Source organism: Tachyglossus aculeatus, chromosome 5 (genome assembly GCF_015852505.1).
Source record: "Tachyglossus aculeatus isolate mTacAcu1 chromosome 5, mTacAcu1.pri, whole genome shotgun sequence".
NCBI lineage: Eukaryota > Metazoa > Chordata > Mammalia > Monotremata > Tachyglossidae > Tachyglossus > Tachyglossus aculeatus.
Genome location: NC_052070.1, coordinates 36,662,498 through 36,806,676, shown reverse-complemented (window position 1 = coordinate 36,806,676; position 144,179 = coordinate 36,662,498). Strand labels below are relative to the sequence as shown.

At 45.5% G+C, this 144,179-nt stretch overlaps 1 protein-coding gene and 1 non-coding gene across 3 annotated transcripts; one reads left to right on the top strand and one right to left on the bottom strand.

The window, feature by feature from the left end:
• Positions 1-18,154: 18,154 nt before the first annotated feature.
• LOC119929274 lies at positions 18,155-18,292 on the bottom strand. Its single transcript, XR_005451406.1, has one exon. It is a non-coding gene; the product is annotated as a small nucleolar RNA SNORA7 (small nucleolar RNA).
• A 14,848-nt stretch (positions 18,293-33,140) lies between these two features.
• Positions 33,141-95,579, top strand: CDC42 (cell division cycle 42). 2 transcript variants are annotated; one of them, XM_038746263.1, is made up of 6 exons: positions 33,141-33,221; positions 79,175-79,329; positions 81,072-81,144; positions 85,682-85,791; positions 86,021-86,218; positions 94,086-95,579. In XM_038746263.1, exons 2-6 carry the CDS (start codon positions 79,225-79,227, stop codon positions 94,173-94,175), a joined length of 576 nt encoding a protein of 191 aa, XP_038602191.1. In that variant the 5' UTR covers positions 33,141-33,221; positions 79,175-79,224; the 3' UTR covers positions 94,176-95,579. The 2 variants fall into 2 exon arrangements, with proteins under 2 accessions (XP_038602191.1, XP_038602192.1); XM_038746264.1 differs by lacking the exon at positions 94,086-95,579 and adding an exon at positions 92,412-93,292.
• Positions 95,580-144,179: the final 48,600 nt, after the last annotated feature.

Here is a 144,179-nt window from a genome sequence, read left to right as displayed (position 1 = left end):
CTTCTGCATTTAGTAAGTGCTCAATAAATATGGTTAGTTGACTGGCAGTGGGCCTGAAAGTGGCAGTGGAAATCTCCCCGTGTCTGGACGTTTGACAAGCACCTCGACTCCCTTCCTTCCCCCGAGCCCCAATCCCTTTTTGTCTGGGCGGAGAGGCCTTTCCAAATCACCACTCACTGGGAATGAGGGGAAAGTGCTCAGCCTGATGGGGAATCAGTGGGATGAACCTGGGAATGCTTCCTGGAGGAAATGGGGCGCGGGGAGGACCGTGCCGGAAAGGAGGGGCAGGGTTGGGCAAAGCCTGGCAGGAAGGGCATTCCAGGTGGGCAGATCGGCGTGTCCAGCGGTCGTAGGAGGGGGAGTCGGGCGTGATGATGGAGAGTCGGCTCAGCAGCAGAAGGCCGTAGAGAGGAAGGAGGGGAAGAGAAAGCCACTGAAGGGAGGGTTGGAAACCTAAGGGGAGAAGCTTGGCTTTAGGGGCAGTCATTCATTCCTTCAGTCGTATTTATTGAGCGCTTACTGTGTGCAGAGCACTGGACTAAGCGCTTGGGAAGTCCAAGTCGGCCACATATAGAGCCCGTCCCTACCCAACAGTGGGCTCACAGTCTAGAAGGGGGAGACAATCTGTTTCCTGCCTGGGGCACAGGGCATTGCCGGGATGAAATGGTCAGAGGAGGTAACTGGGGCCCGGAGAAGTGGAGTGACTTGCCCAAGGGCACAAAGCAGGTAAGTGTCAGGGCCAGGGTTAGAACCTAGGTTCTTCTGACATCCAATCAATCAATCGTATTTATTGAGCGCTTACTGTGCGCAGAGCACTGGACTAAGCGCTTGGGAAGTCCAAGTCGGCAACGTATAGAGACGGTCCCTACCCAACAGTGGGCTCATGGTCTAGAAGGGGGAGACAGAGAACAAAACAAAACATATCAACAAAATAAAATAAATATAATAAACATGTACAAATAAATGGAGTTATAAATACGCACAAACATATATACATATATACAGGTGCTGTGGGGAGGGGAAGGAGGTAAGGTGGGGGGGATGGGGAGGGGGAGGAGGGGGAGAGGAAGGAGGGGGCTCAGTGTGGGAAGGCCTCCTGGAGGAGAAGTGTGGCTCAGTGGAAAGAGCCCGGGCTTGGGAGTACGGGGATGTGCATTCTAATCCTGGCTCTGCCACTTTTTCATTCATTCATTCATTCATTCAATCGTATTTATTAATAATGATGATGATGGTATTTGTTAAGCACTTACTATGTGCAAAGCACTGTTCTAAGCGCTGGGGAGGTTGCAAGGTGATCAGGTTGTCCCACGGGGGCTCACATTTTAATCCCCATTTTACAGATGAGGTAACTGAGGCCCAGAGAAGTGAAGTGACTTGCCCAAAGTCACACAGCTGACAGTTGGCGGAGCCAGGATTTCAACCCATGACCTCTGACTCCAAAGCCCGGGCTCTTTCCACTAAGCCACACTGCTTCTCTAATAATAATGACATGTATTAAGTGCTTACTATGTGCAAAGCACTGTTCTAAGCGCTGGGGAGGTTACAGGGTGATCAGGTTGTCCCACAGGGGGCTCACAGTATTAATCCCCATTTTACAGATGAGGTAACTGAGGCTCAGAGAAGTTAAGTGACTTGCCCAAGGTCACACAGCAGACATGTGGCGGCGCCGGAATTCGAGCCTATGATCTCTGACTCCAAAGCCCGGGCTCTTTCCACTGAGCCACGCTCATTTATTGAGCGCTTACTGTGTGCAGAGCACTGAACTAAACGCTTGTCTGCTGTGTGACCTTGAGCAAGTCACTTCTCTGTGCTCCAGTGACCTCATCTGTAAAATGAGGATTGAGACTGGGAGTGCCACGTGGGACAACTTGATGACCTCGTTTCTACCCCAGCGCTTAGAACAGTGCTTGGCACATACTAAGCGTTTAACAAATACCATACTACTACTACTACTAATAAATTCAATCGTCTTTATTAAGCACTTACTGTGTGCAGAGCAGTGTACTGAGAGTTTGACAGCCAGTGTAGGCTTCTGAATAGGGATATGATCCGATCCCATTAAAGCTTGACTTCTAATCTTTAAGACTTCTCTGTGGTTGGCACAGAGCCTTCCCCAGCTAAGCCCTCATTTCCTCTTCTTCCACTCCCTTCTGCATCACCCATACACTTGGATCCCAGCTCCGCCGCTTGTCAGCTGGGTGACTTGGGGCAAGTCACTTCACTTCTCTGGGCCTCAGCTACCTCATCTGGAAAATGGGGATGAAGACCGTGAGCCCCCCGTGGGACAACCTCATCACCTTGTATCCTCCCCAGCGCTTAGAGCAGTGCTTTGCACATAGTAAGCGCTTACAACCTGATCACCTTGTATCCTCCCCAGTGCTTAGAACAGTGCTTTGCAAATAGTAAGCGCTTAACAAATGCCATCATTATTATTATTATTGGTATTATAGTAAGCGCTTAACAAATGCCATCATTATTATTATTATTTGCACCTCAGCCCTACAGCACTTATATATATATATCTATAATTTATTTGTATTAATGTCTGTCTCCCCCTCTAGAACGTAAGCTCGTTGTGGACAGGAAATGTGACTACTGGCTCTGATTCACTGTACTCTCTTCTAAGTGCTTAGTATAATACTCTGCACACAGTAAGTAGCCCCCACTTTTTCTTTGCTCCCCCTCCCCTCCCCACTGTTCTGACTCACTCCCTTTACTCTACCCCCCTCCCACCCCACAGCACTTGTGTATATATGTACATATTTATAATTACACTATTTATTTTTATTAATGATGTATATATTTATTTTTATTAATGATGTATATAGACCTATAATTCTTTCCATTTATAATGATGCTACTGATGCCTGTTTACTTTTCATTCATTCAATCGTATTTATTGAGCGCTTACTGCACCCAGAGCACAGTGGTATTAAGCGCTTGGGAAATACAAGTTGGCAACATATAGAGACGGTCCCTACCCAACAGTGGGCTCACAGTCTAGAAGGGGGAGACAGACAACAAAACAAAATATTCATTCATTCATTCATTCAATCATATTTATTGAGCACTTACTGTGTGCAGAGCACTGTACTAAGCGCTTGGGAAGTACAACTTGGCAACATATAGAGATGGTCTGTACCCAACAATGGGTTCACAGTTTATGTAGACAGGTGTCAAAGTCATCAGAACAAATAGAATTAAAGCTATGTGCTTTGTTTTGATTTAGCGTGTCTCAGTGGAAAGACCACAGGCTTTGGAGTCAGAGGTCATGGGTTCAAATTCCGGCTCCGCCAATTGTCAGCTGGGTGACTTTGGGCAAGTCACTTTATTTCTCTGTGCCTCAGTTACCTCATCTGTAAAATGGGGATTAAGACTGTGAGCCCCATGTGGAACAACCTGATCACCTTGTATCCTCCCCAATGCTTAGAACAGTGCTTTGCACGGAGGAAGCACTTAACAAATACCATCATTATTATTATTATGTCTGTCTCCCCCCTTCTAGACTGTGATCCCATTGTGGGCAGGGATTGTCTCTATTTGTTTCTGAATTGTACTTCCCAACAACTCCTTTCCAAACTCCTTGAATGGGTTGTCTACATGCACTGCCTTGAATTCCTCAACACCAACTCTCTCCTCGACCCCCTAGTCTGGCTTCCGTCCCCTACATTCCACGGAAACTGCCCTCTTAAAGGTCACCAATGACCTCCTGCTTGCCAAATCCAACGGCTCATACTCTGTCCCAATCCTCCTCAACCTCTCAGCTGCCTTCGACACTGTGGACCACCCCCTTCTTCTCAACAAGCTATCTGACCTTGGCTTCACAGACTCCGTCCTCTCCTGGTTCTCCTCTTACCTCTCCGGTCATTCTTTCTCAGTCTCTTTTGCAGGCTCCTCCTCCCCCTCCCATCCTCTTACTGTGGGGGTTCCTCAAGGTTCAGTTCTTTGTCCCCTTCTGTTCTCGATCTACACTCACTCCCTTGGGGACCTCATTCGCTCCCACGGCTTCAACTATCATCTCTACGCTGATGACACCCAGATCTCCATCTCTGCCCCTGCTCTCTCCCCCTCTCTCCAGGCTCGCATCCCCTCCTGCCTTCAGGACATCATCTGGATGTCTGCCCGCCACTTAAAACTCAACATGTCCAAGACTGAACTCCTTGTCTTCCCTCCCAAACCCTGCCCTCTCCCTGACTTTCCCATCTCTGTTGACAGCACTACAATCCTTCCAGTCTCACAAGCCCGCAACGTTGGTGTCATCCTCGACTCCGCTCTCTCATTCACCCCTCATGTCCAAGCCGTCACCAAAACCTGCCGGTCTCAGCTCCGCAACATTGCCAAGATCCGCTCTTTCCTCTCCATCCAAACAGTTACCCTGCTTGTTCAAGCTCTCATCCTATCCCATCTGGACTACTGTATCAGCCTTCTCTCTGATCTCCCATCCTCGTGTCTCTCCCCACTTCAATCCATACTTCATGCCGCTGCCCGGATTGTCTTTGTCCAGAAACGCTCTAGGCATGTTACTCCCCTCCTCAAAAGTCTCCAGTGGCTACCAATCAATCTGCGCATCAGGCAGAAACTCCTCGCCCTGGGCTTCAAGGCTCTCCATCCATCCCCTCGCCCCCTCCTACCTCACCTCCCTTCTGTCCTTCTCCAGCCCAGGCCGCACCCTCCGCTCCTCTGCCGCTAATCTCCTCACCGGGCCTCGCTCTCGCCTGTCCCGCCATCGACCCCCAGCCCACATTCTCCCCTGGGCCTGAAATGCCCTCCCTCTGCCCATCCGCCAAGCTAGCTCTCTTCCTCCCTTCAAGGCCCTACTGAGAGCTCACCTCCTCCAGGAGGCCTTCCCAGACTGAGCCCCCTCCTTCCTCTCCCCCTCGTCCCCCTCTCCATCCCCCTGTCTTACCTCCTTCCCTTCCCCACAGCACCTGTATATATGTATATATGTTTGTACATATTTATTACTCTATTCATTTATTTATTTATTTTACTTGTGCATATCTATTCTATTTATTTTATTTTATTAGTATGTTTGGTTTTGTTCTCTGTCTCCCCCTTTTAGACTGTGAGCCCACTGTTGGGTAGGGACTGTCTCTATATGTTGCCAACTTGTATTTCCCAAGCGCTTAGTACAGTGCTCTGCACACAGTAAGCGCTCAATAAATATGATTGATTGATTGATTGATAGTACAGTGCTCTGCACACAGTAAGCGCTCAGTAAATATGATTCAATGAATGAATACAATTGATTGATTGCTTAACAAATACCATAGTTATTATTTCCTCCAAGGAGCCTTCCCTGACTAACGTCTCATTTCTCCTCCGAGTTCTCCTACCCTTCTGTGTTGTCTTTGCACTTGCATCTATAACCCCACAAGACTTTCATTCATTCATTCAATCATATTTATTGAGCGCTTACTGTGTGCAGAGCACTGTACTAAGCGCTTGAAGAGTACAATTCGACAACTATGGGCTCACAGTGACCTATGCTCATAGCTTTATATGTATACTCATTCATTCATTTATTCAATCATTTTTATTGAGCGCTTACCATGTGCAGAGCACTGTAGTAAGCGCTCGGGAAGTACAAGTCGGTAACAGATAGGGACGGTCCCTACCCAACAACGGGCTCACAGTCTAGAAGGGGGAGACAGACAACAAAACAAAACATGGAGACAGGTGTCAAAATCCTGGGCTTTGGAGTCAGAGGTCATGGGTTCAAATCCCTGCTCTGCCAATTGTCAGCTGTGTGACTTTGGGCAAGTCACTTCGCTTCTCTGGGCCTCAGTTCCCTCATCTGTAGAATGGGGATTAAGACTGTGAGCCCCCCGTGGGTCAACCTGATCACCTTGTAACCACTCCAAGGCTTAGAACAGTGTTTTGCACATAGTAAGCGCTTAATAAATGCCAGTTAAAAAAATCGTCAGAACAAATACTCTAAAATTTGTTTTAATGTCTGTCTCCCCACCTAGACTGTAAGCTTCTTGAGGGCAGGGATCATGTCTATCAACTGTCCTGTTTTATACTCTCCCAAGCTTAGTTCGATACTTGGTACACAGTTTCTACTAAGTCAATCAATCGTATTTTTTGAGGACTGACTGTGTGCAGAGCACTTTACTAAGTGCTCGGGAAAGTACACTATAACAGCTGGTAGACACATTCCCTGTGCACAATGAATACCACTGATGGATGGATTGTTTGGGCAAAGAGAGAAAAAAGTCATTAAACAATAGGGTGGCAACTAGTGTTTTTTTAAATAACATTTATTAAGTGCTTACTACGTGCAAAGCACTGTTCTAAGTGCTGGGGAGGTTACAAGGTGATCAGGTTGTCCCACGGTGGGGCTCACAGTCTTCATCCCCATTTTACAGATGAGGTCACTGAGGCCCAGAGAAGTGAAGTGACTTCCCCAAAGTCACCCAGCTGACAATTGGCGGAGCCGGGATTTGAACCCCTGACCTCTGACTCCAAAGCCCGGGCTCTTTCCACTGAGCCACGCTGCTTCTCACCTGTTAAGGTCAGGTGGAGGAAGGCCTCCTTTGAAATAAGGATAATCTGCTGAAAGGGGAATCAATCAATCGTATTTATCGAGCGCTTACTGTGTGCAGAGCACTGTACTAAGCGCTTGGGAAGTACAAGTTGGCAACATATAGAGACAGTCCCTACCCAACAGTGGGCTCAAGGTTTTGTGTTTTAGAATAAATATAGAGGAAAACAGGGGAAGCAGTGTGGCTCAGTGGAAAGAGCACGGGTTGGGAGTCAGAGGTCATGGGTTCTAATCCCGGCTCAGCCACATGTCTGCTGTGTGACCTTGGGCAAGTCACTTAGCTTCTCAATGCCTCAGTTACGTCGTCTGTAAAATGGGGACGAAGACTGTGAGCCCCACATGGGGCAACCTGATTACCTTGTATCCTCCCCTGCGTTTAGAACAGTGCTTTGCACGTGGTAAGCATTTAACAAATGCCATCATTACTATTATTCAATGAGGCAGTCCCATTTATCAAAAGAAGAACACTTGGGGACATTTTACTGGGCAGGGGGATATTTAAAGCAGCATGGTATGGTGGCTTGAGCCAGGGCCTGGCCATCAGAAGGTCACGAGTTCTAATTCCGTCTCTGCCACTTGTTTGCTGTGTGACCTCGGCCAAGTCACTTCCCTTCTCTTGGCCTCATCTGTAAAATAGGGATTGAGACTGTGAGCCCCACGTGGGACAGGAACTCTGTCCAACCCGATTTGCTTGGATCCACCCCGGACCTTAGTACAGTGTCTGGCACAGAATAAGCGCTTAGCAAATCCCATAATAGCCTCACACAGGCAGAAAACAGAAACTTTTTCTAAAAATAAAACGGATTTAAAATGATTATTGAAGAAGAGTCACTGCGACTGGAGGATAACCTTAGTTAAAGCTTCTGTAGCTAATCGCTTTCCTTCTGAAGTTCTGTTCTTTTACTCCGAATGTTCAGGACTCGGAAATTAGATTTTCAGAGGTGTCCTTTTAATGTCCCTGGGGCAATGACTTCACAGAAGATGAAGGGTAGGGCTCCGGAGGAGCCAGGAAAGAAGCCAAGTTTGACACAGGAAAAGCCAAATCGGGGTAGGGAAAGAGGAACACTCCTTGAACAATTGATCCCCGAAAATGTGTCAGTAAGCCCAAGATTCTCTTAATCAGGCAAATACAGAACTGAAAATGCCATGGATACATCCCTCCCAGAACGCCCCGCTTTCTATCTGCGATTGTGCTGGTAGTGTATCCAGAGAGTTTTCTTGGTAAAAATCCAGAAGTGGTTTACTATGGCCTCCTTCCGCGCAGGAAACTTGAGTCTCTGCCCTTGATTCTCTCCCATGTCGCATCTGCCCAGCACAGGTGAGTTTGACTTGAGTGGATGGCCTTCACTCGCTAGCCACTGGCCAGGCTAGGAATAGAATGGATATCATCATCATCATCATCATCAATTGTATTTATTGAGCGCTTACTATGTGCAGAGCACTGTACTAAGCGCTTGGGAAGTACAAATTGGCAACATATAGAGACAGTCCCTACCCAACAGTGGGCTCACGGTCTAAAAGGGGGAGACAGAGAACAAAACCAAACATACTAACAAAATAAAATAAATAGAATAGATATGTACAAATAAAATAAATAAATAAATAGAGTAATAAATATGTACAAACATATATACATATATACAGGTGCTGTGGGGAAGGGAAGGAGGTAAGATGGGGGGGATGGAGAGGGGGACGAGGGGGAGAGGAAGGAAGGGGCTCAGTCTGGGAAGGCCTCCTGGAGGAGGTGAGCTCTCAGCAGGGCCTTGAAGGGAGGAAGAGAGCTAGCTTGGCGGATGGGCAGAGGGATATGCCTCTGCCTGACTCTCCCTCCTGTAGTCAAGACTGGTAGAGTACTGGGAATTCTCCAGGTGCGACCCTGAAGGGGGTCATGAGCTAAAGTGGTCAGGTGATGATGGTATTTGTTAAGCGCTTACTATGTTCAAAGCACCGGGGGGATACAAGGTGATCAGGTTGTCCCACGTGGGGCTCACAGTCTTAATCCTCATTTTACAGATGAGGGAACTAAGGCACAGAGAAACTAAGTGACTTGCCCAAAGTCACACAGCTGACAGTTGGCGGAGCCGGAATTTGAACCCATAACCTCTGACTCCAAAGCCCGGGATCTTTCCACCGAGCCACGCTGCTTCTTGACAGAACAGAAGGGAGAGGGAGTATCATCATCATCAATCGTATTTATTGAGCGCTTACTGTGTGCAGACCACTGTACTAAGCGCTTGGGAAATACAAGTTGGCAACATCTAGAGACAGTCCCTACCCAACAGTGGGCTCACAGTCTAAAAGGGGGAGACAGAGAACAAAACCAAACATACTAACAAAATAAAATAAATAGAATAGATATGTACAAGTTAAATAGGGAAGAGATGAGGGCTTAGTCAGGGACGGCCTCTTGGAGGAGTTGTGATTTGGACTCAATAACGCTGTCTCCCTTATCCCAGAGATCTTTCCAGTTCTAAGGGAATCTTGGGCTTACTGCCACATTTTCGGGGACCAATTGTTCAAGGGGTGTTCCCCTTTCCCTACCCTGATTTGGCTTTTCCTATGTCAAACTTAGCTTCTTTCCTGGCTTCTCCGGAGCCCTACCCTTCATCTTCTGTGAAGTCATTGCCCCAGGGACATTAAAAGGACACCTCTGAAAATCTAATTTCCGAGTCCTGAACATTCGGAGTAAAAGAACAGAACTTCAGAAGAAGAGCAATTAGCTACAGAAGCTTTAACTAAGGTTATCCTCCAGTCGCAGTGACTCTTCTTCAATAATAATTTTAAATCTCTTTTATTTTTAGAAAAAGTTTCTGTTTTCTGCCTGTGTAAGGCTATAATGGCAGTGACCGGAGAGCATCAGAGCACATGATATTCACCCTACCTTCAGCCCCATAATCTTTCCGTACATATCCATAATTTGTTTATTGTAATGTCTGTCCCCCCCCTCAGGGCTGTAAGCTCCTTATGGGCAGAGAACGTGTGTCTATTTTAATGTGCTCTCCCAAGCGCTTATTACAGTGCTTTGCACACAGTAAACACTCAATAAATGCCATTGATTGATTGATATTAATACTTGCTAGAATCATTGAATCCTGGGCCTGGAAGAGAGTAGGGATCATCGGGTCCAGGCCCCTGCCTCCAAGCCATCAAGTGATTACATCATCCAGGAAAGATGGCATTTTTAAAAGAACTCTAGGGATAGTGATGCCACGATCTTCCAGAATTTGATTCTCCTTCATCGACCCCCGGCCCACGTCATCCCCCTGGCCTGGAATGCCCTCCCTCTGCCCATCCGCCAAGCTGGCTCTCTTCCTCCCTTCAAGGCCCTACTGAGAGCTCACCTCCTCCAGGAGGCCTTCCCAGACTGAGCCCCTTACTTCCTCTCCCCCTCGTCCCCCTCTCCATCCCCCCATCTTACCTCCTTCCCTTCCCCACAGCACCTGTATATATGTATATATGTTTGTACATATTTATTACTCTATTTATTTATTTATTTGACTTGTACATATCTATTCTATTTATTTTATTTTGTTAGTATGTTTGGTTTTGTTCTCTGTCTCCCCCTTTTAGACTGTGAGCCCACTGTTGGGTAGGGTCTGTCTCTAGATGTTGCCAATTTGTACTTCCCAAGCGCTTAGTACAGTGCTCTGCACATAGTAAGCGCTCAATAAATACGATTGATGATGGTGATGATGATCACTGTATTCACTCATGCCCTAATGGACCCCTTCGGAAGGTCTGGGCTTTAAAGGCGGGGCACAGATAAGTCCAATTCACAAGCAAAGAAGCAGTGTGGCCGAGTGAGAAGCGATGTGGCCTAGCAGAAAGAGCTCAGGCCTAAAAGTCGCAGCACCTGGGTTTTAGTCCCGACTCTGCCGCCTCTCTACTGTGTGCCCATGGGCTAGTCACTTCACTTCTAAGTGCCTCAGTTACCTCTTCTGTAAAATGGGGATTAAATCCTCGTCCCTCTGATTTAGATTGTGAGCCCCGTGCGTTCAATAATAATAATAAGGACTGCGTTCAATAATAATAATGATAATAATAATAATAATAATAATGGCATTTATTAAGTGCTTACTATGTGCAAAGCACTGTTCTAAGCTCTGGAGAGGTTACAAGGTAATCAGGGTGTTCTATGGGGGGACTCACAGTCTTCAGCCCCACTTTACAGATAGTAGTTGTATAATGACATTTATAAGCGCTTACTATGTGCAAAGCACTGTTCTAAGCGCTGGGGAGGTTACAAGGTGATGAGGTTGTCCCACGGGGGGCTCACAGTCTTCATCCCCATTTTACAGATCAGGTAACTGGGGCCCAGAGAAGTGAAGTGACTTACCCAAAGTCACCCAGCTGACAATTGGCGGAGCCAGGGTTTGAACCCATGACCTCTGACTCCAAAGCTCAGGCTCTTTCCACTGAGCCACGCTGCTTCTCCTTGTAACCATTCCAGTGCTTATCACATAGTGAATGCTTAACAGGTACTGTAAAAAAAATGAAAATACTGAGTAGTCCAGGGAAGAGTCTGGAATTGGACTAATTTCAATTTCTTACTTTTATAATAATAATAATGGCATTTATTAAGTGCTTACTATGTGTAAAGCACTGTTCTAAGCGCTGGAGAGGTTACAAGATGATCAGGTTGTCCCACCGGGGGGGTTCACAGTCTTCATCCCCATTTTACAGATGAGGTAACTGAGGCCCAGAGAACTTAAGTGACTTGCCCAAAGTCACACAGCTAATTGGCGGAGTCGGGATTTGAACCCATGACCTCTGATTCCGTGCTCTTTCCCACTGAGCCACGCTGCTACTTTTAGCCGACTGGGTTGCCCCTTAAACCTTTTTTTATGGTATTTGTTGAGTGCTTATTATGTGCCAAGCACTGTTCTAAATACTGGGGTAGATACAAGTTTATCAAGTTGGACACAGAGCCTGTCCCACATGGGGCTCCCAGTCTGAGTTGGAGAGAGGAGGATTTAATTCCTATTAAATGAGGAAACTGAGGCACAGAGAAGTTAAGTGACTTGCCCAAGGTCACAAAGCAGGAAATTGGCAGAGCCAGGATTAGAACTCATTGCCTGTGACTCCTAGGCACACCATCTTTCCAGTTGTTCCCTGCCGCTTCTCAGCATGTGCTTAGAACAGAGCTTGGCACATAGTAAGCGCTTAACAAATACCATTACTATTATTAAATGGAGACTTAGCCCTCGTGAAGAAAATTAGCATTTCCTTCTCCTTGATTTAGTTATTCTCCTTATTGGGTGCTCTTTTCTGGAATTCAAACTGGGCATGCGGTCAAAGTTCCAGCAACCGTAATTTGGGCAGGAGAAACCGGAAATATACTTGGAATGGGGAGGAAAGTTGGAAGCGTGCCATCTCTGCTTCATTTCCAGAGAAGTGACTGTTAAACTGAAAACTCTCATTGAGCTCCAGGAATTCTAGAACCACGAGGTTAAAGCACATCAAGAACATGAAATGCTCAGTACAGTGCTTTGCACATACTAAGCGCTCAATAAAGATAATAATGATGGTATTTATTAAGCGCTTACTATGTGCAAAGCACTGTTCTAAGCACTGGAATGATCGATTGATTGTTTGATTAACTCCAGGGCAGGTGATTGGTGTAATTCAGGTAATTGGTAAAGCCGGGCACTGCCTCTGAGGGGCAAAGTCACCCCCAGTGAGTCCCAGAGAGAATGGTATGGTATTTCATGGATTGTATGATATCGATTTGGTATTTGACAATGACCATGTAAACTGGAGGCTCGGTGGAAAGAGCCCGGAATTGGGAGTCAGAGGTCATGGGTTCAAATCCCAGCTCCGCCAATTGTCAGCTGTGTGACTTTGGGCAAGTCACTTCACTTCTCTGTGCCTCAGTTCCCTCAACTGTAAAATGGGGATTAAGACTGTGAGCCCCGCGTGGGACAACCTGATCACCTTGTATTCCCCCAGGGCTTAGAACCGTGCTTTGCACATAGTAAGCACTTAACAAATACCATCATTATTATTATTATTGCTCTACACCAGTCCTCATTTACATTCACTGTTTACGGCTTAACATAAATAACTCTCAGCCCATTCAGTTCCCTAAATACAATCATATTTATTGAGCTCCTACTGTTCATTCATTCATTCAATCATATTTATTGAGCATTTACTATAATAATAATAATTTTGGTATTTGTTAAGCGCTTACTATGTGCAAAGCACTGTTCTAAGCGCTGGGGAGGATACAAGGTGATCAGGTTGTCCCGTGTGGGGCTCACAATCTTAATCCCCATTTTGCAGATGAGGGAAGTGAGGCCCAGAGAAGTGAAGTGACTTGCCCAAAGTCACACAGCTGACAAGAGGCGGAGCTGGGATTTGAACCCATGACCTCTGACTCCAAAACCCGGGCTCTTTCTACTGAGCCACGCTGCTTCCCCTCCGTGCAGAGCACTCTACTAAGTGCTTGGAAGAGTACAGTACAATAGAAAACAGACACATTCCCTGCCCACAACGGGCCTACAGTCGAGAGCTGGGGAGACAGAAATTGATATAAATAAATAAATTACTGATATATGCGTAAGTGTTGTGGGGCTGGGAGGGGGGTTGAACAAAAGGAGTAAGTGAGAGCGACAGGGAGGTTGAAAAAAGGGAGGAAGTTCGAGAAGGGAGTCGGGGGGAGAGGAATGGAGGGAAGTCAGGGAAGGCTTCTTGGAGGAGGAGGGCCTTCAATAAGACTAGCTTTCTCACTGTGCCTGTCACTGTTTTGCCACCAACCCCTGGTCCACATCCTTCTTCAGGGCTGGAATGCCTTCCCCTGCTAGACAGTCACTCTCCCCCTCTTCAAAGCCCTAGTGAAGGCGCACCTCCTCAGGAGGCTTTCCCAGACTTAGCCCCACTTTTCCTGAGCTCCCCCTCCCTTCCGTGTCACCCTGACTTGCTTGCTCCCTTTGCTTTTCCCCCTCTCTCCGCCCCCAGTACTTATAATAATAATAATAATAATAATAATAATAATGGCATTTATTAAGCGCTTACTATGTGCAAAACACTGTTCTAAGCGCTGGGGTAGATACAAGGTGATCAGGTTGTCCCACATGGGGATCACAGTCTTCATCCCCATTTTAAAGCCACAGAGATGCTAAGTGACTTGTCGTCATCCCCATTTTAGAGATAAGGTTACTGAGGCACAGAGAAGTTAAGTGACTTGCCCAAAGTCACACAGCTGACAAGCAGCGGAGATGGGATTCGAACCCATGACCTCTGACTCCAAAGCCCGTGCTTTTTCCATTGAGCCACGCTGCTTCCCTAATGTATATATGTAGGCTTCTAGACTGTAAGCCCACTGTTGGGTAGGGACTGTCTCTATATGTTGCCAACTTGTACTTCCCAAGCGCTTAGTACAGTGCTCTGCACACAGTAAGCGCTCAATAAATACGATTGATTGATTGATTGATTGACTCTAGAACCCAGATCTTCTGGATCCAGGCTTCTGCTCTTTCCACCAAACCATCCACTTCTCAGTGTCTCAGAGAAGCAGCATGACCTAGGGGAAAGAACACAAGCTTCAGAGTCAGAGGACCCCAACCCCGCAGCACTTATACCTTTAAATTCTATATTATAAATTACTAATTTATTCATATTAACATCCGTCTCCCCCTCTAGACTGTAAGTCGTCATGGACAGGGAATGTGTCTGCTAAGTCTGTTATGCTCTGCCAAGCGCTTAGTACAGTCCTTTGCACATAAAATGTGCTCAATTAATTCTATTGATTGATTTATAGTTCCAGCTCTGCCATTTAATAATAATAATAATAATGGTATTTGTTAAGCACTTACTATGTGCCAAGCACTGTCCTAAGCGCTGGGGTAGATACAAGGTAATCAGGTTGTCCCACGTGGGGCTCACAGTCTTCATCCCCATTTTACAGATGAGGTCACTGAGGCATAGAGAAGTGAAGTGACTTGCCCAAGGTCACACAGCATGGCGGAGCCCAGATTAAAACCCATGACCCTTGACTCCCAAGCCCAGGCTCTTTCATTCATTCATTCAATCATATTTATTGAGCGCTTACTGTGAGCAGAGCACTGGACTAAGTGCTTGGGAAGTACAAGTGAGCAATATATAGAGATGTAAGCCATCCGGCTTCCCATTTACCATTTGACTGCTGTGTGACCTTGGGCAAGTCTCTTAACTTCGCTGGGCCCCAGTTTCCTCCTCTGTAAAATGGAGATTAAGACCGTGACTCCCATGTGGGACAGGGACTGTGTCCAGCCTGATAAATGTGTATCTACCCCAGTGAACTCATTCCCTCCCACGTCTTCAACTATCATCTCTGCACTGATGACAACCAGATCTACATCTCTGCCCCTGCTCTCGCTCCCTCCCTTCAGGCTCGGGTCTCCTCCTGCCTTCAGGACATCTCCATCTGGATGTCTGCCTGCCATCTAAAACTCAGCATGTCCAAGACTGAACTCCTTGTCTTCCCTCCCAAGCCCTGCCCTCTCCCTAACTTTCCCATCACTGTAGACAACACTACCATCCTTCCCGTCTCACAAGCCTGCAACCTTGGCATCATCCTCGACTCCGCTCTCTCGTTCACCCCTCACATCCAATCCATCACCAAAACCTGCTGGTCTCAGCTCCGCAATGTTGCCAAACTCCGCCCTTTCCTCTCCATCCAAAACGCTACCCTGCTGGTTCAAGCTCTCATCCTATCCCGACTGTATTACTGCATCAGCCTCCTCTCTGATCTCCCATCTTCCTGTCTCTCCCCACTTCAGTCTATCCTTCACGCTGCTGCCCGGATCATCTTTGTGCAGAAATGCTCTGGGCATGTTACTCCCCTCCTCAAAAATCTCCAGTGGCTGCCAGTCAACCTATGCATCAAGCAAAAACTCCTCACCCTGGGCTTCAGGGCTGTCCTTCACCTCGCCCCCTCCTACCTCACCTCCCTTCTCTCCTTCTACAGCCCAGTCCGCACCCTCCGCTCCTCCGCCGCTAATCTCCTCACTGTACCTCGCTCTCGCCTGTCCCTCCATCGACCCCTGGCCCACGTCCTCCCCGTTCTGGAATGCCTTCCCTCCACATATCCGCCAGGCTCGCTCTCTTCCTCCCTTCAAAGCCCTACTGAGAGCTCACCTCCTCCAGGAGGCCTTCCCAGACTGAGCCCCCTTTTTCCTCTCCTCCTCCCCATCCCTCCTGCCCTACCTCCTTCCCCTCCCCACAGCACCTGTATATATGTTTGTACAGATTTATTACTCTATTTATTTTACTTGTACTTGTACTTTACTTTTTAGACTGTGAGTCCACTGTTGGGTAGGGACTGTCTCTATATGTTGCCAACTTGTACTTCCCAAGCGCTTAGTACAGTGCTCTGCACACAGTAAGCGCTCAATAAATACGATTGATTGATTGATTGTACATATTTACTATTCTATTTATTGTGTTAATGATGTGCATCTAGCTTTATTTCTATTTATTCTGATGACTTGACACCTGTCCACCTGTTTTGTCGAGTTGTCTGCCTCCCCGTTCTAGACTGTGAGCCCATTGTTGGGTAGGGACCGTCTCTATATGTTGCCAACTTGTACTTCCCAAGCACTCAGTACTCTGCACACATAAGCGCTCAATAAATACGATTGAATGAACAAATACCACAATTATTATTATTACAATGCTTTGCACACAGTAAGCACTCTATAAATACGATTGAATGAATGTGTGCAGGTTCGTGTTTGTGTTTTGCTCAATCATGGCATTCGTAGAGAGAGCAGCTTCGGGAAGCAGCGTGGCCTAGTGGAAATAGCAAGGGCCTCGGCGTCAGAGGATGTGGGTTCTAATCTCAACTCCACCACGTCTGCTATGTGACCCTGGGCAAGTCACTTCATTTGCCTGTGCTTCGTTTACCTCTTCTGTAAGACCGTGAGCCCCATATGGCGTGCATTCAACCTGATGACCTTGTATCTGCCCCAGTGAACAATAATAATTATAATAATAACTGTGGTATTTGTTAAGCACTTACTATGTGCCAAGTACTGTACTAAGCACAGGGGCGGACACGAGAAAATCAGATTGGACACAGCCCTGTCCCATAAAGGGCTTGCAGTCTTAACAGTTATTGTCATTCATTCATTCAGTCATATTTTTTGAGCACTGTACTAAGCACTTGCGAAAGTGCAATACAATGATTCATTCATTCAACGGTATTTATTGAGTGCTTACTGTGTGCAGAGCACTGTACTAAGCGCTTGGAAAGTACAATTTGGCAACAGATAGATACAGTCCCTACCCAACAATGGGCTCACAGTCTAGAAGGGGGAGACAGACAACAAAACAAAACAAGTAGACAGGTGTCAATACCATCAACATAGATAAATAGAATTATAGATATATACACATCATTAATAAAATAAATAGAATAATAAATATGTACAAATATACACAAGTGCTATGGGGAGGGGACAATAAACAGTGACATTTCCTGCTCACAACAAGTTTACAGTCTAGAGGCTGGTAGGCACATCGATACAAATAAATGAAATTACAAATATGTACATAAGTGCTGTGGGGCTGAAAGGGGGGAAAAGCAAAGGGATAAGAAGCAGTGTGTCTCAGTGGAAAGAGCCCGGGCTTTGGAGTCAGAGGTCATGGGTTCAAATCCCGGCTCCACCAATCGTGAGCTCTGTGACTTTGGGCAAGTCACTTCACTTCTCTGTGCCTCAGTTCCCTCAACTGTAAAATGGGGATTAAGACTGTGAGCCCCCTGTGGGACAACTGGATCACTTTGTAACCTCCCCAGCATTTAGAACAGTGCTTTGCACATAGTAAGTGCTTAATAAATGCCATTATTATTATTATTATTACTTACACTTCCCTTCCCTCACTTTATTTATCCCAAATCACTTTTGGCATGAATAGATTCCATGAGCCCTTTTAGCCAGCGGGAATGTTTGCTGGAAAGGAGCGTAAATGGCTTCAGCAGGTGGAGTCTTTTAGACTGTCTTTTAGACTGTGAGCCCACTGTTGGGTAGGGACTGTCTCTATATGTTGCCAATTCGTACTTCCCAAGCGCTTAGTACAGTGCTCTGCACATAGTAAGCACTCAATAAATACGATTGATGATGATGATGAGCCTGTGGGAAGTCTGGATGACAGCAGGATTCAAGGAAGGTGTAGGGAAGGTGCAGGAAACGCAGCCCAACGCCAAGTGACAGGGCGGCAGAATGGGCGGTTTGTGGGATGAGGAGAAGGGACGAAGCCGATACTCAGAATAGTTTCTACATGGTGAGCTGAAACTGGAAAACCAAAAGCAAGGACAGAGGAAACGTTTTCTTGTGTCTTATGCTGTCGAGGCGTCTCCGACCCATTGCGGCTCCATGGACACATCATCATCATCATCAATCGTATTTATTGAGCGCTTGCTATGTGCAGAGCACTGTACTAAGCGCTTGGGAAGTACAAATTGGCAACAGAATGACCCACCTCCATCTGCAATCGTTTTGGTAGTGTATCCATAGAGTTTTCTTGGTAAAAATATGGAACCATTGCCATTTTCCACACAGTAAACTTTAATCTCCGCCCTTGACTCTCTCCCGTTTCGCTGCTGCCCTGCACAGGTGAGTTTTGATTTGTAGCAGATTGCCTTCCGCTCGCTAGCCACTGCCCAAGCTAGGAATGGAATGGGTAGGCCTCTTTTTGACTCTGCCTCCCGTAGCTGAGGCTGGTAGAGGACCGGAAACTCTCCAGATACAATCCTGAGAGGGGGGCGAAAAGTTTTACTAGTAGAGTAAAACAAGACTTCAGACAGTGCTGCATCCCTGCTGGGAAAAGGGAATCAGAGAAGCAGAGAAGCAGCGGGGCTCAGTGGAAAGAGCCCGGGCTTTGGAGTCAGAGGTCATGGGTTCAAATCCCAGCTCCACCAATTGTCAGCTGTGTGACTTTGGGCAAGTCACTTAACGTCTCTGTGCCTCAGTGACCTCATCTGTAAAAATGGGGATTAAGACTGTGAGCCCCACCCCACCCTGTGGGACAACCTGATGACCTTGTAACCTCCCCAGCACTTAGAACAGTGCTTTGCACATAGTTAGCACTTAATAAATGCCATTATTATTATTATTATTATTATTTTTAATGGTATTTGTTACGCACTTACTATGTTCCAGGCACTGTCCTAAGCGCAGGGGTGGATACAAAGTAATCAGTTTGGATACAGTCCCTGTCCCACATGGGGCTCACAGTCTTAATTCCCACAGAGAAGCAGCATGGCTCAGTGGAAAGAGCCCGGGCTTTGGAGTCAGAGGTCATGGGTTCAAATCCCAGCTCCGCCAATTGTCAGCTGGGTGACTTAGGGCAAGCCACTTCACTTCTCTGTGCCTCAGTTACCTCATCTGAAAAATGGGGATTAAGACTGTGAGCCCCACCCCCCCACCTCCCTATGGGACAACCTGCACTTAGAACAGTGCTTTGCACATAGTAAGCACTTAATAAATGCCATTATTATTATTATTATTATTATTATTTTTAATGGTATTTGTTACACACTTACTATGTTCCAGGCACTGTCCTAAGCGCAGGGGTGGATACAAAGTAATCAGTTTGGACGCAGTCCCTATCCCACATGGGGCTCACAGTCTTAATTCCCACAGAGAAGCAGCATGGCTCAGTGGAAAAGGCCCGGGCTTTGGAGTCAGAGGTCATGGGTTCAAATCCCTGCTCCACCAATTGTCAGCTGTGTGACTTTGGGCAAGTCACTTAACGTCTCTGTGCCTCAGTGACCTCATCTGTAAAATGGGGATTAAGACTGTGAGCCCCATGTGGGACAACCTGATCACCTTGTTACCTCCCCAGTGCTTAGAACAGTGCTTTGCACATAGTAAGCCCTTAATAAATGCCATTATTATTATTATTTTATAGATGAGGAAACTGAGGCACAGAGAAGTGAAGTGACTTGCCCAAGGTTACACAGCAGACATGTGATGGAGCCAAGATTAGAACACATGTCTTCTGATACCCAGGCCTGGGCTCCTTCCTCTTGGCTGTGCTGCTTTCCTGGGATCATTCATTCAATCCATCTATCCATCAATCGTATTTATTGAGTATTTACTGTGTGCAGAGCACTGTACTAAGCGCTTGGGAAGTCCAAGTTGGCAACATATAGAGATGGTCCCTACCCAACAGTGGGCTCACAGTCTAGAAGGATCCTGATCAGGTCATCTGGAAATGCCCAAACCAAGCAATTTCTGGGAAGAGGAAGTGCCTGGCAGTTGAGTTCTGCTGGGTGTCCTTTGGCAGGTCACTTCACTTCTCTGTGCCTCAGTTACCTCAGCTGTAAAATGGGGATTATGATTGTGAGGCCCACGTGGGACAGGGACTGTGTCCAACCTGATTTGCTTGTACCTTCCCCAGTGCTTAGAACAGTGCCTGGCACAGAGTAAGCGTTTAACAAATACCACAATTAAAACAGATCACAGAGTATTTGGATATAGAGAACAATAACAAAAAAAAATATCCAGAACAGAGTAAAGAGAAGTGGGAGAAACCTTGGTGACCAACAGGCGAAGCAATGTGTCCTGCACAAACTTCATTAAGTGGCCTTCATTTTACTTACCCAGTCCTCAATTTCTTCATCGAAAAGACTAGCATAAAATAACTGTGGCGGTATTTGTTAAGCACTTACTATGTACCAAGCACTGTACTTAGCATGGGGGTGGTCAACCAGGTTGGATGCAGTCCCTGTCCCAAGTGAGGTTCACTGTTTAAGTAGGAGGAAGAGCAGGTAATTAATCCCCATTTTACAGATGAGGAAATTGAGACACAGAGAAGTTAAGTGACTGGCCCAAGGTCTCACAGCAGGGACGCAGTAGAGCTTCTATTTATTTATTTATTTATTTTGTAAATGATGTGCATATAGCTTTAATTCCATTTGTTCTGATGATTTTGACACCTGTCTACATGTTTAGTTTTGTTGTCTGTCTCCCCCTTCTAGACTGTGAGCCCGTTGGTGGGTAGGGACTGTCTCTTTATGTTGCCGACTTGGACTTCCCAAGCGCTTAGTACAGTGCTCTGCACACCGTAAGCGCTCAATAAATACGTTTGAATGAATTAGAACAGGCCATCTCCCCCTTACTTCCTGCCTGTAGGTCTGGCACGGAACACGTTCCCAACTTGCTCGGACGAGATCGTCTACCCCAACAAGAGAGATGGCGACTCAGAATTGGAAACCCTGAATGAGGAAATCCGGAACTCGAAATGCAGAACTGCGCACATCTTCTAGACCGTGAGCCCACAGTTGGGTAGGGACCGTCTCTATATGTTGCCAACTTGTACTTCCCAAGCGCTTAGTACAGTGCTCTGCACACAGTGAGCGCTCAATAAATACGATCGAATGAATGAACAGTAAGCGCTCAATAAATCCGATTGAATGAATGAATGAATCCGTGACCCAAGCCCATAAGACAAAGGAATTCTAAATTCATAATTGAGAACAATTTGGCTAATACCACATAGAAGAGCACCGAGTATGGCTTTTTTTTAATGGCATTTATTAAGCGCTAACTATGGGCAAAGCACTGTTCTAAGCGCTGAATGTTGTATGTTGTAAAACTCAAGCCAGCTCTGTGAAGAGCAAATCACGCTGGACCAGTTCGACACCCGAAAGTGTTAGGCTGTGGAGAGATTGGTGAAGCAATCTTTTTTGACATCATGTATTGTCTTGCAGTCTCTCAGTCATAAGTTAGAAAGTCAGGGTTGATGTCAGTGTTTCATAAGAGAGGAGTCTCCCAGACTTCAGCTGTTGCTTGATGATACCAAAACCTCTTCACCATCAATAAATGGCATTTATTGAGCGCTTACATGTGCAGAGTGTATAATAGTAAGAATAACAATAATATGAATTGTGGGTATTTGTTAAGTGCTTACTATCTATTTGTTACTACTTACTATAGAGTAAGCATACCAACCACTGTACTAAGTGCTGGGGTAGATACAAGATAATCATGTCCCGCATGGGGCTCACGGCCTTAGTAATAATAATAATAATGATGATGGCATTTATTAAGCGCTTACTATGTGCAAAGCACTGTTTAGGTTACAAGGTGGTCAGGTCGCCCCACTGGGGACTCACAGTCTTAATCCCCATTTCCAGATGAGGTAACTGAGGCACAGAGGAGTGAAGTGACTTGCCCAAACTCACACAGCTGACAATCGGTGGAGCCGGAATTTGAACCCATGACCTCTGACTCCAAAGCCACTGAGTCACACTGCTTCTCCGATTAAGTAGGCGGGATAGCAGATACTGAATCACCGTTTTGCAGATGATGGAGCTGAGGCGTAGAGAAGTGAAATGACTTGCCCGAGGTCACACAGCAGACAAGTTGCAGACCTAGAATCAATCAATCAATCAATTGTATTTATTGAGTGCTTACTGTGTGCAGAGCACTGTACTAAGTGCTTGGGAAGTATAAGTTGGCAACATATAGAGACAGTCCCTACCAAACAGTGGGCTCACGGTCTAGAAGGGGGAGACAAACAACAAAACCAAACATACTAACAAAATAAAATAAATAGAATAGATATGTACAAGTAAAATAAATAAATAAATAAATAGAGTAATAAATATGTACAAACATATATACATATATACAGGTGCTGTGGGGAAGGGAAGGAGGTAAGATGGGAATTAGATCTGGGAATTAGAACCCAGATCCTCCAACTCCCAGGCCCATGCTCTTTCCTTGGGAGGGTACAACAGAGTTGGTGACATGTTCCGTGCCCAAACTAAACTCCCAGTCTAGAGGGGGAAACAGACATTAATCTAACCATCATTAATGCCCATCCTTTCTCAGTCCCCCAGCCAGTTAATAACAACAAGGACCTGGGTTCTAATCCATACTCTGCCACTTGCCTACTGTGTGTCTTTGGGAAAGTAACTAAACTTCTCTGTGCCTCTGTTATCTAATCTGTAAAATGGGGATTACTCCCGTGAACTCCAGGTGGGAGTGGACTGTGACCAATCTGATTAGACTGTATCTACTCCAGTGCTTAGTTCATAATAAGCACTTAGAAAATACCATAAAAAATAAAGCAAAAACATTTATTGAGCTTATCACCTCCCCCATTCGCAGAAAGAAGGGACTAAACAAAGAGATGGTGGTCTTTTCTCACAGAGTAGAAATCTTGACACACTTTTTTATTGTTGTTTGCTGGGGGAGTGATGTAAAGGATAAGAATGATCTCCTGGAGAACTGGTTAGGGTGGTTATCAATGGCTCATCCGTATTCTGGGAAGTTTATGAAATGATGTTCCACTAGGATTGCTGAATCGTTCAGATTCTTCTTCCATAAAATCCCACAACTATCCCTCCCTTTCTACCCAAACAGCTACACTCCACGCCTCCACAGTTCAAGCTCTGGTCATATCACAGTTAGACTACTACATTAGCCTCCTTTTTTTTCAAAAAAAAAAAAGATATTTGTTAAGTGCTTACTATATAAGCACTTATATAGTATATATATAGCATATATGGCATAGCATATATATGCTACATACATATGTATGCTATATATATGCTAGAGTGAATATACACATGCTATATATATATATGCTATGCTATATATATATCTGCTATGCTATGTAAGTGCATATATTATCTTGTACCTCTTCCCTGAAATTATATAGCATTATCATCATCAATTGTATTTATTGAGCACTTACTGTGTGCAGAGCACTGTACTAAGCGCTTGGGAAGTACAAGTTGGCAACATATAGAGACAGTCCCTATCCAACAGTGGGCTCACAGTCTAAAATACATATGCTATTTAAGTGCTTCTTATATATATATAAGAAGAAGTAGCATGGCTTAGTGGAAAAGAGCACGGGCTTTGGAGTCAGAGGTCATGGATTCAAATCCTAGCTCCACCGATTGTCAGCTTTGTGACTTTGGGCAAGTCATTTAACTTCTCAGTGCCTCAGTTCCCTCATCTGTAAAATGGGGATTAAGACTGTGAGCCCCCCATGGGACAACCTGATCACCTTGTAACCTCCCCAGCACTAAGAACCATGCTTGCACATAGTAAGCGCTTAATAAATGCCATTATTATTATTATTATTATAAACATATAGTAAGTGCTTACTAGAGAAGCAGCGTGGCTCAGTGGAAAGAGCCAGGGCTTGGGAGTCAGAGGTCATGGGTTCTAATTCTGACTCCACCACGTGTCAGCTGTGTGACTTTGGGCAAGTCACTTAACTTCTCTGTGCCTCAGTTCCCTCATCTGCAAAATGGAGTTGAAGACTGTGAGCCCCACGTGCGACAACCTTGATTACCTTGTATCCCCCCCAGTGCTTAGAACAGTGCTTGGCACATAGTAAGCGCTTAACAAATACCAACATTATTATTATTATAATATACCACTGTACTAAGTGCTGGGGTAGGTACCAGATCAGATTGGACGTGGTTCATGTCCCACATGGGGCTCACGGCTTTAATCCCCATTTTACAGATGAGGTAACTGAGGCCCAGAGAAGTGAAATGACTTGCCCAAAGTCACACAGCTGACAAGTGACAGAGCTGGGATTAGAACCCAAGCCCGGGCTCTTTCCACTAAACAGTGCTGCTTCTCCTTGCCCATCTTCCCACCTCCAGCCCCTCCCTATTTTGGTCCACTTCCCCAGATCATCTGATTGCACCATTGCTCCACATACATCTCTCTGTTCCTCAAATAATAATAATTTTGGTATTTGTTAAGCACTTACTATGTGCCAAGCACTGTTCTAAGCACTGGGGGAGATACCACATGGGGCTCACAGTCTTAATCCCCATTTTACAGACAAGGGAACTGAGGCCCAGAGAATTCATTCATTCATTCAATCATATTTATTGAGCACTTACTGTGTGCAGAGCACTGTACTAATCGCTTGGGAAGTACAGGTTGGCAAAATATAGAGACGGTCCCTACCCAACAGCGGGCTCACAGTCTAGAAGGGGGAGACAGACAACAAAACAAAACATATTAACAAAATAAAATGACTAATAAATATGTACAAGTAACATAAATAGAGTAATAAATCTGTACAAACATATATACAGGTGCTGTGGGGAGGGGAAGGAGGTAGGGCGGGGGGGATGGAGAGGGGAGGGGACAGTCCCAGTCCCATGTAGGGCTCTCCCTCTTAATCAATCAATCATATTTATTGAGCGCTTACTGTGTTCAGAGCACTGTACTAAGCGCTTGGGAAGTACAAGTTGGCAACATATAGAGATGGTCCCTACCCAACAGCGGGCTCACAGTCTAGAAGGGGGAGACAGACAACAAAACAAAACATATTAACAAAATAAAATAAATAGAATAGATATGTACAAGTAAAATAGAGTAATAAATATGTACAAACATATATACATATATACAGGTGCTGTGGGGAAGGGAAGGAGGTAAGACGGGGAGGATGGAGAGGAGGATGAGGGGCGGAGGAAGGAGGGGGCTCAGTCTGGGAAGGCCTCCTCTCCCATTTTACAGATGAGATACCTGAGGCACAGAGAATAATAGTAATAACGATGGCATTTGTTAAGCACTTGCTATGTGCAAAGCACTGTTCTAAGCGCTGGGGGGGGGGGGATACAAGGCGATCAAGTGAAGTGACTTGCCCGAAGCCACACAGCTGATAAATGACGGAGTTGGGATTAGACCCACGACCTCTGACTCCAAAGCCCGGGCTCTTTCTACCGAGCCACGCTGCTTCTTAAATCCTTCCTTTGGTTGCCCTCCGCATCAAACAGAATCTCCTTACCAGGCTGGCCAATAGGTCTCTCCAGTTTACACGTACATCAACCCAGCGCTTAGAACAGTGCTTTGCACATAGTAAGCGCTTAATAAATGCCATCATTATTATTATTATTATTATTATCAACTCTCTTCCTCTACTCCTCCAGCTCCCACTCTTGGCTCCTTTTTTTTTATGGCATTTATTAAGCGCTTACTATGTTCCAGTCACTGTAGGAAGAGTTACGAGATAGGGGAAGAGGTACAAGATAATCAGATTGGACACAGTCCCTGTCCCACGGGGCTCTCAGTCTCAATCCCCTTTATACAGATGAGGTAACTGAGGCATAGAGAAGTGAAGTGACTTGCCCAAATAATAATAATAATAATAATAATGGCATTTGTTAAGCGCTTACTATGTGCAAAGCACTGTTCTAAGCGCTGGGGGGATACAATGTGATCAAGTTGTCCCACGTGGGGCTCACAGTCTTAATCCCCATTTTTACAGATGAGGTAACTGAGGCTCAGAGAAGTTAAGTGACTTGCCCAAGGTCACACAGCAGATTTGTGGTGGAGCCAGGATTCGAACTCATGACCTCTGATTCCAAAGCCCGGGCTCTTTCCACTGAGCCACGCTGCTTCTCTTCGCTGCTTCCCAAAGTCACACAGCGGACCAGTGGCGGCGTTGGGATTGGAACCCAGATCCTTCTGGCTCCCAGGCTCGTGCTCTATCCATTATTCACTCATTCAGTGGTATTTATTGAGCGTGTACTGTGTGCAGAGCACTGTACTAAGCGTTTGGGAAGTACAAGTTGGCGACATATAATAATAATGGCATTTATTAAGTGCAAAGCACTGTTCTAAGCGCTGGGAAGGTTCCAAGGTGATCAGGTTGTCAATCAATCAATCAATCGTATTTATTGAGTGCTTACTGTGTGCCGAGCACTGTACTAAGCGCTTAAGAGAGACCCGGCTCACAGTCTAAAAGGGGGGCTGCTCCACTCCCTTACCTTCAACTTCTGGCTCATGCTAGTAATAATAATGATGGCATTTGTTAAGCGCTTACTACGTGCAAAGCACTGTTCTAAGCGCTGGGGGGATACAACGTGATCAAGTTGTCCCACGGGGGGCTCACAGTCTTAATCCCCATTTTTACAGATGAGGGAACTGAGGCTCCAGTAGCCTGGAACCCTTTTCCTCCCCAATTCCACCCACCTCAAGCAGTACAGCCTAATGGCTAGAGCGCAGGAATAATAATAGTGGCATTTGTTTGTTAAGCGCTTACTACGTGCACAGCACTGTTCTAAGCGCTGGGGGAGATACAAGGTGATCAGGTTGTCCCACGGGGGGGCTCACAGTCTTCATCCCCATTTTACAGATGAGGGAACTGAGGTACAGAGAAGTTAAGTGCCCAAGCGCTTAGTACAGTGCTCTGCACACAGTAAGCGCTCAATAAATACGATTGATGATGAAGTGACACAGCTGACAATTGCCAGAGGTGGGATTTGAACCCATGAACTCTGACTCCAAAGCCCGGGCTCTTTCCACTGAACCACGCTGCTTCTCCACATCCAGGAGGTGCTCAATAAATACCACTGACTGATTGTTCTCAATTGTTGTCCTGATAGTCTTCTGGCCCGTTGGAAGAAGGAGAAGCAGCGTGGCTCAGTGGGAAGAGCCCGGGCTTTGGAGTCAGAGGTCATGGGTTCAAATCCCGACTCCGCCACTTGTCAGCTGTGTGACTTTGGGCAAGTCACTTCACTTCTCCGCACCTCAGTTCCCTCATCTGTAAAATGGGGATGAAGACTGTGAGCCCCCCCGTGGGACAACCTGATCACCTTATAACCTCCCCAGCGCTTAGAACAGTGCTTTGCACATAGTAAGTGCTTAATAAATGCTATTATTATTATTATTATAGAGGCCATTTTCCAAGACAGGTTGCTCAGTTTTCCCAGGAATTCCTCATATTCCCCTCTTTCCTCTCAGCTGGATGCTATCTGGACCTGATGATTTATTTACCACATGTATCAGTTTGGTCTAAAACAGCTGATATGATCACCCCAATTACATCCATCTGCCTACCAAAGGAAACAATTTGGGAGCGGGCTTCTCTCTAACATCTTCCTCCTTAAAGACCACACTAAATAATTTATTGAACTTCTTGGCAATCACCTTTTCATCAATCAATCAATGGCATTATTTATTCATAGTAATGTCCATCCCCCACTCTAGACCAAAAGCTCATTAAGGGCAGGGAACGTGACTGCTAGTTCTGTTGTATTGTTATTTCCAAGTGTTTATAACAGTGCTCAATAAATACGATTGAATGAATTAATGAATAGTAAGCCCTTTTACTAATAATGGCATTTATTAAGCGCTCAATAAATACGATTGAATGAATTAATGAATGACTAGTAAGCGCTTATAATAATAATAATGGCATTTAATAATAATAATGATAATAATAATACTTTTCATCCCTGAATATATCTTTTATCCCTTGGTGATCAAGTAGCCCTACTGATTTCCTTGCAGCTTTTGATATATTTGAAATATGTTAGTATGCTAGTATGTTTTGTTTTGTTGTCTGTCTCCCCCTTCTAGACCGTGAGCCCACTGTTGGGTAGGGACTGTCTCCATATGTTGCCAACTTGTACTTCCCAAGCGCTTAGTACAGTGCTCTGCACACAAGTAAGCACTCAATAAATACGATTGAATGAATAGTAAGCACTTATAATAATAATAATGGCATTTATTAAGCGCTTACTATGTGCAAAGCACGGTGCTAAGCGCTGAATATCATCTTTATGCCGACTTGTAATAATGATGGCCTTGTACTTCCCACGCCGACTTGTACTTCCCAAGCACTTAGCACAGTGCTCTGCACAGTCAGCGCTCAATAAATACGATTGAATGAATTAATGAATAGTAAGCCCTTTTACTAATAATGGCATTTATTAAGCGCTCAATAAATACGATTGAATGAATTAATGAATGAATAGTAAGCGCTTATAATAATAATAATGATGGCATTTAATAATAATAATGATAATAATAATACTTTTCATCCCTGAATATATCTTTTATCCCTTGGTGATCAAGTAGCCCTACTGATTTCCTTGCAGCTTTTGATATATTTGAAATATGTTAGTATGCTAGTATGTTTTGTTTTGTTGTCTGTCTCCCCCTTCTAGACCGTGAGCCCACTGTTGGGTAGGGACTGTCTCCATATGTTGCCAACTTGTACTTCCCAAGCGCTTAGTACAGTGCTCTGCACACAAGTAAGCACTCAATAAATACGATTGAATGAATAGTAAGCACTTATAATAATAATAATGGCATTTATTAAGCGCTTACTATGTGCAAAGCACGGTGCTAAGCGCTGAATATCATCTTTATGCCGACTTGTAATAATGATGGCCTTGTACTTCCCACGCCGACTTGTACTTCCCAAGCACTTAGCACAGTGCTCTGCACAGTCAGCGCTCAATAAATACGATTGAATGAATTAATGAATAGTAAGCCCTTTTACTAATAATAATGGCATTTATTAAGCGCTCAATAAATACGATTGATTGAATGAATGAATGAATAGTAAGCACTTATAATAATAATGGCATTTATTAAGTGCTCAATAAATACAATTGAATGAATTAATGAATGAATAGTAAGCACTTATAATAATAATAATGGCATTTAATAATAATAATAATAATAATGGCATTTATTAAGCACTTACTATGAGCAAAGCACTGTTCTAAGCACCAGGAAGGATACAAGGTGATCAGGTTGTCCCACGGGGAGCTTAACAAATACCAACATTATTAGTCCAGTGCTCTGCACACAGTAAGCGCTCAATAAATATGACTGAATGAATGAATGATGGCCATGTAGTTCCCAAGCGCTTAGCACAGGGCTCTACACAGAGTAAACGCTCACTGTATATATTATAATATAATATTGTGCGTATTTATTACTCTATTTATTTTACTTGTACATATTTATTCTATTTATTTTATTTTGTGAATGTTTTGCTTTGTTGTCTGTCTCCCCCTTCTAGACCGTGAGCCCACTGTTGGGTAGGGACCGTCTCTAGATGTTGCCAATTTGTACTTCCCAAGCGCTTAGTCCAGTGCTCTGCACTCAGTAAGCGCTCAATAAATATGATTGAATGAATGAATGATGGCCTTGTAGTTCCCAAGCGCTTAGCACAGTGCTCTGCACACAGTAAACGCTCACTGTATATATGTTTGTACATATTTATTCTATTTAGTTAATATGTTTTGCTTTGTTGTCTGTCTCCCCCTTCTAGACTGTGAGCCCACTGTTGGGTAGGGATCATCTCTATATCTTGCCAACTTGGACTTCCCAAGAGCTTAGTCCAGTGCTCTGCACACAGTAAGCGCTCAATAAATATGATTGATTGATAGTAAGCACTTATAATAATTATAATGGCATTTATTAAGCGCTCAATAAACACGATTGAATGAATGAATGAATGAATAGTAAGCACTTATAATAATAATGGCATTTATTAAGCGCTCAATAAATATGATTGAATGAATGAATGAATAGTAAGCACTTATAATAATAATAATGGTGGTATTCTGTTAAGCGCTTACTATGTGCAAAGCATAATAATAATAATGACATTTAATAATAATAATGATAATGGAATTTATTAAGCGCTCAATAAAGACGATTGAATGAATGAATAGTAAGCACTTAAAATAATAATAATAATGATGGTATTTTGTTAAGCACTTACTATGTGCAAAGCATAATAATAATAATGGCATTCAATAATAATAATGATAATGGCATTTATTAAGCGCTCAATAAATACGATTGAATGAATGAATGAATAGTAAGCACTTATAATAATAATAATGATGGTATTTTGTTAAACGCTTACAATGTGCAAAGCCTAATAATAATATTGGCATTTAATAATAATAATGATAATGGCATTTATTAAGCGCTCAATAAAGACGATTGAATGAATGAATAGTAAGCACTTATAATAATAACGATGATGGTATTTTGTTAAGCGCTTATTATATGCAAAGCACTGTGCTAAGCGCTGAATACTATCTTTATGCCGACTTGTAATAATAATGATGGCCTGGTAGTTCCCAAGCGCTTAGCACAGTGCTGTGCCCGCTAGTAAACGCCCACTAAATACGACTGAATGAATGAATGATGGCCTTGAAGTTCCCATGCGCTTAGCACAGTGCTGCGCCCGCCCGTAAACGCCCACTAAATACGACTGAATGAATGAATGATGGCCTTGTAGTTCCCAAGCGCTTAGCACAGTGCTGTGCCCGCCAGTAAACGCCCACTAAATATGAATGAATGATGGCCTTGTAGTTTCCAAGCGTTTAGCACAGTGCTGTGCACGCCAGTAAACGCCCACTAAATACGACTGAATGAATGAATGATGGCCTTGTAGTTCCCAAGCGCTTAGCACAGTGTTGTGCACCCCAGTAACCGCCCACTAAATACGACTGAATGAATGAATGACCCCCTTTTAGACTGTGAGCCCACTGTTGGGTAGGGACTGTCTCTATATGTTGCCAACTTGTACTTCCCAAGCGCTTAGTACAGTGCTCTGCACATAGTAAGCGCTCAATAAATACGATTGATGATGATGATGATGAATGAATGATGGCCTTGTAGTTCCCAAGCGCTTAGCACAGTGTTGTGCACCCCAGTAAATGCTCACTAAATACGACTGAATGAATGAATGATGGCCTTGTAGTTCCCAAGCGCTTAGCACAGTGCTGTGCACACAAGTAAACGCCCACTAAATATGAATGAATGATGGCCTTGTAGCTCCCAAGCGCTTAGCACAGTGCTGTGCCTGCCAGTAAACGACCACTAAATACCACTGAATGAATGAATGATGGCCTTTTTGCTCCCAAGCGCTTAGCACAGTGCTGTGCCCACCAGTAAACGCCCACTAAATATGAATGAATGAATGAATGATGGCCTTGTAGCTCCCAAGCGCTTAGCACAGTGCTGTGCACACCAGTAAACGCCCATTAAATACCACTGAATGAATGATGGCCTTGTAGTTCCCAAGCGCTTAGCACAGGGCTGTGCACACAAGTAAACGCCCACTAAATATGAATGAATTATGGCCTTGTAGCTCCCAAGTGCTTAGCACAGTGCTGTGCCCACCAGTAAACGCCCACTAAATACGACTGAATGAATGAATGATGGCCTTGTAGTTCCCAAGCGCTTAGCACAGTGCTGTGCCCACCAGTAAACGCCCACTAAATATGAATGAATGAATGAATGATGGCCTTGTAGTTCCCAAGCGCTTAGCACAGTGCTGTGCACACAAGTAAACGCCCACTAAATATGAATGAATGATGGCCTTGTAGCTCCCAAGCGCTTAGCACAGTGCTGTGCACCCCAGTAAACGCCCACTAAATACGACTGAATGAATGAATGATGGCCTTGTAGTTCCCAAGCGCTTAGCACAGTGCTGTGCCCACCAGTAAACGCCCACTAAATATGAATGAATGATGGCCTTGTAGCTCCCAAGTGCTTAGCACAGTGCTGTGCCCACCAGTAAACGCCCACTAAATACGACTGAATGAATGAATGATGGCCTTGTAGTTCCCAAGCGCTTAGCACAGTGCTGTGCCCACCAGTAAACGCCCACTAAATATGAATGAATGATGGCCTTGTAGTTCCCAAGCGCTTAGCACAGTGCTGTGCCCACCAGTAAACGCCCATTAAATACCACTGAATGAATGAATGATGGCCTTGTAGTTCCCAAGCGCTTAACACAGTGCTATGCACACAAGTAAACGCCCACTAAATATGAATGAATGATGGCCTTGTAGCTCCCAAGCGCTTAGCACAGTGCTGTGCCCACCAGTAACCGCCCACTAAATACGAGTGAATGAATGAATGATGGCCTTGTAGCTCCCAAGCGCTTAGCACAGTGCTGTGCACACAAGTAAACGCCCACTAAATATGAATGAATGATGGCCTTGTAGCTCCCAAGCGCTTAGCACAGTGCTGTGCCTGCCAGTAAACGACCACTAAATACCACTGAATGAATGAATGATGGCCTTGTAGCTCCCAAGCGCTTAGCACAGTGCTGTGCACACAAGTAAACGCCCACTAAATATGAATGAATGATGGCCTTGTAGTTCCCAAGCGCTTAGCACAGTGCTGTGCACACCAGTAAACGCCCACTAAATATGAATGAATGAATGAATGATGGCCTTGTAGTTCCCAAGCGCTTAGCACAGTGCTGTGCACACAAACGCCCACTGAATACGACTGAATGAATCTATGATGGCCTTGTAGTTCCCAAGCGCCTAGCACAGTGCTGCGCACACAAGTAAACCACCACTAAATATGAATGAATGATGGCCTTGTAGCTCCCAAGCGCTTAGCACAGTGCTGTGCACACCAGTAAACGCCCACTAAATACCACTGAAAGAATGAATGATGGCCTTGTAGCTCCCAAGCGCTTAGCACAGTGCTGTGCACACAAGTAAACGCCCACTAAATATGAATGAATGATGGCCTTGTAGTTCCCAAGCGCTTAGCACAGTGTTGTGCACCCCAGTAAACGCCCACCAAATACGACTGAATGAATGAATGATGGCCTTTTAGCTCCCAAGTGCTTAGCACAGTGCTGTGCACACCAGTAAACGCTCACTAAATGCGACTGAATGAATGAATGATGGCCCTGTAGTTCCCAAGCGCTTAGCATCAATACGGTGGAATGAATGAATGAATACTAGGCGGCGGGCGGGTCGGGTCGGAGTGCGCATGCCCGAGCGCGGCCGCCCCCCCCCTTCCGCGTGTGCGGGCGTGCGTGCGCGGTGACGTCACGACGCCGTGCGTGCCCCTGCGTCGGCAGCCGAGGAGACCCCGTGCGGAGCTGCCAACGCCCCGGCCGAGAAGGGGAGGTGAGCGAGGGCCCGGGCCTGGGCCTCCTTGGGTGGGGGTGGGGGTGGGGGAAAGGTCAGCGACCTCTGACCTCTGACCCCGGGGGGTTTGGGGGGCAACGGCTCCGTCACCCCCAACCCACCCCGGGGCCGGGAAGGGGGAAACCAGCGGGGCCCACCCCAGCCTGGGCGGGGAGGAACCCATTGGGGGCCATTCCTTCCTCCCCATCGCCTTACTTCCTTCCCCTCAGCTCCTCTATAGATGCTTGGACACATTTATTACTCCATTTATTTTACTTGTCCGTACTTACTATTCCATTTATTTTACCTGCTGACCATGTTTTGTTGTCCCCCTTTTAGACTGTGAGCCCACTGTTGGGTAGGGACCCTCCCTATGTGGGGCCCAATCCCCTCCCTCCTCCCCATCGCCTTACTTCCTTCCCCTCAGCTCCTCTATAGATGCTTGGACACATTTATTACTCCATTTATTTCACTTGTCCGTACTTACTATTCCATTTATTTGATCTGGTGACCATGTTTTGTTGTCCCCCTTCTAGACTGTGAGCCCGCTGTTGGGTAGGGACCGTCCCTATGTGTGGCCCACTTGGACTTCCCAAGCGCTTAGTACGGTGCTCTGCACACAGGAAGCGCTCAATAAATACGATTGAATGAATGAATGACTACTGAGAGTTCACCTCCTCCAGGAGGCCTTTCCAGACTGATTCCCCTTCTTCCTCTCCCCCTCCCCATCGCCTTACCTCCTCCCCTCATCTCCTCTATATATGCTTGGACACATTTATTACTCCATTGATTTTACTTGTCCATACTTACTATTCCATTTATTTTACCTGCTGACCATGTTTTGTTGTCCCCCTTCTAGACTGTGAGCCCGCTGTTGGGTAGGGACCCTCCCTATGTGGGGCCCAATCCCCTCCTTCCTCCCCATCGCCTTACCTCCTTCCCCCCAGCTCCTCTATGTATGCTTGGACACATTTATTACTCTCTTTATTTTACTTGTCAATACTTACTATTCCATTTATTTTATCTGGTGACCATGTTTTGTTGTCCCCCCTCTAGACTGTGAGCCCGCCGTTGGGTAGGGACCGTCCCTATGTGTGGCCCACTTGGGCTTCCCAAACGCTTAGTACGGTGCCCTGCACACAGGAAGCGCTCAATAAATACGATTGAATGAATGAATGAATACTGAGAGCTCACCTCCTCCAGGAGGCCTTTCCAGACTGATTCCCCTTCTTCCTCTCCCCCTCCCTATCGCCTTACCTCCTCCCCTCAGCTCCTTTATAGATGCTTGGACACATTTATTACTCCATTTATTTTACTTGTCCGTACTTACTATTCCATTTATTTTATCTGCTGACCATGTTTTGTTGTTCCCCTTCTAGACTGTGAGCCCGCTGTTGGGTAGGGACCCTCCCTATGTGGGGCCCAGTCCCCTCCCTCCTCCCCATCGCCTTACCTCCTTCCCCTCAGCTCCTTTATAGATGCTTGGACACATTTATTACTCTATTTATTTCACTTGTCCGTACTTACTATTCCATTTATTTTATCTGGTGAACATGTTTTGTTGTCCCCCATCTAGACTGTGAGCCTGCTGTTGGGTAGGGACCGTCTCTGTGTGGCCAACTTGGGCTTCCCAAGCGCTTAGTACGGTGCTCTGCACACAGGAAGTGCTCAATAAATACGATTGAATGAATGAATGACTACTGAGAGATCACCTCCTCCAGGAGGCCTTCCCAGACTGATTCCCCTCCTTCCTCCCCCCCTCCCCATCGCCTTACCTCCTTCCCCTCAGCTCCTCTATCTATGCTTGGACACATTTATTACTCTCTTTATTTTTCTTGTCCATACTTACTATTCCATTTATTTTATCTGGTGAACGTGTTTTGTTGTCCCCCTTATAGACTGTGAGCCCGCTGTTGGGTAGGGACCGTCTCTGTGTGGCCCACTTGGGCTTCCCAGGCGCTTAGTACGGTGCTCTGCACACAGGAAGCACTCAATAAATACTATTGAATGAATGAATAAATACGATTGAATGAATGATTGAGTGAATGAGGCCTGCTGAGGCCTTGGGCTACGGGGAGGATGTCGAGGGCCCCGGGGGACCGGCTTAGAGCTCATGGGGGCCAGCTCTCCTAATTCTATTTATGTTATTTTGTTAATATGTTTTGTTGTCTGTCTCCCCCTTCTAGACTGTGAGCCCGCGGTTGGGTAGGGACCGTCTCCGTGTGTTGCCAACTTGTACTTCCCAAGCACTTAGTACAGTGCTCTGCACACAGGAAGCGCTCAATAAATACGATTGAATGAATGACTGCTGAGAGCTCACCTCCTCCAGGAGGCCTTCCCAGACTGATTCCCCCCCTTCCTCTTCCCGCCATCCCCCCCCACCCGCCGCCTTACCTCCTTCCCCACAGCACCTGTATATATGCTTGTACAGATTTATTACTCTATTTTACTTGTCCATATTTACTATTCGATTTATCTCATTTGGTGAACATGTTTTGTTGTCCTTCTCCCCCTTCTAGACTGTGAGCCCACTGTTGGGTAGGGACCGTCTCTATATGTTGCCAACTTGTACTTCCCAAGCGCTTAGCACGGTGCTCTGCACACAGGAAGCGCTCAATAAATATGATTGAATGAATGAATGACTACTGAGAGCTCACCTCCTCCAGGAGGCCTTCCCAGACTGATTCCCCTCCTTCCTCTCCCCCCATCTCCCCTGCCTTACCTCCTTCCCCTCCCCACAGCACCTGTATATATGTTTGTACAGATTTATTACTCTATTTTACTTGTCCATATTTTCTATTCTATTTATTTTATTTGGGTAATATGTTTTGTTTTGTTGTCTGTCTCCCCCTTCTAGACTGTAAGCCCGCTGTTGGGTAGGGACCGTCTCTATGTGTGGCCAACGTGTACTTCCCAAGCGCTTAGTACAGTGCTCTGCACACAGTAAGCGCTTAATAAATCCGATTGAATGAATGAATGAGGCCTGCTTGGGGGGCTAAGGGGAGGAAGTCAGGGGTCCTGGGGGACGAGCTGATGGGGCCCACCCTGAAGGCAGGAATTGGGGGCAGAGGGGACCTCTCTGTCAATCAGTCAATCAATCAATCATATTTATCGAACACTTACTGTGTGCAGAGCACTGTACTAAGCGCTTGGGAAGTACAGGCTGGCAACATACAGAGGCAGTCCCTACCCAACAACGGGCTCACAGTCTAGAAGGGGGAGACAGAGAACAAAACCAAACATACTAACAAAATAAAATAAATAGAATAGATAGGTACAAGTAAAATAAATAAATAAATAAATAGAGTGATAAATATGTTAAAACATATATACAAGTGCTGTGGGGAAGGGAAGGAGGTAAGATGGGGGGATGGAGAGGGGGACGAGGGGGAGAGGAAGAAAGGGGCTCAGTCTGGGTCTCTACTTGTTGTCTGTCTCCCCCTTTCATTCAATCGTATTTATTGAGCGCTTACTGTGTGCAGAGCACTGTACAGAGAAGCAGCGTGGCTCCGTGGAAAGAGCCCTGGCTTTGGAGTCCGAGGTCATGGGTTCGAATGCCGGCTCCGCCACTTGTCAGCTGTGTGACTTTGGGCGAGTCACTTCACTTCTCTGGGCCTCAGTTCCCTCATCTGGAAAATGGGGATTAAGATGGTGAGCCCCCCGTGGGACAACCTGATCACCTTGTAACCTCCCCAGCACTTAGAACAGTGCTTTGCACATAGTAAGCGCTTAATGCCGTTATTATTATTATTATTATTATTATTACTAAGCGCTTGGGAAGTCCAAGTTGGCAACATCTAGAGATGACCCCTACCCCACAACGGGCTCACAGGCTAGAAGGGGGAGACAGACAATCGCATTGGTGGTTCAGTGGTACAGTTCTCCCCCTTTTGGACCCTGGTGCCATTGTGGGGTAGGGATTGGCCCCAAAGAACAGTGCTTTGCACATAGTAAGCGCTTAACAAATGCTATTATTATTATTATTATTATTATTATTATTATTATCCCTCTCTGTGGCTGACTTGTCCTTCCCAAACGCTCAGTGCAGTGCCCTGCACATAGTCAGCACAGTGGACTGAATGAATGATGAGAAGGGAGACCATTCATTCATTCAGTCGTGGGGGTGGGTGAGGGGGTGGGCTGGCAAAGGGAGAAAGGAAGGAGGGCACACCCACCCACCTATTCATTCACTCAATCGTATTTTTTTGGTGGCATTTATTAATAATATAATAATAATAATTATTATTATTTATTATTTATTACTATGTGCCAAGCACTGTTCTAAGCGCTGGGGAGGTTACAAGGTAATCAGGTTGTCCCCCATGGGGCTCGCAGGCTTAATCCCCATTTCACAGATGAGGGAACTGAGGCCCAGAGAAGTTAAGTGACTTCCCCAAAGTCACACAGCTGACAATTGCATGGCTCAGTGGAAAGAGCACGGGCTTTGGAGTCAGAGGTCAGGGGTTCAGATTCCTGCTCCGCTGTCAGCTGTGTGACTTTGGGCAGGTCACTGTGCCTCAGTTCCCTCATCTGTAAAATGGGGATTAAAACTGTGAGCCCCCTGTGGGACAACTTGATCACCTTGTAATCTCCCCAATCAATCAATCGTATTTATTGAGCGCTTACTATGTGCAGATAAAACAGTGCTTTGCACATAATAAGCGTTTAAGAAATACTATTATTATTATTGGCGGATTGGGATTTGAACCCGTGACCTCTGACTCCAAAGCCTGTGCTCTTTCCACTGAGCCACGCTGCTTCTCTGCAGTGCTCTGCACATAGTAAGCACTCAGTAAATACGATTGATTGATTCTCTAGTAATAATATTTGTTAAGCGCTTACTATGTGCCAGGCACTCTTCCAAGCGCTGGGGTAGATACAAGGGAATCAGGTTGTCCCCCGTGGGGCTCACAGTCCTTATCCCCCTTTTACAGATGAGAGAACTGAGGCACAGAGAACTTAAGTGACTTGCCCAGGGTCCCACAGCAGACCAGTGTTTATTGAGCGCCGACTGTGTGCAGAGCACTGGACTAAGCGCTTGGGAAGTACAAATGGGCAGCAGACGGTCCCGACCCCAAAGCGGGCTCCCGGCCTAGAAGGGGGAGACAGACCACAAAACAGGTAGCCGGGTGTCAATACCATCGGGATAAATGGAATTATAGCTATAGACACAGCATTCGCAAAATAGAGTGATAAATATGTGCAAACAGACGCCGGTGCTGTGGGGAGGGCAAGGAGGAAGGGCAGAGGGAGGGAGGGAGGGGACGGCCTGCCTCGCCTCTAGGCCTCATTGCCCTTGGACTCGGGGTGGGGGGCTCCTCCCCGCCTTCCTCCTCCTCCCCGCCTTCCTCCTCCTCCCCGCCTTCCTCCTCCTCCCCGCCTTCCTCCTCCCCCTCCTCCTCCATCCTCCCCCTTCCTCCTCCCCCTTCCTCCTCCTCCATCCTCCTCCCCTTCCTCCTCCCCCCTTCCTCCTCCCCTACCCCTCCTCCTCCATCCTCCCCTACCCCTCCTCCTCCATCCTCCTCTACCCCTCCTCCTCCATCCTCCTCCCCTTCCTCCCTTCCCCCTCTTCCTCCTCCTCTTCCTCCTCCCCTTCCCCCTCCTCCCTTTCCCCTTCCCCCTCCTCCTTCTCCTCTTCCCCCTCCTCCTTCTCCCCTTCCCCCCTCCCCCTTTCCCCCTCCTCCCCCTTTCCCCCTCCTCCCCCTCCTTCCCTCTTCTTCCCCCTCCTCCTCTCTCCCCTTCCTCTCCCCCTCCTCCCCTTCCTCTCCCCCTCCTCCCCTTCCTCTCCCCCTCCTCCCCTCCCTCTCCCCCTTCCCTCCCCCTCCTCCCCTTCCTTGCCCCTCCCCCTCCTCTCCCCTTCCCTCCCCCCTCCTCTCCCCTTCCCTCCCCCCTCCTCCCCTCCCTCTCCCCCTCCTCCCCTCCCTCTCCCCCTCCTCCCCTCCCTCTCCCCCTCCTCCCCTCCCCCTCCTCCTCCTCCCCTCCCTCTCCCCCTCCTCCCCTCCCTCTCCCCCTCCTCCCCTCCTCCCCTTCCCCCTCCCTCCTCCCTCCTCCCCCCTTCCCTCCCCCCTCCTCTCCCCTTCCCTCCCCCCTCCTCCCCTCCCTCTCCCCCTCCCCCCTTCCCTCCCCCCTCCTCTACCCTTCCCTCCCCCCTCCTCTCCCCCTCCTCCCCCTTCCTCTCCCCCTCCTCCCCCCTTCCTCTCCCCCCTTCCTCTCCCCCCTCCCCTTCCTCCCTCTCCCCCTCCTCCCCTTCCTCTCCCCCTTCCTCTCCCCTTCCCTCCCCCTTCCTCTCCCCCTCCTCCCCTTCCTCTCCCCCTCCTCCCCTTCCTCTCCCCCTCCTCCCCTTCCTCTCCCCCTCCTCCCTTTTCTCTTCCCCCTCCTCCCCTTTCTCTTCCCCCTCCCCCCCTTTCTTTCCCCCCTTCCTCTCCCCCTCCTCCCTTTTCTCTTCCCCCTCCTCCCCTTTCTCTTCCCCCTCCTCCCCTTTCTTTCCCCCCCTTCCTCTCCCCCTCCTCCCCTTTCCCTCCCTCTCCTCCCCTTTCTCTTCCTCCCCCTCCCCCTTCCCTCCCCCTCCTCTCCCTCCTCCCCTCCTCCCCTTCCCCCTCCCTCCTCCCTCCTCCCCCCTCCCCGCCGGGGCCGGTCCTTCCTGGACCTGGGCCTTCCTGCCGGTTGGTTGCGGGCCTGGGCCTCGGGCCTCGGCGGACATTTTGCAGGGCAGAGCAGAGCAGGGCAGGGCCGGCAGGTGCCTCCTCCTCCCCCTCCCCTCGCCCTGTAGAGAAGCAGCGTGGCTCAGTGGAAAGAGCCCGGCCTTGGGAGTCAGAGGTCGTGGGTTCGAATCCCGCCTCCGCCACTCGTCAGCTGGGGGACGTTGGGCAAGTCACTTCGCTTCTCTGCGCCTCAGTGCCCGCAACCCAGCTTTTTGCACATAGTAAGTGCTTAGTAAATGCCATCATCATTATTATTATTATTTATAAAATGAATCCACTGTTGGGTAGGGACCGTCTCTCTATGTTGCCCACTTGTGCTTCCCAAGTGCTTAGCACAGTGCCCTGCGCACAGTAAGCGCTCAATAAATACGATTGAATGAATGAATAAAATGGGGATGAAGATTGGGAACCCCCCCGTGGGACAACCTGATCACCTTGTATCCTCACCAGTGCTTAGAACAGTGCTTTGCGCATAGTAAGTGCTTAACAAGTGCCATCATTATTATCATTCAGTACAGTGCTCTGCACACAGTAAGCGCTCAGTAAATATGATTGATTAATTAGTCATTCAGTCATATTTATTAAGCGCTTACTGTGTGCAGAGCACTGGACTCCTCTGTGCCCCAGTGACCTCATCTGGAAAATGGGGATGAAGACTGTGTGTCCCATGTGGGACAACCTGATGACGTTGTAATAATAATAATGATTCATTCATTCATTCAATCGTATTTATTGAGCGCTTGCTTTGTGCAGAGCACTGTACTAAGCCCTTGATTGCATTTGTTAAGCGCTTACTAGGGGCAAAGCACCGTTCTATCCCCCCAGCGCTTAGAACAGAGCTTGGCACATAGTAAGCGCTTAACAAAATGCCATTATTATTATTATTTCTTCGGCTCATCCTCCCTGATTCGTCGCAGCAACCATATTTCGCCCCGTGCCCCGTTTTTCCTCCTAAACCCCGCCAGAAACCGCAGGCCCGGAGCTTGCCCGAGCCCAGTGGGCCACATTTTCCTTGTCCTTTATTTAGTCGAAGTGCCAGAGAAAGGCAGGGTGGAAGATTACGTCATGCCACTCCAAGGGGGGAGTGTTTGTGTGAGAGTGTTAACTCCTACGAGTCAGGTTTTGCCGGTAATAATAATAATAATAATGATGATGGCATTTATTAAGCGCTTACTATGTGCAAAGCACTGCTCTAAGCGGTGGGGAGGTTACAAGGTGATTCAGTTTCTTCTCCCTTGCTAAGGGCTGCTATTTTGAACACCAATAATCCGCTCTGCGAATTGATTCCAATGAGACAGTGTGAAATGTGAATAAGGGCACATTTCAGGAGTTTTCGGCCTGTTAATGTTTGTAGTTCTAGATTAACTTTTGGCCTTAGCCCGGAATTTATTTTACAGAAGAGTAGTTTTTCAGCGGCCCCAGGTTGGGTAGGGACCGTCTCTGTATGTTGCCAATTTGTGCTTCCCAAGCGCTTAGCACAGTGCTCTGCTCACAGTAAGTGCTCAATAAATACGATTGAATGACTGAATGAATACTAAGAAAAAAAAACCTCATTTCAAAGTGCGTTGGGAAAAAAACAATAGGAATTGTCGACCTGCTTTTTTCTTGGTCATAAAGTCACCAACACCGGCAGGGTGCAGTTCTAGCTTTTGAAAATGGTTCTAAAACAATTGAGAGATAATAATAATAATAATGGCATTTATTAAGCGCTTACTATGTGCAAAGCACTGTCCTAAGCACTGGGGAGGTTACAGAGTGATCCGGTTGTCCCACGGGGGGCTTACAGTCTTAATCCCTATTTTACAGATGAGGGAACTGTGTAATACTTGTTTGCAAGTACAGTCACCTCATGCTGGAACAAGTAATTTTCTTTTGTTGCCTCTCTGTGTGAAGAGAACAGCTTGGATTCATTCTTGGGAAATAACTTTAAGAAGGGGCAAGTTTTAATTTTGGTGTAAACTGAAACATGCCATACTTTGAGGCTTCATCCAAATTTTTTGCATTAGCAATAGCAGTGAAGGAGATGTATTTAACCTGTTAGGATTGTTAAATTGCACTTGTAATTTAAGTTCATGCAGGGGCCCTGGAACTCATTTGCAGCAAATGGTATCTTATTTCAGGAACATTTTAAATGGGAGCCCTACCTATTAGTATAACTTTTCTTGACTGACAAAAATCATGCCTGCCAAAACTATGGATGTAGATATTTATTTTTAGAAAAGCAGTGAAACAGCTTTGAGCTTTAGTAGTAATAAGCAGCATGGCCTAGTGGAAAGATCCTGGGCATCAGAACCTGGGTTCTAATCCTGGCTCTGCCAATCAATCAATCGTATTTATTGAGCGCTTACCGTGTGCAGAGCACTGTACTAAGCGCTTGGGAAGTACAAGTTGGCAACATATAGAGGCGGTCCCTACCCAACAGTGGGCTCACAGTCTGCTGTGTGAGCTTGGGAAAGGCACTTCTCTGCCTCAGTTTCCTCCTCTGCAAAATAGGGATTCAGTGCCTGCCTCCCTCCTACTTGAGCCCCAAGTGGGACCCGATTAAGTTGTATCTATCCCAACACTCAGTACAGGGCTTGGCACATATTAAGTGCTTAACAAGTAGCACAGTTTTCAAACTTCAGTTATCAGTTGACCAGTTATTTTCAAATTGTTTAGTCTAGGCCTGAAAAATTGCTTTCTCTTGTTCTTTCTGTGGAAAAAAAAAATGACACCTGCAGGTTGTTGCTGTGCCAGTAATTGTGCTAGGAAACTTTTTTTTTTGTTGTGCAGAAGTAATTGAGGCAGTTCACAACTCCCACAATGCAGAAAGCCGTGCAGTTGCACAGCAATAATCCAGAGTCAGACAGTTTAGGGCATTTGTAAAATCCCTGTAATTTGTAAAATTGTAAATTTAAAATTTAAAATTTAAATTTAAATTAAATTAAATTTAAATTTAAATTTTAAAATTTTACAAATTTTACAAATTTGTAAAATTGGTAGCTCTCGCGGGGACTATTGGAGCCTGGTAATTTTCTAACTTTTAAAACAAGACTGAATCTCAGGCCTTTCAGTAAAATATTCCAGGAATTGACCTGCGAGTGAATGTTTTACTTTAGATAATTGTGCAACTACTGTACTTTTGAAATGATTAAACCAAGGAGATAGGTTAAACCAAGAGCAATCAGGTGGAAATGTTGGGAATATTACTTGCTCCCTGCCTATCTGGGAAATACTGAGAGTTGTCCTTTTTGGGAATTAAGCACAAGGTGTTTTATAGAAAATGCGCTAAATAAATTCTCCCCTGATTCTGTTCTTTAAGTGTTTGAACTGGAGTCCTGTCCTATTTTTTTTTTTTCTCCTCTTCAAGGAAAGGAGGCGAGAGTTAAGTAGAAGGCCCTTTTTGTGGCTGGGATTTTAGCTTTGTCGGGCTTGTAAAATAATCTGTTAATAATAATAATAATAATAGCATTTATTAAGCGCTTACTATGTGCAGAGCACTCTTCTAAGCGCTGGGGAGGTTACAAGGTGATGAGGTTGTCCCACGGGGGGCTCACCGTCTTAATCTCCATTTTCCAGATGAGGTAACTGAGGCCCAGAGAAGCTAAGTGACTTGCCCAGAGTCACACAGCTGACAAGTGGGAGAGCTGGGATTTGAACCCATGACCTCCGACTCCAAAGCCCGGGCTCTTGCCACTGAGCCACGCTGCTTCTCCGACTATTAGCTTTTTCTCAGGTGGGGTTTTTTCTGAATGACATTTTCTTCCAAGCTCTTTTGAGCATATTGAGCTTACCTCGAAAATATTCTCACTTAGCCCGTGTGCAGAGTAATCAGTCAGTGGTATTACTCTATTTATTTAACTTGTACATATCTATTCTATTTATTTTATTTTGTTAATATGTTTTAATTTTGTTAATATGTTTTATTTTTGTTAATATGTTTTAATTTTATTAATATGTTTTATTTTGTTAATATGTTAATCTGTCTCCCCCTTCTAGACTGTGAGCCCACTGTTGGGTAGGGACTGTCTCTATATGTTGCCAGTTTGTACTTCCCAAGCGCTTAGTACAGTGCTCTGCACATAGTAAGCGCTCAATAAATACGATTGACGATGATGATGATGTTGGGTAAGGACTGTTTCTATATGTTGACAACTTGTACTTCCCAAGTGCTTAGTATCGTGCTCTGCACACAGTAAGCGTTCAATAAATACAATTGATTGGTATTTGCTTACTCTGTGGAGCACTCTACTAAGTACTTTACATGCTCCCTGCCCACCAGGAGCTACCTATTCGAAGTGATAGAAAATAATGCACAGGGGAGTTACAGATAGATAGGCCCCTGGTTCTCAAGGGGTCTAAGAAAGTGAGGAGGCTGGTTACAGGTGCATAAAGGAGAGCTGAAACAATCATCATCATCATCAATCGTATTTATTGAGCGCTTACTATGTGCAGAGCACTGTACTGAGCGCTTGGGAAGTACAAATTGGCAACATATAGAGACAGTCCCCACCCAACAGTGGGCTCACAGTCTAAAAGGGGGAGACAGAGAACAAAACCAAACATACTAACAAAATAAAATAAATAGAATAGACATGTACAAATAAAATAAATAAATAAATAAATAGAGTAAAAAACAATAAAACCAGTACAGCACCATGAGGCAAGGACAGACACCCCAAATAAGGCACCTTTCCTGTTTTGTACCTTTCCCCTTCTATCCTCATTCCCTGGGTCATTTGGCTGTCCATGTTGCACCAATAATACCTAATTGATAGCTGGGAATCTTTGGAACATAATTATCCCCGCCTGTTTGAGAAATAATGAATTGTCCCTGATTCCATTTGTTGTCCAGACGTATGTGTGCACATGCTCTATCTTGCCAGATGCCTTTAACAGCATGTCAGACTCAACATGACAAAGCTCAGACTTCATCATACTTCCTCAACCCTCCCACCCCCAGCCCTTTAACTCCTTCAAACTCTCCCCTTTCCCATGATCATACAAATCATGCCTCTTGTTCTTCCAGGCGTGATCTCTGAATTTTTAGTTGCAAAACTGTCTAGTTTTTCCTTGCACAACATTTTAAGTGATGTTTTTCGCTAACCCCAAATCCAAACTGTAGTTTTCTTGAGTTAAGCCATCTTTTTCTCCACCAATCTTCATCTCTGGTCTTTAAGTATTCAGTCCTGGTGCTTTTTTTCCTGAGGTTATCCTTCTTTCCTGCCACATTCATTCATTCAATCGTATTTATTGAGCACTTACTGGGGACAGAGCACTATACTAAGCGCTTGGGAAGTACAAGTCGGTAACATATAGAGACGGTCCCTACCCAACAGTGGGCTCACAGTCTAGAAGGGGGAGACAGAGCCTGGGAGACCCTTGTGCTAGTTTTAGTCCCTGCCATTTGACTGTAAGCTCTCAAGTGCTTAGTACAGTGCGCTGCATACAGTAGGCACTCAGTAAATACCATTGGTTGATGTGACCGTGGGCAAATGAACGTTTGTGCCCCAGTTTCCTGATGGGTAAAAAGGATATAAAATGCCTGTTCTCCCACCCTCTGAGAGTCTCAGCCCAGGGAGGGACAGGGACTGTATCCCATCTAATTACCTTATAATAATAATAATAATAATGATGGCATTTATTAAGCGCTTACTATGTGCAAAGCACTGTTCTAAGCACTGGGTAGGTTACAAGGTGATCAGGTGTCCCACGGGGGGATCACAGTCTTAATCCCCATTTTACAGATGAGGTAATTGAGGCACAGAGAAGTTAAGTGACTTGCCCAAAGTCGCAGCGTGGCTCAGTGGAAAGAGCCCGGGCTTTGGAGTCAGGGGTCATGGGTTCAAATCCCGGCTCTGCCAATTGTCAGCCGTGTGACTTTGGGCAAGTCACTTAACTTCTCTCAGTTCCCTCATCTGTAAAATGGGGATGAAGACTGTGAGCCCCCCGTGGGACAACCTGATCTCCTTGTAGTCTCCCCAGCACTTAGTACAGTGCTTTGCACATAGTGCTTAATAAATACTATTATAATTTTTATTAATTGGCAGAGTGGGATTTGAACCCGTGACCTCTGACTACAAAGCCCATGCTCTTTCCACTGAGCCGCGCTGCTTCCTAGCCCAGCTTTTAGAAAGGTGCTTAATAAGACCATAATACATTAATATATTCTCTTATTGTTATTTGGCCTCCATTTCGAGCCCTCCATGATTTTCCTTCATCCACGTCCTCATTTATTTTCTTCTCTCCCTTCTCTTCTACATGGCTGAGAAGCAGCGTGGCTCAGTGGAAAGAGCGCGGGCTTTGGAGTCAGAGGTCATGGGTTCAAATCTCGGCTCTGCCAATTGTCAGCTGTGTGACTTTGGGCAAGCCACTTCACTTCTCTGGGCCTCAGTTCCCTCATCGGTAAAATGGGGATTGAGGCTGTGAGCCCCCCGTGGGACAACCTGATCGCCTTGTAACCTCCCCAGCGCTTAGAACAGTGCTTTGCACGTAGTAAGCGCTTAATAAATGCCATTATTATTATTATTATTCTAAACTGAAGAATCCTGCTGAGACTGTCTCACTCTTTTCAGTCCTCAGAGCACGGGACAGCAAGCTCAGTATCTCTCCTAATCTCCCAACTTCCCTCAGGCCATTTTGAGAGAGGCCTTTAAATCTCGAGATCAGTCCCATTCCTCCCTTAACATTCCCCATTATTTTAAATCTCGTGATCGGTCCCATTCCTCCCTTGACATTCCACATTATTTTAAAACTACCCCAAAAAGGCCCTCCGAAGAGATATCTCTGTTCTGTCGTAGTTTATTGTGCGCTGTAGGGCAGGAAAGGAATGCTGCTTACACGATCTCTCCACTCTTAGCATCTTTCAGGCATTCCAGGACAGTTTCCAGGGACGGACAGGCTCTGTTGCTCCAAGATGGCAGCAGGCAGGCAATCAATCAATCATATTTATTGAGCGCTTACTGTGTGCAGAGCACTGTACTAAGCGCTTGGGAAGCACAAGTTGGCAACCTATAGAGACGGTCCCTAGGCAACATAGCCCAGTGTGGAGGTGGGATCCAGGAGACGTGGGTTCTAGTTTGGACTAAGCCTTTTTGGATGACCATGGGCAAGTCACTTAACCCTTCTGCGTTTCAGTTTCTTCATCTGTAAAATAAGGGGATGGGATCCCTGCTGTTCCCATCTTTTCGGTGAGGCCTTGTGATGGGACAATGACTCTGAGAGATAATAATAATAATAATGGCATTTATTAAGCGCTTACTATGTGCAAAGCACTGTTCTAAGCACCAGGGAGGTTACAAGGTGATCAGGTTGTCCCACGGGGGGCTCACAGTCTTAATCCCCATTTTACAGATGAGAGAACTGAGGCACAGAGAAGTGAAGTAACTTGCTCAAAGTCACACAGCTGACAGTTGGCGGAGCCGGGATTTGAACCCCTGACCTCTGACTCCAAAGCCCGGGCTCTATCCACTGAGCCACGCTGCTTCCCCAAGATCTGATTAGCTTGTCTACTGCATTGCTTAGCACAGTATTTAGCACATAGTAAGTGCCTAACAAAAAGCAGTGTTGTTTAAAGCAACAAGACACCATTTTGATTTTTTGGCAGATTATTTATAAACCACAAAGGAAGAGACTATTCATCTTTAGGGCTGAGTGGGAGTTTGCAAGGGAAATTGCACACAGAATATCTTACTGACTGTAAATTAGGGTTGGGGTGAAACGGTGAATTTAATGGTGAAAGAAAATGGTTGTTTTCACAAGTGACAAGTACATTTAAAAAAAAGCTAGGTGCAGCTGGTGTAACAGTTCTTCCTCTGAAAAAATACCTTTTTTTGTCCCACAGTACACTGATGTGTCCTTAACTCATTTATCCTGGAGATGGACGGCCCACTTAATTCTACTAAAATTGCCTATTACAATGCTTTGACATCTGACTGTGAGCCCACTGTTGGGTAGGGACCTGCTCTATATGTTGTCAACTTGTACTTCCCAAGTGCTTAGTACAGTGCTGTGCACACAGTAAGCGCTTAATAAATACGATTGAATGAATGACAGCAGTCATCTGATGAATGTATTCTCTGCTTTCCCATCACTCTGACTTGATTCCTTGCTCAGACCTGTCTATGAGGCCAAGTTACAAAGGCAACAGGGCTACATTTTTCAGGGCCATTCTGTTGGTTAGGAAGTCATGTCATCTATTTAACTAGAACACGCACCGAAAACTGTGATCTTTTTGTAGCAGAGAGCATTTTACACTCAGTAAATGAATTGGAGAGAGAAAAGGTATAAGAAAAATCAAAGAAAATGGTGGCATAAAAAATTGTGCTAAGGATATTAGAGGGGAAAAAGAAGTCAGGAAAGAAACCTTATATTAGGTTTCAAATAGCAATCCGTGTTCCCATTGGTCTGCTGAAAGAAACATTGTCCAGTGACAGGTTTTGATTTCATTTTTGCTTGGAAACCTCTGCCCAAAAATGGAGAAAGAGGGAGAAGGGATGAGATTTTTGTTTTAGGCAAAAAAAAAAATCAAATCAAATCAAAATCAAAAAATCAAATCAGCTATTTGTAATTTTAGGAATTTCTTGGATAAAAAGCTTGAGCATGATTACCACCATGATTTTCCACTAAGCCACGCGGCTTCTCGAAGGCTTCTCAGTGGTTCCCACCACAGACCTCCCTCTCCTTTTTTCAGTCTTCTTTCCCCCAGTGGCTTCTTGTGTTTCTCCTCTGTAGCTTCTTTCTCCCTCCCTCAGCCCGTTCAGTCTTTTTATTCTCTCCTCTTGTTTATTTGTGGCTCTATTGCCGCCCTCTCCTCTCCCAACCATCACCTCACCCCCTGCGTTCCCCTTCAAAGTGGAAACCAGCCAGGCCCCGTTAGAGCAAGTGGGTTGGAGGGGGTGCCATGGCTGGGAGCCAAGGTTGCACCAAATGGACATTATGAAGAAAGGGAAATTCAAAGTAAAAATATTTGAATTGTACATACTTTTACCTGCCAGTCAATTGATGGTATTGAGCGCTTACTACTTGCAGAGTACTGTTTTAAGCACTCGGGAGAGTACAATGCAATAGAATTAGCAGACATATGCCCTGCCCATAAGAATAATAATGATAATGGTATTTGTTAAGCACTTACTATATGCCCACATGTTTTGTTTTGGACTGTGAGCCCCTTATGGTAGAGGGACTGTGTCCAACCTGGTTATTGATAGCTACCCCAGTGCTTAGTAAATTAAATTAAAGGGAATAGTTGAAGTGCTCTTCAAAGTAAATATGAAAGTGTTAAGGAAATATCATGTGGAACCATTCAATCCTATGCTTTTGTCTGTGGAGGGTCTTACCCTTCTAGACTGTGAGCCTGTTGTTGGGTAGGGATCGTCCCTGTATGTGGCCAACTTGTACTTCCCAAGCTCTTAGTACAGTGCTCTGCACACAGTAAGCGCTCAATAAATACATTTGAATGAATGAATGAATATGCCAAGCACTGTTCTAAGCACTGGGGTAGATACAAGGTAATCAGGTTGTCCCACGTGGGGCTCCCAGTCTTAATCCCCCTTTTACAGAGGAGGGAACTGAGGCACGGAGAAATTAAGTGACTTGCGCAAAGTCACACAGCTACACAAGTGGTGGAGTCCTGTATATATGTTTGTACGTATTTATTACTTTATTTTACTTGTACATATCTATTCTATTTATTTTATTTTGTTAGTATGTTTGGTTTTGTTCTCTGTCTCCCCCTTTTAGACTGTGAGCCCACTGTTGGGTAGGGACCGTCTCTATATGTTGCCAACGTGTACTTCCCAAGCGCTTAGTACAGTGCTCTGCACACAGTAAGCGCTCAATAAGTACGATTGATGATGATTAGAACCCATGACCTCCAACTCCCAAGCCCTGGCTCCTTCCATTAAGCCACACTACAACTAGCTATGTGTGGAACCAGAGCATGCAGCCCCCAAAGCCGACCCACTCACGGTGCCTTGTTCTCCAGTCTCCCGCCCTCGACCTGTTGCTCACATCCTCCCCTTGCCTGGAACTTCCTCCCACTTCAAGTTTGGCAGACCACCCATCGCCTGTTTCTAAAGCCCTTCTGATGTCACAACTTCAGGAGGCCTTCCTTCCCTGGTTAATTTCTAATCCCACCCCCTTATTCACTCAGTGGTATTTATTGAGGCCTTATTGTGTGCAGGGCACGGTACTAAGCCTTGGTGAGCATACAATATAACAGAATTGGTAGACACATTCCCTGCCCACAACCTAGCACTGTTGCCCCACCTCTGCCTTTAAAGTACTCAAAGCTCCCTGTAGCATTTTTGTACACATTTTGTAATAACGATGGCATTTATTAAGCGCTTACTATGTGCAAAGCACTGTTCTAAGCTCTGGGGAGGTTACAAGGTGATCAGGTTGTCCCTTGGGGGGCTCACAGTCTTAATCCCCATTTTACAGATGAGGGAACTGAGGCACAGAGAAGTGAAGTGACTTGCCCAAAGTCACACAGCTAAGTGGCGGAGCTGGGGTTTGAACCCATGACCTCTGACTCCAAAGCCCGGGCCCTTTCCACTGAGCCACGCTGCTTCTCACACCTTATTCCGTCACCACTAACTTAGATCCCCTTTTCCTTCTTCCTCCTCTCTGTATTGATTTTAGTGTCTGTTCCCCAGCTTGGTTGTAAATGTTGTCTACTCTCCCATCCACTTAGCGCAGTGCTCTTCACACAGTAAGGGTTCAATAAATACACTGATTGCTTGAACATCATACATGTTCCAGTGCTATTGATTGATCATATAAATACGAGGTGGTGAGGTGAGCCCACTAACCCTCTGCGGAGCACTGCGTTTGTGGCGATTTGAAGATGACATGGTCCAATTCAGGCTGGACTATTTATTGAATTGAAAATTCTCCATTGTAAACTTCATAGGTTTTGGGTCACCCACTGTCGTGGAGTTTGAAATTTGTTCCCCACGACATTCAGAAGTTACCCCTTCTAAGCCTGTACGCTTTCATTTTCATCCGCTTTTAGGGACCCGTACCCATTTTCACATTGCTTTCTTTAAACCATAAACTTGTCTTAGTGTTCAAAATTCTGCCTCTTATTGCTCTGTCCTTGTTAAATGACTGTGAGGTGAAAGGCCTTTCAGACTCATGTAAAATAAAAAGGTGATACAATTTATTTTTAGACAGTTTTTTCTGAAGCTCATCAGTGCTAAAGAAAACAGACAGCTTTTTTTAAAATGGTATTTGTTAAAGCGCTTACTGTGTGCCAGGCACTGTACTAAGCACTGGGGGTGGATAGAAGATACTCAGGTTGGACACAGTCCAAGTTCCATGGGACTCAGTGTTAATCACTTATTTTTTACAGATAACTGAGGTATAGAGAAGTTAAGTGACTTGTTCAAAGTCACAAAGCAGACAGGTGGCAGAGCTGGGATTAGAGCCCAGGTTCTTTGGACCCCCAGTCTCATACTCTATCCACTAAGATAAACTGCTTTGTATGGATTATTTCTCGGGATTTGCAAATGGCCATGTGAAATCTATTCTACCTCGAATTAGTAGATAATGGTAAGTGATCAGGATGCAGCCAGGACTGGTGCATTTTCAGATACAAAAAAAAACTCGGTCAAGAGTATGAACTGCTGATAGTAAACCATCACAGTGGACTATGGAACAGATCAGGAGGTTAAAAATAAAGGCCCAAAGTGCCCGCGTACAGTCCTAGAATACGTCTTCTGAATTTGTGTTTGTATTTGATTCATATTTTGGAAATTTTAGTGCATACCAGTTAGGCTAGCCTCTCAAGATGATAGGAATGAGTAAACACTTGCAGATAGACTCAAATGAACTGTGCTTGTTTCTAGATTTAGATTCTAAGTTGAACAGTGAGAAATCTCAGTATGGGCAGTCCTCAACTAAAGACAACTGGAGTTGTTGAATGATTTAAAACACTTCTTAATTTACTCTGTTTCGACTTTACAGGCCATGGGTTTTGGAGTTGAAGCACTAGGCTCCCCTGTGACCCTAACTCCAGGGGTATAGAGGGCGGGGGTGTGTGGAAGCTCTGGGGAATAATAGTACTATTAATGATTATGGTGTTTAGGTGCTTACTATGTGCCAAGCACTGTTCTAAGTGCTGGGGTAAATACGAGATCCCACATGGGGCTCACAGTCTCATTCCCCATTTTACAGATGAGTTAACTGAAGCACAGAGACTTAAGTGACCTCCCCAAGGTCACACAGCATGCAAGTGGCGGAGCCGGGATTAGAACCCACGACCTCTGACCCCTAAGCCCGTGCTCTTTCCACTAGGCCATGAATGGTGCTGAAAGCCTTAAAGGGGGTGGTTAGAGGATGGTGATGGAAGTTAGAGAGAGCAGGAGTCTCCAAGGGAGGTGATTTGGATTGACACTTCCATTTTATTTACTATTAAGTAAAAGTTGGCTACCCAATCATGGAGCCTCTCGGATTCAACATAAATACTTTGTGCAGTGCCACTCATCTGTAATTGACTGCACAAGCCAAGGGCTTTTGGTAATATATATATTACCATATATATATATATATGGTAGCTGATTCTTGTTTGAGACCCAAACTCCATTTTATGACATTGTTCCTGTGAGAGAACTGGTTCCAACTTGCAGTTGGACTTGACAGAATATTCAGGGAACAGTTGTCACGAGTCCTAGGACAGCCTGTTTGGTATAGTGACGATGGGATTTGATACATTCCTCACATTCGAAAGCAGATTTCATTCCAGTTGATTTCAGAGATGGGCAAGAAGTACTTCTGTAGTGAGTTGGTACAGTTAAGGTGTGCTCATTTTTAAATTGTATCCCCAGTCCTGAAAAACAGGGCCAAATCTGGAGAAAAAGAACAGCACAACTCTGACCCTGGGGAGTAGTGGGAGTAGCAGTAAATGGCTCTAAATGATACTGGTCAGTTTCAATGAGAATTGCCAGTTCTCTTACATAAGATTCTTGACATTTCTGAGATATTTTCGGATTCTGGTGTTCCTAATGCAGAGAATGATTTATTTTCATTTATTACCAATAATAGCTCTGAACCTGGTTTCCTATGTCATTTTATAAGACTTCTTTTTGTTTTGGAGGCAAGCATGAAGCAGATGAATTACTCCATAGATTTGTATGCCATCTTGACGGAAAATGAGGTTCTTATGAGGCTGAAATAAGGATCTTTCAGCCAGGGATGAAGTATCTATTTGAGTCATTAAAAAGTGCCCAGGCAAGTGAGCAATTGGTCAGCTGGGTGGGGTGAGAGGATTGGATTAAGTTGAGCATGGCCGGGTAACTCCAGACTCCAGAAAAATTTTGGGAAATAGCTGCAGAGGTTCTTCAATCATATGGGATCCATGTAGCAGTTTTCAAGATAATGGTATTGGACTCATGATTCTGGGGCTAGAAATTAAAATAATTTGTCTTTTTTGGCAGCAGAAGGAAGATTTTCCTGTCCTTGCTCCCAGTATAGGCTAGGCTGGAGAGGGAGGAGCAAAGATTTTTTTTTTTTTTTTAACAGGGTAGGGAAGGAGACTTTTTTGGGAATGAAGATAGATGGAACAGTTCAAAGGGAGCAAGAGATATCTAAACCATCTCTCAAAGGGGCAGATTGCAAATATAATGTTCAGAAGGCTAGAGAGGGTGTGCGTAGTGATTTTTGGCTCACGCATTTTATGATCTCTGATCCTATGAAGCTTTGCTGTAGTAGAAAATTTTGCGCTTTAAGAATCCATTTTGCCAAAGGAACATGACCTGGATTCTTGACTGAATAATGAGAAATGAATTTTCTAGGATGGCTTTGGTCCCCTGGGTAAAATGTTAGGAAAAGAAAAATGGCAGGGAAAAAAAAAATGTGCTTATTTGGGTCTACAAATAAGGATGCTTGGAAGAATGTACCATTTATTTGCATGATTGCCCCATTTTTTCAGCATAATTTCAATAACGTGAAAATGGGTGGGGCCATTACACTGGTCAAATAAGGATTAATTGTACCAACTAATTGGGGGGAAGAAAAGTAGCATGGCATAGTGGAAAGGGCATGGACTCGGAGGCAGAAGGACCTGCATTCTGACTGGCTCCACCACTTGTCTGTTGTATGACCTTGGGCATGTCACGTAACTTCTTTGTGCCTCAGTTACCTCATCTGTAAAATGGGGTTTGGCTGTGTCCAATATGATTAATTTGTATATACCCCAGTGCTTAGTACAGTGCCTGACATAGAGTGAGCACTTAACAGATACCTTAAAAAAAAAAGAGGACAAAATGGGGTGCTTGTCTATGGTCTTTCTTCCGTTGCCCAACCCAAGAATTGCATTCGGTAAGCGCTCCATTAATTGTCTCCCTCTTGCTGCCTTGTGAACTCTCACCCTTCTGCTCCTTCCCACCATCACTGCTAAAAATTGGATAATTGTGTGGAACAAAAAAATAATGTTTTCTTCCTAACCCACCTGGGTGGGGCAATTATGTAAGTAAATTCAGTATTTAAAATTCCAGAAGCAGAAAAATCCAAGAGCTGCTAGCATAATTGGATCAAGTCTGCATTCTGTGCCTGCAGGAAAAAAAAAAAGGATTGCTTAGGGATGCTGGAATTGAGTGAAGAAATAAATTATAATCAGTTCTACCGTACCACATTTTGGATAGACCGCTGCTAAGGAATCAGGAACGTTCTCCCGACAGGGAGAACAGGGAGACCCTATGGAATGCAATGTGGTGTTGGAAGAAATGGTTGGGCGCTTGAGTTTGAGGTCAATCAGGGTTTGAGTACTAAGCACGATTTGTCCTTAATATGAAATTCTTCAAAAAATCCGGCCTTTGTATCAAGGAGAATTGACTGATCTTTAAAATCCTCAATCCCTTAGAATGAAGAACCCCCTCTGAGTCCTTTGTTTCCAAGATTTTATTTTTCATTCTCTCTCCCCCTCCTCTGCAGTGACAAAGCCAGACTTGGTGAGGTGGAGCATTGAGAGGAGGCAGAACAACCCCATGGAGGGAAAGGGGTGAGGGAGTGAAGGAGAGGAAAGGGAAAGTTGGGTGAGAGTGAATGGGGCTGCCTTTAAAATTGTTGAATTGTTTTTGTGTAGTTGTATGAGGAAAATTTACTCGTCACTGAGGAGGAAATAATTTTACTGAAATTCCAAATGGAATTTCCAACTTTCAAATTGGGGGGAAAAAGGTAGATCTGTTTCTGAAATCTGAGCAAAGCACATTTGAAATTCAGCCTCTTGAGTGCTTAGAACAGTGCTTTGCACATAGTAAGCGCTTAACAAATGCCATCATTATTATTATTATTATTCTGTGACATAAGTATCTAGAATCATCTTACTGAGGGGGGGGGAAACAAAATCTCTTGTCATAGCTGTACTGCTTCTGACTTGAGTCAGTGCCAAACTTTTTCTAAAACTTCTTCCTGTTTACCAAGACGTTCTAAGGCAAATTATACGGTTCAGAATAGATTCTTGTGCTTTTTCCTGCCTGTAAAAGCTGCTTTGACTCTTCCCCGAGATGCTTTCGGTCCGGCGGGCACCAGCAGTTGAAGTGATCTGTTCAGGATGCTTTTAAAAGTGGTGTTTTGAATTTAAGCTTAAAGATTTTACGGTTTTATTCAGTCAGTCGTAGTGAGCGCTTACTGTGTGCAGAACACCGTACTAAGCACTTGGAAAGTACAATTCGGCGACATATAGAGACAGTCCCTACTCAACAGTGGGCTTACAGTCTTCATTAGAGAACATTGTTTTTCTGTTACCTTGTCTAAGAGGGGAGGTACCCAAGTCCAGAGTGAGACATTGGTACCGACCGTTCTTCCTGTCATGAAGGTGATGCCACTGGCTGATTGTGAGGAGAAGCGACTTGGTTAAATGGAAAGATCACAGGCTTGGGAGTCAGGTCTTGGGTTCTAATCCCAGTTCTGCCACTTGTCAGCTGAGTCATTTAACTTCCATGTGCCTCAGTTCCCTCATCTGTAAAATGGGGATTAAGACTGAGCCCCACGTGGGACAACCTGATTACCTTGGGTCTACTCCAGCGCTTAGAACAGTGCTTGGCACATAGTAAGCGCTTAACAAGTACCATCATTATTATTGTGTGTGTGTGTGTGTATCTGGCAGTAACTGATATAACAACCTGAGACTGACCCTTTATTCCCACAATAAAGGTGATCTTAGTTACAATAAAGATGATCTCAGTTGCAATAAAGATGGTCTTAGTTGCTGCTTCCCAGCCCGAGGCAGATGTGCTCTGCGCACAGTAAATACTCAATAAATAGGATTGACTCAATTTTCCAATCTGCCCCTCCTTATCGCCTTATTTTCTTGAAGTCTTTGCTCAGGGAGAACAAACCCAGACAATGGCTTCCCAGCAGTCCATTGTTTTCCCACATTTTTTGACACTGGGCTTCAATCAGTGGTTTCTATTGAGCACTCACTGTGTGCGGAACACTGCACTAAGTACATGGAAGAATACAAGAAGAGTTAGTAAACATGATCCTTGCCCTCAAGGAGTTTACAGTCTCCCCGGGGAGATTTCATTTTGTTAATATGTTTGGTTTTGTTCTCTGTCTCCCCCTTCTAGACTGTAAGCCCACTGTTGGGTAGGGACCGTCTCTATATGTTGCCAACTTGTACTTCCCAGCACTTAGTACAGTGCTCTGCACACAGTAAGCGTGCAATAAATGCGATTGAATGAATGAATAGACATTAAAGTACATAATATTCATTCAGTCGTGTTTGAGTGCTTACTGTGTGCAGAGCACTGTACTAAGCGCTTGGGAAGTACAAGTTGGCAACATCCTCCCTTCAAAGCCCTACTGAGAGCTCACCTCCTCCAGGAGGCCTTCCCAGACTGAGCTCCCTCCTTCCTCTCCCCTGCCTCCCCTTCCCCATCCCCCCGCCTTACCTCCTTCCCCTCCCCACAGCACCTGTATATATGTTTGTATGTATTTATTACTCTATTTTACTTGTACATATTTATTCTATTTATTTTATTTTGTTAATATGTTTTGTTTTGTTGTCTGTCTCCCCCTTCTAGACTGTGAGCCCACTGTTGGGTAGGGACCGTCTCTATAGGTTGCCAACTTGAACTTCCCAAGTGCTTAGTACAGTGCTCTGCACACAGTAAGCGCTCAATAAATACGGTTGAATGAATGAACGAATATGTTGCCAACTTGTACTTCCCAAGCGCTTAGTATAGTGCTCTGCACACAGTAAGCGCTCAGTCAATACGATTGAATGAAATGAATGAATCTAGAGACAGTCCCTACCTGACGATGGGCTCACAGTCTAAAAGGGGGAGACAGACAACAAAACAAAACATGTGGACAGGTGTCAAGTTGTCAGAACAAATAGAATTAAAGCTAAATGCACATCATTCACAAAATAGGGTAGTAAATATGTACAAGTAAAATAGAGTAATAAATCTGTACAAACATAAATACAGGTGCTGTGGAAAGAGGAAGGAGGTAGGGCGGGGGGGATGGGGAGGAGAAGAGGAAAAAGGGGGCTCAGTCTGGGAAGGCCTCTTGGAGGAGGTGAGCTCTCAGTAAGGCTTTGAAGGGAGGAAGAGAGCTAGCTTGGTGGATGTGAGGAGGGAGGCCATTCCAGGCCCCGGGGATGACGTGGGCCGGGGGTCGATGGTGGGACAGGCGAGAACGAGGTACGGCGAGGAGATTAGCGGCAGAGGAGCGGAGGGTGCAGGCTGGGCTGGAGAAGGAGAGAAGGGAGGTGAGGTAGGAGGGGGTGAGGTGATGGGCAGCCTTGAAGCCCAGGGTGAGGAGTTTTTGCTTGATGCATAGGTTGACTGGCAGCCACTGGAGATTTTTGAGGAGGGGAGTAACATGCTACTCCCTAGCTATGACAGCTAGGGGATGTAGCTGAGCATAAGGATATGGATATAAGTGCTACAGGAGTACAGGACTAAGGGCCACAGAAAGGAGGGCGGATAGGGGAAATAAAGGCTTAGTGAAGGCCTTCCCTTCCTCCACCCTTCTCTTTCCTTCTATTTCCCATCTTCCCTTCTCCTTTCCTCTGCCCCTGTCCTCCCCCATCAATCAGTAGTATTTGTTGAGTGCTCACCACGTGCAGAGCACCGTACTAAGGCTTGGGCGAATACAACTCAACAGAATTAGCAGACACACTCCCCATAATAATGTTGGCATTTGTGAAGCGCTTACTATGTGCAAAGCACTGTTCTAAGCGCTGGGGGGGATACAAGGTGATTACGTTATCCCACGTGGGGCTCCCAGTCATAATCCCCATTTTACAGATGAGGTGACTGAGGCTCAGAGAAGTGACTTGCCCAAGTCGAAGCAGGGATTTGAACCCATGTCCTCTGACTCCCACTTTCCATTGAGCCACGCTGCCTCTCTATCCACAAGGAGTTTACAATCTAGAGAGAGAAACAGCCATTAATCTGAACCACTCCCTCCATCCTTTCCCTTCCCTCTGCTTCCCATTCTTGGTCTTCCTTCCCTTTCCGTGGGTTAGGGATCAGAAATGCCAGGGACCCTCCCCCGCCGCCCCCCAGGCCTGAGTTGGGTGTCTCAGAGCTCGGTGCGGCTCCCCGTGAAACCCACCCGGCCAAAGAAGAATTGCGTTCTGTTGATCTGAGTGTGCATATTGATTGTAAAGTGGCTATGAATTCATAAAGGCTGGGCTGGATTGTTTTGCAGTACAAAGCTGGGCCTTATTTTGCTCAACGTGCCCTGGCCTGAGCCCCGGCACCCACAGCAGGCTCAGTGGCCGCGCTGAATAAATTGAGCAGGATAATTAACAATCTTCAGTAAAAATCAGATTACTAGATGGAGCCTTTATACGTGTTGTGCGACTTCAGATTTCGGCAGCCGACGCTTGCTTTGGGCCTTAGCGAAAGCGGTGTGAGGGGACACAGTAGCGACTCCGGGCAGTTTGTCTGCTGGAAGGAAGCAGGATTAAATTACTTATCCATCTTTTCAGTTCATCTGGATAGCAAAATGTACTTCTTCTGCTGGAAAGAGGAAGCCATGATGTGGCTCACTGAACAGGAAGTGAATAAAGGATGTGCAGACACGTCTGGTGGCCCAGTTTCCTCCAAGTTGCTGAAGCGGGCAGTAACCTATGTTGCAAACTTAGGCATTTTTTTTTCCCCTTCTCTCATCCGTTCGTGAGATGGCCCCATTTGGGTGGATTTGGCCCGCTGATTTCCGTTCGATCTAGCAAATTATTTTCAGTTCAGGTAGCTGTTTCAGATGCAGCATCGCCGGCTATTTCAGTATCAACTGTACCTAGAATACCCCGGGCAGTTTGGATCTAAGGCCAGTCCTGCTGTGATTCCAGGTTTAAAGAGATCAAGGAAAAAAAAAGCTCACTGTGGGCAGGGAATATGTCCGTTAATGTTGTATTATAATCTCCCAAGCGCTTAGGACAGGGCTATGCACACAGCAGGTGGCTCAGGAGATATGATTGATCTTAAGGAGAAATCCTGTTTGTGATGAATCCTATTGTCATTCAGTACTAACCGCAATCAAATTATTTTGGAGGCCTGTTGAGCTTTATAGGTTAACGCGATGAAAGATCGAAGTTTCACAGTGCTTGTATTAAACTGATTTGTGGTGTTAAATGTAGTGTATTCAAAGGCGATCGGCGGGGTTTTAGAAAATGCCGGTGAGTTATAGTGCTCCTTTCTTTTCTGTGGTATTTAAATGCTTAGTACTAACCGCAATCAAATTATTTTGGAGGCCTATTGAGCTTTATAGGTTAACGCGATGAAAGATCGAAGTTAAACAGTGCTTGTATTAAACTGATTTGGGGTGTAAAATGTGGTGTGTTCAAAGGCGATCGGCGGGGTTTTAGAAAATACTGGTGAGTTACAGTGCTCTTTTCTTTTCTGTGGTATTTAAATGCTTACTGTGTGCCAGGCACTGTACTAAGGGCTGGGGTAGATACAAGGTAATTAGGTTGGACACAGTCCATGTCCCATGTGGGGTTCGCAGTACTAATCCCCATTTTCCAGATGGGGTCACTGAAGCCCGGAGAGGTAACCTGCCGAAGGTCACATAGCAGACCGGTGATGGAGGTGGGATTAGAACCCAAGTCCCAGGCCCATGTTCTATCCACTAGGCCACACTGCTTCCCTCGTAATTCCATTTTGTGCATGCCCCCAGTTGTCATCTGGGTTCACAAACTGGGCCCGGAAGGGAAGCCCCTGGGCTCTGCTGAGCTGCAGACATCACTGATCTGGCCAGATGGCCTTCATGGTGTAGTGGATAGATTGCGGGCCGGAGTTGTGGGTCATGGGTTCTAATCCCGGCCCTGCCACTAGTCTGCTGTGTGGCCTTGGGCACCTCACATCTCTGGACCTCAGTTACTTCAACTGTAAAATGGGGATTGAGACGGTGAGCCCATGTGGGACATGGACTGTGTCCAACCTAATTTGCTTGTATCCATCCCAGCGCTTAGTACAGTGCCCAGCACTTCAAGCTTAACAAATACCATTTTTAATAATAATAATAATGGCATTTATTAAGCGCTTACTATGTTCAGAGCACTGTTCTAAGCGCTGGGGTGGTTACAAGGTGATCAGGTTGTCCCATGTGGGGCTCACGGTCTTAATCCCCATTTTCCAGATGAGGTAACTGAGGCCCAGAGAAGTGAAGTGACTTGCCCAAAGTCACACAGCTGACAACTGGCGGAGCCGGGATTTGAACCCATGACCTTTGACTCCAAAGCCCGGGCTCTTTCCACTGAGCCATGCTGCTTTTATTATTATTTGCAAGGGTTCTTCCTTTTAAAACTAGGGGAGCTGTACAAGTACAGAGAGTAAATATGGGAGCTTCATTCAAATAAAGCTCTTGTTTTTGATTTTCCCCTTTGGAGACAATTTAACTGTACTCTTGTTCTTATAGCTATATTACCTTTTCTAAACATTTTGCCACTTTAAATAACTGTTAATGCAGCTCCTCTTAGTAAGGGTCCTTGTTTTTCCAAGTGTAGTGCTCAGACAATCAAAGGGTCAGGTTTGAGGGGAGGGGTTCTTCAGCTGCTAATTTGGGCAGCTAGCTATGGTGTAGACCGTATGTGCTCAATACCACTGATCGATTAGTTGATTCAGATGAGCAGGCCTGGGGAGGGCGTAGATAATAATAATTGTAGTATTTGTTAAGCACTTACTATGTGCCAAGCCTTGTTCTAAGCACCGGGGTAAATATGAGGTAATCTGGTTTTCCCACACCGGGGCACACAGTCTTCATCCCCATTTTACAGATGAGGTCACTGAGGCACAGAGAAGTGAAGTGACTTGCCCAAGATCACACAACAGACAAGTGGCAGAGCCGGGATTAGAATCCACACCCTCTGACTACCAAGCCCGGGCTCTTTCTGCTGACCCACGTTACTTCTTAAGAGAAGCAGCGTGGCTCAGTGGAAAAGAGCACGGGCTTTGGAGTCAGAGGTCATGTGTTCAAATCAAGCCAACTGTCAGCTGTGTGACTTTGGGGAAGTCACTTCACTTCTCTGGGCCTCAGTTCCCTCATCTGTAAAATGGGGATGAAGACTGTGTGCCCCACATGGGACAACCTCATCTCCTTGTATCCCTCCCGCCCCCAGTGCTTAGAACAGTGCTTGGCACATAGTAAGCACTTAACAAGTACCATTATTATTATTATTATTATTATTATTATTATTATTATTATTATTATTATTATTATTCTCTGGGCCTCAGTTCCCTCATCTGTAAAATGGGGATGAAGACTGTGAGCCCCCCGTGGGCCGATCTGATCACCTTGTAACCTCCCCAGCACTTAGAACAGTGCTTGGCACATACCATGTGCTTAACAAATGCCATTATTATTATTCTAGATGTGGTGTTCCTTCCCAAAGGGACTAAAATGAGAAGGGAGAGATGGTAAGAAGCAGCATAGTGGATAGAGCACACGCCTGGGAGTCAGAAGGTCATGGGTTCTAATTCCCACTCAATAAATACGATTGATGATGATGATGATTCTGGATCGGCCACCTGTCTGCTGTGTAACCTGGGGCAACTTACTTCACTTCCCTGTGCCTCAGTTACCTCATCTGTAAAATGAGGATTGAGACTGTGAGCCCCATGTGGGACAGGGACTGTGTCCAACCTGATAAATACGATTGAATGAATGAATGAATGAAAACTTGCACCTATCCCTGTGTTTAGTACAGTACCTGGCACATAGTAAGCTCTTAACAAATAGCATTATCATTGTAATTATTATTAGGAAGGGAAGAGAACAGGAATTTTATTTTTTTTTTTTAGATCCTGGTCCTTCTCTGTGTCTTTTTTTTTTTTCTTCCTTTCATCACCCTTGCTTTCAAGGAAGCGCAAAAAGTGCCAGAGTCTAAGCAGCGTGGCTTAGTGGAAAGAGCCCGGGCTTCGGAGTCAGAGGTTGTGGGTTTTAATTCCGGCTCCACCCCTTGTCAGCTGTGTGACTTTGGTCAAGGCACATAACTTCTCTGTGCCTCAGTTACCTCATCCGTAAAAATGGGGATTAAGACTGAGCCCCACGCGGGACAACCTGATTACCTTGTATCTACCCCCCATACTTAAAACAGTGCTTGGCACATAGTAAGCGCTTAACAAATACCGTCATCATCGCAGGTTTCTGTAGGTGCTGTTTTCCCCGGTCCACTACTGTTCTATCTGGGTGTCTCAGAATAGAGGTGAACCCGTTTCTTGGTCTGGTTATTGTGAAGCGACTCTGGTAACTGTAGAGGGACTAACCAAAAAGGGAAAACCGTGTTGTCACTGAGAACTTCCCACAACTGCTGCCGGGCCTTTCTGCAGGAGACTCCAGCATGGCTCAGTGGAAAGAGCCCGGGCTTTGGAGTCAGAGGTCGTGGGTTCAAATCCCGACTCTGCCACTTGTCAGCTGTGTGACTTTGGGCAAGTCACTTAGCTTCTCCGTGCCTCAGTCGCCTCGTCTGTAAAATGAGGATTAAGACTGTGAGCCCCCTGTGGGACAACCTGATCACCTTGTAACCTCCCCAGTGCTTAGAACAGTGCTTTGCACATAGTAAGCGCTTAATAAGTGCCATTATTCAAGCGCTTAGTACAGTGCTCAGCACACAGTAAGGGCTCAATAAATACGATTGAGAGTAAACACAGCTGGGAGAAGAAGTTGGGGGCTGGTGGTAGCTGGGATTTGCCCACCCAGGCTGGGAAATTAAGCACTTATTCTGTGCCAAGCACTGTTCTAAGCGCTGGGGTAGATACAAGATCTACCATGGCCAGGAGATCCAGCATGGCCTAGTGGCAAGAGCCTGGGGCTTGCCACTTGTCTGCTGTGTGATCCTGGGCAAGTCACGTAACTTCTCTGTGCCTCTGTTACCTGTAAAGTGGGGATTGAGACTGTTTGAGCCCCACGCGGGACAATCTGATTACCTTGTATTCATCCCAGTGCTTGGCACATGTAAGCACTTAACAAATACAATAATAATAATAATAATAATAATATAAGGTAATCACGTTGTCCCACCTGGGGCCCACAGTCTTCATTCTCTTTTTACAGGTGAGGGAACTGAGGCCCAGAGAAGTGAAATGGCAGAGCCACACAAGAAAGAAGCTGAGGAGATGGAGAAGGGGCAACTGACTGGCCTGCCCAGTTTTGTCCGAATAGTCATTCGTATTTATTGAGTGCTAACTGGGTGCAGAGCACTGTACTAAGCGCTTGGGAGATTACAGTACAACAATAAACAGACACATTCCCTGCCCACAATGAGCTTACGGTCTAGAGGGGGAGATAGACGTTAATACAAGTAAATTACAGCTATGCACTTAGAAACATGCCTACCAACTCCGTTGTACTCTTCCAAGCGCTTAGTACAGTCAGTGCTTTGTGCACAGGAAGCAGTCTAGAAGTACTACTGATTGATCGATCGCTGCTAACCAGTGTACTTAGTACAGTGCTCTGCACACAGTAAGCGCTCATTAAATACGATTGATTGATTGTACTCAGGGCGAGTTGGCATTTCCCCGTTTTTTGTGCGGTTGGACTAAGGGAGGAAATAAGTGAAGGAATAAATTGGGGAAGAACTTTCCCCATCCACCTAGAATACATGATGTGCCCCATTGGGGCAGGCCTTTGTTCCAGCCTCTCTGACATTGGTACCGAAGGATTTTTAGAGGAAGAGCGCAGTAATTCCTCGCCTGGGTATCCAGTCCCACGATTTAGATCTTAAATCTACCCAACTTTTCCCTTTTTGGCCCGCAATTCCATTACAGTTTCCCTAAAACTTCCTGTTAGGAGTTTACCTTTTCTGTTTGCACAGCTTTTGTGGTAGCACAACTCAAGTGTTTGGTAGACTCTGGGCCGTGGTGATTACTCCTCCCCTAAAAAGGGTGGACCTACTGCTGTACCCATTTGGTACAGACTCAGTGGTTTGTCATGGAGGCCACAGCCAATTTAATGTGTGGGGATCCCACCTGCTAGGAGGGAATGGCTGATCCCACCGCCCCTTTGTACTCAGCAGGCACAGAAAATAAATGGCATTTAGGAGCTATTTGGGGCTTGTAGGAAAATTCAGAACAGCTTTAGGCCCTTAAACACGTTCAACCCCGGAAATTTTTTGCATTACTCCGGCCCTGCCTCTTTAAACTGCCTCTACTGCTCCGCACGTGACCAGGTGGAAAGTTCGTGTGCCTGAAGCAAAAATTCAGAGTTCCTCATTTGTGCAGTCTCTTTTAGTCTCTGGTTCCCTACTTCAGGTTCCTGGTAACTGTTAATAAATATAGCTGGCCATCCTGGTGAGACTGTGAGGGCCCTTTATTTCATTCAGGCATCCAAAGTTGGTATTGAGACCTGCATGTTGATATGCCAGCCTATTATTATTATTATCATTTAAAGTTTTCTTAAACTCTGAGACATTTATCCCGATTCTGATAGCATAAGTGATGCCCAAAGGAGTCCAGGATTTTTAACACAAATATTTTTCCTCCAACATTTGAATCTACTAAATATCAAAATTTAATCCAAAAAAATAGAACTAGTGAAGATAAAGCTAGTAAAAATTTACCTTACAGTGCTGGACAACTCTGTATTGTACTTTTCCCAAGTGCCAGTGCTCTGCACATAGTAAGCGCTCAATACATTAATCGTTATTGATGGGACCACTGATTTATTTCTCTCTGAGGTCACTGTTCCCTCTTCTTTGTGTAGCCCAAGTGGACTTTTCATTAGCAGATTATTTAAGGCATTACCAGATTTTGCCAGATCGAAGTTGCCTCTGCAAAAAATCAATTCCAAACGATTTGTTCCAACCCCATTTTATTTCCCTTAGGTAATCCACCTACATTGGCTCCTAATGGTATTCATTCATTCAGTCGTATTTCCTGAGCGCTTACTGTGTGCAGAGCACTGTACTAAGCGCTTGGGAAGTACAAGTTGGCAACATATAGAGACTGGACTAAGACTAGGGAAGCAGTGTGACAAGTGGAAAGAGCCCGGCTCTTCCGCCTGTCTGTTATGTGACTTTATGTGACCAGGTCACTTAACTTTTCTGTGCTTCAGTTCTCTCATCTGCAAAATAGGGATTTAATTCCTGTCCTCCCTCCTACTTACGCGTGAGCCCTGATCTTTCTACCCCAGCGCTTAGTAGAGTGCTTGGTACATAGTAAGTGCTAAACAAATGCCACTAGGGATAAGTCACCCAAAGCCCTGGTTTTGCATCCCTCTAGACTATAGAGAACGGGCTTGGAAGTCAGAGGTCATGGGTTCAGATCCCGGCTCTGCCAATTCATTCAATCGTATTTATTGAGCGCTTACTGTGGGCAGAGCACTGTACTAAGCGCTTGGGAAGTACAAGTTGGCAACATATAGAGACGGCCCCTACCCAACAGCGGGCTCACAGTCTAGAACTGTCAGCCGTGTGACTTTGGGCTAGTCACTTAGCTTCTCTGTGCCTCAGTTACCTCATCTGTAAAATGGGGATGAAGACTGTGAGCCCCATGTGGGGCAATCTGATCACCTCGTTTCCTCCCCAGCGCATAGAACAGTGCTTTGAACATAGTAAGTGCTTAACAAATGCCATCATTAGTATTGCGGATAGGGAACTTGTCTGCCAACTCTGTTAGAAGCAGCGTGGCTCAGTGGAAAGAACCCGGGCTTTGGAGTCAGAGGTCGTGGGTTCAAATCCTGGCTCCACCACTTATCAGCTGTGTGACTTTGGGCAAGTCACTTAACTTCTCTGGGCCTCAGTTACCTCATCTGTAAAATGGGGGTGAAGGCTGTGAGCCCCCCGTGGGACAACCTGATCACCTTGTTAACCTCCCCAGTGCTTAGAACTGTGCTTTGCACATAGTAAGCGCTTAATAAATGCTATCATTATTATCATTATTATTACTCCCCCAAGCACGTAGTACAGTGCTCTGCGTTCAGATATAATTAATTTGATCGAGAAATTTCTTGACCTAGTGGACAGAACACAGGCCTGGGAGTCGGAAGCATCTGGATTCTAATCCTGCTGGGTGACCTTGGACAAGTCACTTAACTTCTCTGAGCCTCAGATACCTCGTTGGTAAAATGGAGATTAAGCGCCATGTGGAACAGGGACTATGTCCAACCTGATAATCTTGTATCTTCCACAGCGCCCACTTGTCTGCTGGGTGACCTTGGACAAGTCACTTAACTTCTCTGAGCCTCAGATACCTCGTTTGGAAAATGGAGATTAAGCGCCATGTGGAACAGGGACTATGTCCAACCTGATAATCTTGTATCTTCCACAGCGCTTAGCATATAGTAAGTGCCTAGCAGTTACTATCTAAAAAAAAAAGATCGATCCCCTGTGTTTTACTTCCCTCCTCCACCATGTAGGGCATCTCCTGGTGACCCCGGTAGTTGTGGCTACAGGACAAGCTCTGAGGGTCCTTTAGGGGACAGTGGTCAGAGAGGTATCAGTATGACACAGTGCCTGGGCATCTAAACTGTAGGGCCTGGTTCTTTCCTTAGCCTCGCCCATCCCTTTTCTCCACTTGTGGGGTATTCCCGGGCCAGGGGATCAGGTGTGGAGTAGTTCCAGCCAGGAATCGGCAAGGGAGAGGGGCTGCTTCTGGGATTGGAAGCCATGGGTGCTGTCAGAGGAAGGGCGCCCGTTTCTACCCCCGTTTCTGCTCACCTTTCCTTCGTGGCACTCGAGCGAGTTAGGACAACAGCAACGAATGCCTCGCCCAAGTTCTCCACGGCCCCGTGAGTACAAGTACCCTTGGAGCCCTAACGAAGAGGTAGCAGAAAAGAGATGCAAGGATAAGAGCAAGACAGCATGTTTGTATGATAACGTTTTCCCATTTACCACGGTTGGGAGCAAGCCAGCCAACGTTTTCCCATTTACCACGGATGGGCTCGCACAGACTATTTGCAGAATTCAGGCTGAAAATTGCCCCTTGCCCTAAATTATCTGGAAGCTTCATGCCAACCCTTTTGTCTGAATTATATGGACTCTAGAAACCAGAGTATCGACATCTAAGGAAACCATAGGTAAAGACAAACCCACACCATGTTATCGAGTGGGAACCAAAGTGCTAATCAGATCTCGTTCTCCAAGAAGCTCAGGTATCTCTGCTTTGGGTTTGTGCTACTTAAAGAAACCCCTTGCTTTTCACTGATTCTTCTTACGCTTGTGTTTTTGTGTTACAGTATGGAAAGAAACCTAATCTCTTCCTCTGCCCCCTCTTTTATGCTAAGCAAGGGGTACCCCAGATATCCGATGCGTTAGATCAGTTGTTCTTAGCAAATGTCCTTTGCAAAATCTCGAGAGACGCAGCACAGCCTAGTAGATCTGGGTTCTAATCCTGACTCAGCCACTTGTCTGCTGTGACACCTTGGGCAAGTCATATAACTTCTATTTTGCTAGTTACCTCATCTGTAAAATGGGGATGACTTCTGGGACATGTGGGACTATGTCCAACCTGATTAACCTGTGTTTACCTCAGTGCTTAGTATGGTGTCTAAGTGCTTAACAAATGTCATGAAAAAAGTGCACAGAGTGGCTCTAGAGCACCTGGATCTCAGCATATTTTGTCCCTGGTTTACTTTATAAGCTTCTAGAGTATTTTAGCTTTGCAGTAGAAGGTAGCGGTTCATTTTGATTTGGAAATTTAACCCTCCCTTTTCTTTGGGCTCTCTTTAGATGCTTTTTAAATAATATTAGTGTTAAAACAGGTAACCATATTTTGCTGTACTCTGCCAATGGCCATTATTAGTGTGAGGCAAAATATTGTGTGGTTCATGCTCCAGAAGTGTGGATCTGACTTAATAATTGAGGCTTTTTCAGGATTTTTGAGTGCAGTAAGGGGAATTACCGTGATTTTAATAAGTGCTGTTCAGTACCCCTTACTGCTCTGTCAGGAGGAACGCTTTCTTCCCACCTCCCAAACGAAGCAAAGTGGAGAGAGAGAATTTGGGGAGCTGTAGGGCCAGATATGGATCTGTTGGGGCCTAGGCTTTGGCCGTCTTAAAGAACCCTCACCCCATCACATCCTAGATAGAGCACTTCCTTTTTTTAACAGAGCGGTACAGCATTGTTGTTCGAAAGGCAGAATCACTCTTGATTGGGTCCTGTATATGATTCGTGTGTTGGGAAAATTAGTCAAATATTGAATAATATTATTATTTTTTTTGCACCCTCCTCCTTAGATTACCTCATAATGTGCAACGGAAACTGTAACTTAAATAGCTCGACTGGCAGACCAGCCTTGGGAATTTGATTGACTTTAGGGAATTGAGAAGGCTATCTCTCTTTTTTTTTTTTTTTCATAAGGGACCACATAAATCCACTTGGAACATTAGCGATTTCATTTGGAGTTGTCTGTTTACAGGTTTTGCCCTAATCAAAGGGTAGTAGTTATTGAGCGCCCACCTTGTGCAGAACACTGAACACTGTTTGGAAGAATACAGTAGAATGAGTAGACAGACTTCATGTTGTGTTGGAATTTATAATCCAGCAGAAACCTAACAAAATGGTGACCTGATAGGATTATTGTTCAAACTCCAGGTGTTTTGTGATCCCTCTGAGTGGGTTACTCAGCTCAACTGAGAAAATCGAGGGCATAAAATATTCCGCAATTAAAAGAAAGTCCCAAGATAAAAAAAAAAACACCCCAGAAGTTTATTGGTATCTAGTATTATGTTTAACTGGTTCGTTTTTTCCACCGGCGGGGGTCATAACGATAGCCCAGGAACTCCAACCTGTGACCTGGCAGGTCAATCTCCCTATGTCCCTTCCTCCAGTTGTGTGCTGAGCAAAAAGCCGTTTATTGTGCCAGACTCGCTGTTCCATACTTGATGGTGGCCATAGATATTTGGAAGAGCCATATATGTGATAATTGCCCTCCTTGACTCCCATGCCGGTTTTTCGAGGTCTTCCCTCCCTCTTCCCCGCTGCCTGAATGGCCCATCATGTATGCAGTACCTAGGACTCTATTTAAACCTATTTTGAACCTTTCAATATGCGTAATTTTTAGTAAAATTGTAGAAGTAATAGTATTGATTGAGCCTTTACTCTGTTCAGAGCACTGTACTAAGTGTTAGTAGAGAATACACAAGTGAGAGTTTCACACGGTTCTGTTCCTTGTGGCGCTTACAATCTAAAAGTTTGTCAGTCGTATTGATCGAGTACTGTGTGCAGAGCCCGGAACTAAACACTGGGAAGATTACACTATAACAGACACATTCCCTGCACACGATCAGCTTACCGTCTGGAAGGGGAGATGGACACTGATATAAATAAAATAAAATTACACAAGTGCTGTGGGGCTGGGAGGGGGGAATAAATAAGTTGGGAGAAGAGATGGGAGAGACACCTCAGAAGCAGTTAAATACAGCACGGATCTTAAAGACCCCAAATAGGCTCAAGGTCTCAGCAACAATGGAGGATTCCGAGAGCAAGTTGGGAATGGGGACCTAAAGGGACGGGAAGGGAGGCATAGTTACCGTGGGGCTTTTCTTGGCGGCGATGGAAGAGTCCAAGAGCAAGGGGGAAGAGCTTTTATTCCCATTCCGGTGCACACAGAGCATGCTAGGAGCTAGGTCAAGGTGGGGAAAGGTGGTGGGTACCAAAGTGCTTTTCTCAGCAGCGATGGAAAAATCCTGAGAGGGTGCATGTGCAGCTCTTATCCCCAACCTGGCCTGCAAGGAGCATGCCAGGAGAAGGGACCCTTGGTGTCTGCGGTCATCACGCTGCTTTTTTTGGTGGGTAAAAGCACCCTTCCTACTTTTTTGGTGGGTAAAAGCACCCTCCCTACGATCCCTAATTTTCCCTCTAGTAGCCCATTGTACACCTCTCATCCACGATTAGTCGAAATCGTTTGGAACCTCGTCACGAACCAGTCGCTTTTGGAGTGTGGATTCCCAGGTCGGGTTACTTAATAATAATAATAATAATAATGATGGCATTTGTTAAGCACTTACTATGTACAGAGCACTGTTCTAAGCGCTGGGGGTGGATACAAGGCGATCAATTTGTCCCACATGGGGCTCACAGTCTTAATCCCCATTTTACAGATGAGGTAACTGGGGCTCAGAGGAGTTAAGTGACTTGCCCAAGGTCACACAGCAGACATGTGGCGGAGCCGGGATTCGAACTCATGACCTCTGACTCCAAAGCCCGTGCTCTTCTCCACTGAGCCACGCTGCTCCTCTTCCTACTTGTGAACCCCGAGTTTGCTGCTTCTATCCCGTACTTCCATATATAGTGCCCCTGAAAGGCCCAGGAAGCATTTGGGGTTCAGATCATTGGGACCAGTTGCTGACATTGGGAGAGAATGCCCCCCCAAAACAGGAACAGCAAGGCTCTCCAAATCAGCAGATTCAACCAAGACTACTTAGGTACTTGATCTTTAAACAACTGACCTTCACACAACTTAAATGCTGTCAGGGCAACAATTTTTCCCTGAGTTCTTTTATATTTGAAGGTGACATTACTTGATCTTTTCCTTGAAGTTGGTACCACCAAAATGCCATATACACGCTAACCACCCGTTCTGGGAAGCAGAGTGGCCTAGCAAAAATAAGAGCTTAGTAAAGTGCTCTGTACACAGTAAGCACTCAATAAATACCATTAAATGAATAAGAGCATAAGCGCCCAGTTCTGTCACTGATCTGCTGTTTTATTTTATTTTGTTAGTATGTTTGGTTTTGTTCTCTGTCTCCCCCTTCTAGACTGTGAGCCCGCTGTTGGGTAGGGACTGTCTCTATATGTTGCCGACTTGTACTTCCCAAGCGCTTAGTACAGTGCTCTGCACACAGTAAACGCTCAATAAATACGATTGATTGATTGATTTTGGGCAACTCACGACCTCCTGGGTTCCAATCCTGGCTCTGCCACTTGGCTGCGGTGTGACCTTGGGCCAGTCCCTTAACTTCTCTGTGCCTGTTAATGTTTCTGTAATAAGGGAATAGACTGTGAGCCTCGTGTGGTACAGGAGCTGATTAGAGCGTATCTGCCCCAGTGCTTAGTGCCGTGCCCGGAACAGAGTAAGTGCTTAACAAATAGTATTGCCCCCCCACCCCCCAAAAAGGATATCTGTGCTCCCCACTTTTGAACGACATGTGGGACAGGGATTGTGTCTGATTATCTGTACAAATGCCAGATACAGTACATATCTGTATCTGTATACATATATCTGTATCTGTACTGTATCTGCCAATGTTTAGTGTAGTATAGTTTAGTATAGTGCATGGACATTTAGTACAAAGGTAATAAAGACCATAATAATTATTATTCTTTGTTTAAAGGTCACTGAGAAGGAAGAGCATTAGCTTGAGCCTCAGGGGCCATGGGTATGTTCACCAACCAGCCCCATTTGGGCTTTGGAATCAAGGGTCATGGGTTTGAATCCCAGCTCTGCCAGTTGTCAGCTGTGTGACTTTGGACAAGTCACTTCACTTCTCTGTGCTTCAGTGGCCTCATCTGTAAAATGGGGATTAAGATTGTGAGCCCCCCGTGGGACAACCTGATCTCCTTGTAACCTCCCCAGCACTTAGAACAGTGCTTTGCACATAGCGCTTAATAAATGCCATCATTATTATTATTACTACCAGTTGCATTAGTGGTGGGTTCCTTCTGCTTAAATGGACTGTGTTGTTTTGACAGCCGTGTTCATCTAGCAGAGGTCCAATTCTGAATCATGCACTTAGGATGCTGCTCTGTACATAAGTGGCCAATAAGTGCTTAGAACAGTGCTCTGCACATAGTAAGCGCTAAACAAATGCCATTAGAAAAAAAAGTACTATCGATGGGAAAAAAAAATGGGCCCATCTACTTGGTGATATTTTCTAGAGCTTGGAAACTTTAAAGCCACCGAGAAGCAGGAGTAAGCTATTCCTGCCAGAGAGGGATGGACTGACCTTAATCGACCCGAGGCTCTATCTGATCCATGGAGAGCTCGGCTTTTGGCAAAGCTGCCTTTGCCATGCCAGATGGGCAAGGAGAATGCTTGGTTAATGTTGGCCCCCTGCCTTTTTGGCACACATTATCTCTAGCGGAGAAGAGGAGAGGCATTGGTGGCTCTGATCCATTCTCATCATTCTCCTTGCCAAGGCAAGATAGGAACTAGGGAAGGAAGTTTGCCCCAGGAAATCATTTTTTTAAAAAAAAATTCCTCTGAAATGCATGCAGTGGCCATTTAATAATAATGATGGCATTTGTTAAGCGCTTATATGTGCCAAGGACTGTTCTAAGCGCTGGGGGGATACAAGGTGATCAGATTGTCCCACGTGGGGCTCACAGTCTTAATCCCCATTTTACAGGTGAGGTAACTGGGTCCCAGAGAAGTTAAGCAGCTTGCCCACAGTCACACAGCTAACAAGTGGTGGAGCTGGGATTTGAACCTATGACCTCTGGCTCCCAAGCCCGGGCTCTTTCCACTGAGCCACGCTACTTCCCTTGGGTGTAGACTTCCAGATGGAAATTCAAGACTAGAGTCCCCCAGGTCTAGAACTTCCACGTGGTGGGACTGAAGAAGATCGCTTTGTGAGTGCTGAATTAAGTGACTTCATTGTTCATGTTAAGCCTACAGTCTTTTCTCAGCCGTGGTAGTGTAAAATCTGAGCCATTTGGAAATCCAGTCGTTCAGCCTTCCTTTCATTTCAGTGTCATATTGAGCGCTTACTATGTGCAGAGCACTATATTAAGCGCTTGGGAGAGCACAATACAACAGAATTAGCAGATACGTTCCCTGCCCACAATGAAGTCTTGAGCACCCCAGGACCCTTCAGTGATTCTTACTGAAGCCCTTTGGGAGGGAGCTGGCTTCTGCACTTCTCCATAATAATAATAATGATGGCATTTATTAAGCGCTTACTATGTGCAAAGCACTGTTCTAAGCGCTCAGGAGGTTACAAGGTGATGAGGTTGTCCCACCGTGGGGCCCACAGTCCTAATCCCAATTTACAGATGAGGTAACAGGCCCAGAGAAGTTGTGACTTGCCCAGAGTCACCCAGCTGACAATTGGCTGAGCTGGGATTTGAACCCATGACCTCTGACTCCAAAGCCCAGGCTCTTTCCACTGAGCCACGCCGCTTCCCCATCACTAGGAGTGTTGTGTGCAAGCTCCAGCTTCATTCATTCATTCATTCAGTTGTATTTATTGAGCACTCACTGTGTGCAGAGCCACCGTACGATGCGCCTGGGAGAGTACAATACATTGTTGGGTAGGGATTGTCTCTCTTGTTTGCTGAATTGTACTTCCCAAGCACTTAGTACAGGTGCTGTGCACACAGTAAGTGCTCAGTAAATACGATTGAATGAATGATAAACAGGCCCATTCCCTGCCCACAGCAAGCTTAAAGTCTAATAATAATAATGATGGTATTTTTTAAGCGCTTACTATGGGACAAACTGCACTGAACACTGGGGTGGATACAAGCAAATCGGGTTGGACACAATCCCTGTCCTGCGTAGGGCACCCAGTCTTCATCCCCATTTTACAGGTGAGGTAACTGAGGCACAGTGAAGTGAATTTACTTTCCCAAGGCCACACAGCAGACAAGTGGCAGAGCCGGGAACCCATAACCTTCTGACTCCGCCATGCTGCTAGATGGGGGGAGACAGACCTCAATACAAAGAAATAAATTACAGCTATGCACACAAGTGCTGGAGAGTCATTATGAAGGTGGATCTTCATTCATTCAGTCGTATTTATTGAGCGCTTACTGTGTGCAGAGCACTGTACTAAGCGCTTGGGAAGTACAAAGCGGCAACATGTAGAGACGGTCCCTACCCAACAACGGGCTCACAGTCAAGAAGCGGGGAGACAGACAACGAAAACAAAACAAGTAGATAAGTGTCAGTACCTCACAATCTTTAAAATTAAGATTTTAAAATTCTTTAAAACTGCAATGGGATTTTGGGAATGGGACCGATTATTTCAACTGGATGGTTGGGCCAGGGATTATTTGACTGGACAACAATTCTTTTATCAGCAGCATTGAGCTTTGAGTGGGTCTGTTTTTTAAAAATGGTGTTTAATTGCTTACTGCGTACCAATCACTGTACTAAACTCCAGGGTAGATATAAACTAAGCAGAACCAGTCCATTGTGAGGTGTTTCCTCCTCGTTTGTAGTGGAGGTGTTTCAGTTAAGACAGTTCCCACCTGGGGCTCCATTAGCTCTCAGGAGGAGCTTCAAAGCTGAAAAAAATCAATTAACCGTGGCATGAGAATGCCTGCCAACCTCTGCAGTAGACCAAATGTAAGAGTAGCAGTTTCCCGTATTTTATGTGGATTATTTCTGCTTGTATTTTTCTTCTTTCATATCCCAAAGTCACCGTATGTGGGGTCACAGGGGTGTTGTTTGGGCTATAGCTACGGAAGAGGAGAACCATGTTTTGGAAAGCCTTGGAAGTGCAGTTGTTTGTCATGGTCTGAGGGCGGGGATTGAAGGAACGTTACCTGGAAACAAATCACCTATTTCCATTATAAATCTGAGTTCTCTCTATGCGGATCTGGAACTTAAACTCTGTAAAGGTCTGTGTTATGGGAAACCAGGGAAACAATGCTGTCTTTTTTTGCAATTAATCAATCATATTTAATGTGGGCTTACTGTGTGCGGAGCACCGTCCTAAGCACTTGGGAGAGTACAGTATAATAAAGTTGGTAGACACTGTTCCATGCCCACAGTGAGCTTACGGTCTAAAATATTACCCAGTGGGGAGCTTGGATTATTCTTTGTTTTTTAGAATACCGTTCCTCTCACCCCAGGGCCTGTTAGGTGGATATTCCTATACCCTGGAGTGATGTGCCGCATGGCATGTCCCTGTAGACACAAACTGGTCGAGTTGCTGTGTATTCACTGTGGGCTAATAATAATAATAATAATAATAATAATGGTATTTCTTAAGCGTTTACTATGTGTCAAGCACTGTTCTAAGCGCTGGGGAGGATACAACGTGATCAGGTTATCCCACGTGGGGCTCACAGTCTTCATCCCCATTTTACAGATGAGGTAACTGAGGCCCAGAGAAGTGACTCGCCCAAAGTCACACAGCTGACGGGTGGCGGAGCCAGGATTTGAACCCATGACCTCCGACTCCCAAGCCCGGGCTCTTTCCACTGAGCCACGCTGCTTCCCTAAACGGGGAGGTACGCTGATGACTGTCTTCAGTGGTGGCAAGCCCTTTCATTCATTCATTCAGTTGTAGTTATTGAGCGCTTACTGGGTGCAGAGCACTGTACTAAGCGCTTGGGAAGTACAAGTCGGCAGCATATAGAGACGGTCCTTACCCGACAACGGGCTCACGGTCTAGAAGGGGGACAGACAACAAAACAAAACATCATCATCAATCGTGTTTATTGAGCGCTTACTATGTGCAGAGCACTGTACTAAGCGCTTATGTCAAAATCGTCAGAACAAGTAGAATTATAGCCATAGGATAGGGAGGTAAGTGCCGTGCCGTGCAGCCGGGGAGAGTATCAAAGTGCTTAAGGGGGACACGGCCAAGAGTGCAGTTGATGCAGAAGGGTAATAAAGGGGTTAATCAGGCAAGTCTTTTGCCCCGGTGGGAGAGAGAGGTGCTTATCTGGAAGTGGGAGAGGGGCTGTTTTGGACGGACTCTTCCTCCCCCGGCCTATTGCTCAATCAATCAATCAATCAATCAATCATATTTATTGAGTGCTTACTGTGTGCAGAGCACTGTACTAAGCGCTTGGGAAGTACAAGTTGGCAACATATAGAGACAGTCCCTACCCAACAGTGGGCTGGCTCACAGTCTAGAAGGGGGAGACAGAGAACAAAACCAAACATATTACCAAAATAAAATAAATAGAATAGATATGTACAAGTAAAATAAATAAATAGAGTAATAAATATGTACAAGCATATATACAGGTGCTGTGGGGAAGGGAAGGAGGTAAGATGGGGGGGGATGGAGAGGGATGCTCAGCTATGGTGCTCTTTAGGAAATTGCCACAGTCCTCACTGTGCATGTGTAGGAATCTCATACCCTCTGAATTGCAATAGTTTTCACGGGGGCTACGTTTTTGGGGAATGCTGCATTGAGGAAAACTCACTTATAATAATAATAATAATAGTAATGTTGGTATTTGTTAAGCGCTTACTATGTGCCAAGCACTGTTCTAAATGCCGGGGAGGTTATGAGGTGATCAGGTTGTCCCACGGGGGGCTCACAATCTTAATCCTTATTTTACAGATGAGGGAACTGAAGGCCGGAGAAGTTAAGCGACTTGCCCAAGGTCACCCAGCTGACAAGCGGCGGAGGCGGGATTAGAACCCATGACCTCTGCCTCCCAAGCCCGGGCTCTTTCCGTAAAGCCACGCTGCTTCTCACTTGTACACGTGCATTGACAACAGGCATTTCTGCCAAGCGTGCATCCCATCCAAACAGTTATGCATCCTTGGAAGAACATCCCCTAATTTCCCGCAGTAGTGTTTTGTTCAAAAGATGATAGTCTAGTGAAAACGCGTGTGGTGGAAGAACTGACTATCCTTTTTTTTCCCAAACCTTCACTAAGGTCCGAAACTTCTGAGCTTAGTTGCGAAAAGGTCTTGATTGGCTGGTGATTTTTAAAAATCGACTTGCTGTAATCAATCAATCGTATTTATTGAGCGCTTACTGTGTGCAGAGCACTGTACTAAGCACTTAAACGAACCCTTGTGACTGAAATCGACTTCTTGCTGTAATGAACGAACCCTTGTGACTGCTCTTTGTTCTGGTCTATCATCAGTCGTATTTATTGAGCGCTCACTGTGTGCAGAGCGCTGTACTAAGCGCTTGGGAAGTACAAGTTGGCAACATATAGAGACGGTCCCTACCCAACAGTGGGCTCACAGTCTAAAAGGGGGAGACAGAGAACAAAACCAAACATACTAACAAAATAAAATAAAATAAAATGGTCTATTTCTGACTCCGTCAGGCTGTCAGTTTCATGGCAGAGGAAGAGCAGCCCTTAGTTGGGACTAAACTATTTGGGAATGTTGATTTTTTTTTTTTAATGGTCACTCCTTCCTGGGGGAAAAAATGAAAATGGGAAAAAAAAGATGATAGCTGTTGACTTTCATAAGACACACTCTCTATTTTGAGTTCTCTGACTTAGAAATAGAATTTCTGCTATAATGTTATTTTGTCTGATTCTATCTTCTAGACTGTGAGCCCACTGTTGGGTAGAGACTGTCTCTATATGTTGCCATCTTGGACTTCCCAAGCGCTTAGTACAGTGCTGTGCACACAGTAAGCGCTCAATAAATGCGATTGATTGATTGATTGATCTCAAAGGACCTTGTATCATGGGATAGCTGATTCAGTGAAAATGAATGGGTTAAGCTTTATGGTGTTTGGTTTGGGGTGTCACCCAGTTCCATAAATGAGAAGCAGCGTGGCTTAGTGGGTAGAGCACGGGCCTGGGAGTAAGAAGGTCATGGGTTCCAATCCCGCCTCTGCCACTTGTCTGCCGTGTGACCTTGGTGAAGTCACTTCACTTCTCTGTGCGTCAGTCACGGTGCCTGTAAAATGGGGATTGAGACTTTGAGCCCCACGCGGGACAGGGACTATATCCAACCTGATTTGTGTTTATCCCCCCAGTGCTTAGTACAGTGGCTGGCACATAGTACGCGCTTAACAAATACCATCGTATTTAGACTTCGTTTTAAGACTGTGAGCCCACTGTTGGGTAGGGACTGTCTCTATGTGATGCCAATTTGTACTTCCCAAGCGCTTAGTACAGTGCTCTGCACATAGTAAGCGCTCAATAAATATGATTGATTGATTGATCGTCATCTTTATTATTATAATGCGGTAGTTGCGTTCTTGAAGAGCCCTGTGTAAAGGAAAACTCACATTGCAGTACTCCCCCCATGCTCGACACCACGAACCTGCATGAGTGCCTGTTGTTGAGTAGGGACCGTCTCTATATGTTGCCAAGCGCTTAGTACAGTGCTCTGCAGACAGTAAGCACTCAATAAATACGATTGAATGAATGAATGAGTGCACACAGAGGTATAGTCTGAAACCTCCTGGTGCTGTGTCCAAAAAGGCTCGCTAACACAACAGTTTACACCCTTGCTACTTATTGTCATTCTACCCCATTTAATATTTAATTTAATTTAATTTAACGTTTAATATTGTCATATTAAATCCCATTACTTTGTAAAAACACCAAACCCACGAAACACTGCTCAATACAGTAAGGCAAAGCCTGGAATGGGTAGCAGTACCACACCTTGCCCAATGCCAATTCCACATCCCACATGTCGCCGTGTCTTGAGAAACAGAGTGGCTCTGAAAGAGCCCGGGCTTTAGAGTCAGAGATCATGGGTTCAAATCCCGGCTCCGCCAATTGCCAGCTGTGTGACTTTAGGCAAGTCACTTAACTTCTCTGTGCCTCAGTGACCTCGTCTGTAAAATGGGGATTAAGACTGTGAGCCCCCATGGGACAACCTGATCACCTTGTAGCCTCCCCAGCGCTTAGAACAGTGCTTTGCACATAGTAAGCGCTTAATAAATGCCATTATTATTATTATTATTATTTACCAACTCTGCACGCATCACCTTGTGTGTTTGTATATCCAGAGTAGATTTGGGTTGTGGGAAGAATGTTCCCTAAGACTTCCATGGCTTCTTCCAAATCACAAAATGGAAGCATGGGTCATTCATTAATTCAGTCATATTTATTGAGCGCTTACTGTGTGCAGAGCACTTTACTAAGCACAGAAATTCAGTTGTAATTATTCTACTGAAGTGTTTTGAAGATCTTGGTGCACCGGGGCAAGTAAAGTAGAGTAATAAGCATCATTTCCCATTTTAAAATGCTCTTTCGTTCCCTAGATCAGTCCTGGATTTGAAACCCTGAAAGTGGATATAAAAAGACCTCAGCAATGCAGACGATTAAGTGTGTTGTGGTGGGCGATGGTGCCGTCGGTAAGACTTGTCTCCTGATCTCCTATACGACAAATAAATTTCCATCGGAATATGTACCAACGGTAAGTCTTCTTCAAAAATACGGACAAATCAGATTTGGATTTCTGTAGCCTGTGGTTTAACAGGAGTTTTTTTTCTTTTAGTTGTCTTGGCTCCCTGTCCATAAAGATCCCTCAATGGGATATTAAGGTTCTTTAAAAGTCCCATCAAATTTCTGGGCAGTAATCTGTATAAATGAATTCGGGAGTCAGTGTTCTGGATGGGAGAGGGTTAATCTCGGTGTTTCAGTGGCCTTATGTTGGCAGGCTATGACACAGGAAGATGAGAGAGGGGTGGGGATTTTTGGACTGGAGAGAAAAATGGAAGTGAGTGATAAAGCGGGTGGAAATTCCAGGGAGAAGGTGTCCCTTAAAATGAGTGACAGGGAGGGTCCTGGATGGGGACTGTCCAGAACAGCAGGGGAACACAGAGTGGGAAAGACTGACCGTTCCAGGACCTGGGATTTTGATTCACACCGAGTATTAGTTCATTAGTAGACTGAGTAGGAATTTTTTTTTGTCCAAAAGCGGCTATCTGAATCTGGGGAGAAGGAACCAAGAAGGATTTGAGTTCTAGTTGCAGAGGGGAAGGCGTAATCTAGAAGGTCGAGAGCTATTTGTGGCGAGAGGAACGGGCTGTTTCAAGAACCAGGAAGCTGTAGGCGGAAGTAGTAGAGGCCACTGTCCAGGAAGTTGTTTAGGTTGAAGGGGATGGGGCACACCTAGTCGGTCGGGGTTTGTCCGTGGGAAGACATGGGTTCTCCAAGTGTGGGAGGCATTGGATTGAGATCGCGGAATTAGTCGGGCACCAGCTCCTGTTTCCAGGTCCTGGTAGCTATGGGGGCTCAAGAGAGGCACGATAGGCCCTTGGTGGGGTCTGGGCCACGTGCTGGGCAAGTACTGTTGGGTGGGGGGCTGGTGGAGTCTCTCAAGGGAGAGGGCCATGGGCTCAGATCTCAGGAGTGGAGGTGTTCCCAAGGATTCTTGAGAGAATTGTCCTGGTAAGGGAGGGTTTTGTCCCAAAGAATGAGGGAGAGAAGTTCTTGAGGGCTTGGGAGCAGTCTCTGAGGGTTGGGGAAAAGAAATCGTGAGAGGAGAGGGTACTCAGGAGAGAGAAGGAGGGATGCTTCTCAGTTAATGGTGGGTGGGTGTGTGTGTGTGTGTGTGTGTGTGTGTGTGTGTGAGAGAGAGAGAGAGAGAGAGAGAGAGAGGGAGAGAAAAGTCAGTGGAAAAAAGTCTGAGGAAAAAAAGGCTCAGTGGAAAGAGCACGGGCTTTGGAGTCAGGTCGTGGGTTCAAATCCCAGCTCCACCACTTGTCAGCTGTGTGACTTTGGGCAAGCCACTTAACTTCTCTGGGCCTCAGTAAATCCCCATCAGTAAAATGGGGATTAAGACTGTGAGCCCCACGTGGGACAGTCACCTTGTAACCTCCCCAGTGCCTAGAACAGTGCTTTGCACATAGTAAGCGCTTAATAAATGCCATTATTATTTTTATTTAAAAAAAAAACATGTTGCAGGGTGGAGGGGGATTCCAATTCCAAATATCTATGCCTCTTGTTGACCAGTGACTCCTCCCCCCACCCTGCCAAGTGTGTGCAATTGATTTTCGACCTGCTACCTTTCTGCCTTGGTCACCTGGGTAACACTTGAATTGGGGGTTTCTCTTGGTTGTTGCCAGGGAAGTTGAAGGGTTAAAGATGTAGGAAAAATGGACTGCTTGAAAACCTGCCATTTCCTAATATTTATACATGCATTGTGATTTTCAGGTATTCGACAACTATGCAGTGACGGTTATGATTGGCGGGGAGCCATACACCCTTGGATTGTTTGATACTGCAGGTGAGAACTCATAGGGCTTTTTTTATGGTATTTGTTGAGGGCTTACTATGTGCCAGGCACTGTATTAAGCGCTGGGGTAGGTACAAGTTAATTAGGTTGGACACAGTCCCTGTCCCACGTGGGACTCAGTCTTAATCCCCATTTTACGGATGAGGTCACTGAAACACAGAGAAGTGAAGTGACTTGCCCAAGATCGCACAGCAGACAAGTGGCAGAGCCGGGATTAGAACCCATGTCCGTCTGAGTCCCAGGCCCGTGCTCTCTCCACTAGGTCATGACACTTAAAATCAGTACCCAGGTTCCAGCTAAGGCAGTGACTTAATTTACCCTGTGAAGGTAGGCTGCATGTGGGGTATCAACATTATCTAAATCAGCCAGTGGTGTATACTGAGCACTTCTTGGGTGTGTGTGCAAGCGAATCCCATCTCGGGGCCTTCTGCTGGACCGTGTGCTTTGGTAATCCATTTTAAGAGTCCCTTTGCGGGAGAACTATGTAGTAGTTGCAATCTTCACAGCTTTAATTTAATAATAATAATAATAATAATAATAATAATAGTGATGGCATTTATTAAGTGCTTACGTGGGCAAAGCACTGTTCTCAGCAGTTATTAGGTTGGTGACAACTGGTGATCAGGTTGTCCCACGTGGGGCTCACAGTCTTAATCCCCATTTTACAGATGAGGTAACTGAGGCACAGAGAAGTCAAGCGACTTGCCTAAACTCACACAGCTGACAGTTGGCGGAACTGGGATTTGAACCCATGACCTTTGACTCCCAAGCCTGTGCTCTTTCTACTGAGCCACACTGCGTCTCTTTAGACTTGGTTAACATGTTGGCACTATTTTCCACAATTCAGTCTATGTATATTAAGGGCCTATTGTGTGCATATTGTGTGTACTTCCCAAGCCCTTAGTACAGCGCTCTGCACACAGTAAGCGCTCAATAAATATGATTGATTGATTGATTGCATAGCGCTATACTAAGCGCTTGGGAGAGTACCCTACAGCAGAGTTGGTAGGCAAGTTCCCTGCCCACTATGAGCTCACAGACTAGAGACAGAGTCACATTAATATAAATAATATATATATTTATATATATATATATGTGCTGCAGTGTTAAGGGTGAGGTGAATACACACAATTCCATCATTTAAAAATAATTTTATTTAGAGCTTCTCAAAATACATTTCTGGCTTTTGCATTGGTTTCCACTGATACATTTCTTTCTGAAATGGGAAAGAAAACTTTTTTTTTTTGGTTGTCAGCAGTAATTATGGCCATGGGAAGCAGAGCCCCTACACCCCATTCTCCTGCAACATGGGAAATGTGTTCTTGCAAAAACCAACATTTAGGAAACCTCAGATGGTAGCGGTCCCTACTTCTGATGCTGCACACCTTGCACTTTTGGGCACGTTGTTCTGACAGTTTTGTGCTGTATACAAACACACTTATGGTGTTGGATGAAGGATGCCCAATTCCTCAGCAGCATTTTTTTTTTTGTAAGATGGTATTTAAGTGCTTACTATGTGCAAAGCACTGTTCTAAGCACCGGGGAGGTTACAAGGTGATCAGGTTGTCCAGGGGGGCTCACAGTTTTAATCCCCATTTTACAAATGAGGTAACTGAGGTACAGAGAAGTGAAGTGACTTACCCAAAGTCACCCAGCTGACAGTTGGAAGAGCCGGGATTTGAACCCATGACATCTGATTCCAAAGCCCGTGCTCTTTCCACTGAGCCACGCTGCTTCTCACCAAAATGACTGATGGTTGAACTGAATGCCCCTTGATTTCTATTACTGAATTATTTTTGTTTCTTGTGAAAGCCAGTGAAGTGACGGAGCAGCCAGGTGACTGTTTGGAACTCAGGTATATTTATTTGGTCACTGCTCTGTTTGAGAGAACCGAGGAACTGAGTATTTCTTTTAATCCTTCCAAGGAAGGACTAGTGAATGAAAACAGCAGGGAGAAACCAAGCCTTTTCAGATTAGTAAAACAGTGTGGAATTCTTTCTAATTTATGAAGAGGATTTAGTAAAAATGCCATTTTCCTTTTGGAACAGAGGTCACCCAAGGAATTCCGACTTTTGAAGTGCCTTATAGTCTTGATGTTTTTACAGGTTTTGTCCTTTTGTGACATTGAAGGCTGAGAAACGGCATGGCCTCGTGCTTAGTACAGTGCTCTGCACACAGTAGGCACTCAATAAATACGATTGAATGAAAGAGCATGAGCCTCGAAGTCAGGGGACCTGGGTTCTAATCCTGGCTCTACCAACTGCTTGATGGGTGACCTTGGGCAAGTCCCTTAACTTCTCTGTGCCTCAGGTTCCTCATCACTCAACTTCTCGCAACCTCAGTTGCCTCATTTGTAAAATGGGGATGAAGACTGTGAGCCCCCCATGGGACAACCTGATCACCTTGTATCCCCCCAAGTGCTTAGAACAGTGCTTTGCACATAGTAAGTGCTTAACAAATGCCATTCTTCTTCTTCTTATTATTATTACTAAAATGGGGATTCAATACCTTTTCTCCCTCCTACTTAAGACTGTGAAGCCCCGACGCAGGGCAGTTCCTGTGTCCGCGACCTAATTAAACTTGTACCTACCTCAGCGCTTAGAACAGTGTTTAACACATAGTAAGTGCTTAACCAGTACCCTAAAACAAAATCGAAGGCTCACTATCACAAAGTTACACCAGGTCACACAACAGAACCATTGTGTGAATTCCATAAAAGGTTTAGTCACTTTTCTTCTTTTACAAACTTCAATCACCAGGCTATTTCAACCGATGAAAGGTGTCGTGTTTTATAAGATGTTAAGCTTTAAGGGCAATAAAGTGTTAGGGCCCACACCGTTTTGTTTCCTCTGTCATGGTCACTCTTCTCCCCTGCATTGGCCGACACCACCAAACTCATATTCAGCTCTGTTTTGGGCAGCAGTGGCTTTGTGTGTTTGAGCCCACTGTTGGGTAGGGACCATCTCTGTATGTTGCCAACTTGTACTTCCCAAGCGATTAGTACAGTGCTCTGCACACAGTAAGCGCTCAATAAATACGATTGATTGATTGAGTGAAACCCGGCCATTTGGAGGCAACCTCTAAGGCCAGGCAGATCCTAGAGAAGCAGCGTGGCTCATGGAAAGAGCCCGGGCTTTGGAGTCCGAGGTCACGGGTTCATATTCCGGCTCTGCCAATTGCCAGCTGTGTGACTTTGGGCAAGTCACTTCACTTCTCTGGGCCTCAGTCCCCTTGTCTGTAAAATGGGGATGAAGACTGTGAGCCCCCCGTGGGACAACCTGATCACCCTGTAACCTCCCCAGCGCTTAGAACAGTGCTTTGCACACAATAAATGTTGCTATTATCATTATGTCTGCTGTGTGACCTTGGGCAAGTCACTTAACTCCTCTGAGCCTGTTACCTCATCTGGAAAATGGGGATTAAGACTGTGAGCCCCACGTGGGACAACCTGATCACCTTGTATCCTCCCCAGCGCTTAGAACAGTGCTTCGCACATAGTAAGCACTTAACAAATGCCATTATTATTATTATTATAATCCTGTGCTCAGAGGAGAAATGGAGTACAGTGCTTTGCCCACAGCAGGCACTCAGTAAATACCATTGATTTGATTGAGGTGTGATCGATGTGTGTTAGCACCCGGTCTCCTGCTTCTAGTACTCTGGCAGCGAGAGATGCGTGTGCTCTCTCCCTTTTCCAGCGCTCCTGGCTTCTGGCCCAGGGAATTAGAGGTTGGGTAGCATTCCCAGATTGGTTCAAAAAGTAACTCCAGCGAAAGGAGGTCATGCAGGGAGACAGAAGTGCACGTGACTGGGGCAGGGACTGAACCCTGGGGGTTTGGAGCCCAGGAAAATTAGCACCGCGGGGGCTGCACACCCTTAAAATAGTATTAACGGTAATATTCCAGCTCCTTCTCAGAGACTTAAGTTATTGAGTTCCCAGGCCAATTCCAACAGGACCCAAATCCCTGTGTCAAGCTGTGCATTGAAACTCAAAAAGATGTATGAGCTTGCACACCTTTCACCAATTCTCCCCATATTGGTTTGGTTTTATTAAAATTTGTATTTGCCGAGGATTTTTTTTCCCCCTTTTCTGAGGCTTGGCCCAGTTGTCAGGTGTTGGTCCTTGTGCTGCTCTTGAATTTTCCTTGTATAGTTGGACACTTCACTCTACGCTTTTTGATTATTACTTGCACTGTTGTTGTTTTTCCCAGAACATATGGTTTATTGTATTATCTATAAAAAGCAGGAGGGTTTCCATGCTGGGTACGGAGGGAAAGCGTTGCCTTAGTAATCCTAGCCTTTTGTCCCGCTCAGCAAATGCAGCCGTAATCGGTAATTGAATCTAGATCTTAGGTTATAAGGTAGCAAACTTGTATTAAAGTTGTTGACAATGCTCAGCCAAAGCATTTCTTGGAAAGGTCATCGGGCAGCACCCCTCAGCTGATGGCTGGGTGGGGTCGCATGAATTCCTTGCTAAAAGATGATTAAAATTCAGTTCTGATGTAGAAATATTTCTCCCTCCCTGCAGGACAGGAAGATTATGATAGATTACGGCCTCTCAGCTACCCACAGACCGATGTGTTCCTTGTCTGTTTCTCAGTGGTCTCTCCCTCCTCATTTGAAAATGTGAAAGAAAAGGTGGGTCATTTTTTTGTTGTTGTCGTTCAGTTTCTGCTCAAGCTCCCAGAGAAGTTTTATCTGGCAGACCAGGAGGGATTGACAGGTGCCAGTCAATTACGTGTGTAGAACAGCTACAAGTCAAGGCAGTTGTGGGGATTGGGGTACAGTCACATGGGGTTCCAGTTGAGGCCCCCCCGGAAAACCTCCCAAGCTGGGGGACTAACTAGTCTTTTGTGCCTTGCTCTAGTGGGTACCTGAAATCACTCATCATTGTCCAAAGACTCCTTTCCTGCTTGTTGGGACCCAAATTGATCTCCGGGATGACCCCTCCACTATCGAGAAACTTGCCAAGAACAAACAGAAGCCCATCACTCCGGAGACCGCCGAAAAGCTGGCTCGTGACCTGAAGGCGGTCAAATACGTGGAGTGTTCTGCGCTCACACAGGTGAGAATCGATTGGGGCCACCATGCGCCCATCCGTTTTGCGATGCAGCGATCGATAAAAGATTTCGAGGGCATGTCTTTTGCGTGGACTTGTTCCCCTGTAAACTATCCCCGCCTGGGCTTCCAAATACCTAGGGAGAAAGAAGGAAAGTTCCAGGGTTAGAGACTACCAGAGGCGAACCGCATTTTAAGTGGGGAGGATCCGATATTGAGGGGTTGGCGTTTTTGTGGATGTGGGGGGATAAGGGCGTGAAGGAAGGTGAGTAAAGTTCCGTCTGTTACCTGTTAAACGGTCTCGTGCGTGTTAGGTACAAGCTTGTCTTTAAAACAGGACTTAATGACGTGGGATGACCAAGATGTAATCCAGGCACACGTTTGAGCCCGGAACTTAAGTCCGTGCCCAACGGACCGCACGTTTTCCCTCTCAAAAGCCAGATCTTTTCTGGATATACTTGCTAGGTTAAAAACAATTCTGTTTTGGAGGTCAGGGCGTGAAGGGAGAAGCGCAAATCCGTGTTGGGGATTCTGTTTCTGCTCCTCAGCTGTCTCTCCCAAACATACCCCGCCTAAAGCTTCTGTACCCAGGCATTGGTTTTGCATGCCCCTGTGTTGTGTTCCCGGGCAGCCAGGCTGTCCTGTTCCCTTCTCTTTTTGGCAAAATTTCCCCTGCTTCTTACATTGCCTTGGAACTTTATTGAATTGCACTCTCCCAAATGCGCTGCACACAGTAAGTGCTCAATAAATACTGTTGATGATGTGTTGAATTGCACTCTCCCAGGTGCGCTGCACACAGTAAGTGCTCAATAAATACTATTGGTGATGATTTCACTTGGAGTTGCTCAGTAGTGGGAACACTTGTGGAAAGAGCGAAAGGCAATTAATTGTGGAATGGATAATATTGCATTCTCTCAAGTGCTCTGCACGTAGTAAGTGCTCAATAAATGCCATCGATGATGGTGACGACGATGATAGCTCTTGGAGTTGCTCAGTAGTGGGGGCACTTGTGAAAAGAGCAGAAGGCAATCAATCAATCAATCGCGGAATGGCAACCGTACCTTAGTTGTAGAAGGTGTAGTGAAAATATTGGGAAGATGCTGTGCCGTCACGTTCCAGTTGTAGGTTTAATCCCTTCTCCTGCGTTATTTCAAGTCCTCTTGGATCATGGAGGGATTGATGCCATAATTAAACTGATCAACAGAAAACCAGTACTCTGTCACTTGTGCCGTGATGGGTTGGTGAGTGTGCTGAGTTGCTGCCCTTTCCTGGGTTGGGATGGACGGGAGTAATAATAATTGGGGTATTTGTTAAGCACTTACTGTGTGACAGGCTCTGTACTAAGCACTGGGGTGGATACAAACCAATTGGGTTGAACACAGTCCTTGTCCCATATGGGGCCCATTCAGTTGTATTTATTGAGCTCTTACTGTGTTCAGAGCACTGTACTAAGCGCTTTGGCGAGTACAATATAACAGACACATTCCCTGCGCACAACGAGTTTACGTTCTAGAGGGGGGAGACAGACAATTTAATATAAATAAATTACAGCTATGTACGCACATGCAGTGGGGCTGGGAGGGGAGATGAATTCATTTTTATTCCATTGTATTTATTGAGCACTCTTTGTGCAGAGCACTGTACTAAGCGCTTAGGAGGTACAAGTCAGCAACGTATAGATGAAGGGAGCAAGTCAGCGTGATGCAGAAGGGAGTGGGAGAAGAGGAAAGGGGGCTTAGTCAGGGAAGGCCTCTTGGAGGAGATGGGCCTTCAGTAAGACTTTGAAGCCGGGGAGAGTAATTGTTGGATGCAGGTAAGATAATTGAGGCCCAGAGGTGAAGTGTCTTAGGAGAAAAGTGGCAGAGCCAGGATTAGAACCCAAGTCCTTCTGATTTTCCAGGCCCGTGCTCTATCCACTAGGGCATGCTGCTTCTTCTAAGTAGCAGACTTGGTGTTTTTTCCCTGTCTTCCCTGTGCAACTGAGTACCTAAGTGTAGTTTTCCAGGTCATTATTGGTTTATGGGTCTCTAATGTTGATTCTGGTTAGAGAATATATTCTAGGAAGGTGTCCCGTAATCTTAAGGCCATTTTGCTGTGTGGTCACGGTTGGTATCGGTAGCAGTCATGTTGGAGAAGCAGCAGAGCATGGGGGAGAAAGCTGGAGTCCCTTGCCTTCTGTCTGACCACGGGCAAGTCATTTAACTTCTTTGTACCTTAGTTTCTGTAGCTTTCAAATCGCGATGAAATACCTATTCTCCTTCCCCTTAGTCTGTGAGTTCCATGTGGGCCAGGCACTTTGTCTGATCTGATTACCTTGTAGCCATCCTTAGTGGTTAATACAGTGTTTGACACATAGCAAGCGCATAACAAATGCTACACATTTTGAAAAAAAAAAAAAAACTTGCCTGTAGGGCATGGGTCAGTCCCTTTTTAATAAGATATTTTGTCTAAACTAGTCGACCGAATTTCTTTTCATTTTTTCTTGACATTTCTGTAACCAGATAGCTGGTATGCCTTAAACTGGTTTGTTCCTGGGCACTGGTAGTTGGCATTGTTTCTGCAGATGGTTGTTTTCGGGGGCTGTGCTGACCACCTCTGGGCACAGTAGAGGCGCGATCAGAAAGTAGCACTGGGCCCATTTTAGGCCTGCCAGATTCGGGCCACCTTGCCCCTTCCCTCAATCAATCAACGATATTTGAGCGCTTATGTGCAGAGCACTGTCCGGTGCACTTGGGAGAATACAGCAGAATTAGCAGAACCGTCCCCTGCCCATAATGGTCCTACAATCTCCTCCTTCAGTCTCCTACAATCTCTCCTGGAAGTGGAAGCAGTCAGACAACAGACACGGTCTACAGAGGTGAAGTTTTGGAGTTTTATTAGAGTATTTTATATTTTAGACTCTTGGGCCAAATTTGTGAAATCCTGTTGAGCTTTGATATACAGGTGATTAAACAAAAATCCTTAATAGGTACATTTTCCTTGCCATAAGGCTCTGAGATGGCAGTGGAAAGTTGTAAGGAGCGATCACAACTTTCCCTTATCCTTTTTTTCCTTGGCTCCTCCACTCGGGTCCTCCTTTTGTCATCCCTCTATCCCCCTGCCTTCCACACAAAGGGCTTCTAAACACAAAGTCGTGGTTGAAGCAGGGTGAATTCCCAGTTCCTTCGGAGATCTGAACTTTGTTTTTCCTCTGCATTATGGTTAACTGAATAAGCTAATTTCCCCTTTTAAGGATGCCTCCAACTTTAGCTCACCTTTCTTTTTCTACTTTGTTGCCTTTTAACCTCTATATTCTATTCAACCCTCTTTTTTCCTCCCACCTTCCCTTTCACTGAGCATTTTGTTCAGAGAAAGGCTTGGAGGTAAATTAAGTTGTCTTTTGTCAGTGCTTGTTCTAAAGGAGGCTTTTTTTTAAAAAAAAAAAAAAAAACCCTAAACTATCAGTGGTATTTACTGAGTGCTTACTCTGGGAAGAGCACTTGGAAAAGAGCAGCGTGACTCAGTTGAAAGAGCACTGGGAGTCAGGACCTGGGTTCTAATCCAGTTGCCTGCTCTGTGACCTTGGACAAGTCACTTAACTTCTCCATGCCTCAGTTTCCTCATCTGTCAGAAGGGAATTCAGTCCCTGCTCTCCCTCCTACTTAGACTGTGTGCCCCAGGTGGGGCGGGGATCGGGCCCAACCTGATTAACCTGGGTCTGCCCCAGGATTTAGAACAGTGCTTGACACATAATAATAATAATAATAATAATAATAATAATAATAATAATAATAATAATGTTGGTATTTGTTAAGCGCTTACTATGTGCAAAGCACTTTTCTAAGCGCTGGGGGGAATACAAGGAGATGAGGTTGTCCCATGTGGGGCTCACAGTCTTAATCCCCATTTTACAGATGAGGGAACTCAGGCACAGAGAAGTGAAGTGACTTGCCCAAGGTCACACAGCAGACATGTGGGAGAGTCAGCGTTTGACAAATACAATAACAATGATAAGGATAAAAAAGATATAGTACAGTTAGTTGGCCTGATTCCACCCCTCAAGGAGCTTCCGGTCTAGTAGAGGAGAGGGCACAAAAATCAATTCCAGGTAGGAGGAAGCAATTGATTATAAAGATATGTATGTAAGAGAGCTTGGGTGATTGGAAGGGGAGGGATGGGGCAGGGGTCAGAGTTCCAAAGTGCTGCATTGGCAGTTGAGTGGGAATGGGATGGGAAGATGAGAGGCGAATCAGGGAAGGCCTCCTTAAACTAGCAGGGTCCGACCTGCAGGTCTTGGGAAATGGGTCGCGTTGGCACAGAGCTGAGCTCTGTGGAGTTTGGATTGGGTCAATCAATCAATCGATCGTATTTATTGAGCGCTTACTGTGTGCAGAGCACTGTACTAAGCGCTTGGGAAGTACAAGTTGTGTCCAGGTGGGCACCCCAGCCCTTTTCTGTTGGGAAGGATTTGGGCTGCAGCACGGCAGCTTAGGCACGGCTGCTCATCTTGGCTGCCACCCCTGCAAGCGGACCCTGACGCTCACTTCTGGCCTGGCCAGGGTACTCGGATACAGGACTCCAGGTCCCGAGCCTCGGTTCGCTCTCCTTTCCCTCCCTCCCTCCCTCCCTCCCTCCCTCCCTCCCTCCCTCCCTCCCTCCCTCCTTCCTTCCTTCCTTCCTTCCTTCCTTCCTTCCTTCCTTCCTTCCTTCCTTCCTTCCATCACCAGATGCTTAAAGGTGCCTGGCTGCTAAGGGAAATGGAGCGGAGGCCTTACCTGTTGTCGAGTGGGAAGTTTTTGTGCCGCTTTAACTTCTGCTTGCCAACGGTTTTGCCCTTGAAGGGTTTGGAGAGAGAGAGGCTATTTGGGGATCGGGAAGGGGTCTCGTAGTTTTGAGGTCAGTTTTGCTTGGGACCAAGGTGGCTGGGCTCTGAAGAAAGTGAATAAAACTCTTGGGGGCCAGGGGGACATGTAAATCCATTCCTCATATATGCAACTTCACTGTAGAAAATTTAGGTGAGTTGCAGCTGAAGCCCAGGTGTGCGGCTTCAAGTCGGCCCTTTCATCCAAATTTCTGGGTAGCGGCTGTAGATCTGAGAAAAATATTTCCGTCCAGTGCAAGCTTTGAGCTCTGACCTCCCAACCCCGGACTGCAGGCTTTAATGTTGAAACTCACTCTGGTGCCTTTCTTTCTGCCTTATAATTTGGCGGGTAATTTTATCGACTGTAGTAACATTTCTGAATAACTGAAGTTTGGGCTGTTTCTAGAGTCTGCTTTACTGCATTTCTTAGTGGTCTCCACTTAACGTGTCGGGGGGTTTCTTTGGGAAAGATCGGTTGACTTGGAAAATTTGTGCTTCCTTTGACACTAGAAACAAACAGCCTATCCATCAGTTGGTTGTTTCTAGCCTTCAGTTATTCAGGGGCTGAATTCACAGTAGCTGGAAGTTGTAATTAGCCCGGGAATTGTTTGTTACTCAACTACTTACTACCTTTGATAGAGGTAAAATGAGTCCCCAGGGGAATTTATCATATTGAGAGGTGCTTAATTACACCTAAGGTGCGTTTGTATACCAGGCCTCCTTTACACTCTGCCACTTGGAACCATTTTATCTGAAATGGTCTCAGCAACTACTTACTACTTTTGATACAGGTAAAATGAGTCCCCAGGGGAATTTATCATATTGAGAGGTGCTTAATTACACCTCAGGTGCGTTTGTACACCAGGCCTCCTTTACACTCTGCCACTTGGAACCATTTTATCTGAAATGGTCTCAGCAACTACTTACTACTTTTGATACAGGTAAAATGAGTCCCCAGGGGAATTTACCATATTGAGAGGTGCTTAATTACACCTAAGGTGCGTTTGTACACCAGGCCTCCTTTACACTCTGCCACTTGGAACCATTTTACCTGAAATGGTCTCAGCGATTCCCCTCGTGTGAAAGTCGCGCTTCTTTCTGCGTTTGCCCCTTCCGTGTTAAATCAGTCTTCCAACGGAAAACCATTCTCCTGCCATCACCCGCCCTGTTCAATTTCGTTACGTAATTTCGGAGCCCTAAACGGTCTGTGAGCCTCTCTTCATAGAAACTGAGGAAAAGCCCCGCTTCGTGGCTTCTCTGAGCTCAGCCCCTTTTAACCCTGAGTGCTGTTTGTACCTGCTTATCTCTTTCTAATCCTCTAACCTGGCTGCTGTTCTCTTCCCTCCCCTCTGTCTTGTAGAGAGGTCTGAAGAATGTGTTCGATGAGGCTATCCTAGCTGCCCTCGAGCCTCCGGAAACTCAGCCCAAAAGGAAGTGCTGTATATTCTAAACTGTTCTCTCCTTCCCCTCTTTGCCGCTGCTTCCTGCCCCAGTACTGTAGACTCTCCATTTGAAACACAAAAAAAGAATAAAACCATCCTGTTTGAAAGCCTCTGCGTCTTTTTACTCAACTCCCCCCCACTAGAGCAGCCTCTGTATTAGTTTCCTGGTTGGCGATCTAGCCGAGCGAAACGTTGTTGTCCAACTCGCTACCCTTTAGGTTGCTAGATGCTCAGAGCTTTATGGTTTGGTTCCTGGAAAAGAGGCTTGGGTGTGTCACAAAGCATCCCCCACCCCCCCAGCAAGAGGAAAGAAACAGAAAACCTAACTCTCGAGCTCTTTATTTCCAGCTGGGAGAATTAATGCCCGCTTCTCATTTTCTACCCGTGACTCTGTTGTTAATTGTATTTGCATGACAAACCTGCATTGAAAAGGTGACCTGCAAGTAATGCTGTAATGTGAAGGATTCTTTTTCTGGTTCTCATTTGTGCAGTGAGACTTTGTGTTGCTATTGCTTTGGCTGTGTGTGCTGCGGTGGAATATTGGTCCTAACACCCCGGTGTGGGGGAGCAGGAAGTGTTGATGTATCTGCTACTGCTTTACGAAAGCGTTTGTTAAACTGACTTTTAAGAACACCAGTGGAACTCCATTTTAAACGGTTGAATTAAGGTTTGTTGATGTCGACGCTGTGATGCCGCTGCCTTTCTATTTTTGCGCTTCTGGTTCTGTTGTTGTGAGGGAAAATATCCAATTGTAGTTTCCTTTAAAGTTTGGAAATTAAAAGAATGGCACTTGTTTGTATAAAAGCCTGGTTGAAGCTTTATTCCTGTCGCACCGACTGGCTTCATTTTTTTTTTTTTCTGTCTTTTGAGGTGGGGAGTGTGTGTGTGTGTGTGTGTGTGTGTGTGTGTGTGTGTGTGTGTGTGTGTGTGTTTGAGAGATTGTATGTGTACAAAATTCTCACCTCTCTTCTCTGTGTTTCTTGGACTCACCCACGCCCAGCTTCTGACTTGTCCCTGGCTGTTTCTAATGTGTGGTATTTATTAGAAGGGGGACGACTCACTCCGAGCTAAATCTAATGTGATAAATCTTTTGCGGTGGCTGAATTCATCTTCGCTCGATCGCCGCCCCCACCCCCTGGCCGGGACCCCCTGAGCTCTCTGGTCCGGGTCCACGTCCAGCTGTTTCATCGGAATACAGCACCACCGCACTCCCTCGTTTGTACGGGAAATGTTTGAGCCGCCCATTACAAAACCCACATTGACGGAGCAAATGACACACGTGCTTGTTTGCTTCTCGGGGCGTAGTGGTCTGCAAACAGCATTCTCAAAGCATCACTGTTCCTTCTGAATCTCCGCTCCGGGACTGCGGAGCCTTACCATACACCGGTTGGACACGGACGGTTACTTCCCTGAGATTCTGGGTGGTGCCACTGCGTTACGATTCTCTGTTCACCGATTTTGGTGGCTTAATTTTTTTTTTTTCTCCCTGTCCCCCTCCCAACCCAATCATCGTTATTATTATTCTTCATTTTGCTTAATTCTTATTATGCAGAAAATCAGACCGGCCCTTTTTTCTCTTTGCCCCCTTTCAGAAAGGCCTAAAGAATGTATTTGACGAGGCGATATTGGCTGCCCTGGAGCCTCCGGAACCGAAGAAGAGTCGCAGGTGTGTGCTGCTATGAACGTCTCTCCAGAGTCCCCTCTGCAAAGCTGGTGTCGGCATCCTACTAAAAGCAATGTCTAAATCAAAACTAAAGATTCAAAATTAAAATTCGTTTTTTGCAATAATGACAAATGCCCTGCACCCACCCCACACTCCTAGAAGTTCATTGGTTCCCCACTCTCCCCCTCCCCACCAACTTGGTATGCTAGTTAATTTTGAGTAATTATGTATTGTCAGGAATATCTGATCAGTACTAGTTTTTTTTATTTTGTTTACTGTTCTAAGGTTTTCGTCTTTTTTTTTTTTTGGTTTGTGTAAAAGCACGGCATGCTCTTCATGACTCTGTAACAGACTAATTCTAGGCTCATTTATTGAAGCTACTCTACAGGGCCAACCTGGCAAGTAACCTTTTGGGGGGAGGGCAGGGGGGATTTTTTTTCTGTTGTCATTTAATCCATTAGCGAATGGATTTCCTTCGTGCGGGGTGGCGATGGAGATGTATTTCAATTCCCAGACCTGGTTCAGAAAAGATATTCCCCATGTGGTGCTCTGTAGGAAGGAGTGTAGAAAATATTAAGCGAAACTCCCTTTAAAAAGTTGTCTCTCTCCACCTCCTAAAAAGACCCAGTGTTCAATTAAACCACTGGTTGTAGGTGGCTTACGTCCTGCCCCACCTATCCATCTTGCAAGGGTGAACTATCTCCCGAGACTGTGCTTTTAAGGAAATCGTTTTGGCAACTGCTGATTCTTGCGATGAATTTTTCACCTCTTCATCGATGTCTGAATAAAACCACTGCAGCTCTCCAATACGCCAAATAGGTTCTAGTAAAAAACAAAACGAAACAAAGAAAAAAAAACTAAAACCAACCGCCCCCGCTTTACTTCGCAATGGACTTGCCGTGATGGAGAATAAAATATTGGCCGTGACATACCTATGGAACCTGGGTGTGTGGAAGCCAGATTAGCAGAGAAGATAGGAATGAGTGCCATGGCCCGTGTCCTCTGGCAAACGAGGGGGGCCCAAAGGGGGCAAGAAGCTACTTCATTAGGAAGCGAGGGCGAGGAGGTGAGGGAGAGTTTTTGCGAAACCACAGTGACCAGCCATGGGAATTCCCTCTCTCTACATTTTTGCATATAAGAAAAAAAAAAAAAAGAAAAGCCCCATTCGTGACTAGTACTGTACAGATCCTGAAAATTTTTAGTGCGGACTCCAGTGTTACTTGGGATTTTACTGAAAGGTTTTTCGGTTGGCAGTTTCTGCTTTAAAAAAATAAAAAAAATTTAAAAAAAATTAGGAAATCTTTCCATCTTCCCAAATCCTAATTTACTTCGTTCCATTAGTATTGAAACGATGCTTTTTCATATCTCCATTCTTTGTATATGCATTCTTTTCAAATGTATTAAACACGGAATACCTTCACAAGCCCGCCTGAGGGTAATTATTTCCCCCCCGCCTTTCCCCTTTCAGGTGGTATGAAGACTCAGAAAGTTGACTGACTTGGAGACTAGTTTCCAGTTTTGATTAGTTTGGAAAGGTTAAAAATTGCATTTTTTATGGTATTGAAGTGCTTACTGTGTGTCAAGCACTGTTCCAAGAGTGCTGTAGGTAGATATAAGATAATTAGGACCCACATGGGGCACAGTTTAGGAGGAAAAACAGGCATTGAGTCCCCATAGTACAGTTGAGGAAACGGAGGCATAGAGAAGCCAAGTGACTTACCCAAGGTCCTACAGCATACAAGTGGCATAGGTGAAAGTAGAACCCAAGTCCTCTAACTTCGAGCTCTGTGTTTTTTCTGTTAGGCCACGCTGCTTCCCTAATTTAATAGCCGGAGGGCCAAAATGCACTTTTTTAATGGCATTTATTAAGCGCTTACTACGTGCAAAGCACTGTTCTAAGCGCTGCGGAGGATACAAGGTGATCAGGTTGTCCCATGGGGGGCTCACAGTCTTAATCCCCATTTTACAGATGAGGGAACTAAGGCCCAGAGAAGTTGTGACTTGCCCAAAGTCACACAGCTGACAAGTGGCGGAGCCGGGATTTGAACCCATGACCTCTGACTCCAAAGCCCGGGCTCTTACCACTGAACCACGCCGCTTCTGTTGATTTCACTTGAAATCAAGCCAGTAGTGGTTTTGAAATCAAAAACAGTGGTTGTTCAAAGGAGCCAGCCCCACTGTTGGGTAGGGACCGTCTCTATATGTTGCCAACTTGTACTTCCCAAGCGCTTAGTACACTGCTCTGCACACAGTAAGCGCTCAATAAATATTGAATGAATGAATAAATACGATTGAATGAATGAATGATCCTCCTCTGTCAGAGATTCTGCAAAACCCAACTGGAAACCAGGATTTTTATTCCATTTTACCCATGGGGGATTGGTTTATAACCTAAGGGTATTGAGAGCTTTTTATTCCATTTTACCTATGGGGGATTGGTTTATAACCTAAGGGTATCAAATGAGCGTTGCCTTTCCGCGCCCGCTGGTTAGGAAATCTCTGCTCTCTTCCTATCACTTAGGTCTCATTTCCTAGCAGTGAAGGGTAGTGAGAAGCATCGCCTCTGGTATTAAAAACTCCCTTCCCTTTTTAATACAACTTTGGTGGAGGGCCAAGAATTCTTTCTTACACTAGAGCGAGAGACACCCCAGTTAACTTTATTTGTAAGGAGGAAAACATTAAAGACTGCCACATCGTGGGGGACTGGTTTCAGGAAGCCTTGTGGAAAGATGTAGCTTCTGGTACTGAAGAAGGATGATTGCAGAGTTCTGGCGCGGGTACTGGCCATGGTCATCGTTAAGCACGGGCCGACTTAATTTTCCGATATCGAGCGGTGAATCTCTTGGCCCGCTGTGCTGTCGATGATCTCGTGGAGACAGGGTAATTCCCTTCTGTTAAGGGCCCCTGTCTGTCTCTCGATTTGGTTTGACGCTCTCTTTTTATACAAATACAGGGAAACATCTTCTGACTTCGATTGAGACCCCGAGTTATTTGTGTGCGCAAGAGTGTCATTCATTCATTCAATCGTATTTATTGAGCGCTTACTGTGTGCAGAGCACTGTACTAAGCGCTTGGGAAGTACAAGTTGGCAACATATTCGTTCATTCATTCAATCGTATTTATTGAGCGCTTACTGTGTGCAGAGCACCGTACTAAGCGCTTGGGAAATTCAAGTTGGCAACATTACACTCACTGAGATCCACTCGCTTTGCAGGGAAAGGGAGGCGGGGTTCCATGTTCCAGCGTGCTGGGCGTTGCCTTGGCCTTAAGAACGGGGTACTCCCTGCTTGTGTTAATAATTGGGATATTTAAAGTGCTTACCATGTGTCAAACACTATGAAGTGCTGCAGTAGATACAAGACCTTTCTCGCACGTGGGAGAACAGGTACTGAATCTAAGCACTTGGGTAGAAATAAATCCCCATCCCATGTAGGGTTCCCAGTCAGAGGAGGATTAAATCCCCATTTTTGTCTAGGAGGAACAGAGAAGATAAGTAACTTGTTCAAGGTCACACAGCAAGCGACAGAGCCAGGTTGAGAACCCTGGTCCTCTTCCTCTGAGGCCCATGTTCTTTGCGCTAAGCCACGCCGTGCAGCGTGGCTCAGTGGAAAGAGCCCGGGCTTTGGAGTCAGAGGTCGTGGGTTCAAATCCCGGCTCTGCCAATTGCCAGCTGTGTGACTTGGGGCAAGTCACTTAATTTCTCTGTGCCTCAGTTCCCTCATCTGTAAAATGGGGATTAAAACTGTGAGCCCCCATGGGACAACCTGATCACCTTATAACTGCCCCCAGTGCTTAGAACAGTGCTTTGCACGTAGTAAGCGCTTAATAAATGCCATTATTATTATTATTATTATTATTATTATTATAATTATTTGGGCCCTTCAATTTACCTGTTTGAAACAGAGCATGTGTATCACGGCAGTCTTTCCTTCGTGAACCTACTGCTGGCTGCTCACTTTGTCATGACTCGCCTAATGCTAGTTCTGCATCTGCAGTTCCTTGGTACTCCTTGACAGAAGCAGGCTTCTAAAATTCCCTATTGTGTGACAGGAAAATCTGATTTTTTTTTCTTCACAAGGGAAGGAGGTTCTGCTCAATATCCGTGATATTTTAAGCATCTCATTTTTGTCCTCTTAAATAGGAAGACAGGAAGCTGATCATCTTCTAGAACCATAAGATCCAGTTGGAAACATTAAAAATCAAATCTTTTTCCTTCAAATGGATCCTTTTAGGCATTGAATGCATAGACAGAAAACCTTCCAAGGGGGACTTTTCTTTAGAGGATTGTTCTCAAATGCATTACCCATTGATGTCTCAACAAAAGATCTTCCAAAGAGTTAGCTCCTAAGGGCGATCCAACAGTGTCTACCAATTTTTATATAAGCTAATTTGAAATTTTCAGATACCTGAAGTGCGTGATTTACTTCTGTTGCTCTTTTATTTTTACAACTAGTCTCAGGGCAAGCCCCCAGGGGACAGATACACTGCCTTATTGACAAGCTAATGCCATCCCTCTTTTTAAAACATGGTATTTTTGAAGCGCTTTTTAAAAATGATATTTATTAAGGGCTTACTTTGTGCAAAGTGTTGAGGAGGTTACAAGGTGATCAGGTTGTCCCACGGGGGGTTCACAGTCTTAATCCCCATTTTACAGATGAAGGAACTGAGGCCCAGAGAAGTGAAGTGACTTGCCCAGTCACACAGCTGACAGTTGGCAGAGCTGGGATTTGAACCCATGACCTCTGACTCCAAAGCCCATGCTCTTTTTCATTCATTCATTCAATTGTATTTATTGAGCACTTACTGTGTGCAGAGCACTGTACTAAGTGCTTGGAAACTACAATTCAGCAATTGAGAGACAATCCCTGCGCACACAGAGCTTACCGTCTAGAAGGGGGAAGACAGACATAAAGCAAGGAAACAGGCATCAATATAAATAAGTAAAATTATAGATACATATACATCAAAACAAGTATACAGGCATCAATATAAATAAAATTATAGATACATATACATCATCATCATCAATCATTTATTGAGCACTTACTGTGTGCAGAGCACTGTACTAAGCGCTTGGGAAGTACAAATTGGCGACATATAGAGACAGTCCCTACCCAACAGTGGGCTCACAGTCTAAAAGGGGGAGACAAAGCCAAACATACTAACAAAATAAAATAAATAGAATAGATATGTACAAGTAAAATAAATGGAGTAATAAATATGTACAAACATATACATATATACAGGTGCTGTGGGGAAGGGAAGGAGGTAAGATGGGGGGGATGGAGAGGGGGACAAGGGGGAGAGGAAGGAAGGGGCTCAGTCTGGGAAGGCCTCCTGCAGGAGGTGAGCTCTCAGTAGGGCCTTGAAGGGAGGAAGAAAGCTAGCTTGGCGGATGGGCAGAGGGAGGGCATTTCAGGCCCGGGGGATCAAAACAAGTATACAGGCATCAATATAAATAAGTAGAATTATACATATATACCTAAATGCGTAAGTGCTGTGTGGTGGGGGAAGAGCAAAGGGAGTGAGTTGAGGTGATGCGGATGGGAGGGGGAGCGGAGGAAAAGGGGGGCTTAGTCTGGGAAGGCCTCTTGGGGGAGGTGAGTTTTCAGTAGGGCTTTGAAGGGGGGAAGAGCGATCTTTTGGCGGATTTGAGGAGGGAGAGCATTCCGGGACAGAGGTAGGACGTGGGACGGGCGAGATCGAGGCACGGCGAGAAGGTTAGCACCAGAAGAGCGGAGTGTGCAGGCTGGGCGTGAGCCCAGCCCTGAACGAAGTGCTGGGAACTAGACCTAGCTGAGCACTTGTCTCACAGCAGGTCTCTTTCCACTGAGCCATGCTGCTTTGTGCCAGGCACTGTAATAATAATAATGATGGCATTTATTAAGCGCTTACTATGTGCAAAGCACTGTTCTAAGCGCTGGACTGAGCTCTGGGGTAGATACAAGGTTGGACACAGCCCCTGTCTCACAAAGGGCTCACAGTCTTAATCCCCATTTTACAGATGTGGTCACTTAGGGACAGAGAAGTGAAGTGACTTGCCCGCGTGGCTCAGTGGAAAGAGCACGGGCTTTGGAGTCAGAGGTCATGGGTTCAAATTCCGGCTCCGCCAGTTGTCAGCTGTGTGACTTTGGGCAAGTTAATAATAATAATAATAATAATGGCATTTGTTAAGCGCTTACTATGTGCAAAGCACTGTTCTAAGCGCTGGGGAGGTTACATGGTGATCATTTTGTCCCTCGGGGGGCTCACAGTCTTCATCCCCATTTTACAGATGAGGGAACTGAGGCATAGAGAAGTGAAGTGACTTGCCCAAAGTCACGCAGCTGACAGTTGGCGGAGCCGGGGTTTGAACCCATGACCTCTGACTCCAAAGCCCGGGGGATTAAGACTGTGAGCCCCACGTGGGACAACCTGATCACCTTGTAACCTTTCCAGTGCTTAGAACAGTGCCTTGCACATAGTAAGCGCTTAACAAATTCCATTATTATTATTAAGTGGGGGAGCAGGATTAGAACCCAGGTCCTCCCTTCCGATTCCCAGCCCTCTATCCACTAAAGCATGCTGCCTCTCCTATTCAAGATGGATTGACTAGCCCACCCTTGTGCACCTCCAGCTTGGGCCCCCATTTAGGAATGTTGAATCATAATAATTGTGGTATTTAGACAGTCTTTTAGACTGTGAGCCCACTGTTGGGTAGGGACTGTCTCTATATGTTGCCAATTTGTACTTCCCAAGCGCTTAGTACAGTGCTCTGCACATAGTAAGCGCTCAATAAATGCGATTGATGATGATTTAAGCCTACTATTGTCAAGACCATGGCTGTTCCAGGAGGCGTGAACAGTGAACGAAGGCACGGCTACCTAGGTGACGATGAAGGCGTCAGGAAGCTGCAAAGTAGATCACTTGGGGAGGGACTCGTCCTGTCGTGTCTGTCCGATGGAAAGATACTAGAAAAGGGAGCCAGTTAAGGAGTAAGATGCTGAAGGACAGGCTGGAATTTGGAGCGGAGAATCATTCAGATGAGGGAGTTCAGATTTGATGTGGAACCACTAGACGGATTTGAAGCTGGTTAAATTAGCGAGAAATGGGGTGGAGGAGGGAGGTTATTTTGAGTTAATGGAGTAGGGAAGAGATGACGTTTGCTCTGATGTTCCTCAAAAGGAAGAAGTCGGAGCACTTAGAGGTTTGGAGCATCCAATTGCATTAATTTGGAGAAGCTGAATTCATTCATTCATTCAATCGTATTTATTGAGCGCTGACTGTGTACAGAGCACTGTACTAAGCGCTTGGGAAGTACAAGTTGGCAACATATAGAGACGGTCCCTACCCAACAACGGGCTCATAGTCTAGAAGGGGGAAATGAAAGGATGATGGATGAATGACAGGTTGCGTGCTTTTAGGACAGGACTTAGCCTAGTGTCATGTATCTTGGGGGGCCCTCATTATCCAGGAAATTGAGATGTTGTTGAATTACCAGGAAAATGCTTACGTGGCCCTGGTGGAGCTGTTTTGCAAAGGAACCGTTCGTTCTGGGATCAAGTCCCTTAACTGGAATTCACGTCTCTGACCTATGTAATTACTGTTTCTTTCCTGACTCTTGTAATCCTTCCAATTGGTCCAAATTTGAACCTCCTTTATGTATTTAAATACCAGAAATGAATAGCCCATTATTGCTCATTTTCCCCCTCTTTGGAGCTGGCCTCTGTAGATATTTTGAACCCTCTTTCTTAAATGTTTAAAATGGCCAACGTACCCCACACTCAAGATTACTATAGAGTGGGAAGAATGATGATTTATAATTATCTTTGTTTGTTCTTCTCCCAAGTGGTTCTGGATTCCTTCTGGCTTTCATTATCCTTCCCAGGTCATTCTTAGTGGGTTTTGGCTCAGGAGTGAGCCAGGGAATTAGTGGAAGTGGCTATGTCTCTATATTAAAGTAGGGTAGAGTGCCAGAGCGAAAGGTGAATTACCATCCCTCTGAGGTGAAGCGTTTTCTCTTGAGATAGCTTGCTTCTGGGAGCATTTTGATTGCACTTAGGTAGTTGTAAGGTTATTTTGAATGTGAAAAATCATCACCATCAGTGAAAGGCTATGAGGGATCACTGGTTTTATCTGGCCTATTATCTTGAAAGTGCGGAATGTTTTAAATATTTATCAAAGATCCCATGTGTTAGTGCTTAACCACAGACCTTTGCTCATAGGAGGAAACATTCTATTTCCAGCGTGCCGCAGTGCTGTTTGGAAGTTCAGCCTGGGGACAGTTTTTTTTTTAATGGTACTTAAGCATTTACTATGTGCCAAGCACTGTACTAGAGAAGCAGCGTGGCTCAGTGGCAAGAGCCCGAGGTCGTGGGCTCTAATCCCGGCTCCTCCACTTATCAGCTGTGTGACTTTGGGAAAGTCACTTAACTTCTCTGTGCTTCAGTTCCCTCATCTGTAAAATGGGGATTAAGACTGTGAGCCCCATGGGGCAAAACCTGATTACCTTGAATCTCCTCCAGCTCTTAAAACAGTGCTTGGCACATAGTAAGCGCTTAACAAATGCCATTATTACTAGAGGAGCAGCGTGGCTCAGTGAAAGAGCACGGGCTTGGGAGTCAGAGGTCATGGGTTCTAATCCTGGCTCCGCCACTTATCGGCTGTGTGATTTTGGGCAAGTCACTTAACTTCTGTGCCTCAGTTCCCTCATCTGTAAAATGGGGATGAAGACTGTGAGCCCCATGTGGGACAACCTGATCACCTTGTATCCTCCCAGTGCTTAGAACAGTGCTTTGCACATAGTAAGTGCTTAACAAATGTCATTATTATTATTATTACTAAGCGCTGGGGTAGATACAAGATGATCAGCTTGGACTCAGTCCCTGTCCCACATGGGGCTCACAATCTAAGTTCTCCCAGAAGAGAAGCAGCATGGCCTATTGGAAAGATCACAGGCTTAGGAATCAGAGGTCAGCAGTGAGATAGATGAAATCGAGATACAATGAGTAGGTTGGCGTTGGGTAGGGACCGTCTCTATATGTTGCTAACTTGTACTTCCCAAGCGCTTAGTACAGTGCTCTGCACACAGTAAGCACTCAATAAATGCAATTGAATGAATGAATAGTTGGTGAGTAGCTAGGTGAGGTAGGAGGGGGTGAGGTACTTAAAAAGTACTTTAAAGGTGCTTTAAAGCCACTAGTAAGGAGTTTCTGTTTGAGGAGAAGGTAGATGGGCAACGATTGGAGGTTCTTAAGGAGTGGGAAAACATGTCCTGAACATTTCTGTAGAAAAATGAACTGGGAAGCAGACTGAAATATGAACTGGAGTGGGGAGAGACAGGAGACAGGGAGTTCAGCAAGGAGGCTGATACAGTAGTCATGGCAGGAGAGGATAAGTGCTTCAGTTAAAGTAGTAGTAATTTGGATGGAGAGGAAAGGATGGATTTTAGCATTGTTGTGAAGGTTGAACTAAGAGGATTTAATGATAGATTGAATATGTGGGTTGAATGAGAGAGAGGAGTCAAGGCTAATGCCAAGTTTACAGGTTTGTGAGGCAGGAAGGATGGTGATGCCGTCTACATTGATAGGAAAGTCAGGGGGAGGACAGGGTTTGGGTGGGAAGATAAGGAGTTCTGAGGTGATGGTAGGACCTCCAAGTAGGGATTTATTCATTCAATCATATTTATTGAGCGCTTACTGTGTGCAGAACACTGTACTAAGGGATGTCTTGAAGGCAGGAGGACAGAGAGGGAGAGAGATCAGGGCTAGAGATAGAGATTTAGGAATCATCTGCATAGAAGTGGTAGTTGAATCCATGAGAGCGAATGAGTTTTCCAAGGGAGTGGGTGTAGATGGAGATTAGGAGATCCAGATCTGAACCTTGAGGGACCACCACAGTTAGGGGGTGGGAGGCAGAGGAGGGCTCACAAATGAGATTGAGAATGAGCGGCCAGGAGATAGGAGCGGCTAGAGTGTCAGTGAAGCCAAGGTTGGATACTGTTTCCAGGAGAAGGGGCCGATTGACAGTGTCGAAGGCAACTGAGAGGTCAAGGAGGATTAGGATGGAGTAGAGGCTGTTGGGTTTGTCAAGAATGAGATCATCTGTGGCCTTTGAAGGCAGATCAGAGGGGGTCAAGGAGAGAATTGGAAGAGAGGAATGAACTTGAGACAGCGAGTGTAGACAACTCTCTCAAGGAGTTTGAAGAGGAATGGTAGGAGAGGGATGGGGCGATAACTGAATGGAACCATGGGGTCAAGGGAGGGTTTTTTTTAGGATGGGGGAGACATGGGCATGTTTGAAAGCAGTGGGGAAGACGTAGTTAGAGAGTGAACAGTTGAAGATGGCAGTCAGGGAGGGATGAAGAAAACGGGCAAGTGTTTTGAAATGGTGCAAAGGGATGGGATTGGATTTTGGTAGAAGGCAGGAGATCTATTGAGTTAGTGCTGTGAAGGTTGGAAGAGTTGAATAAGGGGCAGGATCAGAGAGGGACTGGTGAGGAGCAGGGAAGATTTTAGGGAGACGATGCCTGATAGTTTCAATTTTTTCAATAACGTAGATATCGAGGTCATTAGAGGCAGGGGATGGGGGTGGGGGGCAGGGGGTTTGAGAAGCCCCATATTTGTCGTTTTGCTCTGGTTCGCAGTATTAAAAAGCTGAGAAAAAGTAAAGAATGAGAAACGGGCTGCAAGTGAGGTGGGTGAATGAAAGCAGAAGTCATCCCCATTTGCAGCAATTTCCTTTTTGTTTCTTCATCAACAGCAAATATTAAGCCTGCACCAACTGCAGAGCTGCAGGAAGTGTTGAAGAAAGTTACACTGACACACATGTACATACGCGTGGCATTTGTTAGACGATTCCTAGGTATCAAGTGCTGTACTGAGTGCTTAATACGAGATAAGATCATCAGATTGGATGCAATCTCCATCCCACATGGGTTATACTCTACTATTTCCCATGTCTGTAATTTATTTTAATGTCTGTCTTCCTTTTAGACTCTAAACTCCTTGTGGACTGGAATCGTGTCTACCGACCCTATCATATTGTACTTTCCGAAACGCTTAGTACAGTGATCAAATTCCATTAACTGATTTAGGAAGATTTCCTAAGGCACAGGTACTTGTTGCCATTTAAACTCAAAAGCTTTAAGGGTTAACTTGGCAAAAGAAACCAATAGAAAATGGTATAATTTATTTTAAAAAGCTGCTGGAAAGAGCACGGGCCTGGGAGACGGGGATCTGAGTTCTAATTGCGCTCTATCACTTATCTGCTGTGTGACCTTGGGCAAGTCATTTAACTTTGTGCCTTAGTTACATCATCTGTAAAATGAAGATTAAGACAATGCCTAAAGTGGGCCAGGGACTATGTCCAACCTGATAATCTTGTATCGTCCCCCAATGCATAGTACAGTATCTAGCATATAGTAAGTGCTTAACAAATACCATTAAAAGAAATCAAAACAAAAAGTGGCCTTTCCTGGAAATAGGTTCATTCATTGAATCGTATTTCTTGAGTGCTTACTGTTTGTAGAGCACTATATTAAGTGCTTGGGAAAGTACCATACAACAATGAACAGTGACATTCCCTGTCCACAACGAGCTTACAGTCTGGAGGGGGAGAGACAGGCATCAATGCAAATAAATAAAATGACAGATATGTGCATAAGTGTCGTGGGGCTGGGAGTGGGGAGGAGCAAAGGGAGCAAGTCAGGGCGATGCAGAAGGGAGTGGGAGATGAGAAAAAGTGGGTCTTAGTCTGGAAAGGCCTTTTGGAGGAGATATCCCTTCAATAAGTCTTTGAAGGAAAGGGGGAGAATAATTGTCTGCTGGATTGAGGAGGGAGGGCATTCCAGGCCAGAGGCATGCATTCATTCATTCATTCATTCATTCATTCATTCAATCATTTATTGAGCGCTTACTGTGTGCAGAGCACTGTACTAAGCACTTGGGAAGTACAAGTAGGCAACATATAGAGACAGTCCCTACCCAACAGCAGGCTCACAGTCTAGAAGGGGGAGAAGAACAAAACAAATTAACAAAATAGAATAAATATGTACAAATAAAATAGAGTAATAAATAGGTACAAACATATATACATATATACAGGTGCTATGGGGAAGGGAAGGAGGTAAGGCGGGGGGAGGGGGAGAGGAAGGAAGGGGCTCAGTCTGGGATGGATGTGGGATGGAGGCAGCAGTGAGACCGGTGAGACATTCCACTCCCATCCTAGAGTTTCGTTGGCTCTTTTAGCAGAAAACACAGAAACTTACAGCAGGGACAGTTACTTATTCTTCAGGTGCCCAGTAAGTGGTTTTTTTTTGGCTCCCAGACAAGAATTGGGTAAAGCCTTTTGGCTCTGCCCATCTACTCTTCTATTTCATGGCCCAGTGGATAGAGCACTGGCCTGAGAATCAGAGGACCTGGTTTCTAATTCCAGCTCCGCCACTTGTCTGCTGTGTGACATTGGGCAAGTCACATCTCTTCTCTGTGCCTCAGTTACCTCATCTGTAAAACCTGAAGACTGCGAGCCCCATGTGGGACAGGGAGCGGGCCCAACCTAATTAGTTTGTATTTTCCCAGCATTTAGAACAGGGCTTGATACATAGTGGTTAACAAATACCATCATCATCATTATTATTATTATTATTCTGGTGCCCTTTGTCTAAAGACTGTTAGTAGCCACTGGCAAGTGAGTGAGTCGGATTGACTAACCCGGTTGGTGAAAGCTTCACAACTAGCCAGAGGTTCTTTAGACGTGGATCACAAGATGTAATGTTAGTTGATCCCATTCGTTCAGTGCTATTTATTGAGCGCTTACTGTGTTCAGAACACTATACTAAACGCTTGGGAGAGCTCAGCCTCCCAGGGTTCTTGGAAGTGCATTGGAAACAACTTCTTAGAAAAGAGAGGAATCAAGTAGGGCACTTGCCAGTTTGTTATTTTTTTAGGATTTTCTAGAAGGAACTGGGAGAAGATTTACAAGTGGATGGAAATCTTGGCGGAAGCCATCACGGAATTTCAGTGGTCGAAGAGAAATCGGCAAGAAAGAAAATGGAAGGCAGACTTCAGCAAAATTAGGGAAGGAGGAAAAGGTGAGAGGAAAAAAATCCAAGAAACAAAGGAGTCCATGAGAGCTGGGTGCCCACTGAACCTAGGCACTGGAACATATTTTACCAGTATTTGCATTTTAAAGTGAGTCAATCAATCAATCAATCAATCATATTTATTGAGCACTTACTGTGTGCAGAGCACTGTACTAAGTGCTTGGGAAGTACGAGTGTAAACTCCTTGTGGGCAGGAAACATGTATTGTGTTCATTCATTCAGTTGTGTTTATTGGGTGCTTACTGTGTGCAAAGCACTGTACTAAGCACTTGAGAGAGTACAATATAACCCAGACACATTCCCTGCCCACAACAAGCTTACAGTCTCTGTTTTGGTGTGGTGCACAGCGGGCACTCAAATGCCACCACTTTGAAAAGAAAATGGTAAAAGGATGCCAATCTAGTATCTGTAGCCCTAGGCTAGATGGATCTGAATGGTAAATTTGAATGCCGTGGGTGAAATGAGTCCAGATCACTGAGCGTGTGCGCGCAATCAATCAATCGTATTTATTGAGTGCTTACTGTGTGCAGAGCACTGTACTAAGTGCTTGGGAAGTACAATTTGGCAACATATAGAGACGGTCCCTACCCAACAGTGGGCTCACAGTCTAGAAGACACACGTGCACACACACACACAAGCTAAAAAAAAACCCCAAAAAATTGTTACGTAGGGACGAAGACAAAGAAGCTAAGGGGAGTATAGGAGATAGCAGCTTGCCATGCCAGAGACAGTTATGGCCAACTGGGTCTCAGGTTCAAAAACTCTTATCACTACAATTTTATCCATGTGTGTGGGTGCCTGAAAAAACTGATGCCAACAAGCTCTTCTACCGTGAGCACACGTAAAAATATCCTTTGCCATTTAGTTACATTTACTATTCATTCAATTGTATTTATTGAGCACTCACTGTGTGCAGAGCACTGTACTAAGCGCTTGGGAAGCACAAGTTGGCAACATACAGAGACGGTCCCTACCCGACAGCGGGCTCACAGTCTAGAAGGGGGAGACACTACTTCTAACAATAATAATCATGGTATTTAAGTGCTTGCTATGTTCCAAGTGCTGGGACACATGCAAGATAATCAAGTCTTGAGAAGCAGTGTGGCTCAGTGGAAAGAGCCCGGGCTTTGGAGTCAGAGGTCATGGGTTCAAATCCCAGCTCTGCCACTTGTCAGCTGTGTGACTTTGGGCAAGTCACTTAACTTATCTGTGCCTCAGTTACCTCATCTGGAAAATGGGGATTAAGACTATGAGCTCCCCTGGGACAACCTGATCACCTTGTAACCTTCCCAGTGCTTTGCATACAGTAAGCGCTTAATAAATGCCGTCATTAAGTCCCACCTGGGGCTCACAGGCTAGGCAGGAGAACAGGTATTGGAATGCCCATTTTGCAGATGAGGGAACTGAGGCCCAGATAAATGAGGTGACTTGCCCAAGGTCATGCAACAGTTAAGTGGCAGAGCTGGGATTAGAACTCAGGTCCTCCGACTCTCAGGTCTGTGCTCTTTCCACTAGGTCATGCTGCTTCTCAGCATTTGTTTCATTCAATCGTAGTTATTGAGTGCTTACTGTGTGCAGAGCACTGTACTAAGGGCTTAATAATAATGGCACTTGCTAAGCACTTACTATGTGCAAAGCAGTGTTCTAAGCGCTGGGGAGGGTACAAGGTGATCAGGTTGTCCCACGTGGGGCTCACAATCTTCATCCCCATTTGGCGGATGAGGGAACTGAGGCCTAGAGAAGTGAAGTGACTTGCCCAAAGTCACACAGCTGACAATTGGCGGAGCCAGGATCTGAACCCATGACCTCTGCCTCCAAAGCCCGGGCTCTTTCCACTGAACCACGCTGCTTCTCAAATTTTCAAATTCACCTCTTTGACTCACAGTCTTCCCAACATCCTTGCCATAAAAAGAGGTACTCATTTTTGATCGTCGCTGAGGTGCTTGAAAATCCTGGCCTGGCTTAACCGTACTCGGGTAATCAATCAATCAATCAATTGTATTTATTGAGCACTTACTGTGTGCAGAGCACTGCACTAAGCGCTTGGGAAGTACAAGTTGGCAACATATAGAGACAGTCCCTACCCAACAGTGGGCTCACAGTCTAAAACGGGGAGACAGAGAACAAAACCAAACATACTAACAAAATAAAATAAATAGAATAGATATGTACAAGTAAAATAAATAAATAAATAAATAGAGTAATAAATATGTACGGCCCAGCACTGCCATGGAGTGGCCTGGGGCTGTGTCAAACTGGAAGCCAGCCAGAGCAAACCCAAGTGGCCCGGACACTCATTTAGGGAGTTGTCACTGTCAGACATCTCCCCACACCGAAATAGAGTTTTGGGTGGATTCTAACTCACTTCTGGTTCAGCCTGTAAACGGGGTGAGAAAAGGGAGTTTGAGAGGCCTCTGGGCTTGGCCGGTTTCGGCTTTGCGCCGACTCAAACTCTTCATCATCATCATCAATCGTATTTATTGAGCGCTTACTATGTGCAGAACACTGTACTAAGCGCTTGGGAAGTACAAATTGGCAACATATAGAGACAGTCCCTACCCAAAAGTGGGCTCACAGTCTAAAAGGGGGAGACAGAGAACAAAAGCAAACATACTAACAAAATAAAATAAATAGAATAGATATGTACAAGTAAAATAAATAAATAAATAGAGTAATAAATATGTACAAACATATATACATATATACAGGTGCTGTGGGGAAGGGAAGGAGGTAAGGCAGGGGGGATGGAGAGGGGGACAAGGGGGAGAGGAAGGAAGGGGCTCAGTCTGGGAAGTCCTCCTGGAGGAGGTGAGCTCTCAGCAGGGCCTTGAAGGGAGGAAGAGAGCTAGCTTGGCGGATGGGCAGAGGGAGGGCATTCCAGGCCCGGGGGAGGATGTGGGCCGGGGGTTGATGGCGGGACAGGCGAGAACGAGGTACGGTGAGGAGATTAGCGGCGGAGGAGCGGAGGGTGCGGGCTGGGCTGGAGAAGGAGAGAAGGGAGGTGAGGTAGGAAGGGGCGAGGGGATGGACAGCCTTGAAGCCCAGGGTGAGGAGTTTCTGCCTGATGCGCAGATTGATTGGTAGCCACTGGAGATTTTTGAGGAGGGGAGTAACATGCCCCGTATTTATTGAGCACTTACTATTCATTCAATCATATTTATTGAGCACTTACTATGTGCAGAACACTGTACTAAGCTCTTGGGAAGTACAAGTTGGCAACATATAGAGACGGTCCCTACCCAACAGCGGGCTCACAGTCGATGATCAAGGCTAAAGTCCCCTGTGATGGGGTTCTAGAATAGAGATCAATCAGTCAATAGAATGTACTGAGCCCTTATCATGCGCCGAACACTGTACTAAGTGCTTGAAAGTTGGAGATCACAAAGCAGGAGGCTGTCAAATCAACAGGCCCTTCCTCCAGGTGACATGCATCCTTAAGGAAGAAAGAAGTCCTTGAAGACCAGAAAAGGACAAATGTACATCTTCAAAAATGATCACCGATTAGAGACTGGTCATCTTTACCTGGAGAGATATTAGAACAGGCCAATCAATCGATAGTATTTATTGAGCACCCCCTGTGTGCAGAGCACTGTACTAAGTGCCCGGGAGAGTTCAATGCAATGGAGTTGGTAGACACATTCCCTGCCCATAGCGAAACGCACACATTTTCAGTCACTTAGATGAATGCAAAGTATTGGGTAGAAGAAATCAGCGTGATTTTTTGAAGAGCAAAAACCCCACCAGGACCACCTTATTTTCTTTACATGGTCATTACATATGATAAAGATATAGGGGTGGCAATTAGAAGGGCAGAAAGGCGTGGGATTTATCAATCAATCAATCAATCATATTTATTGAGCGCTTACTGTGTGCAGAGCATTGTACTAAGCGGTTGGGAAATACAAGTTGGCAACATATAGAGACAGTCCCTACCCAACAGTGGGCTCACAGTCTAAAAGGGGGAGACAGAGAACAAAACCAAACATACTAACAAAATGTTGGGTATTCCATGTTCCCAGCTCTTTATAGTGCAGTGTGACCCAGGGTTGGGATCGAGATTCTGTTTCCTGTCTTACAGAAGGGAAGGCAGGAATAGAGAGTTGGGAGTTCATTCATTCATTCAATCAATCGTATTTATTGAGCGCTTACTGTGTGCACAGCACTGGACTAAGCGCTCAGGAAGTACAAGTTCGCAACATATAGAGGCATTCCCTACCCAACAGTGGGCTCACAGTCTAGAAGGGGGAGACAGAGAACAGAACAAAACATATTAATAAAATAAAATAAATAGAATAAACATGTACAAATAAAATAGAGTAATAAATACGTACAAACATATATACATATATACAGGTGCTGTAGGGAGGGGGAGGAGGGGGAGAGGAAGGAGGGGGCTCAGTCTGGGAAGGCCTCCAGTTGAGATGTAGCCTGGCCTAGTGGATAGAGCATGAACCTGGAAGTCAGAAGGATCTGGGTTCTAATCCCGACCTCCACCATTTCTCTGCTGGGTGACCTTCGGCAAGTCATTTCACTTCTCTGTGCCTCAGTTGCCTCATCTGTAAAATGGGGATTAATACTGTGAGCTTTGTGTGGGACCGGGACTCTGTCCAACCTGATTAGCTTGTATCTACCCCAGCGTTTAGTACAACATCTAGCACATAGTAAGCGCTTAACAAATACCATAAAAAAGACCAGATTGGGTTTTTTTTCAACTCAATAAATACCATCAGTTATAAATAACATTGATTAATAGGTGGTTTTTTTGGTAATAATAATAATGATGGCATTTGTTAAGCACTTACTATGTGCCAAGCACTGTTCTAAGTGCTGGGGTAGATAGAAGGTCATCAGGTTGTCCCACGTGGGGCTCACAGTCTTAATCCCCATTTTACAGATGAGGTAACTGAGGCACAGAGAAGTTAAGTGATTTGCCCAAGATCACACTTTTTAGACTGTGAGCCCACTGTTGGGTAGGGACTGTCTCTATATGTTGCCAACTTGTACTTCCCAAGCGCTTAGTACAGTGCTCTGCACACAGTAAGCGCTCCATAAATACGATTGAGGATGATGAAGATGATGATGATCACACAGCAGCCGAGTGATGGAGCCGGGATTAGAACCCATGACTTCTGACTCCCAAGCCTGTGCTCTTTCCGCTGAGCATAGGTCCACTCAGGGGGTTTAAGTCCATGGGGTTGTCTGGTGCTCTGTCTGCCTTCCATTGCAGGAACTTTCTGATCAAACCCAAGAAGCTTCTTTCCTGATCAATTAGTATTTATTGGCAGTAGCCCCTAGTCCTGTTTAGAGGATAGAAACCCCTTCCAACTGAGGGAAGAGAGTCAGACAGACCGCCCTCATAAATGACTCATAATAATAATAATGATGGCATTTATTAAGCGCTTACTATGTGCAGAGCACTGTTCTAAGCGCTGGGGAGGTTACAAGGTGATCAGGTTGTCCCACTGGGGGCTCACAGTCTTAATCCCCATTTGACAGATGAGGTAACTGAGGCAGAGAGAAGTGACTTGCCCAAAGTCACCCAGCTGACAATTGGCGGAGCCGGGATTTGAACCCATGACCTCTGACTCCAAAGCCAGGGCTCTTTCCACTGAGCCACGCTGCTTCCAGTCTGAGCCATGAGTGGAAAACTAAGCACTGCAGATGGCCAGCACCTCCAAACCCCCATGGGACTTGTTTTGTTGTCTGTCTCCCCCTTCTAGACTGTGAGCCCGTTGTTGGGTAGGGAGAAGCATCTGTTGAGAAGCAGTGTGGCTCAGTGGAAAGAGCCCGGGCTTTGGAGTCAGAGGTCAGGGGTTCAAATCCCGGCTCCGCCAGTTGTCAGCTGTGTGACTTTGGGCAAATCAATTCACTTCTCTGGGCCTCAGTTCCCTCATCTGCAAAATGGGGATTAAGATTGTGAGCCCCATGTGGGACAACCTGATCAGCTTGTATCCCCCCCGCGCTTAGAACAGTGCTTTGCAAATAGTAAGCGCTTAACAAATACCATTATTATTATTATTATTATTATTCCCCCACTGAACTCCCAGGAGAGGCAAAACTTGGAGAAACCATGCTTAGGGAAGCAGCGTGGCTCAGTGGAAAGAGCCCAGGCTTTGGAGTCAGAGGTCATGGGTTCAAATCCCGGCTACTCCACTTGTCAGCTGTGTGATGGGCAAGTCACTTCACTTCTCTGAACCTCAGTTCCCTCATCTGTAAAATGGGGATTAAGACTGTGAGCCCGCTGTGGGACAACCTGATCACTTTGTAAACTCCCCAGGGCTTAGAACAGTGCTTTGCTCATAGTAAGCGCTTAATAAATGACATTATTATTATTATTATTATTGTTTTCTGAGCAGGGTTGTTGGCCACGCAGGTGGTCCACTTCCTCAACTGGTAAATTCCATCAGCCCATTCCATCCATTTCTTGCTAATTCTTGTTAATTCTTGTTTCTTGCTAGGCCTTGTAGCCCTTTCTTCTAACCTTAACACCAAGAATATTAAATACCATCAATCAATTAATCATATTTATTCACTGCTTACTCAGTGCAGAACACTGTACTAAGCGCTTGGGAGAGTACAGTGTTCTAGACTGTGAGCCCGCTGTTGGGTAGGGACCATCTCTGTATGTTGCCAACTTGTGCTTCCCAAGCGCTTAGTACAGTGCTCTGCACACAGAAAGGACTCAATGAATATGATTGAATGAATGAATGAGAGTATTAAATCCCAGACTGAGCCCCCTTTTTCCTCTCCTCCTCCCCATCCCCCCGCCCTACCTCCTTCCCCTCCCCACAGCACCTGTATATATGTATGTACAGATTTATTACTCTATTTACTCCATGTATTTTACTTGTACATATTTACTATTCATTTTGTTAATGATGTGCATTTAGCTTTAATTCTATTTATTCTGACGATTTGACATCCGTCCACATGTTTTGTTTTGTTGTCTGTCTCCCGCTTCTAGACTGTGAGCCCATGGTTGGGTAGGGACCGTCTCTATATGTCACCCACTTGTACTTCCCAAGCGCTTAGTACAGTACTCTGCACACAGTAAGCGCTCAATAAATACGATTGAACGAATGAATGAATGAATGAATGAATGAATAATTCCCTGGTTCTCTACAACTCTGTCTACTGTCCCCTCCCTCTTCCCATCTGCTCCCAGAGCCCCCACCCCAGTAGCCACTGTGTTTTTCCAGTTGCCCCCTAGGCACCCTGCCGTCCGACCAGTTCTAGCTGATCAGAGGGATCCATCTAGTGGGGAATTTTATCTTCCAGAATCCGAGCTACAACCATGGTCCTTTCCCCTTGTGAGGGAGGTGACAATCCCTGCGTCACAAATCCCCTTACTGCATTTTTTTCAAATGCTATTTAAGCGCTTACTATGTGCCAGGTACCGTACTAAGCCCTGGGGTGGATATAAGCAATGGGGTTGGTCCCACACATCCCTCGTAGTCTCAATCCCCATTTTACAGCTGAGGTAACTGAGGCACAGTGAAGTGACTTACAATAATAATAATAATGATGGCATTTATTAAGCGCTTGCTATGTGCAAAGCACTGTTCTAAGCGCCGAGGGGGATGCAGGGTGATCAGGTTGTCCCACGTGGGGCTCACAGTCTTCATCCCCATTTTACATATGAGGGAACTGAGGCTCAGAGAAGTGAAGTGACTTGCCCAAAGTCACACAGCTGACAAGTGGCGGAGCCGGGATTCGAACCCATGACCTCTGACTCCAAAGCCCGGGCTCTTTCCACTGAGCCACGCTGCTTCTCTTGCCCAAGGTCACACAACGGGTAAGTGGAGGAGCTGGAATTAGAACCCGCGATCTGACCCCAGGCCTGTGTTCTGTCCACCGTACCATACTTGGGTAGGGACCGTCTCTATATGTTGCAAACTTGTACTTCCCAAGCGCTTAGTACAGTGCTCTGCACACAGTAAGTGCTCAATAAATATGACTGAATGAATGAATGAATACTTCTTTGAGAAGCAGCGTCGCTCAGTGGAAAGAGCCCGGGCTTTGGAGTCAGAGGTCATGGGTTCAAATCCCGGCTCCGCCAATTAATAATAATAATAATAATGATGATGGCATTTATTAAGTGCTCACTATGTGCAAAGCACTGTTCTAAGCGCTGGGGAGATTACAAGGTGATCAGGTTGTCCCACAGGGGGCTCACAGTCTTAATCCCCATTTTACAGATGAGGTAACTGAGGCACAGAGAAGTGAAGTGACTTGCCCAAAGTCACACAGCTGACAATTGGTGGAGCTGGGATTTGAACCCATGAACTCTGACTCCAAAGCCCAGGCTCTTTCCACTAAGCCATGCTGCTTTGTCAGCTGTGTGACTTTGGGCAAGTCACTTCACTTCTCTGGGCCTCAGTTACCTCATCTATAAAATGGGGATGAAGACTGTGAGCCCCCTGTGGAACAACCTGATCACCCTGTTATCTCCCCAGTGCTTAGAACAGTGCTTTGCACATTTAATAAATGCCATCATTATTATTATTATCCAAGATTTTGGATCCATCTAAAAATGAGTGTAGGTGACCAGGCTAAGACTCCCAGACACAACCCTCCTTCAAGATTTTAAGCTGTGAAGAAGGAATTTAATTTCCTCACTCGCCTCATGCTGTGCAAATGACTTACGCTGTACAAGCGACAGTTATCTCCCTGTTTTAAAATTCCCCCTTTGGCTCTTGTGGGTGGATTGCCTCTGTAATGTGCTTGGCGGACGTCTAGAGTGGGGTTGCCCGCCCTAGGCTTTCAGGGGAAACAAAAAACCAAGGAAAAAAAAAAATAATAATAATGTTGGTATTTGTTAAGCGCTTACTATGTGCAAAGCACTGTTCTAAGCACTGGGGTAGATACAAGGTAATCAGGTTGTCCCACGAGGGGCTCACAGTCTTCATCTTCAGAGAAGCAGCGTGGCTCAGTGGAAAAAGCCCGGGCTTTGGAGTCAGAGGTCATGGGTTCATATCCCAGCTCCACCACTCGTCAGCTGTGTGACTTTGGGCAAGTCACTTAACTTCTCTGGGCCTCAGTTCCCTCATCTGTAAAATGGGGAGGAAGACTGTGAGCCCCATGTGGGACAACCTGATCACCTTGTAAATTCCCCAGCGCTTAGAACAGTGCTCTGCACATAGTAAGCGCTTAATAAATGCCATTATTATTATTATTATTATTATTATTATCCCCATTTTCCAGATGAGGGAACTGAGGCCCAGAGAAGTGAAGTGACTTGCCCAAAGTCACACAGCTGACAAGTGGCGGAGCCGGGATTTGAACCCACGACCTCTGACTCCAAAGCCCGGGCTCTTTCCACTGAGCCACTCTGCTTCTCTAAGGTCACACAACGACCTTGATCAGAGAAAAACTCATAAATTAACTCATAACAATAAATTAGATATGAACTATTGACCTTAATATCTGTCTCCCCTTCCAGACTGTTAGCTCGTGGGCAGGGAGCATGTCTACTAAATCTGTTGTACTCTCCCAATCAATCAATCAATCGTATTTATTGAGCGCTTACTGTGTGCAAAGCACTGTACTAAGCACTTGGGAAGTACAAGTTGGCAACATATAGAGACAGTCCCTACCCAACAGTGGGCCTCCCAAGCGGTTGTAGGGACCGTCTCTATATGTTGCCGACCTGTACTTCCCAAGCGCTTAGTACAGTGCTCTGCACACGGTAAGCACTCAATAAATATGATTGATGATGATGAATGAATGTATTCAGTAAGCTCTCAGTCCCATCGTTGATAACGATAACGCGGTTCTCAGGAAGGCAGTAGCAGCGGAGCACCGTGAAGGGTGGGAACGTCCGTTTGCGAAATTTTCATTTTGAAGGCATTCCTTGAACCCAGGTTTTACGTTATTTGAAGTCTTCAAATCACTGTTCTCCTCTGTTTGACCCTGCCCGGGGCTAGTGAGAGTGAGCGAATTATATCTTTCTCTTCATCCTCCTATTGCCGAAGCGATTGTAATCTGGCTGGACGGCGAGCCGTGCATCGACCAGGTCCTGCAGGGCCTGACGGGTGATCAGAGAAGCTGCGTGGCTCAGTGGAAAGAGCCCGGGCTTTGGAGTCAGAGGTCATGGGTTCAAATCCCGGCTCCGCCAATTGTCAGCCGTGTGGCTTTGGGCAAGTCAACTTCTCTGGGCCTCAGTTACCTCATCTGGAAAATGGGGATTGACTGTGAGCCCCTTGTGGGACAACCTGATCACCTTATAACTACCCCAGCACTTACAACAGTGCTTTGCACATAGTAAGCGCTTAATAAATGCCATTATTATTATTATTATTATCATATCTTTGGACAAATCAATCAAAGGTATTCATTGCGTGCTGACTTGGTGCAGAGCACTGGACTGAGCCCGTTGGGTGGGGACCGTCTCTAGATGTTGCCAACTTGTACTTCCCAAGCGCTTAGTACAGTGCTCTACACACAGTAAGCGCTCAATAAATACGATTGAATGAATGAGTGACAATAAAACAGAGTTGGTAGGTACGTTCCCTGCTCTGCGGGGAGACCAGGATGCTGAGAGAGAGGAGGGAGAGAAGCTTCGTTAACCCACACCTATGTCAGTTTGCCATCTGTTTCTAGACTGTGAGCCCACTCTTGGGTAGGGACCGTCTCTATATGTTGCCAACTTGCACTTCCCAAGCGCTTAGTACAGTGCTCTGCACACAGTAAGCGCTCAATAAATACGATTGATTGATTGATTGATTGATCTGTTCACTGCACCCTGGACTCCGCCCAACCCTTGGCACCGCCATCGAGGTGTGCTACTAGTCGGCCGAAGTAGGGAGCTGCATGGATTCAGGTTGGTCAGTGGTATTTATTGAGCGCTTACGGTGTGCACAGCGGTCAACCCCAGGCCCCCCAATTCCACAGAACCCAACCGAGATGGGCCTGAGAAAATCTTGCACTAGACAAGCTGGGGAGAAAGCTTGCATTAGAGATGCACTAGAGAAGCAGTGTGGCCTAATGGGTAGAGCTCTGCCACTTCTCTTAATGATGTGCATATAGCTTTAATTCTATTTAATAATAATAATAATGGCATTTATTAAGCGCTTACTATGTGCAAAGCACTGCTCTAAGCGCTGGGGGGGGATACAAGGTGATCAGGTTGTCCCACGTGGGGCTCACAGTCTTCATCCCCATTTTACAGATGAGGGAACTGAGGGACAGAGAAGTTAAGTGACTTGCCCAAGGTCACACAGCAGACATGCGGCGGAGCTGGGATTCGAACCCATGACCAAAGCCCATGCTCTTTCCACTGAGGCGTTCTGCTTCTATTTGTTCTGACGATTTTGACACCTGTCTACATGTTTTGTTTTGTTGTCTGCCTCCCCCTTCTAGACTGTGAGCCCGTTGTTGGGTAGGGAGAAGCATCTGTTGAGAAGCGGCGTGGCTCAGTGGAAAGAGCCCGGGCTTTGGAGTCAGAGGTCAGGGGTTCAAATCCCGGCTCCACCAGTTGTCAGCTGTGTAACTTTGGGCAAGTCACTTCACTTCTCTGGGCCTCAGTTACCTCATCTGTAAAATGGGGACTAAGATTGTGAGCCCCATGTGGGACAACCTGATCACCTTGTATCCCCCCAGCGCTTAGAACAGTGCTTTGCACATAGTAAGCGCTTAACAAATACCATCATTATTATTATTATTAGGGACTGTCTCTATATGTTGCCGACTTGTACTTCCCAAGCGCTTAGTACAGTGCTCTGAACACAGTAAGCGCTCAATAAATACGATTGAATGAATGAATTAATTAATTCTCTGCCGTGTGACCTTGGGCAAGTCACTTCCTTCTCTGTGCCTTAGTTACCTCATCTGTAAAATGGGGATTAAGACTGTGAGCCCCATGTGGGACAGGGACTGTTTCCAACCCTATCTGCTTATATCCACCCCAGCATTTAGTACAGGGCCTGCCACATAGTGCTTAACAAATACAATAATAATAATAATAATAATAGAGCATTGGCTTGGGAGTCAGATGAACTGGAGTTCTAGTCTCAGCTCTGCCACTTGTCTACAGTGTGACCTTGAGCAAGTCATTTCATTTCTCAGAGCCTCATCTGTAAAATGGGGATTGAGACTGCGAGCCCCACGTGGGACATGGATTTGGTCCAACCTGACTGGTTTGTATCTATCCCAGCACTTAGAACAGTGCTTGCCACATATTAAGCGCTTAAAACGCTTAAAACCAAGTGCTTAAAACAACGTGACAACGTGTCTCAGTGGAAAGAGCCCGGGCTTTGGAGTCAGAGGTCGTGGGTTCAAATCCCTGCTCCACCAGTTGTCAGCTGTGTGACTTTGGGCAACTCACTTCACTTCTCTGGGCCTCAGTTGCCTCATCTGTAAAATGGGGATTAAGACTGTGAGCCCCCTGTGGGACAACCTGATTACCTTGTAACCTCCCCAGTGCTTAGAACAGTGCTTTGCACCTAGTAAGCGCTTAATAAATGCCATCATTATAGAGAATCAGCGTGGCTCAGTGGAAAGAGCCCGGGCTTTGGTGTCAGAGGTCATGGGTTCAAATCCCTGCTCCACCAATTGTCAGCTGTGTGACTTTGGGCAAGTCACTTCACTTCTCTGGGCCTCAGTTGCCTCATCTGTAAAATGGGGGATTAAGACTGTGAGCCCCCTTTGGACAACCTGATTACCTTGTAACCTCTCCAGTGCTTAGAACAGTGCTTTGCACATAGTAGCGCTTAATAAATGCCATCATTATAGAGAAGTAGCATGGCTCAGTGGAAAGAGCATGGGCTTCGGAGTCAGAGGTCATGGGTTCAAATCCCTGCTCCACCAGTTGTCAGCTGTGTGACTTTGGGCAAGTCACTTCACTTCTCTGTGCCTCAGTTACCTCGTCTGTAAAATGGGGATTAAGGCTGTGAGTCCCCCGTGGGACAACCTGATTACCTTGTAACCTCCCCAGTGCTTAGAACAGTGCTTTGCACCTAGTAAGCGCTTAATAAATGCCATCATTATAGAGAATCAGCGTGGCTCAGTGGAAAGAGCCCGGGCTTCAAACCCCGGCTCCGCCAATTGTCAGCTGTGTGACTTTGGGCAAGTCACTTCACTTCTCTGGGCCTCAGTTACCTCAACTGTAAAATGGGGATTAAGACTGTGAGCCCCCCGTGGGACAACCTGATCACCTTGCAGTGCTTAGAACAGTGCCTTGCACATAGTAAGTGCTTAATAAATGCCATCATCATCATTATTATTATTGTTATTATTATTAAATACCATCCCTAGGGCAGGAGAGGAAGGAAGATTTGGAAGGACTGGGATTTCTAGTCACTGATATGAGGGAGTGGGCACCTCAGTGCATGGTGGGACTCAGCCCCAACCCAATGGACAGGCTGGACCGTACCAATCAATCAATCAATCGTATTTATTGAGCACTTACTGTGTGCAGAGCACTGTACTAAGCTCTTGGGAAGTATAAGTTGGCAACATATAGAGACAGTCCCTACCCAATGTGGGCTCACAGTCTAAAAGGGGGAGGCAGAGAACAAAACCAAACATACTAACAAAATAAAATAAATAGAATAGATATGTACAGGTAAAATAAATAAATAAATAAATAAATAAATAGAGTAATAAATATGTACCAGATTGTAGGGCGAAGTCTCTGAGTCTGTGAACACTGGGGGAGCAACCCCCATCAAACTCATCCTCGTTGGGAAGCTACTGGACTCCAGGGGAGTGGAGGTGCCAGCCGGTCACTTGAAATCAATCAATCAATCGTATTTATTGAGTGCTTACTGTGTGCAGAGCACTGTACTAAGCGCTTGGGAAGTACAAGTTGGCAACACATAGAGACGGTCCCTACCCAACGTCGGGCTCGCGGTCTAGAAGGGGGACACAGAGAACAAAACCAAACATACTAACAAAATAAAATCAATAAAATAGATATGTACAAGTAAGACTCAAGGAAGTCAAACCGCCCCATCCACTTCTGAAGATAGACCTGGGACAAGGTCTATTTATTTTATTTTGTTAGTATGTTTGGTTTCGTTCTCTGTCTCCCCCTTTTAGACTGTGAGCCCACTACTGGGTAGGGACTGTCTCTATATGTTGCCAACCTGTACTTCCCAAGCGCTTAGTACAGTGCTCTGCACACAGTAAGCGCTCAATAAATACAATTGATGATGATGATGAAGTGACCACTCGACTGAAGAAATGGTACTTTTCTGGCAGGCGAGGCCTTGAAGGGGACTGGAGGAGCCAGCTGGAGTGAAACTAAAGGGCTTCTCTGCCGTAGAGTGGTTCTTGCAATTTTCAACTGATGTGCCCTCTGTCTGGTGCCAATATGGCATTGGATATCTTTATTTTTTAATGGCATTTGTTAAGCACTTACTATGTGCCAGGCACCGTACAAAGCGGTATAGTACAGTAGCAGTATTAGTATATGCAAACTAATAATAATAATAATTGGCATTTGTTAAGTGCTTACTATGTGCAAAGCACGGTTCTAAGCGCTGGGGAGGATACAGAGTGATCAGGTTGCCCCACGTGGGGCTCACAGTCTTCATCCCCATTTTACAGATGAGGTAACTGAGGCTCAGAGAAGTTAAGTGACTTGCCCCAGATCACACAGCAGACATGTGGCGGAGCCGGGATTCGAACCCATGACCTCTGACTCCAAAGCCCGGGCTCTTTCCACTGAGCCACGCTGCTTCTAATCAAGTTGGACACAGCCCATGTCCCAGATGGGGCTCACAGTCTTAATTCTAATTTTACAGAAGAGGTAACCGAGGCTGTGAGCCCGTTGTGGGGTAGGGGCCGTCTCTATATGTTGCCGATTTGTACTTCCCAAGCGCTTAATACAGTGCTCTGCACACAGTAAGCGCTCAGTAAATACAATCGAATCTCCGTCTGCTTGACTGTGAGCCCGTTGTTGGGTAGGGACCGTCTCTATATGTTGCCGATTTGCATTCCCAAGAGCTTAGTCCAGTGCTCTGCACACAGTAAGCACTCAATAAATACGGTTGAATGAATGAACTGAGGCACAGAGAAGCTAAGTGATTGGCGTCAGGTCACACAGCAGACAAGTGGTGGAGGGGAGATTAGAACCCATCATCAATCATTTATTGAGCGTTTACTATGTGCAGAGCACTGTACTAAGCACTTGGGAAGTACAAATTGGCAACATATCATCATCAATCGTATTTATTGAGCGCTTACTATGTGCAGAGCACTGTACTAAGCACTTGGGAAGTACAAATTGGCAACATATCATCATCAATCGTATTTATTGAGCGCTTACTATGTGCAGAGCACTGTACTAAGCGCTTGGGAAGTACAAATTGGCAACATATAGAGACGGTCCCTACCCAACAGTGGGTTCACAGTCTAAAAAGTCCTTCTGACTCAACTGTGAGCCTGTTGTTGGGTAGGGACCGTCCCTATATGCTGCCAACTTGTACTTCCCAAGCGCTTAGAACAGTGCTCTGCACACTGTAAGCGCTCAATAAATACGATTGAATGAATGAATGACTAGGCCGCGCTGCTTCTCTTGGGGAACACTCGGCCTCCCCCTTCCTCAGAGCAGCGGTCTGAATGTCCCGAAGCAGAGTCTGTGTTGACGGGATGCTGCTAGGGAAGCCCAGTGGCTTAAGATCAATGGAGGAGGTTAAAGGAGGAGGTTAAGCGTTTAGTACAGTGCTCTGCACACAGTAAGCGCTCAATAAACACGATTGATGATGAGGTTGGGGCAGCTGGAGGTAGCCTGTTCAGCTGCAGGTAGTTGTCGCCGTTTAAACAATCAATCAATCAATCAATCCTATTTATTGAGCGCTTACTGTGAGCGCAGACCGTACTCAACAGCAAAGCTTTAAGGACTCACACGGCCAAAAAGACCAACAGGAAATAGCATGGTATTAAAAAGAGAAGCAGGGCGGTCTAGTGGAAAGAGCACTGGCTGGTAGTCGGTGGACCTGGGTTCTAATCCTGGCTCCACCACTTGTCTGTTGGGTTAACTTGGGCAACCCGCTTAATTTCTCTGTGCCTCAGTTACCTCAGCTGTAAAATGGGGCTGGACGTGGACCGTGTCCGACCTGATCATCTGTAAAACGGGGATTAAGACTGTGAGCCCCACGTGGGACAAGCTCATTTCTAGACTGTGAGCCCGCTGTTGGGTAGGGACCGTCTCTATATGTTGCCAACTTGGACTTCCCAAGCGCTTAGTACAGTGCTCTGCACACAGTAAGCGCTCAATAAATATGACTGATTGATTGATTGATTGCCAACTTGTTATTATTCTCTGTGCCTCAGTTCCCTCATCTGTAGAATGGGGATGGAGACTGTGAGCCCCACGTGGGACAACCTGATCACCTTGTAACCTCCCCAGCGCTTAGAACAGTGCTTTGCACATAGTAAGCGCTTAACAAATACCATCATTATTATAATATTATTATTACCTTGTGTCTACCCCAGTGCTTAGAACACTGCTTGGCACATAGTAAGTGCTTAACAAATACCATCATTAGTATAATATTATTATTACCTTGTGTCTACCCCAGCACTTAGAACAGTGCTTGGCACATAGTAAGCGCTTAACAAGTACCATCATTATTATTATTATTCCCAAGCGCTTAGTACAGTGCTTGGCACATAGTAAGTGCTTAACAAATACCATCATTATTATAATATTATTATTACCTTGTATCTACCCCAGTGCTTAGAACAGTGCTTGGCACATAGTAAGCGCTTAACAAATACCATCATTATTATTATTATTCCCAAGCGCTTAGTACAGTGGTTGGCACATAATAAGCGCTTAACAAATACCATCATTATTATAATATTATTATTACCTTGTGTCTACCTCAGCGTTTAGAACAGTGCTTGGCACGTAGTAAGTACTTAACAAATACCATCATTATTACTATTATTATTCCCAAGCGCTTAGTACAGTGCTTGGCACATAGTAAGCACTTAACAAATACCATCATTATTATAATATTATTATTACCTTGTGTCTACCCCAGCGCTTAGAACAGTGCTTGGCACATAGTAAGCACTTAACAAATACCATCATCATTATTATTATTATTATTATTCCCAAGCGCTTAGCGCAGTGCTTGACACATAGTAAGCGCTTAACAAATACCATCATTATTATAATACTATTATTACCTTGTGTCTACCCCAGTGCTTAGAACAGTGCTTGGCACATAGTAAGCGCTTAACAAATACCATCATTCTTCAAGGCCCTGCTGAGAGCTCACCTCCTCCAGGAGGCCTTCCCACACTGAGCCCCTTCCTTCCTCTCCCCCTCGTCCCCCTCTCCATCCCCCCATCTTACCTCCTTCCCTTCCCCACAGCACCTGTATATATGTATATATGTTTGTACATATTTATTACTCTATTTATTTATTTTACTTGTACATATCTATTCTATTTATTTTATTTTGTTAGTATGTTTGGTTTTGTTCCCTGTCTCCCCCTTCTAGACTGTGAGCCCACTGTTGGGTAGGGACTGTCTCTATGTGTTGCTTGTACTTCCCAAGCGCTTAGGACAGTGCTCTGCACACAGTCAGCGCTCAATAAATACGATTGATTGATTATGTACACATCTGTAATTTATTTATATTAATCTCTGTCTCCCCCTCTAGACTGCAAGCTTATTGTAGGCAGGTAGCGTGTCTGCAATACGTGGCTCAGTGGAAAGAGCCCGGGCTTTGGAGTCAGAGGTCATGGGTTTGAATCCCGGCTCCGCCACATGTCTGCTGTGTGACCTTGGGCAAGTCACTTCACTTCTCTGAGCCTCAGTTCCCTCATCTGTAAAATGGGGATTAAGACTGTGAGCCCCACGTGGGACAACCTGATCACTTTGTTACCCCCCCCCCAGCGCTTAGAACAGTGCTTTGCACATACTAAGCGCTTAACAAATGCCAATATTATTATTATTATTATTATTATTACTCTCCCAAGCTCTTAGTACAGTGCTATGCACACAGTAAGGGCTCAATAAATATGACCTGACTGACTGAGAGAGCGGGACTCACCCTACCCACACCCAACCCCTACGCAGCCTCCCTCCTCCTGCTTCTGTCCAAACTCCCCCAACAGGTTGTAAACCCCTTCTTTTTAGACTGTGAGCCCACTCTTTTAGACTGTGAGCCCACTCTTTTAGACTGTGAGCCCACTGTTGGGTAGGGACCGGCTCTATATGTTGCCATCTTGTACTTCCCAAGCGCTTAGTCCAGTGCTCTGCACACAGTAAGCGCTCAATAAATACGATTGATTGATTGATTCAGTTTCCTTTCCTACACTTTCATCTCTTCCAACTCCCTTCCTCCATAGTCTGGCTTTCTCTTTACTGAGACCACACTCTCTGAAGTCACAAAAGCCTGTCTCTTCAACATTTCCAGTACTCGCCCCTTCCCCATCATCCAAAAGCCACCCTGTCCGCTCCTGACACACGGCATATCCTGCCTCGACTACCGGAGCGGCCTCCTCTCCGACCTCCCTGCCTCCTCTCTCTCCCAACTCCAGTCCACACTTCATTCATTCATTCAATTGTATTTATTGAGCGCTTACTGTGTGCAGAGCACACAGCGCTTGGGAAGTCCAAGTTGGCATCACATAGAGACGGTCCCTACCCAACAGTGGGCTCACAGTCTAGAAGGGGGGGGACAGACAACAAAACGAAACATATTAACAAAATAAAATAAGTAGAATGGTAAATATGGGTAAGTAAAATAGAGTAACAACTCTGTACAAACATATATACAGGTGCTGTGGGGAGGAAAAGGAGGTAAGGCAGGGGGGATTCATTCATTCGTTCAATCGTATTTATTGAGCGCTTACTGTGTGCAAGCGCTTGGGAAGTACAAGTCTGCAACATATAGTGCTTAGAACAGTGCTCTGCACATAGTAAGCGCTTAACAAATGCCATCATTATTATTATTATTATAGAGACGGTCCCTACCCAACAGCGGGCTCACAGTCGAGAAGGGGGAGACAGACAACACACACTTCACTCTGCTGCGCTGATCTATTTTGTAAAACATGGTTCTGCTCGTGTCTTCCCACCTCCCAGAAACCTCTACTGATGGGTGGCACTTTCCCCTCCACAACAAGTAGAAACTCCTGACTGTTGACTTCGCCAAATAGTTTGCTCCCTACCAATTATCCCCTCTCTCTCTCACATTATGTTCCAGCTTGCACTCTTCATTCCTTCAAGCTGCCCTACTCACTGTGCCTCACTTCTGTCTCTCCCATCAACGCTCATGGTACGCTTCTTCTTTCATAGCCTGCAGACTACATCTCTCCCCAGCATTAAAAGTCCTCGCGAAATTTCATCTCTTCCAGGAGACCTTCCCAGATTAATCTTTTATCTTCCCCAACTGGCTCATCGGGCACTTGAGTAGTCACACCCCATGCCCAAAGCACTTATGTACATCTCTGTCGGATTTCTCTGTCTCCCCCTTTTAGACTGTGAGCCCACTGTTGGGTAGGGACTGTCTCTATATGTTGCCAACTTGTACTTCCCAAGTGCTTAGTACAGTGCTCTGCACACAGTAAGCGCTCAATAAATATGATTGATTGATTGATTGATATAACTGCTACTTTCTCCTATCTGTAATTTAGATTAGAAGCTTCTTCAGGGCAGGAATCATGTCTACAAACTGTACTCTCTCTACATGTCAAGCAGCGTTCTAAGTTCTGGGGTAGATTCGATTTGGATACAGTCCCTGTCCAACAGTGCTTTGCACATAGTAAGCGCTTAACAAATACCATTATTATTATTATTATCATTATTATTATTATTATTACATGGGGCTCACAGTCTTAATTTCCACTTTAAAGATGATAACTTTATCTGCAGCCTGCAGCCCCCTCCTTCCTCTCCCCCTCCTCCCCCTCTCCATCCCCCAACTTACCTCCTTCCCCTCCCCACAGTACCTGTATATATGTATGTATGTACGTATTTATTACTCTATTTATTTTATTTGTACATATTTATTCTATTTATTTTATTTTGTTAATATGTTTTGTTCTGTTCCCTGTCTCCCCCTTCTAGACTGTGAGCCCACTGTTGGGCAGGGACTGTCTCTATGTGTTGCCAACCTGTACTTCCCATGTGCTTAGTACAGTGCTCTGCACACAGTAAGCGCTCAATAAATACGATTGAACTAACGAATAACTGAGGCCCAGAGAAGTTAAGTGACTTGCTCAGAGTCCCACAGCAGACAAGTGGCAGAGCTGGAATTAGAACCCAGGTCAATCAATCAATCAATCAATCAATCAATCAATCGTATTTACTGAGCGCTTACTGTGTGCAGAGCACTGTACTAAGTGCTTGGGAAGTACAAGTTGGCAACATATGGAGACAGTCCCTACCCAACAGTGGGCTCACAGTGTAGAAGGGGGAGACAGACAACAAAACCAAACATATTAACAAAATAAAATAAATAGAATAGATATGTACAAGTAAAATAAATAAATAAATAACCAGGCCTGTGCTCTACCCACTAGGCAGGCTTCTGCTGCAATATATTCTACTGATTTATTAAATGAATTGGGGGTATCAATCAATCAATCAATCGTATTTATTGAGTGCTTACTGTGTGCAGAGCACTGTACTAAGCGCTTGGGAAGTCCAAGTTGGCAGCATCTAGAGACAGTCCCCACCCAACAGTGGGCTCACAGTCTAGAAGGGGGAGACAGAGAACAAAACCAAACATATTAACAAAATAAAATAAATAGAATAGATATGTAAAATAAAAAAATAAAATAAGTAAAAATACATAAAAATAAATAAACAAATAAATAAAAAAGTAAAAATAAATAAAAATAAGTAAAATGAATAAATAAATAAATAAATAACCAGGCCTGTGCTCTACCCACTAGGCATGCTTCTGCTGCAATATATTCTACTGATTTATTAAATAAACTGGGGGTATCGTGGGCTCCAGTTTGTCTACTACTATGCATATGTGTGTGTGTGTATATGTGAGTGGTACCCACAGGCTGTCAACAAAGGGGGGCTGGTATTCTTGAGTGTCCTCAGCGTCTACAAGGAGTGGTTTAAACAGGCCACTTCTAAACCACTTGATACATGCCATGGTAATTAGACTGATTACTATAAAAATCCCCGGGCCGGCTGCGAGCTCACTTCCTAAATGTCAAGGCCCAGACGGGCCAGACTCCAAATTGTGCAGTGTCAAGAGGGCCCGTGCTGGGCCCTGGTTGGAACGGGTCCAGGGTGGACTGGGCCAGAGCGTAACCTGATTCTCGCAGAGGCCGGTGGGTTTGGATGAGTAGCCTGCGGCCTGGGCTACGGGGTCTGCCAGTTCCCTCCGTAGCCCTGGGATGGGAGGAAGAAAAGCTATCCTCCATTCCTTCAGCGCTCAGCCAGGCCCCCTTCCTTATTTTGCCAACCTCTGAGAGGTGGGGCCAGAGGCTAGGCTGGCTCCAGGGGCTGGGAGGGCCCTGAGAGATAATAATAATAATAATAATGGCGTTTATTAAGCGCTTACTATGCGCAAAGCGCCGTTCTAAGCGCTGGGGAGGTCACAAGGTGATCAGGTTGTCCCACGGGGGGCTCACAGTCTTCATCCCCATTCTGCAGATGAGGTCACTGAGACCCAGAGAAGTGCAGTGACTTGCCCAAAGTCACACAGCTGACCGTTGGTGGAGCCGGGATTTGAACCCATGACCTCTGACTCCAAAGCCCGGGCTCTTTCCACTGAGCCATGCTGCTTCTCGTTGTCTGTCTCCCCCTTCTAGACTGTGAGCCCGTTGTTGGGTAGGGACCATCTCTATATGTTGACGACTTGTACTTCCCAAGTGCTTAGTACAGTGCTCTGCGCACAGTAAGTGCTCAATAAATACGATTGAATGAATGAATGAATGAAGGCATATTGGCAGGATGGAGCTAAGAACTAAATCCCCATGAATCCTGATCAAGGCCAGAACCCTGCGCAGCGTCAGTTTGGGCTGCTTTGCCTGCAAGGAGAACCTATTCTGATGGCAGAGATTTCAGTGCTTAGGACAGTGCTTGGCACATAGTAAGTGCTTAACAAATACCATTATTATTATTATTATTATTGATAAGTAAGAGGAGTAGTGTGGCCTAATAATAATGATGGCATTTATTAAGCGCTTACTATGTACAAAGCACCGTTCTAAGCGCTGGGGAGGTTACAAGGTGATCAGGTTGTCCCACGGGGGGCTCACAGTCTTACTCCCCATTTTCCAGATGAGGGAACTGAGGCCCAGAGAAGTGAAGTGACTTGCCCAAAGTCACACAGCTGAAAAGTGGCGGAGCCGGGATTTGAACCCATGACCTCTGACTCCAAAGCCCGGGCCCTTTCCACTGAGCCAATAGCACAAGTTTGGGAGTCAGAAGGACTTGGGTTCTAATTCCGACTCTGCCACGTGTCCTCTGTGTGACCTTGGGCAAGTCACTTAACTTCTCTGTGCCTCAGTGACCTCCTCTGTAAAAATGGGGATAAAGACTGTTAGTCCCACGTGAGACATAAAGTGTGTCCAACATGATTAGTTTTTATCTACCCCAGACCTTAGTACAACACCTGGCGCATAGTAAATGCATAACAAATACCATAAATATACATTTTTAAAGTAGAATTCTTCCCTCCACTATCACAAAAATTCATTCATTCAATCGTATTTATTGAGCACTTACTGTGTGCAGAGCACTGTACTAAGCGCTTGGGAAGTACAAGTCGGCAACATATAGAGACGGTCCCTACCCAACAACGGGCTCACGATCTAGAAGGGGGAGACAGACAACAAAACAAAACGTGTCAACGAGTGTCAAAATCGTCAGAACAAATAGAATTAAAGCTATATAATAATAATAATAGTGGCATTTAGCACTTACTATGTACAAAGCACTGTTCTAAGCGCTATATGCACATCACTAACAAAATAAATAGAGTAGTAAATGTGTGCAAATAAAATAGAGTAATAAATCTGTACAAATATATATGCAAGTGCTATGGGGAGGGGAAGGAGGAGAGGAAAAAGGGGGCTCAGTCTGGGAAGGCCTCCTGGAGGAGGTGAGCTCTCAGTAGGGCTTTGAAGGGAGGGTTGATTTGCCTTAAGGCGGAAGGCTTTGATTCCGTGCATTTGGAGCCTGGAGGAAGGCGACCGTGTTGGGTCATTCATTCATTCATTCATTCATTCAGCCGTATTTATTGAGCGCTTACTGTGTGCAGAGCACTGTACTGAGCGCTTGGGAAGTACAAGTCGGCAACATATAGAGATGGTCCCTACTTGACAACGGGCTCACAGTCTAGAAGGGGGAGACAGACAATAAAACAAAACGTGGACAGGTGTCAAGTCGTCAGAACAAATAGAATTAAACCTAGATGCACATCATTTAAAAAATAAATAGAATAGTAAACATGTACAAGTAAAATAGAGTAATCAATCTGCACAAACATATATTCATTCATTCATTCAATCGTATTTATTGAGTGCTTACTGTGTGCAGAGCACTGGACTAAGCGCTTGGGACTTACAAGTTGGCAACATCTAGAGACGGTCCCTACCCAACAGCGGGCTCATAGTCTAGAAGGGGGAGACAGACAACAAAACAAAACATATTAACAAAATAAAACAAATAGAATCGTGAACATGTACAAGTAAAATAGAGTAATGAATCTGTACAAACATATATACAGGTGCTGTGGGGAGGGGAAGGAGGTAGGGCGGAGGGATGGGGAGGAGGAAAGGAAAAAGGGGGCTCCCTGGGTCCCCTCTGTCGCAGGGAGAGGAGAGGAGCCCAGGTTTAATGTTTACAGGAATGCTGTTGACACTTTCTGTTGGGAAGTGAAAGTGCCTTGCTGCCCCAGGAAGGAGAATAATAATAATAATAATAATAATAATAATAGCATTTATTAAGCGCTTACTATGTGCAAGGCACTGTACTAAGCACTTGGGAAGTACAAGTCAGCAACATATAGAGATGGTCCCTACCCAAAAGCGGGCTCATAGTCTAGACGGGGGAGACAGACAAAAAAACAAAACATATTAACAAAATAAAATAAATAGAATAGTAAATATGTGCAAATAAAACAAATAGAGTAATAAATCGGTACAAACATATATATAGGTGCTGTGGGGAGGGGAAGGAAGTAGGGCGGGGGGATGGGGAGGAGGAAAGGATAAAGGGGGCTCCCTTGGTCCCCTCTGTTGCGGGGAAAGGAGAGGAGCCCAGATTTAATGTTTACAGGAATGCTGTTGACACTTTCTGTTGGGAAGTGAAAGTGCCTCGCTGCCCCAGGAAGGATAATAATAATAATAATAATAATAATAATAATAATAATAATGATGGCTTACTTTGTGCAAGGCACTGTTCTAAGCGCTGGGGAGGTTACATGGTGATCAAGTTGTCCTACGGGGGGCTCACGGTCTTAATCCCCATTTTACAGATGAGGGAACTGAAGCACAGAGAAGCTAAGTGACTTGCCCAAAGTCAATCAATCAATCGTATTTATTGAGCGCTTACTGTGTGCAGAGCACTGTACACACAGCTGTCAACAACTGGCAGAGTCAGCATTTGAACCCATGACCTCTGACTCCAAAGCCCGGGCTCTTTCCACTGAGCCATGCTGCTCCTCATGCTGCTCAAGACAGGGCAGTGCGATCTTGCAGTGGTGGACTGGGGTCACCAGATGGAGCTTTGTAAAAGTTAAAAAACGATTTTAGACTGTGAGCCCACTGTTGGGTAGGGACTGTCTCTATGTGATGCCAATTTGTACTTCCCAAGCGCTTAGTACAGTGCTCTGCACATAGTAAGCGCTCAATAAATACGATTGATTGATTGATTTCCAACCCAGTGAGGCTGTGGCCACCGGGTAGCCACTGGCCGCAGAGGCCTTTCTGGACTCAAATGGTTTATTTAGCTCTTGGGTCCCAGGGAGACCCGAGCACAGGGACGAACCTGAGCCTCCTGCTGCGTAGGGACCGTCTCTATATGTTGCCAACTTGTACTTCCCGAGCGCTTAGTACAGTGCTCTGCACACAGTAAGCGCTCAATAAATACGATTGAATGAATGAATGAATGGACCTGGTTGGGTTTGGGCTGACTTCCAACCGTTTAAACCTCCCCATTCATTCATTCATTGATTCAATCGTATTTATTGAGCGCTTACTGTGTGCAGAGCACTGTACTAAGCGCTTGGAAAGTCCAGGTTGGCAACATATAGAGACAGTCCCTACCCAACAGTGGGCTCACAGTCTAGAAGGGGGAGAAGCAATGGTATATATTGAACTCCGTGAGAGCACTTTATTAATAACAATAATTATGGTATTTGTTCGCCTTATAACCTCCCCAGTGCTTAGAACAGTGCTTTGCACATAGTAAGCGCTTAATAAATGCCATTATTATTATTATTATGATTCATTCATTCAATCGTATTTATTGAGCTCTTACTGTGTGAAGAGCACTGTCCTAAGCGCTTAGGAAGTACAAGTGGGCAACATATAGAGACGGTCCCTAGTAATAATAATAATGACGCAAAGTGCTTACTCCCCCTTCTAGACTGTGAGCCCGTTGTTGGGTAGGGACCGTCTCTATATGTTGCCAACTTGTACTTCCCAAGCGCTTAGTACAGTGCTCTGCACACAGTAAGTGCCCAATAAATACGATTGAATGAGTGAATGAGTGAATAAATACGATTGAATGAATGAATGCAAAGCACTGTTCTAAGCTCTGGGGAGGTTACCAGGTGATTGAGTTGTCCCACGTGGTGCTCACTGTCTTCATCCCCATTTTACAGATGAGGGAACTGAGGCCCAGAGAAGTAAAGTGACTTACCCAGAGTCACACAGCTGACAATTGGCGGAGTCGGAATTTGAACCCATGACCTCTGATTCCAAAGCCGGGGCTCTCTCCACTGAGCCACGCTGCTTCTCAACAAATGCTTCTCCCTACCCAACAATGTGCTCACAGTCTAGAAGGGGGAGACAGACAACAAAACAAAACATGGAGACAGGTGTCAAAGTTTAAGCGTTTACTACATGCCAAACACCGTACTAAGCACTGAGGTAGATGCAAGGTAATCAGGTTGCCTCACGAGGGGATCACAATCTTAATCCCCATTTTACAGATGAGGGAACTAAGGCACAGAGAAGTTGTGACTTGCCCATGGTCACACAGCAGACAAGTGGCGGAACGGGGATTAGAACCCATGTCCTCTGACTCCAAAGCTCGGGCTCTTGACACTAGGTGATGCTGCTTGGATGGCATTTGTTAAGAGAAGCAAAGTGGCTCAGTGGAAAGAGTCCGGGTTTTGGAGTCAGAGGTCATCGGTTCAAATCCCGCTCCGCCAATTGTCAGCTGTGTGACGTTGGGCAAGTCACTTAACTTCTCTGGGCCTCAGTTACCTCATCTGTAAAATGGGGATGAAGACTGTGAGCCCCCCCATGGAACAACCTGATCACCTTGAAACCTCCACAGCACTTGGAACAGTGCTTTGCACATAGTAAGCGCTTAATAAATGCCATTATTATTATTATTTGTTAAGCACTTTTATGATGTGCCAGACACTGAACTAAGCACTGGGTTGGATACAGGCAAATCGGGTTGGACACAGTCCTTGTCCCACGAGGGGTTCACAGTCTCAATCCCCATTTTACAGATGAGTTAACTGAGGCCCGGAGAAGTGAAGTGACTTGCCTAAGGTCACACAGCAGATGAGTGGCGGTGCCAGGATTAGAAGTACAGTGCTCTGCACACAGTAAGCGCTCAATACATACGATTGAATGAATGAATGAATAACTCCCAAGCTTGGGCTGTAGCCACTACACCATAAATGTCCGGGAGAGCAAGAGTGTGTATTCTCTCCTAGAGCTTAGTACAGTGCTCTGCACATAGTAAGCACTTAATAAATACTACTACTCCTACAGAGTAGATAATAATAATAATGATGATATTTGTTAAGCGCTTAGTGTATGCCAGGCACTGTACTAAGCACTGGGGTGGGGGGGGGGGGGATACAAGCTAATCAAATTGGACACAATTCCTTTTCCCATTTGGGGCTTGCAGTCTCAAACCCCATTTTACAGATGAGGTAACTGAGGCACAGAGAAGTGAAGTGACTTACCCAAGGTCACACAGCAGACAAGGGGCAGAGTTAGGATTAGAACCCAGGATCTTCTGACTCCCAAGCCTGTGATCTATCCAGTACACCATGCTGCTTAAGTAGACACTATTCCTGCTCTTAATAATAATAATAATGGCATTTGTTAAGCGCTTACTATGCGCAAAGCACCGTTCTAAGCGCTGGGGGGATACAAGGTGATCAGGTTGTCCCGTGCGGGGCTCATAGTCATCATCCCCATTTTACAGTTGAGGTAACTGAGGCTCTGAGAAGTTAAGTGACTTGCCCAAGGTCACACAGCAGACATGTAGCGGAGCCAGTATTTGAACCCACGACCTCTGACTCCAAAGCCCGGGCTCTTTCCATTGAGCCACGCTCTTGAGGAGCTTACGATAGAGTAGGGGAAGTCAGACATCAAGGTCACAGATGGTGGAAGCCACTGATTTTTACAGAAGATAAGGAAGCTATATGGCTATTATTCACTTTTTATTTATTTATTCATTCATTTATTTATTTATTTATTTATTTATTTATTTATTTATTTATTTATTTATTTATTTTATTTTGTTAGTATGTTTGGTTTTGTTCTCTGTCTCCCCCTTTTAGACTGTGAGCCCACTGTTGGGTAGGGACTGTCTTTATATGTTGCCAACTTGGACTTCCCAAGCGCTTAGTACAGTGCTCTGCACACAGTAAGTGCTCAATAAATATGATTGATGATGATTGATGATGATAATAGAAAGACCTGGGCTCTAATCCCGGCTCCATCACAAATCTGCCGTTTGATCATGGGGAAAGTCACTTAACTTTTCTCTGTCTCAGTTACCACATCTGTAAAATAGGGATTACTATGTTGAGCCCCATGCGACACATGGACTGTGTCCAACCTGATTAACTTGTATCTACCCCAGTGCTTAGTACAATGCCTGGCACATAGTAAGTGCTCAACAAATAACATAAAATTAAAAAATAAAAGCAATTGAGCACTTACTATTTGCAGAGCACTGTTCTAAGCATTTGGGAGAGTACAGTACAGCAGAATTAGCAGACACATTCCCTGCCCATAATAAGCTTACAGTCTAGAGAGGGAGATAGACATTAATATGAATAAATAAATAGTTTATAATATATAATTTAAAGGTATATATAGGGGAAGCAGCATGGCTCAGTGGAAAGAACCCGGGCTATGGAGTCAGAGGTCATGGGTTCAAAAATCCCGGCTCCGCTACTTGTCAGCTGGGTGACTTTGGGCAAGTCACTTAACTTCTCTGTGCCTCCGTTACCTCATCTGTAAAATGGGGATTAAGACTGTGAGCCCCATGTGAGGAAACCTGATCACCTTGTAACCTCCCCAGCGCTTAGAACAGTGCTTTGCACATAGTAAGTGCTTAATAAATGCCATTATTATTATTATTATTATTATTATTATTATACATAAGTGCTGTGAGGTTGGGAGTGGGGTGAATGTCAACTGTCCCAAGGTCATAGATCCAAGTACGGTCAACCAGCAATCAGCAGTCAATCAACCAATCAGTCAATCAATCAATCGTATTTATTGAGCGCTTACTGTGTGCAGAGCACTGTACTAAGCGCTTGGGAAGTACAAGTTGGCAACATATAGAGACAGTCCCAACCCAATAGTGGGCTCACAGTCTAGAAACAGTCTAGAAACCAGTCCTATTTATTGAGCACTTATTGCTCTTAACATAGTTAAGCACTCAATCAACCACTCATATTTATTGAGTGCTACTGCCTGCAAAGCACTGTACTAAGTAAGCGCTTGCTGCTCTGGAAACAATAAGTGCTTCATCAACCAATCGAATTTATTGAGCGCATTTACTGCCCCGAACAAATTAAACGCTCAGTCAACCAGTCGTATCTGTTCACTCATTCAACCGTATTTACTGAGCGCTTATTGTGTGCCTGGATGCTTGGGAGAGTACAATGCAACGATAAACGGGCACATTCCCTGCCCAAAATGAGCTTATAGTCTAGCGTGAGAGGAGACGCGACCCCCCGAGCCGCCAAGCTAGCTCTCTTCCTCCCTTCAAGGCCCTACTGAGAGCTCACCTCCTCCAGGAGGCCTTCCCAGACTGAGCCCCTTCCTTCCTCTCCCCCTCATCCCCCTCTCCATCCCCCCATCTTACCTCCTTCCCTTCCCCACAGCACCTGTATATATGTATATAAGTTTGTACATATTTATTACTCTATTTATTTTACTTGTACGTATCTATTCTATTTATTTTATTTTGTTAGTATGTTTGGTTTTGTTCTCTGTCTCCGCCTTTTAGACTGTGAGCCCATGTTGGGTAGGGACTGTCTCTATATGTTGCCAATTTGTACTTCCCAAGCGCTTAGTACAGTGCTCTGCACATAGTAAGCGCTCAATAAATACGATTGATGATGATTGATGATTAATATAAATAAATGACAGATATGTACATAAGTGCTGTGGGGCTGGGAGGCGGGGAGAACAAAGGGAGCAGGTCAGAGTGAAGCAGAAGGGAGTGGGAGAAGAGGAAAAGGGGCTCAGTCAGGGAAGGCCTCTTGGAGGAGATGGGCCTTCAATAAGACTTTGAACGGAGGTGGGGAGGTTGTCTGTCAGATTTGAGGAGGGAGGGCATTCCAGGCCAGAGTCCGGACATGGGCTAGGGGTCAGCAGCAAGTTAGATGAGATCGAGGCACAATGAGAAGGTTACCATTAGAGGAGCGAAGAGTGTGGGCTGGGTTGTAGGAGGAGAATAGCGAGGTGAGGGAGGAGAGGGCAAGGGGATTGAGTGTTTTAAAGCCAGTGGTGAAGACTTTTTGTTTCATGCGGAGGTGGATGGGCAACCACTGGGGGTTTTGTTTTTGAGGAGTGGACTGACACTTCCTTTATGATTCTGTAGAAAAATGATCCAGGCAGTAGAGTGAAGTATGGACTCGGGTGAGGAGAGGCAGGAGTAGATGAGGTGATGCAATAATCCAGATGAGATAGCATGAGTGATCGTATTAACATGGTAGCGGTTTGGATAATAATAATAATAATGATGGTATTTGTTCATTCATTCAATCGTATTTATTGAGCGCTTACTGTGTGCAGAGCACTATATTAAGCGCTTGGGAAGTCCAAGTTGGCAACATATAGAGACGGTCCCTACCCAACAGTGGGCTCACAGTCTAGAAGGGGGAGACAGAGAACAAAACAAAACATATTAACAAAATAAAATAAATAGCGCTTACTATGTACAAAGCACTGTTCTAAGCACTGGGGAGGTTACAAGGTAGTCAGGTTGTCCCACGGGGGGCTTACAGTTTTAATCCCCATTTTATAGGTGAGGTAACTGAGGCCCAGAGAAGTTAAGTGACTTGCCCAAAGTCACACAGCTGACAGTTGGATTTGAACCCATGACCTCTGACTCCCAAGCCCGGGCTTTTTCCACTGAGCCACGCTGCTTCTCATGAAAAGGGAGTTCCTCCTTTTGGATGAAAAGGAAAGGGCAGATTTTAGCGATGTCGCTAAAGTGGGACCGACAGGATTTAGTGATGGATTGAATGTGTAGCTTGAATGAAAGAACGGAGTCAAGAACAATTCCAAGGTTAAGGGCTTGTGAGAAAGGGAGGATGGCGGTATCTACAGAGATGGGAAAGTCAGGGGTATCTACAGAGATGGGAAAGTCAGGGGGAGGGCAGGGTTTGGGTGGGAAGATAAGGAGTTCTGTTTTTGACATGTTAAGCTTGAGGTGACGGGAGGACATCCAAGTAGAGATGTCTTGAAGGCAGGAGAAAATGCAAGACTGCAGAGAGGGAGAGAGAGCAGGGTTGGAGATGTAGATTTGGGTATCATCTGTATACCATGAATGAATGAATTCTCCAAGGGAGTGGGTGTAGATGGAGAATAGAAGTGGACCCAGAACTGAGCCTTGAGGGTCCCCCACAGTTAGCGGGGGGGAGGCAGAGGAGGAGCCTGTGAAGGAGACTGAGAATGAATGGCCGGGGTGATGAGAGGAGGACAGAGAGGATGGAGTCAGTGCAGCCAAAGTGGGATCATGTTTCCAGGAGAAGGGGCAGGTCAGTAGTGTTGAAGGCAGCTGAGAGGTTGAGGAGGATTAGGATGGAGTAGAGGCCATTGGATTTGGCAAGAAGGAGTTCACTGGTGACTTTTGAGAGGGTGGTTTCTGTGGAGTGAAGGGGATGGAAGCCAGATTGGAGCGGGTCGAAGAGAGACTTGGAAGAGAGGAATTTGAAACAGCGGTGTAGACAACTTGCTCAAGGAGTTTGGAGATGGGGTGGTAACTGGAGGGAGCCATGGGGTCAAGGGAGGGGTTTTTTGAAGATAGGGGAGACATGGGCATGTTTGAAAGCAGTGGGGAAGAACGAAGAATTGAAGATGACTCGGAGGGAAGAAGAAAAGGGGCAAGAGTTTTGATAAGGCGTGAAGGAATGGGGTCAAATGCCCAGGTGGACGAGGTGGATTTTGAGAGGAGGCCGGAGACCTTACAATGTATAGAGCACTGTACTACGTCCTGGGAAGAGTACAATATAGCAGTTACTAGACATGGTTCCTGCCCACAAGGAGCTTGCATTCTAGAGGGGGAGACAGACATGAAAAGAAAGAAATAAATACTTTGGATTGATTGAGTGCTTACGGGGTGAGGACTCAAGTGTACGGGTGACATGGAAGTGCCGAAGTGTCATTAGTCAGGGGAAATAAGGTGGGGAGAGGAGAGGTTAGTCAATGAAGGCTTCATGGAGGAAGTGTGATTTAGACGGTAAACTTGTCGTGAACAGGGAATGTGTCTGTTTATTCTTATAATGTTCTCTCCCAAGCACTTAGTACAGTGCTTTGCACACTGTAAGTTCTCAAATATGATCGAATGAATGAACAATAGGACTTTGAAGAGTGGTGGCTCTCAGATATGAAAACAGCATGGCTTAGTGGAAAAAGCATGGGCTTGGGAACCAGGGGTTGTGTGTTCTAATCCCGGCTCTGCCACTTGTCAGCTGTGTGACTTTGTGCAAGTCACTTAACTTCTCTGTGCCTCAGTTACCTCATTTGTAAAATGGGGATGAAGACTGTGAGCCCCACGTGGGACAACCTGATCACCTTGTATTTACCCCAGCGCTTAGAACAGTGCTTGGCACATAGTAAGTGCTTAAAAACATACCATCGTTATTATTATATGAAAGGTAAGGGAGTTCCTGGCAGGAGGGAAGGTGAGAGCAAGAGGTTGTCAGCATGAGGGGACAGTGAGGCTCAGTGAGAAGGCTGCGGTTAGAGGAGCAAAGCGGGTGGGCTGAGATTCAGTGGAAGAAGAGCGAAGATAAATAGGGGAGAGAGAGACTGAGTGTTTTACAGATGATGGTCAAGAGTTTCTGCTTGATGTGGAGTAAGGAGCCATTCATTCATTCATTCATTCATTCAATCGTATTTATTGAGCGCTTACTGTGTGCAGAGCATGGAGGAATGCTACTAACCCTCTGGTACTCTTCCTAATGCTTTGTAGAGTGCTCGGCACAGTGTTGGTACTTGATATATATTATTTAATGTTATATTTTTAAATTTTCATGGTATTTTTTAAGTACTGGCTATTTTCCAGGCACTGTCCTAAGCGCTGAGGTAGATCCAAATAATCGGGTTGGACATAGTCCCTGTCCCACAAGTGGCTCACAGTTTTAATCCTCATTTTACAGATGAGGAAACTGAGGTGCAGAGAAGTGAAGTGACTTACCCAAGGTCACACCGCAGACAAGTGGCAGGGACAGGATTAGAACCCCCTAGACTGTGAGCTCATTGTGGGCAGGGGTTGTCTCTCTTTATTGCTGTATTGTACTTTCTAGAAGCAGCGTGGCTCAGTGGAAAGAGCATGGGCTTTGGAGTCAGAGGTCATGGGTTCAAATCCTGACTCCGCCAGTTGTCAGCTGTGTGACTTTGGGCAAGTCACTTCACTTCTCTGTGCCTCAGTTCCCTCATCTGTAAAATGGGGATTAACACTGTGAGCCCCACGTGGGACAACCTGATCACCTTGTATCCCTCCAGTGCTTTGCACATAGTAAGCGCTTAACAAATACCATCATCATTATTATTATTAGTACGGTGCTCTGCACACAGTAAGTGATCGATAAATACGACTGAACGAAGCCAGGTCCTTCAACTCCCTGGGCCGTGCTCTTTCCACTAGACTACATACCTTCTTCATTCATTCAGTCATATTTATTGAGCACTTACTGTGTGCAGAGCACTGTACTAAGCGCTTGGGAAGTCCAAGTTGGCAACATATAGAGACGGTCCCTACACAACAGTGGGCTCACAGTTTAGAAGGGGGAGACAGAGAACAAAACAAAACATATTAACAACCTTCTGTTGCTACTATTGACTGATTGAGAGTTGCCACAGGTGAGATGGCATCCGGGCAGGTCAGTGGCTTGGAGAAAGCATCTCTTGCACACTTGCACACTTTGTCTGTGAAATTACGGTAGTGCTGTCTTTTGCTTGACTTTAGCCAGCCCTGCCTTGGGCGTTTGTCCTCTGGTAAGCTGGGGAATCAGCCTGACCAACATTTAAATGTCGGTTTCCCCTTTCCTGGGGCTGCAGGGCTTGGCCGCAGCTCTCACCTCTCTTGCCTTCTGCTTGTGGCCTTCGCAGCTGTTTTAAAGAGACCTCTCTACCCTGAATTAACCAATTCCAGTTATTCAGTCAGTCAGTGAGCACTTATAGTGTGCAGAACACTGTACTGAGCACTTGGGAGAGTGCAATTTAACAATAAATAGGCACATTGCCTGACCACAATGAGCCTACAGTCTTGGACCCAAATCTTTTTTTTTTTTGATGGCATTTAAGTGCTTACTATGTGCAAAGCACTGTTTTAAGCGTTGGGGAGGTTGCAAGGTGATTGGGTTGTCCCACGTGGTGCTCACAGTCTTCATCCCCACTTTACAGATGAAGGAACTGAGGCCCAGAGAAGTGAAGTGACTTACCCAGAGTCACCCAGCTGACAATTGGCGGAGCTGGGATTTGAACCCTTGACCTCTGACTCCAAAGCCTGGGCTCTTTCCACTGAGCCACACTGCTTCTGGGTCTGTGGGTCTGCCTCGAAGGTCTGTGGCCCAGGCAGAATTCCACCTTCCCAGACTGAGCCCCTTCCTTCCTCTCCCCCTCGTCCCCCTCCCCGTCCTCCCCATCTTACCTCCTTCCCTTCCCCACAGCACCTGTATATATGTATATATGTTTGTACATATTTATTACTCTATTTATTTATTTTACTTGTACATATCTATTCTATTTATTTTATTTTGTTAGTATGTTTGGTTTTGTTCTCTGTCTCCCCCTTTTAGACTGTGAGCCCACTGTTGGGTAGGGACTGTCTCCATATGTTGCCAACTTGTACTTCCCAAGCGCTTAGTGCAGTGCTCTGCACATAGTAAGCGCTCAATAAATACGACTGATTGATTGATTGATTGATTCCACCTCCACCATGGCGGAGCAGGGAGTGCCAGCTCCCTGAAGTGTCTGACAGGGAGAGAGAATCACCCTGGGGAAGATGGGACTCAAACGGGTGGTGGGGAGAGGCTGCAGACCCGTCGGGAAGTGGGCTGAGCCCAGGGCACAGCACTCGGTGGCCGCTCAATTAATCCCTTGACTTAAAGGGAGTGGAAGAAGCCAAAGGACCCCAAGAAATGGTCTCTCTCCTTTCTTCCCAGACCTTTCCAGATGTTCTCCTAATGCTCTGGTGTTTCCACTGACTGTGGTCCAAAGCACTCCTATTGCCCTGTCTCTCCTACGGCTTGCTCCCAAACTGAAATCCCAAGCTCTGTGGGCATAGGGAGCATGGTGTGGGCTCAGTGTAATGGCTAGAGCATGGTCTTGGAAGTCAGAAGGATCTGGGTTCATTCATTCAATCGTATTTATTGAGTGCTTACTGTGTGCAGAGCACTGTACTAAATGCTTGGGAAGTACAAGTTGGCAACATATAGAGACGGTCCCTACCCAACAGCGGGCTCACAGTCTAGAAGGGGGAGACAGACAACAAAACAAAATATATTAACATCTAATCCCTGCTCTGCCAACTTGTACTTCCCAAGCGCTTAGTACAGTGCTCTGCACACAGTAAGTGCTCAACAAATACGATTGAATGAATGAATAGTAATTATGGTACTTAAGTGCTTTCGATGTGCCCAGCACTGTTCTAAGTGCTGGGTAGATACAAGTTAATCAAGTTGGACACAGTCCCTGTCCCACATGGGGCTCACACTCTTAATATTGTCTGCCATGTGACCTTGGCAATCACTTTTCATTCAATTGTATTTATTGAGCGCTTACTGTGTGCAGAGCACTGTATTAAGTGCTTAATAATAATAATGGTATTTGTTAAGCGCTTACTATGTGCAAAGCACTGTTCTAAGCCCTGGGGGATACAAGATGATCAGGTTGTCCCACAGGGGGCTCACAGTCTTAATTCCCATTTTACAGATGAGGGAACTGAGGCACAGAGAAGTCAAGTGACTTGCCCAAAGTCACACAGCTGACAATTGGCGGAGCAGGGATTTGAACCCATGACCTCTGACCCCAAAGCCTGTGCTCTTTCCACTGAACCACGCTGCTTCTTGTCACTTCATTTCTCAGTTCCCTCATCTGTAAAATGGGGATTGAGACTGTAAGCCCCATGTGGGACAGGGACCGTGTCCAGTCTGATTTGCTTGTATCCACCCCAGTGCTAAGTTCAGAGCTTGGCATATAGTAAGCACTTAAAAAATGCCATTATTGTTATTATTATTATTATTATTAATAGTAATAATAAATCAGTGTTATTTATTAAATGCCTACTGTGTGAAGAACACTATATTAAGTGCTTGGGAGACAATAGGATTGGTAGACAGAATCCCTGCCAGTCTACCAATTGGTAGACTGCAAGACTACCAAGACTGCAAGACTGCAAGAAGCTTCCAGTCTAGAGTGGGAGAGACATTAAAAATAAATTACAGATAAGGGAAATGACTTAGGATTGTACAAAGGTGGTATGTGACTGGGGGTGGATATCAAGTGCTTGAGAAGCAGCATGGCTCAGTGGACAGAGCCCGGGCTTTGGAGTCAGAGGTCGTGGGTTCAAATCCTGGCTCCGCCAATTGTCAGCTGTGTGACTCTGGGTAAGTCACTTCACTTCTCTGGGCCTCAGTTCCCTCATCTGTAAAATGGGGATGAAGACTGTGAGCCCCCGTGGGACAAGCTGATCACCTTGTAACTTCCCCAGCACTTAGAAGAGTGCTTTGCACATAGTAAGCGCTTAATAAATGTCATCATTATTAAGGGGTACAGTCCAAGTGCATAAACTACTCAGAAGGGAGGACAGAGTAGGGGACATGAGGGTTTAGTCAGGGAAGGCTTCTTGGAGGAGATGTGATTTTAGTAGGGTGCTGAAGGTGGGGAGAGTGGACGTCTGCCGGTTATGAAGGAGCGGGGTGTTCCAGGAAAGTGTGAGGGGTCGGTGGCGAGAAAGGCGAGATAGGGGATCAGTGAGGAAGTTGGCATAGGAGGAGCAAATTGTGCGGGCTGGGTTGTAGTAAGAAATCAACGAGGTTGAGGGCGGAGGGAGAGAACTGAACCGACTGAGTGCCTTAAAGTGGTTGGTAAGGAGTTTCTGTTTGATACAAGGATGGATGGGCAACCGCTGGAGGTTCTTGAAGAGTGGGGATATGTTGGTTGAGTTTTGGTTTTTTTTAGAGAGAATAATGGACTGAAGAAGGGAGAGACAAGGAGGCAGGGCGATCAGTGAGGAGGCTGATGCAGTAGTCAAGGTGGGATAGGATGGTAGCAGTTTGGAGTAGAAGTGGATTGAAGCAGTGCGATCTGGTGGTCAGCGGGCTCTAATTCTGGCT

Bases quoted from the DNA above. Each gene is read 5' to 3' on its own strand.
- CDC42 (XM_038746263.1), top strand. From the start codon at position 79,225: ATGCAGACGATTAAGTGTGTTGTGGTGGGCGATGGTGCCGTCGGTAAG. The intron at 81,145-85,681 runs GTGAGAACTCAT...CCCTCCCTGCAG, and splicing joins TGGATTGTTTGATACTGCAG to GACAGGAAGATTATGATAGA. The intron at 86,219-94,085 runs GTGAGAATCGAT...GCCCCCTTTCAG, and splicing joins AGTGTTCTGCGCTCACACAG to AAAGGCCTAAAGAATGTATT.